The 130,616-nt window shown below is 40.6% G+C and overlaps 1 protein-coding gene across 5 annotated transcripts; it reads right to left on the minus strand.

Annotated features, from left to right (window-relative positions):
• Positions 1–13,416: 13,416 nt before the first annotated feature.
• Positions 13,417–121,511, minus strand: nup214 (nucleoporin 214). 5 transcript variants are annotated; one of them, XR_009516490.1, is made up of 38 exons: positions 121,455–121,511; positions 115,304–115,499; positions 112,889–113,040; positions 109,609–109,801; positions 108,791–108,861; positions 107,348–107,411; positions 103,364–103,467; positions 101,499–101,605; positions 100,639–100,705; positions 100,038–100,164; positions 97,112–97,270; positions 95,570–95,918; positions 94,524–94,672; positions 92,297–92,361; positions 88,341–88,436; positions 86,858–87,007; positions 82,052–82,210; positions 79,066–79,169; positions 77,922–78,098; positions 76,309–76,394; positions 74,180–74,263; positions 72,835–73,065; positions 71,337–71,465; positions 67,409–67,456; positions 63,084–63,192; positions 61,092–61,167; positions 59,890–59,983; positions 58,708–58,798; positions 56,695–56,756; positions 54,366–56,459; positions 44,739–44,806; positions 42,939–43,074; positions 29,742–29,885; positions 29,368–29,539; positions 22,537–22,679; positions 20,424–20,454; positions 15,139–15,308; positions 13,417–13,771 (listed from the first exon to the last, which is right to left on the minus strand). XR_009516490.1 is itself a non-coding variant. In XM_059994097.1 (37 exons), exons 1-37 carry the CDS (start codon positions 121,494–121,496, stop codon positions 13,735–13,737), a joined length of 6,366 nt encoding a protein of 2,121 aa, XP_059850080.1. In that variant the 5' UTR covers positions 121,497–121,511; the 3' UTR covers positions 13,417–13,734. The 5 variants fall into 5 exon arrangements, 4 of the variants coding, with proteins under 4 accessions (XP_059850080.1, XP_059850079.1, XP_059850082.1 ...); XM_059994097.1 differs by lacking the exon at positions 15,139–15,308; XM_059994096.1 differs by lacking the exons at positions 13,417–13,771; positions 67,409–67,456 and having other exon boundaries at positions 13,778–15,308.
• Positions 121,512–130,616: the final 9,105 nt, after the last annotated feature.

Here is a 130,616-nt window from a genome sequence, read left to right on the forward strand (position 1 = left end):
GAATGATAGATCACACTAACTGCCTGGAGAAAGAAACTTTTCAGGTGGCATGAAGTTTTCGTTTTAAGAGCCCTATAGTGCTTTCCAGAATGCAGCTTTTGGAAAAGGAGTTTGCAAGGTGGCTTTGTGATCTCAATGATTTTTCCTGCCTGCCTCTTTGTCCTGGGCACGTACAGCGATGGTAGACTGCAGCCAGTGACTTTTTCTGCTGACCTCACAGTTTGCTGGAGTTTTCAAATCTTGTGAGAGCACACTGCGCCAAACCAGACAGTCATGGCTGATGTGAGGATGTTCTCTATGATGGCACCAGTATGTTCTGGGGAAGATAGAATTTTATCAACTGCCACAAGAAGTGTGTCCTCTGCCAAGCCCTTTGTTGTTGAAGGTATATTTTCATTTTGGGCCATAAACCATAAAATATAGGATCAGAATTAGGCCATTCAGCCCATCATCCCTTGCCATTTGCTTGCCATTTCATCCCTGTAAGGTTTCACACCCTGACGAATGAAGAAACTATCAACCTCTGCCTTAAACCCCACAGATTCACCCACTGACCTGGACTCCACAGCTGCCCGTGACAACTAACCCCACAGACTCACCAGCTTCTGACTAAAGAAATTCCTCCTCGTCTCCATTGTAAATATTCGTCCCTTAATTCTGAAACCGGTGCCCTCTGATCATAGACTCCCCACCATAGGAAATAGCCTCTCCACATCCACTCTGATTACACCTTTTGATATTTGATAGGTTTCATTGAGATCACCCCCCCCCCCCCCCCCAATCTTCTAAATTCCAGTGAGTGTGGCCCAGAGCCACCAAACATTCCTTAAACAATAACCCTTCATTTCCAGGATCATTCTTGTAAACTTCCTCTGAACCCTCTCTGATGTCAGCACATCCTTTCTAAGATTAGGGGCCCAAAACTGCTCACAATACTCCAAGTGAGACCTCACCAGTTCTTTATAAAGGCTCAGCATTACATATATTCTGTCGTCTCAAAACGAATGCCAACATTGTATTTGCCTTTCTCTTTCTTTTTTCAATCTTTTTATTGATTTTAAAAAAGTGTGTATACAAACAGGAGGGGAATATCTCTGGTATATTTGTCAATAGCAGTACCTGCAGAAGCCTTTCTCATCATTGATTCAACCTGCCAGTTAACCTTTAGATCATAAAACAGAAGAGTACAGCACAGGAAAGGCCATTTGACCCACAATGTTGTACTGAACCAGCAAAAAAGCAAATCAAAAACACCCAAACATAATCCCTCCTATCTACACCATGTCTATATCACTTCATCCTCCTTACATCCATGTGTCTATCCAAACTTCTCTTAAAAACCACTGACGTATCTGCCTATACCACTGCACCAGGCAGCACATTCCAGACATCAGTGACTCTCTGAGTAAAAAAAGAACTTACTCTTCACATCCCCCTCTCACCTTCAATGCATGGACTCTGGTATTAGACATTTCAGCTCTGGGAAAATCTATCCACTCTACCTATGCTTCTCATAATCTTGTAAACTTCTATCAGATCTCTCTTCAACCTGTGACGCTCCAGAGAAAACAACCCAAGTTTACCAGCCTCTCATGATAACACATGCTCTCTAAAGCTGGCAGCATCCTGGTAACCCTCTTCTGAACCCTCTCCAAAACTTTAACATCCTTCTTATAGTGGGGCGACCAGAACTGTGTGCAATACTCCAGATGTGGCTAAACCAGTATTATAAAATTGCAACATCTCTTGACTTTTGACTCAATGCCTTGACTAATAAAAGCAAGCATTCCATAAGCTTTGCACCTTATCATTTTAAGGAGCTATGAACTTGGATCTCAAGATCTCTATACTCAGTAACACTACTAAAAATCTTGCCCTTCCTTAACAATGTACTGTTTCCTTGCATTTGCCCCACCAAAGTGCAACACCTCACTTTTATCTGGGTTAAACTCCATCTGCCATTTCTCTGCCCATATCTGCAACTGATCTATATCATGCTGTATTCTTTCCCAGTCTTCTACACTATCCACAACTTGCATGAGGACTCCCAAGTTCCTTTGCACATCAGATTTTTGAATGCTCTGCTCACTTAGAAAATAGTCTATGCTTTTGTTCCTTCCACCAAAGTGCATGATCATAGTTTCCACCACTGTATTCTATCTGCCACTTCCTTGCCCATTCTTCTCATCTGTCTAAGTCCTTTTGTAGCCTCCCTGTTTCCTTAACACTAGCTGCTCCTTCATCTATCTTCATATAGTCTGCAAACTTGGATCACAAAGCCATCAATTCTGTCATCCAAACCATTGACATATAACGTAAAAAGCAGTCCCAATGACCCCCAAGTAACACCACTAGTCACCATCAGCCAATCTGAGAAGTCTTCCTTTATTCTTCCTTTATTGGCTGATTGCCTTTTGCCAGTCAGCCAATCCCCTATCCATGTCATAGCTTTCTTGTAATACCAACGGCTCTTATCTTGTTAAGCAGCTTCATGTGAGGCACCTTGGCAAAGGCCTTCTGAAAATCAAGTATACAACAACAGAGCATACTTAATGGGCTGAATTGCCAAATTCTGCTCCTATGTTTTATGTTCTTATGGTCTTAAATACGTAGAGATGACAAAGTATTGATATTTAGACAAGCATGAGTGTAAATATATTTCAGTCTTTTATAAAAGACACACACTTATACCAATCAAACACTAACATCATTTTATTTTCCTCAAATTTGCATCAATTCTCCTTGAATTCTACCACTCACCTATTCACTAGGGGCAACTTACAAGAAATTAAAAGGTTGAAAATTAGAGGTGCTTATAACAAGGTTATACAGTAACTAAGGTGTACTTTAATCAACATAGACCGGGCAAACCAATTTAGTAATGGCAATATGAAGGATAAATCCATGGAGTATACAATAACTAGTTGTCCATAAGATTGTTCTGAGAGACCAAAGTGGATACTTACCTGATACGTCCACATACAAATCCAGTCAATCTATCCAACTGGCCCCAGCACATGCATCCTCTTGACCTCCTTTTGCAACAATATTAACACTCCTTCTCAAAAGCTGCCCTGGGTCACAGTTCCATCCTATCCTTTGCCAGATTTAGACTTCCAACAAAAGACTTTTTTTTCCTTTCTTGTGATATCAACAACACTTGTATTCTAATGCTCCTCTGAAATTTTCACCCATGTCACCTTCGTCCAACCCATCTCTTTCCTTTTTGGCCCCACCCTTTGTCGCATTTTCTCAATTCATTTTGACAGTTGCTGATACTGAATGATTAGTCCCGGTTTGGTCAGAAGACTTCATTCCAGATTATAGACCATCTTCCATCTCCAGAACTCTGACTCTGAACAGTCTCTTCTTTCAAGCCTTTCACTTATTCTGGAACTATCCCTTGTTGATAGCCTTCAGGATACTGACTTTCTCAATTGTTTTGGTCATCCTTAATTACTCTAACATACCCACTGCTGAAATTGTAGGACTCTGCTTACTAAGAACCAACTCCAGCATTGTTATAAAACCATCTGACAAAGGAGTTGATTTGGCAAAATAACCTTTGCCTTGCAGAGGTCAGATGTCAAATCTCAATTACTCACCCTTAATTTCTCTGGACCATGACCATAAGACGGTTGTCTAACAGAAGTCACTTGAAATTCACTTCCTTTGGAGGTCTTCTTTCTATGGGCCCCAGCTTTAAAATCTTTCAATTCTACACAGCCCACTTCCTCATCTCTAAGATACACACTCAGAACTGTCTTTCAGCCTATTCTTATCCCAGCTCCTACCTCGACTATATTCCTTTCCTAGCTCAGTCCCTTCTCATTTCCATCCATATCATCTCCGATGTCTTCTGCCACTTTGATAGTTTCCAATTCCATTTTCCATCATACGGTATTTTGAAATATTGTTATTTCTGCCAACCTGCACATTTCTTTCATTTTCACACCATCTGTACCAACATCATTCCACTCTTAACTTTTCCATGTTTATCTTAGATTGGCTAGCAACCATGTTTCTATTAGTAGCCCAGAAATTCTCAACTGTCAATAACACTCCCTCTCATCCTACTGCCTGTAAGGGCTCCAATCTATTCACCCAGTTTCTCAGTCTTCATCATATCTGTCAGATGTCAAGACTTTCCACACTGGAGCTTCTGAGATGTTATCTTGCTTCCTTAAAATACTTCACTTTTCACAGTGTCCCCTCCACTTTCACACCTCTACTCCTACCAAGAAGATGTGGTTTTCCTTGTCCTCATCTTCCACTGCACGGTTTCGACATTCAACAGATTATCCTGTAATTTCTGTCACCTTCAAAAAGATACACCACTTCTTTTGCAACATACACAGCAGGTCAGGCAGCATCTATGGAAAAGAATAAACAGTAGACATTTGGGCCGAGAGCCTTTATCAAGACCCTTGTTTTCAATTGTTCTCCTTTTAAACATACCAAGTAAGCAGTTCCTTCTGTGACTCCCTGGTTTGACCTTCATTATGCACAAACATTTACTTTCTCATGGCATCTTCCCACAAAACTACAGTTTATACAACCCCTAACCCTGTACTTCTTCCAGGACCTAAGTAGGTCTTCCAAATGAAGCAGCTCTTTCTACAGCTTGACCTGTTGCATTCAATGTTCAGCTTTGCCTCTTTGACTATGGATGAAGCAATTGCAGGCCGCATGACTGCTTCAGTGAACGTGTCTCTTCGGTTCACAGGGGACCCAGAATTTCCAGTAGTCACTTTAATTCTCCACCCCACTGCTTCAATGAAGTGCAACAGGAGCTCAGGAATAGCACCTTGCCTTCCATCTAGGTACAATGCAGCTTCTGAGACTAAATATTGTAATCACTGATATCAAATAAACCAGCCTTCATGGAATGGAAATGCATTCTTTTCTTTTGCTCCTCCTCACCCAATAGCCCCTAATGCCCTCATTCATCAAGGCAATTCTGAAAACACTGTCACCTGAACTGTTTCCACACTAACGGTGCTTTGTTCTTTCAATCCCTCTTCATCTCTGCAATTTAAAGCACTTGTCTCTGAGGCAGGGTCTTGACCTGAAATGTTGACAATCCCTTCCTCCCACAGATGTCGCTTGATCCGCTGAGTTCCTCCAGCCGACTATGGTTCCAGAATCAACAGTCTCATGTTGTCTCACTTCTCTCAGTCTGATGAAAGGTCATTGCCCTGAAACATTCATTCTGATTCTCTCACTGGATACTTCCTGACCTGTTGAGTTGTTTTTTTTTTCCTGTTTTTAGTTGTATTTGCCTGAATCCTAATTTCTTGCTTGAGGTACAGTAATTTTCAAGCAGATACAGAGGTGAGAAAAGCAACAGACATAAGGGAAAGTTTGTGCCAGGATGAGCCAATTCACAAAAGGGACCCAAAGCAAGATAATGCAGCAAGTAAGGGAATAAAAGATGGATCTGGATGGTTTTTAAGTGAGATTACCAGCACTTGCCACCCAAAAGAGAGCAGCAGTGGTCGCAACCTGAAGTTAGTGGTTATGAAAAAAATCTGAAGAAAACAGGTAATTGAAATACAAGCTGCCAGGCCTCAAACATTTGATTAAGTTTCCAATGAATGGCATCTTCTTCTTGGACTGCTCCTTGGGATTGACAATTGCCATGCTTCTACTCCAGCTTTCTGGGCACTGAGGAGATTGGTGAGGTCAAAATGAGAACTGATGGGGCATAAAGAAGCTGTTGCACTTCTCCTGCTATTTATCATGGAATTCTCTGAGATACTGAAATACAAACTTCTGAGGATTTCAATACTCAGAAGAATAGGAAAGTGAGTTGAGCTGTTCCCACAACCTACAGATTCACTTGCAATGCCTTTTCAGTTCATGTCCTTTATATTTATTGCCTATCTTTTTCTGCATTGTAACAGCTTGTTGGCTTTTGCACTCTAGCTGTCTGGCCTGTGGGTGTGGTCTTTTCATTGTTTCTGTTAGTGGATTTATTGAGTATGCCCAGAAGAAAATGAACCTCAGTTTTGTACATGGCATTTTGATAATAGATTTACTTTGAACTTTCCCCGAGTTCTGAACACATCCCTTGAATCACTTCCTTTCTCTGCTTGGTAATCTTTTCTTGTGGCAGCACTCTGTAAAAGAACGACTATTTTTGGGAGGCTGATGTTGGGTAGGTGAATCATATGGTTGGTCCAACGGATACTGATGTTTGCTTTGATGCAGTTGTGAGCCAAGGTACAGAGATCAAAATGGATTCCCCCATTGAATTGGATCAGGTGAATATATTGAACTATTCCAATTTTGCCACTTATTATTTGCCTTTGCTATACTTGTTCATTTTTTTTGTTAAAAGCCCCTGGATTCAAAAGACAGACCTGATCTAATACAGCAACATAAAAAAAAATCAGACATTTTCAATCATATTATCACTCAAGTTACCTTGAACACAGTTCTTTCCATTGTTGTGTGAAACATTGAGGTTCATGATAATACTGTAAAATTTTCAGGGACTCCTGATAATTCAACAGTCAATTAGAAAATGGCAACAGAAGCTTAAGAACTAATTTGAAAGAAGGCACTTCAAACACCTAACCTTGTTCTTTGTATCTAAAAGTCCCTTGCCTTTGGATCATATTGACGTACACCCAGTACGAAAAGGTCCACTCCTGTTTCAACTGAAGGACAGTCAGATCCTGATTGCTGGTTTCTGCTCTCTGCTCGGCCTTCTCCCTCCCATCTTCATTGGGGCTCCTCATGTATTCAAATTCAATATTACATCTTCAGTTATTTTACCTTGCAATGCAGCTGACTGCACTTTTTCTTAGCTGATGGAGAGGAAACCTTTCTGCCAGTCAAAGACAAAAAATCTGGTCATTTTACTCCTGCTGCTCAAGAGGTTGTGCACAAATAGATAGCCACCTTTTCTATACTGGAACAGTGATTAACCTTCAGAACAACACACAAAGTGCTGGGAGAATTCAGCAGGTCAGGTGGTGAGTTTGGTTGTTGAACTTCAAAAGTTGAACTGATACAAAAGCCTTTTAGGAAAATGTAAAGTTTTGAAATCTGTTGTAAAAATACAAGATGTGATTTTATTTCTCTTGCAGAACCCTGTGATTAGCATGTACACTGAAAATACTTCAGTAAGGTTTCCCTATTGAAGGAAGAGCACATTAGTTAACATATTCTTTAACAAGTGTCATAATAGCATATTCTTAAAGATACCTGCACCTGGAACTTCCTTTTTCGATTTGAGCTTTTGAACCAGCTGTATAAACTGACTTTTTCGGTGTGAACTGAAGTCTCAAAGGTGCAGGATGGTTGCGGTGTGTCATGTACAGGCCAAGTGGAGGCAGCAGGACCCAGGCCTGACAGTGGGGAACGAGGCAATGTTTGGTTACGGGAGTGTACTCGGAGGTGACTCAAAGTGGCAGAACCAAGGTGAGGCAAAGCCCGGGCCTGGAAGTGAAGAAGAAGCTGAGGTTGGACCGATTTGAGCACCGGGCCAAATTGGAAAGGTTGGGTATGGGCTGAATCGAGGTGTGGGTCCCAGGCCCAAAAGCATATCAAAGTCTGAGAGGGTTGAATGACCTAAAGTTTGACTGATTTAAGTGCCGGGTCAGAGTGTCAGGGCCAGAGGCAGGGTATGGGCTGGTGTTCAGCTCACTGCTCCATGAGGTTTACTTGATTTTGTGCTGAACTGACCCCGTGGCCTGCAACTAACAGGCTCCTGGATCAGCCATGAGTGGCTTCGAGACTGTGAACTCACTTTTGTGAATTTCAGTTCTTAATATTATTTGCTTACTTTAATTGTTCACACAATTTGTTTTTTTTTTGTCACCTCACATTAGTTATATGATTTTTTTTTAAAAAAACGGGTTCTATTAGGGTTCTTTATTTTGTGGCTCCTAGAAGGAGACAAATCTCAAGGTTGTATACAGTATACATACTTTGACAATAAATGTACTTTGAACTTTGGAGCAATCAACTACATTCTAGTAAAATGTGACTCACAGATGGTGCAATACAAACTGCTAAAATATTTCACATCCCTTATAATGCAAGAAGCAAGTTTGTAAATGTGTTAGGGGAAACAGACAGTTACATTCTCAACCACCAAACCTCATTTAGCACCACTGTGCCACAACTTCTAACTTCGGGGTATCATACTTCCTGATTTTGTGCACACATAATCTTGTTGATCAGCTAACTTTCAAGTTAAACCTTTACTGCAGCCTGGACACATGACATGACTCTATTCTTTGAAAATAAGTAATGTTCCTTGTACAATTAATAGACAGAAATAAGGGAAAATCTGCAGACGCCAGAAATCAAAGTAAAACACACAGAATGTTGGAGGAACTCTGCAGGCCAGACAGCACCTATGGAAAAGAGTAAACAGTCAATGTTTCAGGCTGAGTCTCTTCATCAGGACTGGAAAAAAAAGAGAAGTCAGTAAAGAAGGTAGGGGGAGGGGAGGAAGTGGTATAAGGTAGTAGGTGATATGTGAAACCTGGAGGGAGGAGGGTGAAGAGCTGGGAAGTTGATTGGGGAAAGAGTTAATAAAGGGATGGAGAAGGGGGAATCTGGTAGGAGAGGACAGAAGGCCATGGAAGAAAGGGAAGGGGGAGGAGCACCAGAGGGAGTTGATGGGCAGGTAAGGAGATATAGAGAGGGAAATGGGACCTGGGAGTGGTGGAGTGGGGGCCATTTACCAGAAGTTCAATAAATTGGTGCTCATGCCATCAGGTTGGAGGCTACTAGATGGAATGTAAGATCCTGCTTTTTCTGGCTTAGGTGCTCGGTGAAACTGTCTCCCAATCTACATCGGGTCTCACCAATACACAGGAGTCCACACCTGGAGCACTGCACATAGTATATGACCCCAACAGACTCACAAATGAAGTGTCACCTCACCTGGAAGGACTGTTTGGAGCCCTGAATGGTAAGTGAGGGAGGTGTAGGGGCATGTTAAGCACTTGTACTGCTTGAAAGGATAAATACCAGGAGGGAGATCAGTGGGAGAGATGAATGAACAAGAGAGCTGCCTAGGGAGTGGGGGTAGGGGGGAAGAGGAGGGAAACACATACTTAATGATGGGATCAGTGGAAAGTGGGAGGAGGGAAATATTGTACATTTTATTGGCGCATTAAAAACAAAATGCACTTAAACTGCTGTTGTCTACTAAGACTGTCGTTGAAGATTCATAGATAAGTAGCCTAAAACTCAGTCAAAAGCTTTAAAAATAACATTGTTGGAAACACTTAGCAGGTCAGGCAAAATCTGTGTTATAACACAAAGTGTTAACATTTCAGATCAAACACCCTTCATCAGAACTGAATGCAGTCTGGATTAAGGGTCCTTGACTTGAAAAGTGCTGTGGACCCAGCCCAATACATTACAGGCACCTCTTCCTTTCATCGGTATTATCTACAGGAGGCGCAACCTCAAGGCTGAAACATCCATCAAAGATGCCTACCATCCAGGCCACTTTCTCACAGCTACTATTATGGATACCATCCAGGAGTTATGGATGCCTAAATTCCCATACACCAGTAGGTTCAAAAACCTACCTGCCTTCAATCATTTGATTCTTGAACCAAGCAGCACAACACTAATCATTAGTTTAGCAATACTATGATCAATTTATGTGCTTTAAAAATATAACTGTTATGTTTTGTAAAAATTGTGTATATTTTGTTTTGCAAGTGAGTGCTGCTTATCTGATGTTGTGTGCCTGTTGCAAGATTTTTTTTATTGCACCTATACATACTTGTATTTACGCACATAGCAATAAACTTGACTTAGGTTTTTAACTGCTTTTTCCCACAGGGATGCTGCCTGATCTCCTGAGTATTTCAAACACTTTTTGTAAGCAACACACATAAAATGCTGGAGGAACTCAGCAGGCCAGGTGACATCTATGGAAAATGAGTAGTCAACATTTCGGTCTTGAAGAAGGGTTTCAGCCTGAAATGTCTACAGTTTACTCTTTTCCATAGATGCTACCTGACCTGCCGAGTTCCTCCAGCATTTTGTGTGTGTTGCTTTGGATTTCCAGCATCTGCAGATCTTCTCGTGTTTGGGACCTTCTGTAAGTGTGTCAGATTCCCTGCATTTGCAGTTTTGTGATTTTCAATTAAAAGAGCTACACTTGTGAAATATTTTACATGACCCCAGAGGTCACAGAAGGGCAGAGGAGAGAATAGAGAGCTTTGGCCTGGGTAAGTGAAGCCACAGATAATAATGCCAGTGAGATACAAAAAAAGGCATGACTGGAGGAATACAGAGGTTTTTGAAAGTCATTGAGATGGAAAATGTTACAATGATATGGAAGGCTGAATCACAGAGACATCTGAAAGTGGGATGAAAAACAAATTAAATATGACCCTTTTGTTCTGGACACCTCATCATAGGAAGGATGTGGAAGTTTTAGAGAGGGTGCAGAGATTTACCAGGATGCTGCCTGGATTAGAGGAAAGATTGAACGAGCTATGGATTTTCTCTTTGGAGTGCAGGAGGATGAGAGGTGACTTGATATAGGTGCATGAGGCATTGATAGTGTGGACAGCTAGCACCCTTTTCCCAGTGCAGAAATGGCTAATACAAGAGGGCATAGTCTTAAGGTAATTGGTGGTAGTATGAGGGGGGGGGGGGTTGTCAAGAGGTTTTTAAACAGAGAATGATGGGTGCATGGGACATGGGTGGTGGTAGAGGCAGAAACATTAGAGCCGTTTAAACAACTCTTAAATGGGCACGTGGATGGAAACAAAATGGTGGATTATGTGGAAAGGAAGGGTGAGATCGATCTTGGAGTAGGTTAAAGGGTTGGCACACCATGGGCTGAAGGGCCTGTACTATTCTATGCTCTGCTCGATCAGAAACAAATGCAAATTAGTGAGTGTGCAAAAGTGATGGACAAATGGCATTAAAACAGGTTGTGACACAGGCAGAGTTTTAAATGAGCTGAAATTGACCAAAAAATGTATTGCTGGCCAGGATAATGCCGAAATGATAAATTTAACAGTATATTCTCTGCAGAAGTATAACTTAAAGATTACTAATTTTATTGGTCTTTAGAAAGGGACTAGACACAAAAGACACATGTTGATGGATATTGCTGCAATAGATATGCAGTAGCTGCAGATATCAAACCATAATAAATGAGGCAGTCACTCCAACAGCAAATACGCAATATGCTGCATTGTATAAATTAAAATTTGCATTGTTACTGTTTAAATTTTAGTTTCAAACAATTGAGTGTTTCAAGGAGGAAAAGTGAATTTAACATTGTGGCTGGTGAAAAGATAATTACTCGCCATTTTAAATTATATAGTGGAAAAATCTCCTATTTTAGACTGTGGATTCTCTGACCATCTAATGACTTATCCCTTTAAATAAAAAAAAGGTTAGAGTCGATTGATTACAATGACTTCTGTATTTAAAAAGAGATTCCTGCCCTCCATCAAGACTTAGGAATAGTTTCTGCTAACAGGTGGCAAGTTGAGGCAATTTTTAATGCATCATTGGATGCCATCTCTCCCTCCTAGGAGGATAAAAGGATGTTAACCCCAGAGTACTTGGGCTGGCATATTAAACAAGCTATCCAATTAATTCTCTCCCATGTCCTCTCCTCATAGCCTTATTATTTTCCTTTTTCAAATAGTTCTTCAATTCTCTTCTATAGATTACTTCCATTAAGACTTCCCTCGAACTCCATTCTAAAAATGATTGGCCACTTCAAAGAAGGCCCTTATTCCTGACAGAGATCTTCAGTCTTTGGCTAGTAGAGTCACGTATACCGTCCTCAGCAGCCTTCTCTGTGCTGTAGTTGTCCCAAAGAGTATCAGAACCATTGACCACCTGGTTCATGAACTTGGACAGCACAATCTGATATGACAAAGCAGCATGATAAGCTTTCAGGGTTGGATGCAGGAGCAGTTTCTAATAATACTGGTTAATCAAATCCCACTGCTTTACAAAAATTCTCAGAAAGGCTCATATGTCTTTGCATCAATGTTGTGATTGTTTTCTGGTCAGCCTGTTTTATTCTATTTTTTCTGGCAACTTTCCAGATATAGTGGTAACAGGAATGTGGGAGTCTTCTCAATGGGACAATAAAGTATGGCCCCATCACACTCAAGCGAAGCCTTGTATGGTTCCACAATTCTACACAGGAACAATGCATGAGGGAATAATCACATGATTCCATAGCAGGGGCTCAAACATCAAAATGGGAATCCTTTACTTGGGCAACACCACAGTGACATAATACTTATAGTGTACAAAATGGTGAAGAATTGTTGCATAACCAGCTCCACTGGAACATTCCTACCTGACAGCCTTGAATGGAAGTAACATTGCAATGCTCTATATCATATTTTATTGAAGGGCCTAACCTTCTAATGAGCAATCAAGTAAACACAAAAAATATGTAAACATTTTCAAAGACTTGATCACTGCAGAGCAATTGAGTATTAAAAATAGCATCTATGTTGTAGATAAAACAAAAATAGAAAATGCTGAAAATACCTAGCAGGTCTTGTTGTGTCTATGCAAACAGAAACAGAGTCACTGTTTCAGGTCAGGGACCGTTGTCAGAACTGAAAAGACGACAGAGGGTGGGCAAGGGCTTGTCTCTGACAAGGTAAAAGTGGGGATAAGCTGTAAACCAGGGTACCTGGTCAATAAGCCAATGGAAACAGGTGGAGGGTGAGAATGTAAGATGAAAGAATGAAGGAGATATACAGCAGAAGCACAGTCAAAGGAGGTCAGACTAGGCATATCCTCCACTCACAAAGATAAAAACAAACAGAGCTAATATTACTGTTGGTGTCTGATACAGACCAAGAAAGTACTTTGAGGAACAGCACCTCACTGTCCTTACTGCAGCCTTCACCCAAGGTAATTCATTCTTTTTAATTCTGATGAAGTGTTTCTGACTTGAAGCATTGACTCTGTTTCTCTTCCCACAGATGCAGTCTGGCCTGTTAAGAACTTACAGCACCATTTTGTTTGAAGCTTTCCAGCATCAGCAGTTTGCTTTGATCTTCATTTACATTGCAACCATGAAGCAATTCAGAATATCATGAGATTGCAGGAAACATTAAACCACAGGATCTCAAATAAATCTTTTGTTCTTGAACATAACTGTGCATCCCTTCTAACTTTAACACATTGTCCCTTGGGTCTTGCACATAATTTGAAAACTTAGCCTTTACAAAAATTCAAATTCTTCTTGTTACCGAGGGAGCAATGCACATTCTGAAACTGAATATTGCAATATCTTCACAGAGGTGTTAGGAAAAGCAATTGATTCATACATCATTCTGAGAAAAAAAAGGAACATTGTGACTGTGGAAGACTTAAAAGGATAAAGGGTTAAACCTTCAGCAGCATCTCATCAACAAAAATGGGAAGTTAGGCCAAAATTAAAAATAATTTTATTTGACAAAATACAGTATTTTTTTAATGACACCATGTGACATTGATCCCCCTCCCCCACATAATTTCCTCAGGGTGCGACTTCGCCTTGCACTGCACAGTAACCTGCCAGTTCAAAAGGCTTGTATTTTACTCACTGTAAATCACACCAATTATGGTACCTCCTGTCGTACCAAATACCATTTCTTCATCTATATTTATATACATTATACAAGTATATATGTTATATATAAATGAATACCTATATATGCATTATATATAACATATTTTTAAATTATTCAAAGCAAAGTTGCATTGAATTCAGCCCCTCCATCCACTTGTGAATGACTGACCGGACCTGCAAAAGAGAAAAAGTATTGAGGAAAAATTAAACAAAGTCGTTCATAATATCAAAGGTCAATGTGAAACCCAACAAGCAACTCAAATTAATTACACCTTCAAGCAGCAGTGATATTTTAATGGGTGAAAGTAATTTATGGTGTGGTATGCCTTTACATCACTAAAGGCATTTTTCAAACTCTCAATTCCCTAATGTTGTTTATCTCTTGTGAAAGTTTCTTCATTAATTTGTAATACCTCAGTCAGTAGTAAAATAAGATTGCTGCTTTTGTTGTGGAACAGACAAAATTTAAGATTTTATGAAAGTATTTAAATTTATATGGATTGTTGATGGAGGGAAGGGGGTAGGAGAAGAGAGGGCAAAGCAAAAGAATTTCCACAAGATTAGGGAAATTTATTTCAAAAGTTACTAAATTGATTTCTGGTGTATTCTCTGTTGTTCCACCACCAACCCCCCCCAAAATATTGCACAAATCAGCTGAAAATGAAAGGCAACATAAACCATCAAGTCCACAAAGCAAACACTACCACTTTAAACAAATATATACAAAGGCAGCCCAACATCTGGTCAAACAGTCTCTAGCGAGAGGCAACAATAATTGGTCAATGAAGAGAGTGGGATAGGGTGGAAGTGGGGTAGGAAAATGTAGTCCCCTTTTAAAATAACACTTAAATTCCTGTTCAACCATCTCAAAGTGATCACTGGCAGTTAATCACAATTACATTCAGAAGATTTTGTCCCACTCCTAAGATATGCATCCAAACAGTACATAAATAGTGCTGTATTGTCAGTTACATTAGATTATGCCAATGATCTGAGGTGAATGGTCACATGAATGGCTCCAAGGTGCTACTTCAAAAGGCAAAGGAATTCTCTTTGTCATCTCCAATGTTTAGAATGAACTTCAAAGTATATTTAATAGGCTATGATGAACTTTGGAAAGAAAAGCACTGTAGAAATATCCTCCTCCCCATCCCTATTGGCAGCATGTTCCTTCTCACCAGTGGCGACAACAGGAGTCGGCTGCCTCAACAAAGCTCAGAGATTAGAATTTGTATCACTCTTTAGATTCTGCAGTTTTGGGGAACACAAACCATTTCTGATCACACTTTTGGGTGTCCCATCTTTGAAGAATGGGAAGTATAACGTTGAAAGGCCAGTTCAGTAACCAGTAACTATGAGTACAGTATGTGTTGCAATAAAATTTTAAACTTTGTTTTAGCACATATTCAGTTCTCAAACCACTTCCTTTTTTAAGAAGCTAACTCACTTTGATAAAGTATCAATTAAAGGGAACAAGAGTTAGTACTTTCATTTGACAGCCACAATAGGCTGAAGTGCTGAAGAAGAACATGGTAGCTTGCCTCAATGACTATCATTCAACTGCACTTGCATCCATCCACTGTGATGAAGTGCTCGAGAGGCTGGTCATGAAACATCAACTCATGCCTGAAAAGTGACTTGGATCCACTCCAATTTGCTGACCGTCACAACAGATGACATTTCACCGGCTCTCCACACAACCCTGGAACATCTGGACAGCAAACATGCATACGTCAGGATGCTCATCCACCACAGTTCGGTATTCAACACTATCATCCCCTCAAAACTAATCAATATGGCCTCAATACCTCCTTGTGTAATTGGATTCTGGATTCTCTCATTTGCAGACCCCAGTAGGTTCAGATTGGCGACAACATCTCCTCCACAATCTGCATCAGCACGGGTGCACCACAAGGCTGTGTGCTTAGCCCCTGCTCTACTCGCTTTATACTTATGACTGTGAGGCTAAGCACAGCTCCAATGCTACATTTAAGTTTGCTGACAATACCAATGCCGTTGGCTGAATCAAAGGTGGTGATGAATCAGCATAGAGGAGAGATTGAAAACTCCGCTGAGTGGTGCCACTACAACCACCTCTTTACTCAAAGTCAGCAAGACCAAGGAGCTGATTATTGACTTAAGGAGGGGGAAACTGGAGGTCCATGCACCAGTCCTCATTGGGGGATCAGTGGTGTTGAGGGTCAGCAATTTTAAATATCCCTGGTGATCTCATTCCAGAGGATCTGTTCTAGGTCAAGCACATAAATGCCATTACAAAGAAAGCATGGCAGTGCTCTACTTATTTAGAAGTTTGCAGATTCGGCATGACATCTAAAACTTTGATAGATGTGTGGTAGGGTATATTGACTCATGGCATCACCGACTGGTATGGAAACTGCAATGCCCCTTAAATGGAAAAGCCTGCAAAAAGTAGTGGATACAGCCCAGTCCATCACAGGTAAAGCCCTCCTCACCACTGAGCACATCTTCACGAAGTGCTGTCGAAGGAAAGCAGCATCAAGGTTTCCCACCATGCAGGTTATGTTCACTTTTCACTGGAGCCTCAGGACCCACACCACCATGTTCAGGAATAGTTATTACCCCTCAACCATCAGGCTCTTGTAGCAGAGGGGGTAACTTCACTTGCTCCATCACTGAACTGTTCCCACAACCTATGGACTCACTTTCAAGGACTCTTCATCTCATGTTCTTGATACTTATTGCTTATTTATTATTATTCCTTTTGTATTTGCAGTTTGTCTTATGCAGATTGGTTGTTTGTCCTGTTATCTGCAGCATTTCATTGATTCTATCGTGTTTCTTAGATTTACTGTGTATGTCTGCAAGAAAATGAATCTCAAGGTTGTATATGATGACATTTGTGTACTTTGGTAATAAATTTATTTTGATTTTTGCCTCTCCTGGCTTGCTCCTGAAGTTCTTCACTGGAACAAGGCCAGAGTGGATTTGTGTATCTTAGTTTTGATATTTCAGAGTGGGTTTCTAAAACTTTCAAAAAGTGACAGTGTTACAGTTTTCATAGTATCCAAGATAAACTGGGAAGTTGTTACTATAAAAAATATTGTTCAGTTGAATTGGGTAATTCTGAACAGAGCAGCTTCTCTTACATAATATATATATATAAAATAAAGGGATCTGAGGCTCATTTTCTGAAGAATGCTTGTCTTTGTTTCATATTATTTTACATAAATCCAATTTTATCTAGCAAGCATACTTGCCAAAGCAAATTGTCAATTTTCACTCAATCTATCACTATCAATGAAGACTGCACAAGGTGTTCTATTCACCATTTAAACAAACCTAAAGCTGAACAATGAAAGCTGGAGGTCAATATTCGATGAAACATATTTTGATTATGTAGATTTAGAGTATGTGTCCATTTACAGGGGATTGCAGAGATTAAAAAAAAATCCAGTATGGAATCTAAGAAAAATACCCCTATACAGAGAGATTGAAATGTGAACCCCTTTGACTCCTGGTAAAGTTGAAGATTGAATGGAAGTGAGAAAGCAACTCAATATCTTGATTATGCATAGAAGAAGCCTATGCATACAGAGCATAAACACCATCCTTGCTGAATCAGTCTAAATGGGCTGTTTCTGTGTTTGGGACATTGCAGTAGTACGTGATTTTGAATTAAGGTATAGTGCATCAAGCATTCAATCCTAGAGTTAGACATCATTATTATTGTACTTAAGATGCACATTTTGATCTGATGATGATCTAATTAGGATTATATAAATATCATCACTGAGACAATTCCCCGGAGAAAGTGCAAAAACCATTTAGTTTATATTATTTGATCTGCATATTTTTCTCTTTGGTCTGCACAGTTAATTATGATTGATGGACCTCCTCTGGTTTGCTGCTGAGATCTCCCATTAGAAATGGGTGAGATGGACTTGGGGATATCAGTTCTTTTTATATTCTTTTTTGGTTTTTGAGCATCCGTGATTGGGCCAGCATTTATTACCTATCCTGATTTCCTTGGGAAAATGCTGATGAGGACCCTTTTTTTAACCACTGCCGTAACTTTTGGTGAAGGTGTTTCTACAGTGCTGCTGGACAAGGAGCTCCAGTACTTAAACATGGTAATGATGATTGACCCAAGTTTCAATGATGTACAATTTGAAGAATGTGAAGATGATGACTATGTCACCATATATCTGCTGCCTTCATCCTCTGGGTGGCAGAGGTTGTAGATTTATGAGATGTTGTAGCAGTGCAGGCAAGTAACTTCAGACACAATGCACACTGCAACCAGTGTATGTGAGCATGAAGAGTGTGGTTGATAGGTGTCAAGCAGCTGAATAGCATTCTCAAGCTTCTTGAGAGGTGCTGGCGCTCAATCACAGGCAACTAAAGAGTATTCCACCAGACTCTTGTGCTCGAAGAAATTTGGTGTCAGGAGATGAGGCACTTGTCACAGGATACCCAGCCTCTAACTTGGTTCACCTTATTTTGCAGAACAGACTTCCACAAATTCAATTTAAGTGAGCCCAAGACAGCAGAAATTCTGTGGCTAAATAAAGCATGATTAGATAAATTGAAATAAAATGGGCATACCCTTACAAACCTGACTGTCCAGGTAAGCTCATTGTCTCCGCCTGCTCCTGCCCCACAGAACTCCATTCTATCCCCCTTGGTTTAGTCCTTTCTCACCTACATCTGCCACACCTCACATGCTCCTGATCTTCTAAACAACTTCCAATTCTCTGGTCCCGACAAAATCATTTTCACCATGAATAACCAGTCCCAATACACTTCTATCCTCCAACAAGAAGGCTTTAAAGCTCTCTGCTTCTTTCTCAACAAAAGACCTAACCAGTTCCCCTCCATTACCACTTCCTCCATCTGGAAGAACTGGTCCTCACCCTCAACGATTTCTCCTTTTGCCTTTCCACTTTCTCCAAACTTGAGGGGTAGTCACAGGCCTCAGCTATGCTTGCCTTTTTGTTGGCTATGCGGAACAGTCCATGTTCAAGCCTTCCTAGGAAATGCTCTACAACATTTTCTGCACTACACTGACAGCTGCACTGGGGCTGTTTCATGCACCCATGCTGAGCTTGTCAATTTCATTCGTTTTGCCTTCAACTTCCACCCTGCCCTTAAATTCACTCGGTCTGCTTCTTACACTTCTCTCCCCTTTCTCGAACTCTGTCTCCAGCTCTGGAGGCAAACTGTCTGCTAACATCTTTTATAAACCTACTGATTCCTATGGCTATCTTAACTATACCTCTTCCTACCCTGAAACATCTGCTTATTCATTTGAGTTCCTCCAGTACTTTATGTGCTTTGCTCTGGATTTCCAGCATCTCTTGTGTTTATGATTAGAAAAAAATCCCATCAGAGACCAGAGCACTGTACACCACAGGTTTGCAAACTGAAAGCTGCAGTGTAGGAAACACTGCAAAAATTGGATATTGACTGTTCCTGATATAAAGGGACAATTGCCCAGAACTTAAGTCATAGAACCAAGTTCTTTGATCTAAATGGTCTATCCAAGACCATATACTGGAGAATATACTCCAGTATACAAGGGCATATACTCAGCCTGAGAAGAGTTAAATGGGCAGAATAAAGTCACCAGTTACAATATAACGGAACTATTGAACATTATAATTACAGAATCATGATGAGAGATAACATAACAATGATTTCACTAAAGTGAGAAGTAATCATTGAATTACACATCTGAGAGCAGATGGTTGCGAAAGGTTGAGGGTTATTGCTTAATTTGCACTATAAAACAGATGTGTTAGCCCTGTGTGTTGGTTGCAACATAGATAAGTCTGATGAATTGGTTAGTTGGTCAAATGCACTAGTATAAACCTACTAGTATAGCCTGCAGTCAAGAACAGGTTCATCATAGCTCACATCACGGCAATAAGTACTTTGGAATTAAGAACCAAGTTATAAAAATTAATTTATAGATTTAAGAATTTGCACTGTTCAACAAAGTATCGATCCAAAGTCTGTTATAATAATGTTTGAATTACCAGTAAATTATTAGTGGGTCTTTCTTGGAAATGACCTAACCACTTAGCAGCCAAACCAATTAAACAAATGTTAAATCTATTTGAAATAGATGTGTGATATTTTACTTCACAACTACACTACTTCAAAGGAAAGTGACAAATGTTGATTGATAATGTAGCACTTGTACAATGTATTGAAGACAATATGTAAGTATCCATCACTGTTTGAATGAATTATCTGCCACCTCAGAAAAACCACAGTCATGTAGACAAAGAGCGAGAGAATTCTACTGAAAGAAAACAGGTTAACTTACTATTTATATTCTGAAAACTTGGTTTGCACAAGAGAAAAATCATACTCAACTCTCAACTCATGCGAACAAAATCAAACTCCACATTAACCAAATAACAATGGTTATCCATCCTATGTGATGAAAAGAAGATCCAATTTATTCAGTTGCTTCCTTATTCCTATGCTAAACCTCTAGAAATTCAAGAATAAGAAAATGATATTAATTTGTTAAGTCTTCAGCCTTCCACCTCCTAACAGTTGTATAATAAAGTATATTCCTCCACAGATTAATTCTTTATTGAATTTAGAAACAAGGTATCAAAACAGAACAATTCTCTTAAAGCAGAAACAGAAAATAACAGATACACAGTTTATAAAAGCAAGTCAAAACATCTGTAATCTAAAACTAGGAAACATGTCTTTTGTAAAGGCTTGGTGACATTTTTTGCAGCTTCAGCTTGTTCAGCAGGCAAAGGCTAATACGATTCCAGGTTCTGGTATCAGTTAGAAATGAACTTTCAGCCTCATTACTTACTGATTTGTGGATCCAAAACCACTTCCAAACCCTGCAAATAATGAAAGAATATTCAAAAAATTAGCTTTGCTGTGAACAGATTTATCCCAACACTGAGATATAAAGGAAGAAAACTTTGTATTTTGAGAGTGCTTTTCACAATATTAGGATGACTCTGCTTTATAAGAGTGACTGCATTTTGTCAGTTATAACCAACCCATGGAAACATGGCAGACAACAAGCACATATGCTCCCAGAAGTGATCAACAATCAAACAAATGACTAGGTATCATCCAATGTTCAATAATACTGCTTGAATGATTACTGTTAACCAGGTTAATTCCCCTACTTTTAAAATAGTCTCAGGAGATTTTTCATCTATTTGAGATGTCAGGAAAGGATTTACTTAAGGCTTCATTACAAAGACAATACTTTTGACAATGCAACAATTCAAGTTTACTGGGAAAGTTATCAGAATATTTTAAAGAATGAATTGCTTCATACATCCATTCAATTTGTTATTGGCTAGTCTCCTTAACACCATGCTTGTGTCCAATTCCACATACCTTGAAATCCTTGATGTCAAAAACCTTATGAATCTTTATCCTGACTATACTCAGTAACTAAACATGGTTAGCTCTTCACAGCAGGTTCCCAATCCCATAAGTTAAGATTTTTTCCCCTTATTTTTGTAACTCTTCCTCAAAAGGGGATTAAAACAACATTTGAATAACTGTAAGGCAGAGGGAAAAAGATTACTGATGAAAAGGAGGTGAAAGTACTCGAGGGATAAAAGGAAGTGCAAGGTTTGAAGTATAACCAGATAAGGCATGATCTTTTTGAATGGCAGACACTTCTACTTCTACTTCTACTGTTCCAAATCAAAATGTGCCCGCCTCAAATTTTTATCCTTAGATAATGAACTAAACTATCTAAACTAACCAAAAACTCTGTCATTCTCTCCTGAAACTACCTTTAAGATGCTCGTTACATAGTTTCTCAATTATCAAGGTGTTGGTCATCCTCCCTAACATCACCTTGTGTGACACAGTGTCATATTTTCTTTGATAATGTTTTCTATCTAGAGATATGCTACTGTGCTAGTGCTAGTTTATATTTCATACTGAAAATTGACCTGTGAATCAATAATTACTCTCTGGGATTGAACAGGTTAAGGAACAAGCAAAATGTCAAGTGCTGTATTAAGTTCAAAAACTCCAAAAAGTGCTCATTCTGTAACTCTTTTTAAATCTGCAGCATGCCAAAAAAAACTGAACATTCACTCAGTCAAGTACAGAACAGCCAGTGGTCATGTGCATGTGCACCAATGACATGGGAGGCAAATAAAACTGAATGAAGTCCTAACAAGAGGAATTTAGGGAGATAAAGGCAATCCCAGGATTGCTATCTGTGTCACATCCTTGTCAGAGTAGGAACAGCAGAATAGTTAGGATGAATATATGGCTTGAACGATGGTGCAGGAGGGACACAATGATTAATTAATTCTCAAAGGACAATGAGAGTAAGGGCACTTTACCTGAATGCCCATAGTGGCCATTACAGAAATATGACTGCAGGTTGGAAATGACTGGGAATTAAACATCTCAGGATATTGGGTTAAAGCACACTCATGTGTATGGTACAATTCTGGTCTCGAAATTACAGAGAGGATAAAGAAAGTGCAAGAAGAACTTACAAGGTTAATAGCAAAAATGAGCGAGTGAAATCCACCAGCAAATATTGAATGGGCTGGTTCTAGGAAATTAATAGAAGACTGGCCTCAAAGGAGATTTTAAAATTATGAAGAGATTGTCGGGTAGTTATTTCCAAATCCAGGAGGTATAACTGTAAAAAGCCACCAATAAACCCACCGAAAACTTCTGATCCAGCCTGTAGTGCAAATGCTAAACTTGCAGAAATCTGAGGCAAACAGTACAAATGTCTTTAGTAGCAAGATAGATTAACAACTGAGAAAGAGATGAGGAGAAAATATGCAGAGAGCACAACATTAAAGAGGGGTAGAAACTAAAAAGCAGCAAAAGGCAATTGGACAGACTGGTCTGTTGTGCCGTAAAATGCTGAATCAAAACACTCTATTCAAATCCGACTTCAGCTGAAAGCATGGAGTTCTTACCGCCTCCACTAGATCCAAAGCCTGAAAAGTTTGTTCCTTGTGTGCCAAATGCCGATCCCTGTTGTGATACAGATCCAAATGTTGCAGCATTGGATGTATTTGCTAGGCTTCCAAACGTCTGTACATTGGGATTGTTTGCAAAACTGTGTTAAATAAAATAACAATTCTTAGAAATTATTTATAACTGAAGTATAATCAAACATTCAACAGAGAGTCCTAAAGCAACATGGCAATTAATCCTTAATATTTAACTGTTCCTCTTTCTGTACATGCACCTGCTGAGCTTTTCCAAAATTTTCTCTGCCATTTATGCCCATGTGATCTTAAAATCTAATTATCAGATGTTAACATCACTGGCAAAGGCTGAGATTATTTCGGAGCTCAAGGTACTCAAGAGGCAGTGCTGGCCTTGCTCTTACTCATGTTCATTTGATAAAGGCTCACCAACAATGGTATTCACTGCTGAATTCCAGGATTCTGCCCCAGTAATGATGAAATATTCTTGTCCACGTAGGTTAAAATAAATACTATGGAGAAAAATAGTAAATACACAGATAGAAACCAATGAACCAGCAAGCCATTTGCTGTGCCATTCTTTAAAGTCTTCTCACATCCTTCTGGGTGGAGGTTAGTGGGGGATTTATGGAAGGGATTTGTCTCCTTAGGCTTTGAAATACTGGGGCGTGGACTCACCAAAAAGAACATCTCACACACTGAGATGAACATCTCTCACGAAATGTGAATTCAGCTCAAAACAGCACTCATTAAGACCATAAGTCACAGGACCTGAATTAGGCCATTTACCCCTTTAAGTCTGCTCTGCCATTCAATCATGGCTGATCCTTCCCCCCCCCCCCCCACCCCACCGCTCAGTACCACTCCCTGGCCTTCTCCCTGTAACCTTTGATGACATGCTCTATCATGAACATATCAACCTCTGCCTTAAATACACCCATTGACCTGGCCTTCACAGCTGCCTGTGATAACAAATCCCATGGCTAAAGAAATTTCTCCACATCCCCGTTTTAAAAGGACATCCCTGTATCCTGAGGGTGTGCCCTCTTGTCCAAGACTCCCCCAGCATGGGAAACATCCTTTCCACATCTATTCCATCTAGGTCTTTCAGCATTCAAAAGGTTTCAATGAGACCCCCCCCACCTCATCCTTTTAAATTCCATTGAGTACAGGACCGTCATCAAATGTTCCTCATATGATAACCCTTTCATTCACAGAATCATCATTGTGAACCTCCTCTGAACCCTCTCCAGCACATCTTTTTTTAGATAAGGAGCCCAAAACTGTTCACAATGCTCAAGGTGAGGCCTCGCATCCCTGCTCTTGTATCCTGGACCTCTTGAAATGAATGCTAACATTGCATTTGCCTTCCTCATCGCTGACTCTACCTGCAAGTTAACTTACAGAGTGCTCTGCACAAGAACTCCCAAGTCCCTTTGTATCTCAGATTTTTTGGATTTTCTCCTCATTCAGAAAACAATCTGCACGTTTATTTCTACTACCAAACTACATGACCATGTGTTTTCCAATATTATATTTCATTTGCCACTTTTTTGCTCATTCTCCTAATCTGTCTAAGACCTTCTGCAGTCTTTCTGTTTCCTCAACACTACCTGCCCAACATCTTTCTTCAAGTCATTTGCAAAACTGGCAACAAATCCATTTATTCCATCATCTAAATCACTGATATACAGCATAAAAAGAAACAATCCCAACACCGACTCCTGTGGAACACCATTAGTTACTGCCAGACAACCTAAAAGGATACTTCTAATCCCACTCGCTGTCTCCTACCAATCAGCCAGTGCTCTAATCATGCCAGTAATTTTACTGTAATACCATGGGATCTTAATTTGGTAAGCAACCTCATGTATGACACCTTGTCAAAGGCCTTCTTAAAGTCCAAATATACAACATCTGCCGCATCCCCTTTATCAATCCTACTTTTAATCACCTCAAAGAATTCAACAGATTTGCCAGGCAAGATTTTCCCTTAAGGAAACCATGCTGACTTTGTCCTATCTTGTCCTGCATCACCAAGTACTCCTTAACATCCTCTTTAACAACTGACTCCAACATCTTCCCAACCACTGAAGTCAGGCTAACTGGTCCATAATTTCCTTTCAGCTTCCTTACTCTTTTCTTAAAGAGTGGAATGAAATTTGCAATTTTCCAGTCCTCTGGCACCATGCCAGAGTCCAATGATTTTTGAAAGATCATCACTAGTGCCTCCACAATCTCTACCACCATCTCTTTCAGAACCCGAGGGTGCAGTTCATCTGTTCTCGGTGACTTATATATTAAGCATTTAGATTTCTGCAAAGCATGTTCTCTTCTGCACAAAGCCTAGCTAACTATTCCTAATAAGTCTATGTTTTTCCAGACGTGAGCGGATACAATCCCTAAGGCTCTTTCCAATTTCCTTACCATTGATGGAAGTGTCATGGCCCATAGTTTCCTGGTTTTTCTCTATTGCCTTTCTAAACAGAGGAACAATGTTTGCTATTCTCCAGTCCTCTGAGACTTTGCCTGTTGCTTAAGAGGTTACAGAGGTTTCTGTCCAAAGCTTCAGCAATCTCCATTCTTGCATCTCTCAATTATTGTAGTCTTTGACATCAATGCAGGTGTTCTTTTAGAGCAGAATCCTTGACCCAGCTATCTTCAGCAGTCTCAACAATGATCATGCCTCTACATATTGGTCCAAAAATCAGAATGATGTCTATATTTGTAGTTGTGTGGTTCTGGTCACTGTATTACAGGGAGTATGTGGAGGCTCTGGGAAAAGATGTAGAGGAGGTTCACAGGATGTTACCTTGATTTGAATTCTAGTTGCAAGGAGAGGTTGGACAAACTTGGGTCATTTTCTCTGGAGTATCAGAGGCTGAGGAGTGACCTGTTAGCAACGTATAAAATAATAAGAGACACAGATAGAGTAGAAAGACAGTGTGTTTTTCCCCAGGGTGCCAATGCCAAATACTAGAGGGCAAAGCTTTAAAGTGAGAGAGGTAAAATTTAAAGGAGAATTATGAGGCAAGATTTATTTGACACCAAGAATGGTTGGTGCCAGACAAAGTGGAAGCAGAATAATAGCAATATTTAAGAAGAAATCAGACTGACACATGATCAGGCAGAGATTGTGCAGGCAGGTGGGATTTGTTTATAAGGGTATCATGGTCATCAGTCATCTTTCTACGAGATACGTCAAATGTTGCCTTGACATCAGGGCAATCTCTTTTAACTCTGGAACTTAATTTATGTATATGCTTGGAGCAAGGGCATAACCAGATCAGAATAGGAGGGACTCAACTAGGCAGTAAAAGGAAAATTATTGACTCTTAACAGTATGAATAAATCAGAGCTTTCATCACTTCATTGATGATTGATGGTAAGCGGTCAATAGCTAGGGACATGCTGAAGGCAAAGACATAATTGGTCAACTGTCCACTTTGTCAAGTGGGGGTTGACATTGAGGAATTACTGGTAATGCAACTGTGATAAATAAATTTAATACAAGATGTAGTCCAAATACTTTAGTTGAGATGTTATGAAAGCTCTTAGCCTTTGTAACAGTGAGGAATGGATTTGCTGAAAAGGAGGAAACAAACTGACCGTTTCACTGCGGCTATGGTGTGCAGGTACTGGAGGGAATGAATGCTTAAGGTGCTGAATGGAGCACCAGTCAACTAATCATCTTCATCCTTGAAGGTGACAACATTGTTGGGTGTTAGAACTGCATTCATACAAGTGAGCAGATTGTAATTCTATTATGATCTTGGCAAGGTTTGCAGATAGAGGAACATCATTTGCCCCAGAATACTAAGCCACCAATGTGTTCCAGTGATCGCAGTATTGATGTGCCCTGTTATGTTTCTGCTCAATGATGCACCTAGAATGTTAAAGGTGAGGAAGCCAGCTATGATAGGACCATTGAATGTCAAAGATAACTTGTCTGGCAGTTTTTGGCCACAAGTACTCCATTCCTATTATCAGTCAATTAATCAATGCAAACAGGGACTGTGTCATTTGCTGATGAGTTGCAAACAGAATTAAACATAATGAAATCATCAGCAAACACCCTCACTTGACATTGATAAAGCAGCCAAAGATATTGGGCCCAGGAATCTGCCCAAGCTTCACCTGTAATGATCCGTTCGGTCACAGATGATTCACTTCCAAAACAAAAAAACACTTGCCTTTGTACTATTTGTAGTTCCAGCTGTCAGTTCAAGTTCAATTGTCATTCTGCCATACATGAATACATCTACACGAAACAGCATCACTCCAGGGCCAAGGCACAAAACACAGTACCAACAGTCAACCACAGTACAAGGCATGTAAAGCACATACAAGATAGCAGTCACACAAAAATATTTAGTCCAAGTCCCTGAGTCCATGAATGTTGCAAGTCTGCAGTTAAACACAATACAGCTTGTCTTCTGCCAAGCGAGCGCTTGGGGGGAGCACTGACTCCAGCAAGGATGCCTCGTCACACTGTCTCCGGCATTCAGGTGGAGTACCTGACTTTGATGCCTGCCCTGGGCGGCTGCAAACAGGTGACACCATACCACCCCCTAGCTGTTCACCACCAGACTTTCAGCAGTCCATATCTATGGACAACAGGGTCTTGTGATCACAAGAAAAGCTACCAAGATGATCATCCGCTGTTCAACAGCACACGCCCACACACCGACGCTTCTCTGTCCCAGGCAGTAGCAAGCCCGGCTACACTGCCAATGAGCAACTCGCTGATGGGGGGTAGACGTGCAGTACTTCAACTTTTTAATGTCCAGCAGGGTTTTGTGATTATAAATGATATGTTTAAAAAAGACATTAATACCTTAGGTTGACCCCCGCAGAAGCTGCTGCATTTGAGTGTGCTGCCATATTACTAGAAGTACATAGATTAGAATTTCAGAGTGTTTAATGACCCTTCTAGTCAGAGTTCCTTGAAATCATGTTGCCAAGTGCTGCCTTGACATCAAGTCATTCTTGCCTCTCCTCTGGAACTTAAGCTGTTTGTTTATAGTTGGACTAATGTAGCTGTAAGGTTTGAAGCAGAATGGTCCTGGCAAAATGGAATTGAGCATTGGTTTGCTTGATAGTACAGTCAGTATCATGTGGGCACCACAGCAACACAGTGGTTAGTATAACACTATTACAGTCGGAGCTTGGAGTTCAACCCTGTCAACGTCTGTAAGGAGTCTCTGTACTTCTTCCCCATGGAATTTCCCTGGGTGTTCCAGTTTCCTCCCACAGTCCAAAGACATACCAGGTATGTTAATTGGTCATTGTAAATTGTCTTATAACCATATAACAATTACAGCACGGAATCAGGCCATCTTGGCCCTTCTAGTCCGTGCTGAACGCTTACTCTCACCTAGTCCCATTGACCTGCACTCAACCCATAACCCTCCATTCCTTTCTTGTCCATATACCTATCCAATTTTACTTTAAATGACAATATCGAACCTGCCTCTACCACTTCTGCTGGAAGCTCGTTCCACACAGCTACCACTCCTGAGTAAAGAAATTCCCCCTCGTGTTACCCTTAAACTTTTGCCCCCTCTCAACATGTCCTCTTGTTTGAATTTCCCCTACTCTCAATGGAAAAAGCCTATCCACGTCAACTCTATCTATCCCCCTCATAATTTTAAATACCTCTATCAAGTACCCCCTCAACCTTCTACACTCCAAAGAATAAAGACCTAATTTGTTCAACCTTTCTCTGTAACTTAGGTGCTGAAACCCAGGTAACATTCTAGTAAATCTCCTCTGTACTCGCTCTATTTTGTTGACATATTTCCTATAATTCCGTGACCAGAACTGTGCACAATATGTCTTATGATTAGGTTAGGGTTAACTGGGGCTGTTGGGGGTTGCTGGGGTGGTATGGCTCAAAAGGGCTGGAAGGGGCACTGCTAGATAAACAAACAAATGATACTTCTCATCACTTTTCTGATTGGGTAGTAATTATAGCAACTTTCACTCAGTTTTTTGTAACTGAGACAATTTTCCACCTGTCAGATGGATGTCAATGTTGAAACAATATTGGAAAAGCTCAGCTAAGTGTGGCTGGGATGTTGTCTGGTCCCACAGTCTACGTCCAATTCTCTCAGTTGTTTCTTGACAGCATATGGAGTCAACTAAATCACCTGAAGACTGACTTCTGTAGTGTGAACAAGTGTAGAGGAGGCAGCGATGCACAGCCCACTTTTGCATTACTGAGCTGTCATGTCATAGAACTGTCGCACCTGTCCCATCCCTCTTTCTTATTATCTTCCACATTCCCAAAAACTCCCCAAAGCTAGTTCTTGTCTGAGGAAGAATTTAATCACAGTCTTAAAATTTTCAACTTATCACCTTAAACAGCATTTTTCACTATAGAGGGAGAGAGATTGGATGTGCGTATAGGACTCCAGACTTCCAGCACTTCACACCTGACTACCCAGCTCTAATTTTAAGGTAATTTTCTTAACCTTCAGCATTTTAATTCAATCTCTTTATTAATCTGTACTAACCTAGTGCACACAATCTGACTAGTGAAGCAAAGTGGCAAGATAAACTGCAAAACTGAATGTAGGGATTATACCTGACGAGGCTAATTTTGTTGTATATTATACTGAGCTTCCCTTCCGATCAGGAGAATCTTGCATTTAACTTACTGTCAATTGTAGGTTATTTAAATAAAATATACATTTCTCTTCAATTCTACTCATGTCATGGAATTTTCATATGGAACAATGATTGCATATTATACACAATATCATTCAGAAATCAGATCCTCCCACCTCAACACCAAACGTATCTGGAGCTTACCCAAACCCTCCAGCACTGGCAGCTGCCGTTCCTTCACCAAACACCTTCCCACCTGAGGAACCCATAGGAGATGAAAAAGCTGGTGACCCACCAAACGCTGGTGATCCACCGAAAGTTGGGGCACCTCCGAAGGCTGGAGAACTGCCAAACACTGGAGCAGCACCAAAACTACCTAAGCAGAAAAGTGAGACACTGTGATGTAAGAAACATACATATTTCATCACTTAGTTACCAAAAATCAAGAACATTTAAAAATAAGCTTAAGTATGCCATTAAAACTTCATCATCACCTTCCCAAAATCACAGCTCCCTCTCCCAATCAAAGTCCTTTTTTAGAACATACCACCATGCCCCAAAAGACCTGTATTCATCACCTGCAGGTTTTGGTGGAGTGGAAAAGGAGCCAAATCCTTGGGATGCAACACTGGAACCAGCACTGAATGAGCCTGGAGACTTCTGATCTGCTCCAAAAGCGCCAAAAGCCTTAGCACCACTGTTCCCAAACAGGTTGGATGCATCTGTAAAGAAGACACTTCAGCATAGCTACAAATCAAAGCCACTTGGCATCACTCTCCCATTTTAGGTCCCATCATATATTTTGTTTGATTGATTTTAAGGAGATCTGATTATTAATTGATTATTTAACAGTCAGGATTATTCTGTCAGCTCTGTGCTCTATTTAATTGCTGAATGATAGGCAAGTTCTCACAGCAAATTTTTTCACAAGGAAAATGAGATCTTACTAGATTATTTGGTTGATTTTACCAGATGAACACCTTACACTACTACAAAGAGTTCTGTTGTAATGCTTTTTAACCTTTGGTTTCATGTGTTGTCTCAAAGTTGATGCATCTATCACACAATACTGCATTAAAGAGGCAGGCTAGAATATGTACTTGCAGGATTGAGACCAAAATATTCACTGATCCAGATTCCTTCCCTCTACAACTTACAGTTCTTCTATCAGGCAAAATACCGTACATGTTAATTTTGCTCCCTCCTCCCTGCTATCTGACTTGCTGAGTATTTCCAGTATCTTGTTTTTATTTCAGAAAAGCACATAAGCAGCTTTCAATTACAGAGGGTAATAGATAGACAACATGAGTGGACAAAGATATGGCAAATGTAGTATAATCTTGTATTTTGTTCCTTTTAAGTCACAAATTTTTGAACTTTTCCTTGAAGGACAGTGGAAACAGCTTTTCAATATTTAAAGACAGAGGTAGATAGATTCTAGATAAGGAAGAGGGTGAAAGGTTGCCAGGATAAGTGAGAATGCAGAGTTGAGATTACATTCAGATCAGTCATAATAATATTGAACAGTGGCTCAAAGAGCTAGCCAACCTTCTCCTGTTCCCAACTGTTTGCATGGCAAAATTAATAAATTGTACATTAATTGCAATTTTGGTTCAATTAAGTATCCCCAGTCTTCACTGCTTATTAAATAAAGCACACTAGAATATACATGGGCAGCTTATGTGGAAAACAGCCCGGTCGCATACCGTTAAATTTGGCAGATTATCACCTGATCAGCAGCCGCTCAATTGTTTGCAAAGTGGCAGAAGGTGTCAATGACAGCATTTATCAAATGGCACTTAATCCAATAACCTCCGCTGCAATATCCAGTTTAGGTTTTGCAATAACCGCTTGGCTCTAGAACTCATCACAGTCCTGATCCAAATTCTAAATGTGAGGTGAGAATGTGAGATCAAGGGGCCCTGCTCAAGCCATATTTACTTATTGTCATGCACCAGAGTAGAGCATTCTGGCCCCTCGAGCTGTGCCGCCCAGCAATACCCCAATTTAATCCTAGCCTATCACGGGACACTTACAATGACCAATTAGCCTACCAACTGGTACAGCTTTGGGAAGTGGGAGGTAACTGAAATACTTGGAAGAAACCCACGTACTCATGGGGAGAATATACAATCTCCTTACAGGCAGCGGGCAGGAATCGAACCCGAGTCTTTGGTACTATAAAGTGTTGTGCTAACCACAACACTACCATGCAGCCTCAAAGAAGTCTCACCTTATCCAAAGGATGGTGTTGCAGATACTGGAGGGCGAAAGTTGCTCAGGGCATTGCCCTAGAACCAACCATTTTCAACTGCTACATCAAGGATGCTCTTTCCACAAGAGTGAAAGTAGGAATGGTGCACCATGCTCAACTTTGTTCGCAAATTTTTTAAGAAAATGATGTGAAAGTAGAGAAGAAATAAAGCAGAAATATATCGCTTAAGCCTGCTCTGTCTTTCAATAGGATAATGCTGATGCTAGACCCCACAGCCACTCTCCAGCATCAATAGCAAATCCAAAAATGCATTTCATTTTAAAATCTGTCTTGAACATACTAAGTGTCCACAAGCCTCTTAGGCAGAGAATTCCAAAAATTCATGACCTACTATACAAAATTAAATTCTCATCTGTCACGGATAGATGACATTATGTATTTAAGACTGACGTCTGCTAGGGGGAACATCAATCTCATATCCAAGCTGCCAAGGCTGTAATAATTTTATGCACTGCAATGATATCACATCACTATTTTCTACATGCTAAGAAATCTTCAGGAACAGTGATTGTGACACATTTTATGTAAAAAGCTGAGAGTGATCCAGTCCAGCTGAAAAGAGGTCTTTAAATATGAATAAAGTACTGTAAGAAAGCATGGAGGACTGAGACAAAAACATAGAAACCTACAGCACAATACCGCCACTTTGGCCCACAATGCTGTGCCGAACACACACTTACTTTAGAAATTACCTAGGGTTACCCATAGCCCTCTATTTTTCTAAGCTGCATGTACCTAGCCAGGACTCTCTTAAAAGACCCTGTTGTATGCACCTCCACTACCATTGTCGGCAGTCCATTCCACACACTCACCACTCTCTGCATAAAAAACTTAATCCCTGACATCCCCTCTGTACCTACTTTTAAGCACCTCAAAACTGTGCCCTCTTGTATTAGCCATTTCAGCCCTGGGGAAAAAGGCCCCCCTATCCACACAATCAACGCCTCTAATCATGTTGTACACTTCTCATCCTCCGTCGCTCCAAAGAGAAAAGGCCAAGTTCACTCAACCTGTTCTCGTAAGGCATGCCCCCCAATCCAAGCAACATCCTTGTAAATCTCCTCTGCACCTTTTCTATAGTTTCCACATCCTTCCTGCAATGGGGTTACCATAACTGAGCACAGTATTCCAAGTGGGGTCTGACCAGGGTCTATATAGCTGCAACATTACAGCTCTTGAACTCAAGATGGCCAAATGCAAAATTACCGTAAAGATATGACAATAAATAAGAGACCAACTTCTTAAAAATTAAAATACAGTTTATGTGTAATATGAAGTTAAAAGAGTAGCATACCCACAGCTATCTATCATTAGATCAAATGAAAAAGTTTATATTGCCAAAAGCTTCTATAGGCAATCTTGAAATTTGATAGGGAGAAAGTCTGATGTAGCAGTATTTCAGTGGAGAAAAGGAAATTACATCAGTACGAGAGAGAAGTTGGCCAAAATAAACTGGAAGGAGATGCTGGCAGAGATGACAGCAGAGCAGCAATAGTGTGAGTTTATAGGAAAGATGAGGAAGGTGCAGGATAGATGTATTCCGAAAACAAAGAAATACTAAAATGGCAAAATAGTACAACCGTAGCTGACAAGGAAAGTCAAAGCTAATGTAAAAGCAAATGAGAGGGCATACAACAAAACAAAAATTAGCGGGAAGATAGGAGGATTGGGAAACTTCTTTCAACCTACAGAGAGCAACTAAAAGAATCATTTGGAGGGAAAAGATGAAATACAAAAGCAAGCTGGCAAACAACAAAGTCAATAGTAAAAGCTTTCTCAAGTATATATATAAAAAAGAGAATTTAGAGTGGATATAGGACCATTAGAAAATGAGGTTTGAGTAATAATAATGGAGGACAAGAAGATGGCAGATGAACAAAACAGGTTTTTTGCATCAGTCTTCACTCTGGAAGACACTAGCAGTATGCCAGATATTGAAGGGAGTGAATGAAGAGAAGTGAGTGTAGTTACTATTACAAAGGAGAAGGTGCTCAAAAAGCTAAAAAACCCAAGGTACATAAGTCACCCAGACCAGATGAACTGCACCCTAGGGTTCTGAAAGACATAGTGGTAGAGACTGTAGAGGCATTAATAATATTTCAAAAATCATTGGACACTGGCATGGTGCCAGAGGACTGAAAAATTGCAAATGTCGCTCCACTTTTTAAGAAAGATGGCAAGGAACAGGAAGGAAATTATAGACCAGTCAACCTGACCTCAGTGGTTGGGATGATGTTGGGAATCAATTGTTAAGGAGGAGGTTATGGAGTACTTGGTTGAACAAAGTCAGCATGGTTCCCTTAAGGGGAAATGTTGCCTGACAAACCTGTTGGCATTCTTTGAGGAAATTACAGATCAGATAGATAAAAGGGGATACAGAGGATGTTGTATATTTGGACTTTCAAAAGCCCTTTGACAAAGTGTCATACATGAGGTTGTTTACTAAACTAAGAGCCCAAGTATTATAGGCAAGTTACTGGCATGGTTAGAGCATTGGCAGATTGGTAGGAGGCTGCGAGTGGGAATAAAAGGCAGTGACTAGTGATGTTCCACAGGGGTTGGTGTTGGGATTGTTTCTTTTTATACTGTATGTCAATGATTTAGATGATGGAATAAATGGCTTTCTTGCCAAGTTTGCAGATGATACGAAGATTGGTGGAGGGGCAGGTAGTGTTGAGGAAAGAGGTAGGTTGCAGAAGAACTTAGACGGATTAGGTGAATAGGCAAGAAAGTGGCAAATGAAATACAATGTTGGAAAGTGCATGGTTATGCACTTTGGTAGAAGAAATAAATGTGCAGACTATTTTCTAAACGAGAAAATGCAAAAATCTGAGATGCAAAGAGTCTTGGGAGTCCTTGTGCAGAACACCCTAAAGGTTAACTTGCAGGTAGAGTTGGTGGTGAGGAAGACAAATGCAATGTTCGCATTCATTTCAAGAGGTCCAGAATACAAGAGAAGGGATGTGATACTGAGGCTTTATAAGGCACTAGTGACATCACACCTTGAGTATTGTAAACAGTTTTGGGTTTCTCATCTGAGAAAAGATGTGCTAGCATTGGAGAAGGTTCAGAGGAGATTCACAAGGATGATTCTGAAAATGAAAGGGTTATCATATGAGAAAAGTTTGATAGCTTTGGGTCTGTACTCACTAGAATTTAGAAGGAGAAGGGGAGATCGCATTGAAACCTTTTGGATGCTCAAAGGCCTAGACAGAGTAGATGTGGAAAGGATGTTTCCCATGGTGGGGGAGTCTAGGACTAGAGGGCACAGCCTCAGGATAGAGAGGTAAAAAACACAAAATGCTGGCAGAACTCAGCAGGCCAGACAGCATCTATGGGAGGAGGTAATAATGACGTTTCGGGCCGAAACCCTTCATCAGGAGTGAAGTAACATGGGATGGTCAAGGGGGGAAAAGAAGTGGGGGGAAGGATAAACTAGAGAGCTGGGAAATGATAGGCTGGAGGGAAATGGGCTGGGGGAAGGTGGAGAATTATGGGAAATAAAAGAAAAAGAAAGGTAGGGCTGGGGGGAGAGATTATAGTGAGGGGGGGGGAAAGAGAGAAAGAAAACCAGACTAATAATAGATAGGGATGGGGGTAAGGGTGGGGGGCAGGGATATCAATGGAGGTCAGTGAGTTGGATGTTCATGCCGGCAGAAAGGCGGCTACCTAGGCGGGAGATAAGGTATTGCTCCATCAACCTGCGTGTGGCCTCATCTTGACGGTAGAGGAGGCCATGGACAGACATGTCGGAGTGGGAGTGGTCTTTGGGATTGAAGTATGTGGCCACAGGGAGAGTCCGCCACTGCTGGAGGACCGAGCGCCGGTGTTCGGCAAAACGGTCTCCCAGTCTGCGGTGGGTCTCCCCAATGTATAAATGGACACATCGGGAGCACCGGATACAGTATATCACCCCAGCTGACTCGCAGGTGAAGTGATGCCTCACCTGAAAGGACTGTCTGGGGCCTGGGTTAGTGGTGAGGGAAGAAGTGTGGGGGCAGGTGTAGCACTCCTTCCATTTGCAGGGTTGAGTGCCCGGAGGGAGGTCCATGGGGAGGGATGGGGGGGATGAATGGGCAAGGGAGTCGTGTAGAGAGCTCCCTTAGATCACGTAGGAGGTGGCGGAAGTTACAGAGGATTATACGTTGGATCTGTAGGCTGGTAGGGTGATAGGTGAGGACCAGGGGGACTCTATCCCTGGTGGGCTGGCGGGGGGGATGGGGTGAAGGCAGAGGTGCTTGAAATACAGGAGACGCGATGGAGGGCAGAGTTGATAGTGGACGAAGGAAGTCCACTCCCACTCCGACATGTCTGTCCATGGCCTCCTCTACCGTCAAGATGAGACCACACGCAGGTCGATGGAGCAATTCCTTATCTCCCGCCTAGATAGCCGCCTTTCTGCCGGCATGAACATCCAACTCACTGACCTCCATTGATATCCCTGCCCCCCACCCGGGTTAGGGTTAGGGTGAGATAATGCAGGCAGTGGGCGAATCAGTCCTCTTGTGCTTTTTGATCTCGTCACTTGAGATTCAGTTTCACGCGACCCTGCCACTTTGAACTGGCCCACACCTTCATTAACCAGGTCCAACACTTGCCTTTGTCGACTCTTGCCCCTCTTGACATAGGACATCGGGTTTGTGGGGGTTTAGCAGGGGTTAATCGGGGTGTGCTTAGGGTTTGTGGGGCTGAAGCCAGGGATAATCGGGAAGTGCCTAGGATTTGTGGGGGTGTGTGCCCCTTTTGGACTTTAGGATTAGGTTTGAGTGTTGGGCTGGTGGATGTATATGTTTGGCAGGGTAGGGTGAGGGTTAGGGTTAAGGACCTGGTATGTAGAATGGAATGCAGGAACCAGGATCCACAGAGTGAGACAGATATAGAACCTCTGGGATTTTTGAATTGATGGATAGCAGATTATCAGAATTCTACTGAATTTCTAAAAAACTAGTAGTGGAGAACTAATGGGAACAGAAGCTGATAAATTACAAGGACTGATGGCCAGCATCCTAGGAATTTGAAAGAGGTGACAATGGAAATACCTCATCTTCCAATATTCCACTGCAGTTTAATTTAGGGAAGTGTGAACTCATGTATTTCAGTAATTAAAATCAAGGGCAGATTATTATCTAAATGGTGGGAGATTAGAAATGAGAAAAGTTCAAAGGGATTTAGACTTTCTAGTGCAAGCATCACAAAAAGTTCGTAGACAGATGTAACAAGAGGGCAAGGGGTTCGAGTTTAAGCTTTTCTAACAGTTGTACAATGCTGTGAGGCCATAACTGAAATAACCACATATTTGCCCTCAAAGGTGAAAAGGAATGATCATCTCCAACAAGAGATTCTAACTACTGTCCCCTGTTATATCAATCTCTGTATTTCCATTTTCAAAAACGCACTTCTGTCAGGCAGCAACTCAACTGCACCAACATTGGTAGGAGTTATGAAAAGGGAGATTCTGCAAAATATAAAAGAAATGGAAAGGGAAGCCTTCAATTTCTGCAGATGTACAACCAAAATATACATCTTTTCCCTTTTGTTGTCAAAAAACACCTTCAATTTCTGCAGTAACTTTCACAAAGTCTCAAAGTGCGGTCACAGTTGCGTTCAATGAAACACAGCATGCAATTTGTGTATTGCCAAGTCTCAATAAATGTATTGAGATAACAGTTTAATAATCTACTATGATAACATTGGTTGAGGACAAAATATTTGCTTAAACAACTAGGGAAAGCTTCATTTAAATGAGATAACAGCTTAATAATCTATTACGACAATGTTGGTTGAGGACAAATATTTATTGAACAACAGAGAAAGCTTCCTTGCTGTTTAAATATTGTGATATGACCTTCTGAATAAACGGAAGGCACCATATGGGGGCTTAGTTTAATCCTTGATCTAAAAAATGGCATGTACAAAACGATAAGCAATACTTGATAGCTGCCACTTAAAATGCCACCTTAGAATTTGTCCTTTAATTAATTGAAGTGGGAGATTTAAGCCCAAAACATTCAGAATTCTTCTTCTGTGGGGACTGATCTAAAACCCTCAATGCAGAACATCTTATCCAATAGTCTGTCTTTCAAAGCCATTTTTAATATTTCATGTAATATTAATATAATTATGTAAAACATTATTTTACAATATATCGAAAATATATAGTAAATATATAAATACGAAATATTGTGGCGACCCATTTCCCAGCGCACTCGAACTGGCTCACAAAGCGGCGCACGCCGGCATTGAGGCATGTCCCAAACAGGGCACCAAGCCTGCTTCACCAGCAAGGGGAAAAGCCTGCGCGCGGGACGGGACTGTGAGTACAGCATTCCTGCCCGGGGAGGGCGGGATCAGGAAGGCTTTAAAGCAAGGCCACGAAGTTTGAATAAACCTCTTTTGTGATTGCAGCTCACTGACTCCGTGTCGTTACTGCAGCGCTGCACGTAGCACACCGCTACAATTGGTGACCCCGATGACCCAAACGATATTTGGACCAGAAATGAACGACGCTGCATCTGTTCATGCAGTTTCGTTAGAACTGCCAAGCTTCTGGACGCTGCGACCTCACCTATGGTTCCAGCAAGCAGAAGCCCAATTCCACATTCAGCAGATAACCTCGGATGCCACACGTTACTACTACGTGGTGAGCTCCCTCAACCAGAAGACAGCCACCCAGGTTGAGGACTTCATACAATCGCCCCCAGCGGACGGCAAATACACAGAATTCAAAGCCTTGCTCATAAGGACTTTCGTACTCTCACGGCACAAGCGAGCTGCCCGCTTACTGCACCTGGATGGTTTGGGGGACAGGCCACCGTCGGTTTTGATGAACGAGATGCTGTCCCTGGCCGGAGGTCACAAGCCCTGCTTCATGTTTGAGCAGATATTCCTGGAGCAGCCTGCTGCTGTCCGATGTGGATTTCAGTGACCCCCGGAAGGTGGCGGCCCGGGCGGACGTGCTGTGGAAAGCCAAGGAGGAGAGTGGGGCGTCCGTCGCACAGATCACCAGGCCACGCTCCCAGCAGCAAACCAGACCAGGCCCGACCGCAGAGACCACTAACCCCAGAGGCAGGGGTGAGGAGACCAACGAACAATGGTGCTTCTACCACTAGCGGTGGGGCGCAGAAACCCACCACTGTAGCCCGCCCTGCAGGTTCCCGTGAAATGCCAGGGCCAGCCGTCGCTGATGGCTATGGCAACTGGCCATCAGGATAGCCTCCTGTATGTCTGGGACAAGCAGTTGTGACGCCACTTTTTGGTTGACACCGGAGCCGAGATGAGCATCTTACCTCCGACGAGTTACAACACCAGCAACAGAGAACCAGGTCCCACCCTGAGGGCCATGAACAGCAGCACAGTAAAGACCTATGGCACCCGTATGGTGCGGCTACAGTTCAGCTCCAGCCAGTTCACGTGGGACTTCACAATGGCCGCCGTAGCCCAACCGCTTCTGGGAGCAGATTTTTTGCAAGCTCACAGCCTACTGGTCAATCTGCCCAGGAAGAGACTGGTCCACGCCGAGACCTTTCAAACATTCACCCTGGGTGAAGCCCAGTTGCTGGCCCCACACCTAGACTCCATCACGCTGTCCAACAACAACTTCACCAGAGTCCTGGGGGATTTCCCATCGATTCTGGCGCCGCAGTTCACGGCAGCCATGCCCAGACACAGCGTACAGCACCACATCCTGACACAAGAAGCACCCCACCACGCCCGTGCTTGAAGGCTTCCCCCGGACAAGCTCCAACTGGCAAAGGAGGAATTCAAGAAGATAGAGGAATTGGGGAACATACGGCAGTCCGACAGCCCATGGGCCTCCCCCCGCACATGGTGCCCAAAGCAATAGGGGGCTGGAGACCATGCGGCGACTACCGCAGGCTGAACGAGGCTACACCGCCGGACCGCTACTGTGCCGCACATTCAGGACTTTGCAACAAACCTGCACGGCACACGGATCTTCTCCAAGGTCGACCTCGTCCGGGGATACCATCAAATCCCGATACGTCCGGACAACATCCCCAAGATGGCACTCATCACCCCTTTCGGTCTTTTCGAGTTCTTCCGCATGCCGTTCGGCCTAAAGAATGTCGTACAGACGTTTCAGCGGTTAATGGACGCGGTGGGACGCGACCTGGACTTCGCTTTCATCTATTTGGACGACATACTCATAGCCAGCAGCAGTTGTCAGGAGCATCTGTCCCACCTCCGTCAACTTTACTCCCGATTGAGTGAATACGGCCTGATAATCAAACTGGCCAAATGCCAGTTCGGGCTCGACACCATCAACTTCCTGGGCCACAGGATTACTAAAGACGGGGCAACCCCTCTGCCCACCAAGGTAGACATGGTCTGCCATTTCCCCCGACCCAACACAATCAAAGGCCTTCAGGAATTCGTAGGTATGGTCAATTTCTACCACTGCTTCCTTCCTTCAGCGGCCCGAATCATGCGCCCCGTTAGCCCTGATGGCGGGTAAGGGCAAGGACATTACCTGGGACGAGGAGTCTGCCGCCGCTTTTGTTAAAACCAAAGAAGCCTTGGCAAATGCCACGATGCTAGTGCACCCCAGAACGGACATCCCTACCACCCTCACTGCGGATGCATCCAACACGGCAGTCGGTGGAGTGCTGGAACAACTCATCGAGGGTCGTTGGCAACCCCTGGCATTTTTCGGCAAAAACCTACGATCACCCGAGCTCAAATACAGTGCTTTCGACCGGGAACTGTTGGCGCTATACCTGGCAATCCGGCATTTCAGGTACTTAGAAGGTAGGCCCGTCACCTTGTTCATGGACCACAAACCGCTTACCTTTGCGTTCACGAAAGCATCTGACCCCTGGTCATCCCGCCAGCAGCGACACCTGTCCTACATCTCCAAATACACAACGGATGTCTGGCATGTCTCGGGAAAGGACAATGTCAAGGCGGATGCCCTCTCCCGCCCTAACATCCAAGCCCTGTCCCAGGGGGTACACTAGGAAGCACTGGCGGAGGCGCAGCAGGCAGACGAGGAGATCCCTAGTTACAGGACTGCAGTCTCCGGTTTGCAGCTCCAGGACCCCACTGTAGGCCCAGGTGAGAGGACCCTACTCTGTGATGACACCACCGGCCAACCCCGCCCCGTCGTTCCGGCAGCCTGGCGGCGGCGCGTTTTCAACTCCATTCACAACTTAGCGCACCCCTCCATCAGGACAACCGTCCGGATGGTAGCCAACAGGTTTGTTTGGCACGGACTCCGCAAGGTCAGTGAATGGGCCAGAATGTGCATGCAGTGCCAAACAGCCAAGGTGCAGCGGCACACCAAAGCCCTGCTGCAGCAGTTCCACCCCACCTGCCAGCGTTTTGACCACATTCATGTGGATATCATGGGGCCCCTGCCAGTGTCGCAAGGAGCGCGGCACCTCCTGACTATCGTAGACCAGTTCACAAGATGGCCAGAGGTGGTCCCGCTCACCGACACCACCTCCGAATCTTGCGCCCGGGCACTGATTGCTACTTGGGTATCTCGCTTTAGTGTACTGGCCCACATTACGTCCGACAGAGGCGCCCAGTTCACCTCCAGCCTATGGTCAGCTATGGCCAGCCTTTTGGGGACACAGCTGCACCACACAACTGCCTACCACTCACAGTCAAACGGACTGGTGGAGCGTTTCCACCGTCACCTGAAGTCGGCTCTCATGGCCCGCCTCAAAGGGCCTAACTGGGTGGACGAGCTCCCCTGGGTCCCGCTTGGAATCCGCAAGGCGCCCAAAGAGGATTTGCACACTTCATCGGCCGAGTTGGTGTACGGCGCACCCCTGGTCGTCCTAGGAGAGTTCATACCAGCCCCAAGGGGGCAAGAGGAAGAACCCACAGCAGTCCTGGGCAGACTACGCGAGAGGCTCGGTAACCTGGCTCCCATACCCACTTCACAGCATGGGCAGAACCCGACCTACGTACCCAAAGACCTGCAAAACTGTAAGTTTGTTTTTGTACGACGGGGTGGACATCGGGCACCGCTACAGCAGCCCTACGAGGGGCCATTTACGGTGATCAGAAACAACGGGTCCACATTTGTGCTGGACATTGGGGGGAAAGAGGAGGTTTTCACGGTGGACCGACTCAAACCGGCCCATGTGGACTTGGCACAGCCGGTCGAGATTCAGGCACCTGTGGCGCAGAAGCAGACCTCTCAAACAGAGTCCGACCCAGACTATGGACATTGGGGGTTGTATCGCTGGTTCTGGGGGGGGGGGGGCGGGGGGGGGGGGTGTTATGTGTTGACCCACTTCCCAGCGCACTCGAACCGGCTCACAAAGCAGCGTGCGCCGGCATCGAGGCAGGTCCCAAAGAGGGTGCCAAGCCTGCTTCATCAGCAAGGGGAAAAGCCTTCTCGCCCGGGGAGGGCGGGATCAGGAAGGTGTTATGCCTGCAGCCCCCTCCTTTGTGAGAATCGCAAGAGCACTAGTGTTGGGGGGTGGGGGGGTCAGTAGACCCAGGAAATGGGAGAGAGACGTGCCGGATGCCTCGTTCCCCACCGGATGCAAAATAACGCGACATTGACCATTGTCTCCTGGAGACCACGTTTGTGGATTGGGGACTATGTTACGTGCAAACCCTCGGGCAAAGTGGGCTGGTTGAGAGAGAGTTTGCATCACCCCAACCTGATTGACATCTGAGACCCCGTGAGGTATAAAAGAAGGTCTGGGGGAACAACCCCTTCAGACGCACCAGAAGAAAAGCTAACGATCCCGTAGTAGTGGGAAGCCATTGGAAGGAAGCCACGTGCGTTTGGTTCCCCTTGCTTGGGAGCCAGTGGCGGGTACCACAGAACCGATGTTCTTGAACTAACCATGGGGAACCAACTTCCCCGATTCAACGGATTTACTTCATAAAAGACCCGGGCAAGTTTCTTTTCTCACAAATCTCTCTCTCTCCAACAAGTGAAAACCCAGTGGTCCCCAAAGGCTGAAGCCTGCAGGAACTGAGTGACTTTTATATTTCCATCGGACAATATATTACCCACTAGACAAACGATCGAGCTGTTTCTTATTGATGGTTATTATTAGACCCGCGCTTTTAGATTGAGTAGTGATGACGTATATTATCTGAATGTTTGTATTAATCTTATTTTTGTGCCCCTTTATAAATAAAGACTTTCAAAAATAGTACCATCAGACTTCAACAGACCTCTCTATCTTTGCTGGTAAGTGACCTAGTTACGGGGTACGTAACAAAGGCTTTAAAGCGAGGCTGCGAAGTTTGAATAAACCTCTTTTGTAACTGCAGCTCACCGTGTTGTTATTGCAGAGCTGCGTGTAGCACACCGCTACAATAAATTAAAATGACACTATTAACATAAAATAAAACATCCATCCACTCTAGTCTCACTACCTATCTATATTCAGATGTGAAATGGAATCCATTTTTGCTGACTTAATTAAGCTGAAAAATGCAAATAATATAGACTATTAAGTTCTTAAGCATATTAACCAGAAAACCCACAAACAAAAATTAAACTTACTTGAAGAGTCAGCGGTTCCAAAATTTATCTGTCCAAATGGATTTTTAGTGACTGCATCTTGGCTTGGCTTTCCCCCCAACCCACTGAAGAAGCCAGATGGAGCAGCTGAAGAGCCAAAAACTGTTCCCTTGGCACTCTGTAGAATCAGGGAATAGTGACAATTCAGCTATGCATTAACTTATTGACAAACTAAGCTAGCAGCAAAACTTATTGAAACACAAGAGACTGCAGATGTTGGAATCTTGAGCAAAACTGGAGGAACTCAGCAGGTCAGTGAGCTTCTGTGGAGGAAAATTGGGCAGCTGACATTTTGGGTCAAGACCCTTCGTCTGGACAAAGAAAATTTATATAGCACCTAAAAGGTACCAATTGTCCAAAAGGTGCTAAGGCGAAGTATTGACAGATGAAAGTTCATACTAAGCCACAAAGCAACAGAAGTACAAATGAACAATAGGTTAAGGACATGTTGGAGGGAAAAAAGCTAAATGGGTGAGAGAATTGGGAAGGGCAGTTCAGAGAAAAGAGCAATGACAGTGAAAATGCAGCTGCCGGACCTGAACATAGAAATCAGAGACATGCCACGTACTTGCAATCAGGGAACTTGGATTCTAGAAGGCTAAAGGAAATCTAGGAAAGGGAAAGCAAAGACCAAGAGGGGCATGCAAGCAAGGGTGAGAATTTTAATATATAGTTATTGCTAGGCTACAACCCAATGTGGGGACTGGAGACACAAGAGACTGTGAAAATAATCAGCTAAGTTTCTCCAGTGTAGGTTAATGGTCACAAAAAGTCATGTCAGGATACAGTTTTAAACGAGTTGTTGCACATTAGATATGAGATGCTGGAGGAACTCAGCAGGCCAGGCAGCATCTATAGAAAAAGAGTAAAGTTGAATTTTGGGCTGAGACCCTTAGGCAGGACTCGAGAAAAAAAGCTGCTCGAAATGTTGACTGTACTCTTCCATTGATGCTGCCTGGCCTGCTGAGTTCCTCCAGCATTTTGTGTCAGTTGCTTGGATTTCCAGCATCTGCAGATTTTCTCTTGTTTGTTGTACAGTGGATACTACAGATACTAAATCAGCATCTTCCTTTTGCATACACCTGCACAGCAAATAAGAGAGAAATGGAACATCAGTAAGGAGGTGTCCACGTGAAATAAATACAATTCAAATCTAATTGACACAAAAAGCCACATAATTATTATGCTTCAGTTAACAATAGATATACTTGGGAGTCGAAGTCAGAAATTTAACCTTCAACCATGATCAGTATTATCATTTCAGTTGTTCACTGTAATTCTAGTCAGCACTGCACCTTTACAAGTTCATATATACACATCCTGAAGTACAATTCTCAGAATGAACACAGTTTACTCAGTCTTGAAGAAGGGTCTACTGTTTGTTCGTTTCCATAGATGCTGCCTGACCTGCTGAATTCCTCCATCATTTTGCATGTGTTGCTTTGGATTTCCAGCATCTACAGACTATCTCGTGTTTACAGTTTACTCTATTTCTACATCTAAGCCATAAAAGCATTATAAGATGAGACATCAGAATCAATCTCTGGGGAATAATAATAGTCACATCTTAACAATGAGTACAGGAATGAGACCAAGTCTCTAATGTTAACCCCAGTTCTCTCTCCAAAAGCTGCTGTCTGACTTGCTGAATATTCCCAGCATCTATTATTTTCTGCTCAGCAACCCTGTGATTATATGAGTCTATGAAAGAGTAGATCACTTTCTGGCTCGGCTTACAACGGAATTCAATGTGGTTGTGTTTCAAAGTTTACAGAACGTTACCTGACCAAATGCGCTGCTGGTGTTTGTAGACTGACCAAACACACTGCCTGTCGAAGAACCAGCGAAACCTGAAAATGACAAGAATACTGTATCTCAGACATGCAATTCGATTCACAAAGACAATATAGCTAGGAGTTTCATTGCAATTGGATAAGACTGTCTAAAACTTGCTTAGAAACAAAAAAAATTGAAGCTTAAAACAAATAAGATTATTTACTGTGCCATTCCTTTTAAAAGGTTGTGCATCTTTCCCTTATGAAGTACTCCCTTTGGAAACATACAGACAATTACACATTAGGTTCCACATCAGAAAGAAGTTTCTCCCCGTCAGCTTTTCTCTCCTTTGGCAATTATTTTAAATTGCTGTCCTCTGTCTACATACACCTCACTCTGGGAAAATATGTCCTATACTTCCATTAGCTTTATTAAATCATACAGTGAAGTGCATCATTTGCATCAACGATGAACACAGTTCGAGGATGCGCTGGGGGCAGTAATCAAGTCTCGCCATACTTCCGGTACCGACACAGCATGGCTGCAACTTACTAACACTAACCCATTTGTCTTTGGAACGTGACTAGCCTGATGCTGTTACAGCTAAGGGTGTTACGCTTAACGTAAAACTGGACGTAATTTTTTAAGCGTTTCAATCGTGGTCAACGAAGTAAGGACACTGTCCCCACATTGAACTTGCCTGTGTCCACTATTCACACGTGTGCTTGCTGTCTTCCCGATTCCGGTAAGTGAAACTACACTGTACATACGTTATTTCTACTTTATATAGGCTGTGTATTTATCATATCATTCCTGCTTTTACTATATGTTACTGTTATTTTAGGTTTATGTGTTACTTGGCATGATCTTGTAGGTTATTTTTTGGGTCTGGGAACGCTCTCAAGTTTTTCCCATATTAATAAATGGTAATTGCTTCTTCACTTTACGACATTCCAGCTTACAAACTGTTTCATAGGAAAGCTCTGCCTTCGGATAGCGGGGGAAACCTGTAATTGAGGTTGTCGGGGGTCGCTGGGGCAGAGTAAACGGAGGGGTCAGAAGGGCCTATCTGTGCTGTATCGCTAAATAAACAAACAAACAGAAGCAGATGGAGGAAACCCACACACTCATAGGGAGAATAAACAAGCCCCTTACAGACATCAATGGGAATTAAACCCCAAACACCGGCACTGTAAAGCGTTACACTTACCATTACACTACCATGCTGCCCTGTTAAATCATTCCATTACTTCGCTTGAAGTGCAATCTCAGTTTCTCCAGCATTTCAACATAAATGAAACCCTTTCAATTCCTGGTGCCATCCTCAAAGCCAAGGCATGCAGGAGGAAAGAATGTACCAACTGGACACAAAATACTGGGTCTTATTTAGCAATTGTAATGATGGTCATAGGAACTCAGCAGGTCAGGCAGCATCTATGGAGAGAAAAAACAGTCAACGTTTCAGGCTAAGACATCCTGATGAAGGGTCTCAGCCTAAAATGTCAACTGTTTATGCTGTCTAACCTGATGAGTTCCACCAATTTTTAGTGTGTATTGTAATGCACTGAGTGTGAGAAATCCTTTTTAATAACGCAGAACATTTGAATTTTCTGCAGGGTGGAATAAAGTCTAGTATCAATTATTGCATCCAAGATCACCAAATGCTCTAAATAGTTAAAACTTAAAGAAAGAGATAGGACAGAAGTATTAGGCACAATTAGCCTTTCTGTAATCAGTTCAATACTTCTAGTCAGAAATACAAACTAAACATACAAAATAGCAGACTGTGAGAATAACCTAATGTATCTTTGAAATGGAATGGAACTGAGAAATTCAGGGGTACAAATTTTGGTCAGACAAGTTCTGCAAAAAAAAAACTTAAGAATATTGCCTGAAATGGTCCTCATCTTCTGAATGATACTTGCCCTCCATGCCTTACTGCAATAGTTTTTCGGTTAACACATTCTGAAGAATGCATAAGTATCACCAAAGGACATGAAGATATCCGAGACTGGTCAATGTTGCTAAATGTGGCTACTGTTATTGTGTCACAAAGCCCAGTCATATCACCACTGTGTTAGTTCATTACACTTGGACAAATTAATTAGTACTACCCATTGCTCTCCCCCAGGATACACATCGTTACTGAGGACCATTTAGAAGCTGCACAGAGAACAGCAAGAGCACAGAATGTACTGAAAGGGGAGAACAATACATCGCAACAGTGGCTAGGCAGCAGCATTACCGACTATCCTGCCAGGCTAGATCTGAGGCAAGTACGTAGTAGGTGGATCTCCTTCACAATCTATCAGTGCAGAATCACATCAATTAAGGCAGATATAGAAAAAGCAGTTCAAACTTGGGCATTCAGCTGCAGAACTGTATTCCACAAGAGTGGGATTCATGACTCAGCATGCTCCTCAGGTTTTGATTCAGTGAGCGGTGTGGAGTGGCATACCAAGAACATTATCAATCAACGTAAATTGAGAACACTATAAATACTTCCACTGTATGCTGAAGAGTGACAGAAAGATCTTCTACATCAGCTTTATTTGTCACAAGTACCTCCAATAAAGTGCGTTTTTAATCAGTGAGGATTGAGCTGGGCAGTCTGCATGTGTTCACCCCCCCCCCCCCCCCACTTCCAGTGAGGACATGAAATGCCCACAACACACAAACCCCAATAGTTATGTTTTAGGAATGTGGGAAGAATGCAGAGCACCCAGAGGAAACCCATGCAGCCAAATGGGGAACATACAAACTCTTTAAAAGCAATGGTGGGAACTGAACTCTGATTAGTAATTGTGGGTACTGTAAATGAAGCACTAACCACTACACTACCATGCTACCCTACTCTCGATATTGCTGAACTATCTGAAACTAACATTTCAGATCAAAGTTCTGCAGTCCAACGACATCCAGCAGTTTAATTATTTTTTACTTATTTGTTCAAGTGACATACACATGACAGGCCTGCTCATCTCCAGCTGGACACAGGCTTTACTCAGCAGTTTTACGGGGCAGTTACATTGAGATGGGTCTGGTGTCACGAAAAAGCTAGAGCCAGTAAAGATACAAGCTACATTCCCTGAAGGATATTAGTAAACCAGATGGATTTAATGACAGTTTAGTACTTTTATAGTTCATGTTACCGATGATATAAGCTGCTTTAAAAAAAGTCCCAGATTTAAATGTAGTACATTTAAATTCCCCAACTGACGTCATAAAATTAAGACTAATGTCTCTAGATGGATGTATCGTGTATCTGAACTGCTTCAATCCATGCAGAGCTTATTCACTAAAGCAAAGAAGTACTGATTCTCAGATTGGTGTCATAGAATGTGTTGCTGGACAGCTAGCTCACTGCTCTCATCTCCCATCTTTGGAACATCTCAGCATTGGCAGTTAACAAGTTTCAAAGTCTAGGTTAAAATCAAAGCTAATAGTCCATTTTAACAATCTATTACTTTATGGCAATTTGTAGAGATGGCCTTCAAATCAAACTTACATCAAGCCCCAAATATCCATTTACATTTTAGGTACCTGTACACAGCATTCAGCTGGGGTAAAGTGACAGAACTTGGCCTAGTTCAGACATGTCCCTGGACAGAGTTGTCACTTCACCTGCACTTCTTTGCTATATAAATATCGTAATAAACCGCTCTGGAAGTTGTACCTGTTGGTACAGCTCTACAAATAAAAAAAATAGTCATCACCTTAACTTGCTGGAAATCCAACCTGTCAGGCATGGTATAGCATAGAAAAATGGGCAACTTCACCTCTAGAAGCAGCCTTCTCTCTACTGAGTGGAGACGTATATAATTCTCTACAGATAATACTGAGTGTTCCCTTTATTTTATTTCCAGTATGTGTAGTTCTTTGCCATTCATGACATCTGCCTATCACCTAACAAAAAAATATTTAGAGATTGTGAAATAATCTAAAGCACTTAGGAGACCTTAGAATGAATCAGAGTAGATAAATTAATTGAAAAAGATAGCACAGAAAGAAATAAATAAAATACCAGATGGAGAAAAGCCCTAATAACTAGAGTTTAGCAACACAATGATCTCTTAGATTACACTAAAATAAACGATTTTTCTTCTAATTGCATTTTTTCTTTCAAAAATTGTTTATAATTTATGTTTAATTTATATTTTTCTTGTGACTGGTGCTTAGGTGCCTGTGAGGACGCTGCACTTTCTGTGCATACATGGAAGTGTGCATACTACAATAAACTCACTAAGACAAAAGACAAATGATAGAAAGGTAGGATTTTAAAATGTGCTGTTTTCAGTGCTTAATAATTTATAACTAAAAGGGCATGAGGCTCCATTAGTTTATTCCTTTTCTAAAGGAGAAATGCTAATAAACAGACATTAATTATCACCTCATTCAAAGGGTGTTACTTTACATCAACCCCCTCTCTCTTGAAACCTTGATCCTGCACTCCACCAACAAACATCAGACCATTGTGTTTTATACAGTCACAGACCTCATTTTCCCTAATCTACACAGTTTTCCAATCTTCTCATGCTACAGCCCATTTCTACTTTCTGCCCAAAACACACAGGCAGAACTATCCAGACAGAGCCCTTGTTTCAACCTGCACTTGCCCTACAAAACTCTCCTTCCTACCTCAACCTTCGTTTATCTCTGTGATCCAGTACCTACTCATTTATATTGCCACTTCTTTGACAGTTTCTAGTTTCATGATCCCAACCGGTTCATCTTCCAATGGACATACAATCTCTTCCAGTGCCATCCCATATCAGGAGGATCGAAAAGCTTTCAGCTTCTTCCTTGAACAGGGGTCCAACTAATTCCCTCCAACAACATTTTAATGTGCCTGGCTGAAATTGTCCTCATATTGAGCAACATCTTTCAACAAACAACCTGTTGGAGGAACTCGGTGGGTCAAGCAGCATCTGTGGGAGGACAGGAAACATCAACGCTTCTGGTTGGAGGTCAGCATTACTCATTACTATTACTCTCGCTTCTATTTTATTATACTCTGAAAACACACTTTTATAACTGAACTCACTGAAAAATTTCATTAACAAAAGAATTAAGACAATGTGAGAAATGAAATGAAACCACTTATCAATCTTATATTATATGAATTTGATGCAGCTTTATATGAAAGTGTTTTATGTACCTGAAAAAGTAACTATTTCTCTCACCATTGCTGAGTACTTACCCTATTTTGTTTAATTCCTGAAGCACAATCACTTAGTAATCATTTACCACTTTATTACCTAACTAAATACCACCATAATCAAATGCTTAATGCCCATGAACATGCCCCCAGACAATATGCAGTGACCAGCAAATGAAAGCCAAAAACAAGCTTGAGGAATATGTAACCATCTTCAGTCTTAAGTGGCAAGAATATGATAGACCTTGGCCCCTTTCTCATCCCTTTGCCATTACAGAATTTAAGTCTTTAGTCAATTAATTTTATTTCACCTCTCTTTATGGAAAAAAAAAGCAGTATCATTTGCAAAGTAGGAAGTTATCCAGGTATGTGCCTACACAATCAAACTAATTGAGGAGAAATACCCCAATTCTGGAATTAACACAAAGGAGGTTGTCCTATCCTGATGAAGGGCCTGGGCCCAAAATGTCAGCTGTTTATTTATCCATAGATGCTGCTTGACCTGCCGAATTCCTCCAGCATTTTGTGTGTGTCACTCTGGATTTTCAGCATCTGCAGAATTTACAGAGAAAGATGACTGTGCTTGTTTTAAGGAATCTGAACTGCTGCAGATGCTCCTCAGGTCCGTGTCCTTAACTCTACAAATTTTAAGCTGCTTCATCAATAACTGGTCCTCCAATGCAAGGTCAGCATTACAGAATCAAAATACTCACAATAAAGGAAGCTGTTCAGCACACCTTGGTACATACCAATTGAAAGGCGCCACCTAACCTAATACCATCTTTCAAACCTTTGACTATTGCTTCACAGGTTGTTACCCTTGAAGTACAGTACATACCCTAATACACTTTTCTTTATCTAATGAGATTTTCTGCCCCTACCATTCGCTCCAAATTCTAAATTCCTGCTGCCTTTTTGGGGAAAAATATTCACCTTCCTAATAACCCTTCCACAACCTATGCCACCAAGCTTTCAATCTCTAACCTTAGTGAAATAGGTCTATCCCATATACTCTCCATTTACCCCTCATAATTTAGAACAGACAATGCTAGAAATATTCAGTTCTGGCTGCATTGGTGGAAAGAGAAATAAAGTTAATTTTTCAGTTCAGAGACTCTTCAGCAGTTCTGATGAAGAGACACAGATCTGAAACATTGAAACGATATTCAATTTGGATACCTGCTCGTTCTTTGAGCTTCATTAATCAATCACCTGCGTACCCTCTCCAGTGCAATCTAACAGCAATGTGACCTGAACTTGGGCAGTATTCCAATAATGGTCTAACTAACAAATGCTTAGTTCACCTCTTTCTTATATTCGATGTCTCAGCTAATAAAGGGAAACATACTTGATGCCCTTTTAAATCACTAAACTGGCCTGTACTGCTCCTTTACGGATGCAACCTTCAAAGTTCCAAAGTCCACACCATTCCGTTTATTGAGCAGATCCTCCACTTTGCAACAAATCACCACATGCAGGACCTGACCATCTGTATTTTCCTGTAGTCCTAAATTTGCATCCTCACTGTCAACCACATGTCAGTTTTTATATCACATACAAACTTTGTTCCATGATCCCTATACTTAAGCCCACAACATTCATATGTATTAAGGGAAAGGGGTCATATAGTTTCAGGACTCCTTTGTTTGTCTGTACCATTCAAGCAAGTTCTGCGAAATCAGTAACAATGTTCTGAACACAAGCACAAATATCAATTGCCCCCTTGCTTCCTACCACAAAGCGAACTTCAGATCCGATCTGCCAGGACCCTGTAGGCTTTTGTGCTTTTCTTGGTCAGCCTTCCATTCAGGCATGTCAAAAAGCTTGCAAGCATACAGTGCTCTCAATGATCCTCTACTGTTTGTTCAAACAATTCCATCAAGTCAGCTGGTGGACTCTGGCGCGAGAACAACAAAGTCTGAATGTGGAGAAGACCAAGGAAATGACTTTAGGAAGGTGCAGATGAACCATCCCCCTCTGCGGATACATGGCTCCTCCGCAGACAGAGTTAAGTGCACCAAGCTCATGGGAGTTCACATCACTGCTGACCTCACATAGTCCCTCAATATCACCTCCTTGAATAAAAAGGCACAGTAGTGCCTCCACTTCCTGAGGGGATTGAAGTAAGTGAGGCTCCCCTCTCCCCTCCATCTCAACTGAATTTTTACAGGAGCACCATTGAGAGCATCCTAACAAACTGCATCTCCAACTGGTATGGGAACAGGAGAACATCGAACCAGAAGTCCCTACAAAGGACCGTGAGAACACCTGTGAGGATCACAGAGGTCTCCCTACCATCCATCAGGGACATTTAACAGCAGCACTGCATATGCAGGGCCCTTAGTATTATCAAGCATCCCACCCATCCAGCCAGAATCGTCTTTGACTTTCTAGCAGCAGGTAGGAGACTCCAAAACACAAAGACAAGAATGGTCTTCTTCCGTCAGGCCATTAGGCTTCTGAACTCACTGCCAGAATTGTCTTATGTAGACTATTTTCTAAATGAGGATATTATTTAAAAAAAAATAGAGGTAACAAAAGGACTTGGGTGCAGGATTCCATAAAGATTAACTTGCAGGTTAAGTCAATGGTAAGGAAGGCAAATGCAATGCTAGTATTTGTTTTGAGACGACTAGAATACAAGAGCAAGGAAGTAATATTGAGATTTTAAAAGGAATTGATTAGATCACAGTTGGAGTATTGTCAACAGCTTGAGCCCCTTATCTAAGAAAGGATGTGCTGGGTTTGGAGAGGATCTGAAGGAGGCTCAGGGAATGATTCCAGGAATGAAACGGTTAACATACTGAGGAGCATTTGATGGCTCTAGATCTGTACTAGCTGAAGTTTAGAAGAATTGATTCTGATCGAACACTGAAAGCCCTAGATGGAGAGGATGTTTCCAATAGTGGGTGAGTCTATGATCAGTGGGCACAGCCTCAGAATAGAGGGACATCCACTTAGAACAGAGATGAAGAGGAATTTCTTTAGTCAGAGGATGGTGAATCTGTGACATTCATTGCCGGCTACTAAGTATATTTAAACTGGAGGCTGATAGATTCTTGGTTAATGCTTGGTTAAAAGGATACACAAAGGCAGGAGAATGAGATTAAAAGGGATAATAAATCAGCCAAGATGGAATGGCAGAGCAGACTTGATGGTCCAAGTGACCTAATTCTACTCCTACTGTATTCATTTATTGAGATACAGCACCGAATATAGGCATTTCTGGCCCGTCGAGCTGCACTGCCCAGCAACCCCCAATTTAACCTGAGCCTAATCATGGGACAACATACAATGACTGATTAAACAGTATGTCTTTGGACTGTGGGAGGAAACCTACCTGGAGGAATCCCACGTGGTGACAGGGAGAACCTACAAACTTCTCACAGGCAGCAGCGGGAATTGAACCCGTGCTACCTGCATTGTAAAGCATTGTGCTACCGCTACTGTTCCACGATTGTTTTGGCCTTAAGAGCAGAGCAAAAGCTAGTTCATAATTGTTGAAGCCTCATCTACATGCTTTCAGACACAATTAAATCTTCTCCGTAGCAACAAGGCTCAAATTTTGACTGGATTGTCAAAACAAAATAAAAAGAAAACAATGCTCTAAGTTGACACTTGACTCACCCAAAACTTCTCTTCCTCCATTACCACTGCACTATGGATAATCTACTCTATCTGTTCCAACAGTGTGATTATAGCCTCTTTGATTGCACCTAAGCTTCAGACAACTGCCACTCAGAAGAGTCAATGATACTTTTATTACATGAGACAAATGGGAATCTCACTCTTAGAAACATGCAATATATAAAGTCAAGGCTTTTCCTTGTTACAAAACATTCTGAAGAGATGGGAACAATAGATGGCCAAATTACCTTAAGCTTGGTCATTGTTCAATCAGCTCATGGCTGATCTGCATCTTAAATTCATTCATCCATCTCATTTCAAGATTTATTAACGCTCAAGCTGTCAGAAGTGTTTCAAACTGTTTGGAAAACTGACCTGCGGCCTAGGCAACTTTTCTTTTGGGTAAATCAGGGAAGAGCAAACCGCATACTTTCATTGACCCTTGTGTGGTTATGAATGATAGAATATATAAATGCAATAATTTATTAGTTCTAAGAAAAAAAAACAATTATTGTTAAACATAAAAGTGTTTCACAGGAAAACGCCCTTCAACCCAAGATCATGCTGAACATACTGCTAGACTAATTAATCCCACTTGCCTGAACTTGGTCCACATTGCCCTGTTCATATGCCTGTTTAAATTTCTCTCGAATATTTCTACAACCTCCCCCAGCATGTGTAAAACTCTTGCCTCACACCTTCCTTTGAACACCACCTCCCCACCCCATTGTAAACCTATGTCCTCCAGTATTTGACATTGGTGCTAGGAAAAAGACCCTGCCTACTGACTAAATGTCTCTCGATTTTACAAAGATGATTACACGGATATTAAATCAAATCTCTTTTACCTGAAGGCTGGAAGTTAAATCCAGATACAAGACTTGCTGACGTGTTGGATCCAAAACTAGGTGCTTGACCATAATTGGTGCTTTGTCCAAACACAGGAGCACTTGATTGCCCAAACATTACCCCGCTATTGGAAGATGGGGTGCCAAATGAAAATGCATTGGCACTGGACGGCCCACTGAAGGGACTGGCAGATGGCACAGATGATGCAGCAGAAGTAGGCTGACCAAAGACTGATGGTGATCCAAATGTTGGTTGTGTAAAGCTGAACCCAGCACTGGAGGTACTGGCAGGTTGACCAAAGCCCATAGTATTAGTCTGGCCAAAGGCTGGTTTTCCAAAATTGACGGCTGAGGTACTGCCTGTAAAAGGGGAGTTGGTGGGATCAGATTTGCTTGATGAGGCTTGTACAGCATTTAGAGAGGATGATGAATTTTGTTGACTGAGCATTAGTCCCGAGGATACATCCTTACTTTCAGTTTGGTTGAACCCAGACACGGGTGCGCTGGAGCTGACATGTGGGGACACCAAGAGCGATGCCAAGCTGGGCTGGGAGGAAGTCCCAAGCTGTTGTGGTAAGGTAGCACTGGTGCTGGCAGGGGTACCACTGCTCCCTGACACAATGGCAGCAGTGGACTGAGGATAAACAATGGATGATGCAACAGATGCTGCTGAAGTCTGGCTGGATTCTGTTGTAACAGCTACTTCGGTTGGAGCACTTAGCAAGGCTGAAGATGGAACGGCAGAGGAACTAGTCACAGTAACAGCTGGTGAAACAAGACTAGGTGGTGCACTTGTAATTCCTGTGTTATTTGGTGCACCTGCTGAAGCTGGTGGAACACTCTTTAGCTCCAAAGCTGATTTTTCAGAGGAACTTGAAACAGAGAGGCTCCCACTGCCAATTTCTTTCTTCTCTTCGGAAGTAGGAAGCTTTGAAGCTTCAGAAACTATTGCAGTTTCGGAAGCCAAAGAGCATAATGATCCTGTGAAGGCCGAACCTTGGACAGTAGCTGCTGCAGTAACAGAAGCAGGACTCTGCACAGAACTGTTAGGCTTAAAAATGGAACTGGACTTACTAGATGCTGATGACAAACCACCACATAAACTGGAAGATTCAGAATTGGTTGTAGGAACATTGGAAAATAATGGTCCAGACTGTTTGTTGTCAACAGATACAGCTGTTGTTGCTTCTGTGGAATCTAATTTTGCCAGTGGAAAGGCACTCCCAAAAGGCAAGGTAGCTGGAGGTGCCACTGATGTTCTAGGCGTTTGTGCAAAGCTGAAACTCCCCTGTGCAGATTTATCCAATTTGGTGGCATCGTCCGTCTGATTGACCACTAGACCAGAGAAGCTGCCGATTGTGACTCCTCCAGTGCTGCCCTGAAAGAAGATGCTTTCAGGCTTGGGCAACTGTGGCTGCTGTGCCACCTCAGACTTGGATGGCAGCTGTTGCTGGAGCTGCACCTCGGGCTTGGGGGGTGGCTGCTGCTGCAGTGCTGGCTCTGGCTTGGGCGTCGGCTGTTGCTCCACCACCTCGGGCTTGGGGGGCGGCTGCTGCGGCGGTGCTGGCTCTGGCTTGGGCGTCGGCTGTTGCTGCTGCTGGAGTGATGTTTCAGGCTTGAGTGGTGGCAGTTGCTGCAGTACTGGCTCAGGCTTGGCCAGTGGCTGCTGCTGCTCTCCCTCAGACCTGGGCGGCAACAGCTGCTGCTGCTGTGTCACTTCAAGCTTGGGTAATGGTTGCTGAGGCTGCTGGACTTTAGGTGCTTGAAACTCTGCTGTGGAAGATCGAGTCCCAGACTTGGAAGGATGGAGTTCGGCTCTTGACGGCTGCGCCTCTGCTTGGCTTGTTGTACCGAGAGTGGCAGGCTCAGTGGGTGTTCCACTTGTAAACTGGCTCTCTGACGCCTGATCTGAACATATGCAAACACTACTGCCAGAAGTAGTGGACTCAGATAAAGAGGGCTCAAGTGCAGAAGTGGAGCTGGGGATGGTCTTTGCGGTCCCAAAGGAAAAGGGGATATCAGCATTTGATCCAAAGGCAGGCTTAGTTACTCCAAAGCTGGTGGGAAGAGTTTCTTTGGTACTTCCAGGTGTCCCTACAGAACAGAAAAGGTTTAGAGACAATGAATTGATAGAAACTGGGAACGTTTTCAATTTTTTATTAATTAAAGTTTTCCTTCCTATGGAAATATACAAGGAATAAAATAGTTCCAAGAAAACTTAGTGTTGAGGGACTTACAATTCAGAGAAACAGTTATGTTTTCAGGAAATCTTCACTATAATAAGCCTCCTGAGAAACAGCTAAAATAATACTGATAGCCCAAGACTTACCCAGCGTGATGCCATTCAAAGCATTTAAGGAGGTGGTACTTGGATTTGCAAAACAAAACCCACTGTAAAAGAAAAATAACATTAGAGAATGTTTCCGAATCGGGAATATATTCAACAGATACTTTTCAGAAAGAGATCTGTATCATCATATCAGAGATTGAGATTTCCACTGGTGTTACTTAATTCAGTGAGAGTGGGCCTCACCAATGACACCTCATAAGATACATGAGATGTACCAGTATGGCCAGAAGAGAAATTACCGCAGCTACCACATGGCACATACACAAAGAAACCACATCAGTCATGCAATTAATGGGGTAATCAGCACCTTCACAAATTACACTGGACAATAAAGATTTTGCTTCTGCTTCTAGGATACTGTTTGGTGTGTCTTATGGATTTTATACTGGTGAACATGAAAATCACCATGAAATTTCCCTATCACGCACTATTTTTTGGAATTGTCCATATTTGTTGTTTCAATTCTTAATTCAATTCAGCTAAAATGTTGCCCACAAAGTAAGCTGAAAAGTCTATCTAGTCCAGGCATGCCTCAGTAAGCTTTGGGGTGCCAACATGACTCACAACAATAGCGTCTTTTTATTGATACTTCAGTGCTTAGCTTGAAAACTGTGCTGCTACACAATGGCAATGTCCACCATCAATATCAATCGGCTGTGCAGTACAATGAAAACCACTGAAATTTGGAAGTCTTGTTAGAACATATACAATACAGCAACTACAACTGAAATATCTGTAGTGATCTGAAAGTAGTAACACTGCTACTAGAAATGCAAATGGGATAGCCATGCTAAAAAAATATCATTACATTAACATGGATTGGCCACTCCGTAAGCAGTTGCTTCTAGGGCAGAAAAATGTGGCACATAAGCCACTTGCACACCTAACAAAGATATTATTGCCTCCTCTTCATATAAAATTGGAGCATTTAAAAAAAAGGGAAAGTGATGAACAAGTAAGGTGAAGGGCTGTGATAGTTGAGACAGATGTTTCCCTGAATAACTGATGCCAAGATTAAGAAAGGCATTTTTGTTGGTCAAACAGGTCATCAATAACAGGCAATCTGTAGAACTTCTAGTGGGACAGGAGAAAACTGCATGGAAGGCATTCAAGGATGTTGCTGATTTTCTTCTTGGTAACTACAACACTAAACTACGTGCAGCTGGTAATATGCTTACAATATGCTTCTAGAATACAAAACCGTGAAGTGCAACATGTCACTAAAGACTCATTTTCTGCCTTCCCATTTAGACTTCTTCCCGCAAATCCTGGCAGTTAGTGATGAGCATGGTGAAAGGTTTCATCAAGACACTGTGGTAATGGAGAAACGGCATCAGGGCAATTGGAATCTATTAATGCTGGTTGATCATTGTTGGACACTTAAGCAAAAAGCCTCAGACACTAAGTACAAACAAAAATCATCAACAAAACATTTTTAGTTTAGTCGAACTATTGCAAAGCATCAGCAATAAAAGTTAGTTTCTTGTTTCTCCAAATTCCTATATGATACAAGTAGTCTGAAATTATATTTGAATTCAGCTTCAAGTGGTATCAGAACCATGAAAAATTTCTGAGGAAGCAACACTTTAGAAAAAAATTTAGAAAAAATATTTTTATTTGGAGAAACAGCACGATAGCAGGCCCTTCCAGTCCAACTGGCCCAATTACCCCCACGTGAACAATTAACCTACTAACATGTACATATTTGGAATGTGGGAGAAAACTGGAGCACCTGGAGGAAACCTACAGTCAGGGGAGAATGTAGTAATTCCTTACAGACAGTGGCGAGGAAATGAACCTGGCACTGACACTGCAACATTACACTAATCACTACACAACCAAGCAACCTATTTAATTACAATTAAAAGGCAAACATGACCTTTGATAAGCAAAAGAAAAACTGATTAGCCCACTTTTGCTTTCAATTTTATCAAACCTTTCATGTACAATTCCAAGTTCTGTAAATATTCTTCAAACATAAAAGTTACTTACGAAGAGGCTCCTGGAAACGAGGAGATTTTTTGAGGAGCAGGGGTTCCAGAAATGACATTTTCAAATTTCAATAGATTTTGCACTTGACCCCCTGTAAAAAGGACAAATTACTTCTTAGTGGCTGACTTTACCAAATACAGGGGATTGGCAACCTGAAGAAGATACCATCTTCATTTTGTATGTTGGATATGAAGAACCAGTGAATCAGCAGTACATTGGATTATAAAGAAGCACCCATTATCTAGATATCTGTGGCACATCTCAGAAACAGAATTTTAAGGCACAAAAAACTATTTGTCCATTGCATTTACACTAGCAATAAGAATGCAACTGAGAAAATTTCCAGTTTTCAGCTTCCAGGTTTAATCTCATAGGCGAAAGGTGCATACAGGTGCCCTTCTGAATATGATAGGAGTGCCTGGTTCATTCATCCTTTGTGCAGGAATAAAACAAAAAATTTAAAGGTGGTAATTACACAGATATTTTGTAAATAATTAAGGAAATCTGGTTTTTAGAGTTGAGACTGGTTGGTAAAAAACAGAATGCAAAACAAGTTTTTTACTGCACTTGGAACACGTGACAATAAATCAAATCCAAAAAACCCATCTTCTTTCAGCATTCCAGTGACTCTCTATCCATCTAGCTGGTCATCCTGTTTCTTATTACACACTTCCATGCAACACCTGCCCTTTTAATTCTTCCATTCCGAGTTACAGAAAAGATCCTTCCAGCTGAAGCAGCAATTCACTTACACTTTGTCCAATTGCCTGCATTGCTTTCAGTATGGTCTCTTCTGCACCAGAGAAGCCAAATGCAGAGTGGCTGACTATTTTGCAGAACACACATGTTCAGTCTGTAGAAGTCTGTGCTTCTGGTACTGTCACTTCAATTTTCCATCACACTTCCATCTGTCTTCCACCTTTTACAGTGTTCCAAGGCTGCCCAACATAAGCTCAAAGAAGAACACTTTACTTTTTATCTGTGCAGTTCCCAGGACTTAAGAACTCTCAGGAAGTATAATCACATCCTAAAGAACTTTGATGTTACCACTTTGCCAATTGTTTCAGCTTCTATTTTGTTTCAGCACAAAAACTTCACTTCCCACTTCACCCTGATTACTATAAATAATTTTCCCTGGAAGCAAATGACAACAGACCCTCAAAAAAACCTCATTCTCCTTACCTGTGGGAGCAGCGAAGGTAAAACCTTTTACAGATGATGTTGATGAGGATTCTGACAGAGTTAATCCAGTTTCAGGGGGCACCATTGAAGATACCTGCAAATTTGAGTGCAAATTCCAACTTAGAAAGTGAAGCACCAACCTTCTCTGAAGTGCCTGTCTGATTCTCGGTGATGAGGTCCAATGCATCTTGTGCACATAAATGTCAACAGATGATGAAAAGGAAGAGACAGAAGCCTCACCAATGAAAAAATGAGCACTAAACAAAACTCTGGCTTAGTTGACTGTCAAACATTAAAAATTATGCGTGTCTCTGAAACTCAGATACTCAAATACAAATTATTTAAATTCAACAATTAAGATCATTCAAATTGTATTAAAATTGAGAAACAAGACATACAAATTAATGAAAAAATGTTAGTTTCATAGTATTCGTCCTGTTCCTTAGTGATCACTTATTTGAAACTTGTGGAAAACTGCAGCAGTTACATGTGGAATTGCCAGACAATATTGTGGGATGAAAGGTATTTCCCAACCTTTGCTATTGGTTATCTTCATTCTACTGGACCATCCCACTAGATCTTTGAGAGGCTTGTGTGGCCAATTTTCAAACTCATTTCCAATATCATAGGACGAGTTACATCCACTGCTATGAACATTTGATCACACATCCCGGTTATAGTGAATTGCTTCTTCAGCACCCATATAACGAGCCTCAGCATCACTAATAGGTTGGGTGTAGTCTTTCTCTCCTAATTTAATTTTCCAATAATTTCCCACTTAGGACCAATAAAGTATTTACCATTATTTTTACTACTAGCTGTCCAATTGGCTACTAAATATGGCTGGAGTACAGAGCCCTAACTACAGCAAGCAGCATTTGCTGTTTAGCACACATACAGCTCTGTGCTGTAGCTGTCAGTGACCTTGTTTTTAGGTACACTAGTGTTCCTGGTGCACCTTTCTGCATTTTTCATTGACAACTTCCTTAATTACCGTCCTTGAAAGTCAAGGAAATTTCAAGAGAACATATGTTCTATTTCAAGTGACCACACGCAAATGCCAAATGAGCTCCCCTACTGCTGGATGGCCACCATCAAAAATTTCCCACCCCCAAACCAATACTGTACAGCAACTTGATAGCAGTTAAAAAACTCTGTACAAGAAACAGATTTTTAAAGAAACTAATAAATGGTAGCTTTACTGGTTTGATCTGGTCTGAGGGCACTTTCGTCAAGTCCTGATGAATAACATCTGCGTTTGAGACTGGTGTAGATGCACTGAGGAGAGAACAAACAGAATTGATTAACAAAATACTGCACTGAAAATGTCTCTGAACGTACAAATACTGAACATTAGATCACTTCTATCTTACTCACTACTGAAGACATCTCAAATATTCTTATCTATGTTTAAGAAAATCAGAACAGTTTCTAAAGAGAAACAGATGTGAATAAACTCTTCTCAGGCTTCAAACGATTGATTTTACCTGATGCTTCAATGACAAACTCAGTCTTCATCAGGGATCCGTGGAAGCCCGAGAAGAGTTTATTTATCATACACACCAGAAAAGCACTAGATCCTTTTTTAGAAATAGATATGCTCATATTTCAATCAACTAAAATATCTGAAAACTGAAAATTAATCAGGCATCTGTTGTGACTCTCAATAAACTCAACAGATTAGAAATCCAAGTCCGATTGTAGAATTTCAGCACACCCCTCAGATCATCATTCACCCATGTCAAATAGTATCAATATCCTTAATCTAAAAAAAGGCATAAAAGTGCATTGCAAGAGCTTTATCAAGCAGTTTTTCTGCAAAGTGATACATTAGAGCTAGTATCTCAAAGCTTGGGAAATGAGTAAGATTATCAAGGAAAAACTGGTAATAGTTTTGGGAGGGTTACAGAATCTGGACATAGTTCAATGGTAATGGCAATGAGAAGCAAAAAAAGTAAAAATAGTGGGTATAGTCAGAAACCCTTATGTCATGACAGGGTTTAACTAAGATTAGAGGACCCCCACCTTCTGTAAGGGCTAAGAAGTTTCACCCAGAGCACAGATGGAATTTGGAACTTGCCAAAGTGGATGACAGAGGGATATTCTTACAACATTTAACTATCTAGACAAACACTTAAATTACCAATGCATAGGATGCCAAGGACCAAATGCTTGAAAATGGTGTTGATGAAGGTAATGAAGGGTATGGCGGTTTGAGGCACCTCAATATATGATGTGTGACTCAAAAACTCTAAACCACAGGAAAAAAGTGAACTGAGGTGATTAAAAAGGTATGCTGAGAAAAAACAGAAACAAGATTTAAAAGTCCAAGGAACCACTGTAACAAGAAAGGCTATTTATTTATTTTACTTATTGAGGAACAGTACAGAACAGGCCCTTACAGCCGTTCAAGTCGAGCCACGCAGCAATCCCGATTTATTTCTAGCCTAATGACGGGACAATTTATAATGACCAATTAACCTACCAGCTGGAACGTCTTCGGACTGTGGGAGGAAATGGGAGTATCTGGAGGAAACCCATGCAGTCAAGGGGAGGATGCACAAACTCCTTACGGGCAGCAACAGTAATTGAACCCTTGTTGCCTATATTGTAAAGCATTGTACTAACTATTACATCACCATGCTGCCCTACATATTTGTACTTTGGTCCCTGTATTGTAATATTCAATAGTACTGGGAATCCCAGCTCAACAGAACACACAGGCCTTGGAGAGGGAGCATTGCAGGTTCAGATAGTGATAGCAGGATTAAAATGATTACTCGATGATTTGGATTAGACTTGCATTCCCTAAAACAATGATTATTAAGAAAGTGGTCACACTGAAAGCTTTAAAATGATAATAAAAAAATTTGTAAACATATTTAGAAAGGAAGAATTTCTTCCATTCAGAATAAAAATACACAAGATTAGAGCTACACTGTTTAGGTAACATCATGAGGGTTTGGGGAAATTTGGACCACTTTTCCTCCAAAAGTACAAACATTGAATTTTTCAAAATGGAGGATATTTCTGGGGAACAATGGTGAAAGAGGAAAAAGAATGTAAAGTTACTTTAATTAATGGAAATGGCAATTATTGAATTTGTAAATTGAAAAAGAGTGAATTCTGTCTGAGCCATAATATTAATTTGCATTGCCATCTATTTATCTCAATTTAGAAATGCTGCTGTTTACCTGATGATAGTTGACAGGCTCGGAGTTTGGTTTGTTTCTTTCAGCATTTGTGCATTCATTAACTGAGAAGCATTCTTCGCTGCCATTTCTGTGAGGGAAGCACTTGGAACTAAATTTAAAAGGAGTACAAATCAAAGTAAATAATCATTAAAGTATTAATCTGCAGTTGCTAATATTGTACATCTGAAATCTAATAATGAAGAATGTGATCACACATGCTGAAGCTATATTACCATAACCTGACCATCTTCCAATTGCACAACATGGAATTTCATGTCTGTCTTATATGCAAGATGTCGTACACATCTGATATAGTCAGCTTGAACTGCATAGTATTCCATATGGGCTTCTGGTCATGCAACAACTTCATTTTAAAAACTATGCTTTATTTCCTTCCAAATACTTGAAAAGACTCAATTATTCTTCATCCCTCAAACCCCCTTCACCTCAACAGCAGTGCATTCCTCTAATGCTGATCTCTTACACATGATCAGTTTTCTTTCTTTTTCTTTTTAAATCTTTTTATTAGTTTTAAACAAACATAAATGAAACATGAATACAAAGTGTTTGAGAGTACATAATTAATAGTTTAAATAGACTTTCAGATGTATAATAATAAAAATATATAACCTCTCAAACTCAGAACATTAATGAACAAAGAAGTAAAAAGAGAAAAAAAAGAAAAAGAAAAAAAACACTAACCAACATGGGCCATTGAATAATATTAAGTACATATACAGTAGTGCCAATAACTCCGAACCTCCATCCAAATAATTAAGGATAATATAAGTAAGGTTTAGGAAAAGACAATTCAACTCATGTGAAAATGTTAAATAAAAGGTCTCCAAGTTTCTTCAAATTTAACTGAAGGATCAAAAACCACACTTCTAATTTTTTCTAAACTCAAACAAAAAATAGTTCGAGAAAACCACTGAAATACAGTTGGAGGATTAATTTCTTTCCAATTCAATAAAATAGATCTTCTAGCCATTAATGTAACAAATGCAATCATTCATTGAGATGAAGCGGATAAACAGTTATTATCCGTCATTGGTAAACCGAAAATTGCAGTAAGAGGATGCGGTTGGAAATTATTATTTAAAACTCTTGAAATAATACTGAAAATATCTTTCCAATAATTTTGTAAACAAGGACAAGACCAGAACATATGAGTCAATGAAGCAACATCAGAATGACATCTATCACAGGTTGAATTAAGATGAGAATAAAATCGAGCCAGTTTATCCTTAGACATATGAGCTCTATGTACAAACTTAAATTGTACTAGGGCATGTTTAGCACAAATAGAGGACGAATTTACCAATAATAAAATTTTTTTCCCATTGCTCAGTAGATATAGGACAATGCAACTCTTCTTGCCATTCCTTCTTAATTTTTTCTGATACATCTGACTGTAAATTCATGATCATCTTATAAACAATGGCTACTAAACCCTTTTGATAAGGATTAAGAGCTAAAATTCTTTCTGTAATGTCCAATGGACATTCTTTCGAAAAAGACTAACTCATTATACAAAAAATTTCTAACTTGCAAATATCTAAAAAAATGGGTTTTAGGTAAATTATATTTATTAGATAGCTGTTCAAAGGACATAATGTTATCATCCAGAAACAGATCACGAAAACATGTTATACCTTTTGTTTTCCATAAAGGAAAAGCTTGATCCATAGATGAAGGCCGAAAAAAATAATTAGATATTATAGGACATGATAAAATAAATTTATTCAAACCAAAAAATTTACGAAATTGAAACCAAGTTCGTAATGTATATCTGACTATAGGATTAGTTATCTGCTTATTCAATTTGAATAAAAAGAAAGGAAGTGAAGATCCTAAGATTGAAATCAGTGAAAAATCTTGCACAGATTTACATTCCAAATTTACCCATTGTGGGCAAGTAGCTATAGTCAATTCTTGTGTCCAGAATATTAAATACCGTAATATTAACTGCCCAATAGTAAAATCTTAAGTTTGGTAAAGCCAAGCCGCCCTCCTTCTTAGGCTTCTGTAAATATTTTTTGCCCAATCTAGGATTTTTGTTCTGCCACAAGTAAGAAGATATTTTAGAGTCAACAGTATCAAAAAAAGCTTTAGGAATAAAAATTGGTAGTGCTTGAAATAAATATAAGAATTTAGGTAGTATCATCATCTTAATAGCATTAACTCTACCAACCAATGACAAAGATAATGGAGACCACCTAATAGCAAGTTGCTTAATTTGATCAATTAAAGGTAAAAAGTTAACCTTAAATAAATCTTTATGTTTTTCAGTAATTTTAATACCTAGGTAAGTAAAATAATCTGTAACAATTTTATATGGTAAATGTTTATAAATTGGAACTTGCATATTTAATGGAAATAGTTCACTCTTGTTAAAATTCAATTTATAACCAGAAAAATTACTAAATTGAGCAAGCAAAGACGAAATAGCAGGGATAGATCTTTCAGGGTCAGATATACATAATAACAAATCATCAGCATATAATGATACTTTATACGTCCTCTCCCCACGGGTAATACCCAGAATATTAGGTGATTCACGAATAGCTATAGCCAACAGTTCTAAAGCGATGTCAAATAGTAAAGGACTTAAAGGGCAACCTTGCCTTGTACCACGAAATAGCTGAAAAAAAGGAGATCTTTGATTATTGGTAAAAACCGAAGCAAAAGGTTTATAGTATATTAATTTAATCCATGATATAAATTTTGAACTAAAATTAAATTGTTGCATTGTAGTAAATAAATATGGCCATTCAACTCTATCAAATGCTTTTTCAGCATCTAAAGAAATAACACATTCTGGTATTTTAGATGAAGAAGTATAAATAATATTAATTAATTTTCTAATGTTAAAAGATGAATAGTGATTTTTAATAAATCCAGTCTGATCTTCAGAAATAATTCGAGGTAATATATTTTCTAATCTAATAGCCAAAATTTTACTGAAAATCTTAAAATCCGTATTTAACAAGGATATAGGCCGATAGGATGCACATTCAGTAGGGTCTTTATCTTTTTTAAGAATTAAAGAAATAGAAGCTTCATAAAAAGATTGTGGTAATTTACCTATACTTAATGCATCTTTAAAAATTTTACAAAGCCAAGGAGAAAGTATAGAAGAAAAAGATTTTAAAAATTCTACGGGAAAACCATCTGGACCAGAAGTTTTACCAGAATTCATTGAAAAAATAGCCTTTTCTATTTCAGACTCCGTAATAGGTGTATCTAAAATTACGTTATCCTCAACAGTTACTTTTGGAATATTCAATTTCCTTAAAAATTCATTTATTATAGAAGAGTCCTTAGTGAATTCTGATTGATATAAGGAGTTATAAAAATCTTGAAAGGCTCTATTTATCTCTTTGTGGTCGATCGTCAAAGTACCATCTTGTTTATGAATCCTATTAATCTGTCGTTTATCCGAAAAATTTTTCAATTGGTTAGCCAGTAATTTACCCGACTTATCTCCATACATATAGAATTGGGTTTTTGATTTAATTAACTGACTTTCAATCGAAGAGGATAATAATAAACTATGTTCCATTTGAAGTCCCACTCTTTCTTTATAAAGTTCTTTGCTAGGGGTCATTGAATAAATCTTATCAATTGCTTTGATTTTATCAACTAATGTTAATATTTTAGAATTAGTTTGTTTCCTAACTCCAGCAGAGTATGAAATAATCTGTCCACGAATATATGCTTTAAAAGTATCCCACAAAATTCCACTAGAGATCTCTGCTGTAGAATTTGTTGAGAAAAACAAATCAATTTGTTGCTTAATAAAGTTAACAAAGTCTACTCTAAATCCTGCAATAAAATAGGATTAAACCTCCAAAATTTAGCATTGGTATATGAATCCGTTATTTTAATAGGTAACTTCAGAGGTGCGTGATCAGATATGGTAATACAGTCATATTTACAATCAGTAACATCTGTGAGTAAATGGTGATCAATGAAAAAGTAATCAATTCTTGAGTAATTATGATAGACATGGGAAAAGTATGAAAACTCTTTATCATTAGGGTGTAGAAAACGCCAAATTTCACAAATAGCTGAATCAATCATAAAAGAATTAATAAGAGAAGCCGATTTATTCGGAAGAGTTTGGGTGGGCTTGGATCTATCCATCACAGAGTTTAAACAACAATTAAAATCCCCACCCATTATCAGTCTATATTGATTCAGATTAGGAAAGGATGTAAATAAGCATTTAAAAAATTCAGGACAATCAGTATTTGGAGCATAAACATTAACGAAAACAACTTTTTGATTAAAAAGTAGACCAGTAATAAGCAAAAATCTACCTTGTGGATCTGAAATTGTTTCATGATGTATAAAAGAAGTTGATGAGTCTATAAAAATAGAAACACCTTACTTTGGCTTGCAAATTTGAGTGATACTGTTGGCCCTTCCAAAACCTAAAAAAACATTGACTATCCACCTTCCTTACATGAGTCTCCTGCACAAAAATAACATTGGCATTCATTCTTTGGAATACTTTGAATATTTTTTTCCGTTTGATCGGATGATTTAAACCATTAGTATTCCAAGAAACAAAATTAATAAGCCTATCCATATTGACAATATTTATTACAGTTAACACATAAGTTTAAAAAAAAAGTGAACTCATGAATCCGGAAGAAGGAAGTGAGTTCAAGGAGAAACCGGAAGTCACGGCACTGCAACCATTTTTGTAGTTTCATATAGGCCCATGAAATAAAACTACGCAAAAAGCAAGCAAAAAGAGAAAAAAGAAAAAGAAAAATCCCCCTCCCTCCACCCTTGAAACCCCAGGAAAAAAGCCAGAAAGAGGCAAGCAGGCAATCTAATACTAAAATTACCCCCGTGTCTCAGGACGGCAACTCAGACAAAAAAAATTGGAAAAAAAAATACAAACAACCCATATTATAAGAAAGGGTTAATATAACAAAAGTTAAAATATAAAAGTAGTATTTTATATAAAAAATTAAATTGATAAAACCCATAAATAAATAATACTAAATTAGTATTTTAAATAAGAGTTTAAAACTTTCAAACTCATCAAAACAGATATGACGTTCCAAGCACTAGAGTCTGTCGGGAAGAAGAAACGCCATTTTATTATTATTTTTTTTAAATCTTAATATTTAAATGTTAAAAATATAAAAAAGGGCATACAAACTTAAAAAAAGGAACCCTAATCAGTTATTTTCAAGGTTAATAGATTAATAATATATAAAAAAATAATAAAGTCAGAATAAACCAAAAAAAAAGAACTTTTACTGCATATAAAAAATACATGTAAGCCATACCTAAAAAAAAACATCATTCTGTAAAAGATCGAAATTTATAGACTAATTATTACATTAGTCAACCCGAGAGTGTCATTGTTCCAAGAAGCTTTGAGCGTCCGCTGGAGATTTGAACAGCCAAGAGGTTCCATCTTCAAAAGTAACTCTCAGGTGTGCTGGAAATAACAGCGCTTGCTTGTAGCCTTTCTGGTGAATTTTCGACATAACCGGTCTAAAAGCCATTCTTGCCCTTAAAACTTCAGGGCTATAATCTTCCAAAATACGAAATTTAAATTCTTGAAAGTTAATCATACCCTTTTCCCGAGCCGCCCGAATCAGACGCTCTTTGGTATGAGGGTAATGGATCCGGAGAATTACATGTCGTGGTTTATTTGAATCAGAACGATAGCGAGAGACACGGTGTGCATGATCGATTATTGGAGGAGAGTCCAGAACTTCTGAACCGAAGACATCCATTAGAAGTTTAGAAAAGAAAGCGGTAAAATCACCGTTCCCAAATTTTTCCGGAATCCCAAATAGCCGAAGATTTTGTCTTCGAGAGCGATTTTCAAGATCAGTAATTTTAGATTTATAACGATCCATCTATTGAGAAGTCGAAGCTTGCTCTTGTTGCAAAGTTTCAATAATATGATCTTTCTTGCGAGCGGCTTCTTCAAGTACCAAAATACTTGCTTGTTGTTTTTTAATTCCAGTGTAAGTGTTTGAAGTTTTCCTTCGAATTATTTTAAACGCTCATCAAATGCAAAGAGCTGTTCAGTTATTTTTCTCTCCAGTCCTTCAAATTTATCTTCTATAAGCTTCACAATAGTTTCTAAAGCTATCGGTTCTTTCGTCTGTTTCGATTCTTTTGCTTTAGACATTTCAGCGAGTTCAAAATAGATCGAATAGTTAAAAAAAAAATTCTGTATGTTTAAACCCCTTTAGAATAAGTATAAAAAGATCATTTAAGGGGTGTTTGTAGGTTAAAAAGACGTAAAAGGTTTGGAGCAAAGCCAATAGCAGTTTACTCCATAAGTGCCATCTTGAGACCTCTCATGATCAGTTTTCATTATCCCTTCATCTCAGTTTTCCATAGCATGGTCTTGAGGTTTTCAGTACGATTCAAAATTCTCTTTTTATGCTTTGAGTAGTCTTGGACTAAGCATCCCCATGAATCAGTCAGAACAATGCATTTTATCCAAGGCATTCAGAAAATTCTTGAAACTTTTTCTCTAAACATCCAACGACCTCTTTTGTGATGGAGCTCTGAATTTTCTGCTTCTGGCAGTGGGCATGTGAATGAAATGGCCTGCCTAACAAGGACAATGGAGTGTAATTCAGGGCTCACTGCTGAGTATATTATGCTAGGAAGGATACTGATATAGACTTGCTTATTCAAAGATTCCTGTACTCTTCCAGGTTGAAGAAGAGGGCGGGGAACATCATAAAGGACTCCTTCCATCCTGCGCACGGACTGTTTGAACTGCTTCCGTCTGGTAGGCGCTTCAGATCCCTCCAGACTAAGACTAATAGGCACTGGAGAAGTTTTTTCCCTACTGCGGTCACTTTGCTGAACAGTTACCTGCCGGTTAACTGTCGGCTAACTATTACTTGGATTGCACTACCTGTATGTATAATCTATATTTTCATTTATATTTATCATTATTATTGTTACGAGCAGAGAGACAACATCTGCTGGAAGTAAATTCCTTGTATGTGCACAGGTACTTGGCGATGCACAAAAACCGAGCAAAAGAGACCAGATACATCAACCACCAAAAATCCCTCCTCCAGCACAAAAGCCAAGAAAAATGGATCAGGTGCATCAACCCCTAAATCCCCCTCCCTGCACAAAAATATCCTAGAAGATCAGGCAAAAAAAAACCCACAATATAAAAACTGTAAGATTGAAAAGTAAGAGTCTATAGTCCTGGCCAACACTGTCCGGATGCAGCAGCAGGCTCTCCCTTCTCGGGTACAGAGCAACTGATCAAAAGGCAAGCAGCCAGCGCTCACTCTCTATGCTCGCTTCAATCTCCCTCGTCGATTTAAATTGGAGCCAAGGATCAGCTTGCACTCCTTCCAGCAGTCTGCCTGCTACAAGGTTGGTGCACATTGCCTCTGCTCTTGGAGACTACAGAGGATTGGAACACCAAAGCCATCTCCAAATTCCTGCATTCAACTTGACATACTAATCACCCTTGTTGTTTTAATCAGCCAACAATGGAATCTATAATGAGCGAAATGGGGTCAAGTATCAGCTCATACACCATCCCGCAAGCTTCTCGCCAAGAAGTTTGCTCACGCTGCTTCCCAGAATCCTCTCGGAGACTACAGAGCATTGAAGCGTCCAAATGATCTCCAAACAGCAAAAACAGATTCCATCAATTCCAGAATCACATTCAAGACAAGAAACAAATGTAGAAGACATAAAAGAAGTGAAAAAGATAGTTTCATGATCTATTCAGAAGTTATCAACCAAAGGAGCATTGTACGCAGGCACCATCTTGACCGGAAGCTGTTCTTGCAGTGAGTCTGGAGGATTTTGCAGAGACAGAAATAATTGCTAATGCTTTGGAATGCCTCAACTAATCCAAAACACAGAAGCTCACAGGAGGGTAGGGTTCACTGTTGCCCAGTATACTCTTGAGTCTTACTCCAAGTTTGAGGTCTTGATAGTCAAACACAATGATGCAGTTTTCTGCATTGATTTACTTGCTCATACCAGGAAGCACAAGAATGGGATTACTGATGACTATATGGAAAGATAGGAAGCCTTTATTTAACAGTGCGACAGAGGGCTGTCATCTCTGGCAACCAGGTGAAGTCTATATGTGGTATTTAAATTGGGTTGTATTTATTTTATACATTTATGACGACCTCCAAATCAAGATGTAACCCATAGGTTTGCCATACTCCCTCCCCGATAATGCCACATCAGTAACAATCTGCAGTTGTCTACCTGCTGCGAGATTAGTCATTTGTCTCCGAACAGCTGCCTGGGCAGCAGCTTGGGCAGCTGGAACGCTGGTGACCGGCTTCTCAGGGACAAGCAGTCCTTGCTTCACCATCTTGCCTGTTGGCTTTGGAACTAATTGTAGTGGCAAGCCATGGGAAGGAAAATAAATTAATAAATCAATGGGAATTAATTAACAACATTTTAATTTTTGATCATGCTCTCAAATTGTCAAAAGTTCAAAGTCTCTTCACAGAAGTGATTACAAAACAGAATTTGGCAGTTATACCCACTTAAAATACTAAGTTTTAAGGAGCATCTTAAAAGAGGAAAGACAGTTTAGGAAGGCAACTAATGGACAGGGCAAAACAAAACAAATTAGAGATTCACAAGTTAGAGACCTTAGTATATTGTATTGCAAATGGGGAAATGAGCTTGGTTATGCATGAATGAAGTATCATTTTAATGCTGATCACAAGGCTCATAGATCACAATCATAATCGTGACATCATTTTGGAAGAAAAGGATAAAAAACAGTACACTAGCTGGAGGTGCATTAAAATGAAAATGAAGATAACTACATCAAATATGCAGATTCTCCTTGAGTCAGTCAGTCCTCAAGCTGAACTTTACTACTGGATATAGTAAATGGTAAAACAAAAATCATTGCAAAATGAAACTTTGATTATTTTGTTTGTTAAATTTACGGGATTGACATGGGCAAAATAAGAGCGACTCCTCAAATAAAATTTATTGGCCATTGGCTGTTTCTTTTTGTTTTCTTCTTCATTCTTGCATTAAAACAATCTTTTGATCTGAGTTGGTGCTGCTTTAAAAACACAATAGCCCAGAGATGCGCAAGTAGGCTTTCCCCTTCAAATACTAGCACTGACTTGGAATTAATAACTAATAAAAACAAATATCTTATAACCCTCTGCAATGTTGAAACCTTTCCACGCGAAAGTACCTAATACATAAGAAAGGGCAAAGTTCAGTTAATGAGCTGCACCAGAGATGTTAGCGTATGCAAGATGCATGAAACTTCTACAGCTGGGAAGTCAAGAAGAGAAGAAAGGGGTTAATCTATTGTACAATTTATAGGCTGTTATGCCAAGACATTCTTACTCAAATTTAGCATAAATTTTAGTAACAGTGTAGTTCATTGCATGTCTTATTTCATAAACAACTAACGTATAAAAATAGAATAAATTTCATTGCCAGGCACAGACTTTCCCTCATTGCATTGCTTGAAAGTTCAGGAGGGTTTTCTCGAGCAGTATATGTATCTCCATCAACTCCATATTTTAAAATAAAATCAGAAACAATTATATTGCTGCTTATTTCAAAGATCTTACGCTTAAGTTGGCTTCTCCATGCGCTAATAGTGACTGCATATCAAAAACATTTTATTATTCGTAATAATAATGATTTGTACTTTGAGCTGGTGGGAAATTGCAATGCAAAACTGTTATATTCCTTCAAGTACCTGGGCTGTAAAACATACCTGAATGGACAGGGGGCTGAACTTTGCTGAAGGGAGTTGACTGTGCAGTGATCAATGCCGGTGTAAAGGATGACTGTCTTGCAACCGGGGAATGCTTGAATGATGCCTCCTCTGGTTCTTCAGTCTGAATAACTGCTTTTTCTGGATATGGCAGTGCAGATATGGTTTGATTTGAATCCTCCAATTCCTCATAGCATTTTGGGGATAGAAATGCAGACCTGGACAAATTAGCTATAGGAGAGAATATATTTAAATTAGATAATTTACATGTTGTCTATGAAATAAAGAGCAGAGAGCTTTCTTTAAAAAAAAAACAAACAGAAGACACTGATTTTAAAATTGTCTTCAGTGTTTACAGCATTCTGCATTAGCATTAACTTGAGTTTCCTGCTGTACGTAATAAGGTGGTAAGAGCTATTTATAGTATTATTAAGAACTTTCCACTGACCTTTCACTGGGTTTCTAACTCCTCTCAGTCATGCAAGTATAAACTGCAGTCGTCGTTAAAAGCAAACAACTACTCCATATCAAAGGGGACCAGGAGGGTTTAAGTGCACAAGGTGATTTGATCTACATTTGAAATATATTAATGACCATAGCGTAGAGATTAGCGCAATTGCATTATCACGCCAGTGATCACTAATTAGAGATCAATTCCTGCCACTGTCTATAAGGAATTCTCCCTGTGACTACGTGCATTTCATCCAGGTGCTCCAGTTTCCTCCCTCATTCCAAAAGACTTTGGTTAGGGTTAGTAAGTTGTGGGTAGGTTATACTGGTGCTGGAAGCATCGCAAACCTTGCAGGCTGCCCCCAGCACAATCCTCGGACTGTGTCGGTTGTTGACACAAAAACAATGCAATTCACTGTATGTTTTGATAAACATATGACAAATAAAGGTAATCTTTATCTTTAATCAAATTTTTATTATAAGTCCTGAAAGTGCAATTATATACAGTGATCACTGCAGGTGGATTTGAGTGGGTGGTTTACAAGGGTTTAGATATTAGATCACATTAGATGCATCAATTCCCCAAACATCCAGGAGATCTGCCCAAACTTATCCTTACAATTATGTCTCACTGAAGTGAAAATTCACAAGCAAACACAATCATCTCTGCCAGAACAAAGCTCTTAAGTCATGGAAAATGCCAGTTTTGAAAAATAGTTATAACTTCCTGGCTGATGTCAGTACAGATATTATCATGAGTTACCCACAAGCTATTCTGACCACTACATTGGCCAATCAGGCTGAAATGAATATAATTCTACACTAAAACAATTAACATTTGTCCCACTAGCTCCTCTTCAACCTCTCTGTGAATTTTCCAGAATATGGGCATTACCTGGTGCAGTAGATCGTACAGGAGGAGTCTGTCTTTTTGAAAGGAAACTCCGTAGCTGAGATTGCTTCATTGGAGATACTTTGCCTAAAAATGAGGGGGAGAGGCATAAAAGGCACTGCACATAATCAGGAGGTGTAAGTCAACCCAGAGGTATTGATTCAGTTCTCAGAATTACACAACCTAGCCTTTGAGATCAAGTTGACAATGAAAGAGCTTCTTCCCAAAACACTGCATTCCTGAGATTTTAATTTCTTTACAATCCACTTCCAGCACCCTCTGAAGACAGTGTACACTCGATAGCAATTACCAATATTTTAAACATGCATTTCCTTGGCTTTTTTTGCTCATCTTAAACCTGAAGCATGTTTTCTCATTCTTTCTATCACTCTGAACACCTCTGATCATTCTCTCTTAACAATTTCTCCATAAAAGAAATTCCTCATCGCTTTACCATTCTTGTAAATACCCTCTGCAGCCACCCCATGGTCCAGGTATTTTTACTTCCACGTGCCTTATCCAACGAGGAACAATTCATGATCCGATCAGTGAAAGTAAGTTACGGATTTTATATTCCTTTATCTCTATTGATAAAGGAAATAAATTCCACATACTTTTCTTTGGGTTATAATAAAAAGCTTAGAGCACTGTCTTTAAACCTCAAGAAAATGGTCGGACCAATGGGTGGTAGCATCTAAACAGGTTATCTTTTTTTTCTTGATGACACGTTTAACATTTATTCATCTCCTTATATCATCTAGAGTTAACCAGTTTAAATAAAAAGCCGCATTGAAATGCTGAATTGTCTGTATTCTCCATGGATCTGGGAGTGGCTACTGATAATTTCAGTATTGTTTTTATTGCTGTTTTTGAAACCTATTCCGTGTGCAACATGGTCCTTATATCTAAACAGTTTATAAGCACTTCACTGGCCGTCAAGTGCAAAACCCTAAGCAGCTGCAGGAAAGTTTTTAAACACAGGCTTCATGATGTTGCTATTTGCTAGGTAGGCATTCTCCATTAATGTTCTGCTTTCGAACACATCCCTCATTCTTCAAACACTGATTCTCTTTAGATTCTCCCCCTTAACCTCACCCTATTCCTCAATGTTCAGCTATAATGATTCAGCTTTAAAGATCAGCAATTTTATCTCCAGCAGTCTGCTCCCCGCTTTGCTCTTCAAATCCAAACTCTTCAATCATATTTCTTGGTCAGCATCTTTCTCTCCCATCTTTCCATAGTTGAAGCAACTTTTTTGGTCAAACTGTAAAGATTAATTGAAATTTCTACAAGTTTAGTTGCTACTTTCTGCATGTTAACTGAAGCACTGGACACCAAAGGATATTCAGTGAAGTTCCATTGAATCAACATCTGTCTTGGTAAGTACAGAGATTCATTTTCCTGTTGTTAACACAACTTAATGATTAGTCATTTTTGTTATGTGATCCAAAATGCTAAAGCAGAGCCATATTTCATCTGATGAACATTATCCTCACTGAAATACGAATCTAGCTTTTATGCCTGAATCTCTGGATTGAGACTGGAACCTTCTGAAGCTTCTGAGAGCGGCCATAATTATATCTGATCCGACTAAATAAAGTTGAAATTTCAAAGTTTAAATCTGAAAAGGGAGAGATTAAAGGCAGACAAGAAGCAAAGAAAAAATGTACAGTTTCCATTCGATTCCATGTGCAACATGGCCCTTATAGCTAAACAGTTTATAAGTATTTCACTGGTTGTCAAGTGCAAAACCCTAATGACTTAAGGGTATAGCAAAAGCAAATTTCTTTCTTTGCACCACAACACCTGTCCATGCACAAGTATTGTGATCTGCAGCAGGTGTACAGGTCAAGTGTGTCTACCTAACTCTTCCCAACATCTACCTCAGCTTTACCCATTCTTTGCAGAGAAGAATATTACACGATACCAGCAAAGATCAGTTTAAACAGCTTGCAGATCCCAAAGATCATCTAAAATGGGTGTTAATTATAAAGTCAGATCTTTAAAGATCTTGCCTATGATATGAAAGCAGGTACAGAGTTTGTGATGTTGTACAAATAAATACTTAAAAGTTCTCTTCAAATATATAATAATCATTGCCACAAATAAATCAGGAAAAACGCACTATTTACCAGGGCTACTAGGAGTCAGCTTTGGTGCAGAATCCAAAGTATTTTTCACCAGAACATTGCGAAGCATCTCCAGTTCTGTATTCCAGCTGAAGGAAAAGAGCACGATGAATGTATATTAGATGAGACGCAAATTTATTAATGATTCCTATTTTGATTAGGAAGACAAATTTGCAAATGCTTTCGAGCCTGCAGGACACAGTGACTCAAGTAGTATCGCCTGCACAAATATTTTCTGGACATAACCAGTTTTTTTTAATCCATCCCAGGACTGCCAAAGAGCATTTACAATATTCTTCAAGGTCCATTGTGATCGAGCAATCCCAGATCTCTAAAATTTAATACCATATTAAATACATTAACTCAGAAGCCAAACTTCATCCAGCCATCAATATCCATGCAATGCAATTCTGCAACAACAGGAACTGTGCCAAATTTACCAATACTTACCCTGAGTCAGCAACCCACCTACAAAAATAACCTGAAGAGCACCAGCTCGTTCCAATCAGGTTTATAAGCTGGAAAACATAAATATCTTGACAACTGCTGTCAAGGATAATAAAATCTACACTTTTAAACACACTGCACTGCTGAAACTGAGAGGTTGATGGGTCAAATAATATTGCTGATTAAGAAAAATAACTTCCATTTATCAGCTCAAGGTTAGGAGAAATCATCCTTCCTCAATGCTCCACTAATCAATTGCTAAGAAAGTTTTAGAACTCTTTCAGTAGGCATACCACTTGCAGATGGAAATTCAAAAACCATACATAGAAAAACAAAACTCCAGACAAGCCCTAAAAAACCACTCAAGTGCCAAAAAGGAAGTGTTCAGCATATTGTGCAAAACAAAATCCAGAAACTATCACGGCAGGTTAACTTCTTTTAGGAGGGCATGCATTGTGAAGGTCGATTTATAAATGAGTTTCTACAACTTTTATTATCTATTATACAAGTACAAAAAAAAGGTAGAAAATGCAGATGCTGGAAATCCGACAGAAAAGCAATAAATGCTATAAACACCGAACAGGTCTGTAAAAGAAAACCCGAGTTAAAGCTTCAGGTCAAATAGCAATGTGTTTTTCATAAAGGCCTTTAAGCTGAGATATTAACTCTCATTTCTCTTTCCACAGATATTGCCTGACCTACTCTTTCCAGCAGTTTCTGATTTTATTTTTGGTTTATAAAATGATCTCAATGCTTTACAGCTCAAGATATTCTAAAAAGTGTAATGGTAGGGAAAACTTAATTTCAATTGTGTCTACTAAAGTCTCATAAACAGGAACAAGATAATGACCAGAGTTTCCATTTCACTAAAGTTGAAGATAACTATAACACACATCACTGGAAAGAGCTCTCCTTCCCTTCTTCTAAACAGGATTATATGATTTTTGGGAAATCCTAAGCAGACAGACAGATTTTCTAACATCTCATCGTTGATGGTGTGAACACAACCTCAGGATTTCATTAGACTAGCCCAATGTATGTGGTCTGGAGTGGAGCTGGAACTTCCATCTCTCACAATCAGAAATGACCGCACAATTGTCCAAGTCACAAGTGATAAATTAATGCAACACACAGAATCTTATTCTTAACAAGAACATATGAAAACATACCACTGGTCACTCAGACATTTGTCATTGGGCACACACCACTTGGAGGTCTGATTATATAAGCGGAGATTCTGCAGGCTGTTTATCAGCTCATTTATCTTCTTATCTTGCTGGTTAATAACCTCATGATGACTTGCCAATGCATTAAACAGTACTTCCCTCTCTGGTAGAAGCAAGTGCCTGGAAGGAAAGAGTCCAAGTTTAGACAACAGTAAAGTAGAACACACAGAAGCTGATGTACAAAGAAGAAAATTGACAAACTTTGTATAATGAGACCACACACAGTAACGCACATAGTTGATTTCATATTTTCAAAAGGATGGCAAGGCACTGAGAAGGTTTAACACAGGCTTTCAGCCTGGGACCCCAGAACTCAAGAGACCAGACATCTTTGTACTCAAGGTGTTATAATGCTTAGCTTTCAATTACACAAACGTTTCCTCCAGTGACAGTGCTCTACTTCTTTAGTTAACTAACTTGCTCCTAGAATTAGAGCACAAATCACTGGCACCATTAAAATTTGGATGGGGGACATCAACAGTAGCAAAAAAAAAAGCTGTCAGTAACTGCCTTGAAGAGGATTTGTGCAAAGATGTGTTGTGACATTATGACATCTCCCCTTCTCCAATCTTCTTACCATACTAGTAGCCAATAGCAAGGTGGTGGCTTTTCTAATCATGAAGCACAAAATGCCACACAAATGGGAAATAATAAACTTAAAAAGCCAAATAGCAGGATCTTGCTAAGAGTGTCTGGTTCTCTCCTGATTTGAGGATAGTTGTATTCATATAACTATTTTACCTCAGTACATGACACATTGCCTTGACACCTAACCGGCAGTTACAATATGTACTTACTGTTTTAGGACAGGAAATGCAGTTGGCAATTCGTGCTCAAACACCAACAGGATGATTAAGTAATCATTCTCCTCACATCCCACCCCCAATAGAATAAGTCTTCTTGTCCTGATTGTTACTTTCACCAAAGGGAGCAGGCAGGTCCCTAATTTTGAAATCATGTAAAAAAAAAACGGTTGTATCTTCAACAGTGCCGAATATTAAAATCTCTGGAGTGCAGATTTGAAAACTGCCAGACACTGAACCATGGCCAAAAATGATTATGAAACTGTAACATTAAACCCCCTTACTTGTGTTTCTTGTTCTTTTCCTGGTATTTTTCCCATTCCAAATCCAGCATATTATTAACACTTTGTACTGCAAACTTCACATATTGATGCAGAGAGCGTATTTCCTACAAATCAGAAGGGTTATCAAGGTTATTTTAATATTTTTCTCCGATCATACTCATAGAGCAAGTATAAAAGAGCTAACAGCTAAACTGCTTTCACATATCACTGGATTCCCTTTCCTGTGCAAATGTCCTCCATAACAAGTCTGGGCTACTTTTGCATTCTGACTGGACACAGAAAGATTACACTGAAGTTCAATGGAAAACGAACATTTATGTACCAATATATTGAATTTATGGTCTGGAGTCAACCTAAATATTTACTCATTGCTTGTCTCGTCTCTTGTATTCTGTAGAACATTGAGATTGCACTTCGTCAATAATGTAAAGACTTTGATGAGAGAAGCAAAGGTTTACTTTTATGGGAACAAAATGTAATTATTAATGGTACATTATTGAATTGCTAATCCAAAGGGGCCTCACTGGCCGGAGTCTGCACACTCAAACCCCACTACAACTGCTCCCATAATCTGAGTTTACCTGAAAACAAACTAGAAATTAAAAAGAATGGTATCTGCCAACCTTTTCCCAATATACCTCAGAAAACTCTAATGCCCTACACCTATGAAGTCCTTAACTGTTCTGCCAAGATATTCAATTTCACCAAACCTGCTACATTAACTCAATAACACAGCCACGCACTACCTCCTTCACACGACAACTACGCACAGGTAATATAAATGCCACTCTTTCAGCAACAAGCACCTTCTAAGATTTTTTTTAAACTTCAAAGTCTGCAGAAGAGTGGTTCAAGTATAGTATGCAAAATTGACTTTGGATTTCTAAGGCTGAGCATTTTGCATGTTTAAAATTCAAAGGAATGGAGAGCCTCATATTGTGCAAGATGCTAGAGACCAGGTAAGCAGTGAGGCAAATCAATGAAAAAGTCTCCAACCATTTGGAGTGAGGCTCCACTTCAGAATGTTCACAGTATAGAAGTCAGCAAATCAACATGCCATGCCCATTCTAGCTCTATGTAATAGCAAATCAGCTAACCCCACACCTCTGCCCTTCTCCCAGGAGCCCTCAATTTTTTTTTTTTTGCTTTCAAGTATTCAGTCAACTCCTTCAATTGAATCTGCTCCCATTTCTATGGCACAGTGACCTGGGTTCAGTCATTACCAACAGTCCTTCATGTAGAATTTGCACAGTAACCACAAGGGTTTCCGCTAGGTTCTCCCAGTTCCTCTCATATCTCAAAGATGTGCGAGATAGTAGGTAAGCTGGCCAGTGTAAATTACCGCCACTGTGGAGGTGAGTGACAGAATTAAAGGAAGGTGCGATGGCAGGTGAGGAGATGACAGAAATGTAAGAAGAATGAAATGGACCACTGTAGGATTAGGCTAATTGGCTGAGATGGTCAGTGCAGAATCACCAAGCCAAAGGGTCTGTTTCCATGCTGTATGACCCCATACCATAACCTTTACCATCTCTGCTAGTGCTATCCAGACACTGTTGCTTTCCTCATATCACATTGGGTTCCTTTTCCAGACATCTTCAGGCTATGTCCAGAAGTTCTTGAACCATCTTCCTCTCTTTTCTCCTCTCTAATATCTTCATAATTTTAAATACTACCATTAAAATCCCTTGCAATCTTCTCTGTTTCAATTAGAACAATTTCAGCTGCTTCACTCTGAAGTTCCTCTGTCTTGGAGTCTTTTAGCAAATATTTTCTGCATTTACACCTTCATATCTTTTCTAAAGTGGGTGGGGGGGGGGGGGGGAGGTCAGATGAACACAATACTCCTGTAAAAGTCCATCACAACTTGCTTGATCTTATATTCCAGACAGTCCTAGATGTAGCATGATCTTTCAATGTGTTTCATCACCTGCCATTTTCAACATTTTATGCATGCACCATACCCTCAGATCTCTGTTCTTTTGCCTCTTTTACAATAGAGCACTTAAATATTATATTACCTTTTCTCAGTCATCCATCATCTGGCACTAATCTGTACTTTCCACCAGTCTCCTTGAAATGCATCACTATCCTTCACATGGTTCAATATACCACTAAGTTTTATAGCTTTGGCAATTTGGCTCTTAGCCCCTTCACAATTAGATCCAAATCACTAACATACATTAAGAATAACATAATGGAAAAATTGTAGAGTTTTTGTTTTTTTCCATCTTAGAGATTTAATTCACAAACTCATCTTGGCAAGATGCAGTTAAGGAACAATTCCTTATGACTGTATTAAACCGTCAAGGCTGGGTCAAATGTGGAACCAAGAAAATGTCAGTCCATGAGACTGTACCATAACTTACAAATGGGAAAGGGCATGATTAACAGGAGATGGTGCCTTTTAACAACAGAACTAGATATCAGTTCCAAACCTTAAGTCAGGTGCAGCCAGAGTAGTAGCCACCATCTACAAATTATTATTAGCTTTACTTAGTGATTAATTAAGCCTCGGTACAGGTTCTGAAGGATTTTTGACTGCTTAATCCACAAAGGAAAATATATGTTCCTCATTGTAGGTCAGACCTTCACTCTAATTGCTTTAGAAACTTATCAACTAAATTACTTCAAAAACTACGTGTGATATATTCACAATCCAGGACTACAAGCCACCACAGATGATGCTTTCATGACACTGGGGAGAAGTAATTATCCAGCAAAATAAAAGACTAGCCAAATTATCACATCTTCCTAACATTTAAACTTACGAAGAAATACTTTTCTGGGTGTAGATATTCCCAGCAAAGGCACCATGTCAAAGTGAGCAATTTCTCCATTTTATATACATATTCAGTTCCCTTCCAGTTTATAAAATAAATTCTATTACCAAGTTGAAACTTGATGAGAAACCATGGGATTTGCCTTGAGGCCCTAACTGAATGATATAATTGGCCAATGTTAGCAACATCAAACAGTGACATACATTAAGTTGAGTTACACTCTTTGGATCAAGTGGCTTTCGGCGAAGAAGCTGAAGGTAATTCTTGTCCATGCTTCGCTGGTTCTGTGCAGTTGCATCTTCCACAGCAGCAAACCCTTCCAGCATCTCAGTTTTCAGGGTGCCCATATCTCCATGCAAGGACTATTGAAATGGAGGTGGTGGAAAAAGAGGTAGAACAAAATAAATTCAAATTCATCAACAACAAAAAAAAAATCACATCTAATCAAGAAAATTACTCTGAGAAAAAATAATTCTCCAGCAAATTGATGGACAAGCCAGAGAATTATATCTTCTTAACGTTTAAACCTTATAAGGAATACTTTCTGGGCTTAGATTTTCCTAGCAAAGGCACCAGGTCAATGATGATGTTATGCTGATAAGAGACATTGATAGTGTAAGCAGGCAGCACCTTTTTCCAAAGGCAGAAATGGCTAATACGAGAGGGTAGCACATAGTTGCATGGCTACAGACATGTGAACGTTAACAGAATGCAGCAGAGCCCAGTCTTCAACTGTCACTCAGTCAGGACCTTCACCCGGGAAGCCAGCCTGATAGCACGCAACAGCAGCTCAACGTTAAGAGGAAAAACACATGAAGCTTGTAGCCTGGAATATTAGGATCCTGTGGCCTGACAGAAAAACAGCAGACCTGAACGCCACTGGGCTGATAAACCTTAGGAATGCAGATTGTTTGACACTGATATCTCTGCACTGAGCAGATGGCCATTTTCAAAGGTCAAGATGGCAAGTGTACTTTATTATGGAGGGGCAAACCAGAGGGGGAAATGCTGGCTCCATGGAATGAGCATTGCCTGGTTAAGCACTGCATCTGCTAGATTATATCATCTTAACAAATGGCCAAAAAGGTGTCTGCATCACTCACAGCATGACAGGTTCTAAGACTGTTAGACTGACCACCACTTGATCTGCTCTATTAGCTCCATTCACATGGCCCCAAAATATCACTATCAGCTGAAGTGTGACCACAAGAAGATAAATGATACAGTTTGCAAAGCTGGTTCTTCTCACACAGTGCCTCAGAAACAACCTGCTAACTCCCAGCCTTCAGGAGCCACAAAGCATTTGAGGCTTGTGAACTGTTTTGAAGCCTGTCATTATTGGAAACTGTGGTGAAACTAACAGCTTCTGTAATTAAAAAAAACTATCAGGACTGAACCTGCAAGTCTCAAACAACAGACATAATCACAGAATTATAGGTAGGAATATCTAAACTGAACTTGGTGGTGAATTTGCGAAATTCTCTAGTTCAAGTTTATTGTCATCTGACAATCTATATAACCAAATGAAACAACGTTCCCCCAAACCATGGTGCACCCACATTACATATATCATACACAACATATAAAACAAAATATTACCACAAATATGTTAATAAAATACAACTCAAAGTGCACATAGTGTGCAGCACAGGTAAACAGCTCACTGTCCAAGTGACAAGACTTTGGTGGTGGCAGGGCATTTATTAATCTCACAGCCTGAGGGAAGAAGCTGTTACCCAATCCTAGTTCTGATGCCCCTATGCCTCCTTCCTGGCGGTAGTAGGTCAGAGATTGTGAGATGTGTGGTAGGGATCCTCAACAATGCTTCAGGTCCTACATATACAATGCTACTGGTAAATGTCACAAAGGGTGGGAAGAGAAACACTGCTGATCCTCTGTAGGGTCTTGCAGTCTGATGCCTTGCAGCTTCTGCACCACACAATCATGCAGTCAGACAGGACACACTCAATGGTGCTCCTGCAGAAAGCTGTTAGAACGGAGGGGGGAAAGAGCCTTGCATGCCTCAATCTCCTCAGGAAGTGCAGATGCTGCTGTGCCTTCTTGACTAATGAAGCCGTGTTGTTGGTCCAGGTTAGATCGTCCGTTCTGTGCACACCAAACAACTTTGTGCTCTTTACTTTCTCCACGGCAGAGCGATTAATGTGCAATGGAGAATGGCTGGCCTGCACCTTCATGAAGTTTGACTTGTTCACGTTGAGACTCAGGTTGTTGTTCTCGTAACATTTGGCAAGCCTCTACACCTCCTCAATATACGCCGATTCATCATCGTTGCTGACGAGGCAGACCACTGTTGTATCACCAGCGAACTTGAAGATGAAGTTTGAGCTGGATCTGGCAGTGCAGTCGTGAGTCAGCAGCATGAACAGCAGCGGGCTGAGTTAACACAGCCCTGCGGGCACCAGTGCTCAATGTGATGGAGCTTGAGATGTTGCTGCCAACATGGACTGACTGGAATCTTTCTGCTAAGAAGTCCAAGATCCAGTTACAGAGAGGGGTGGTGAGGACAGTTTACCCATCAGTCTCTGATCGATGATCATGTTAAATACCGAGCTAAAGTTGACGAACAACAACCCCAGACTGTTCTGAAAGTTATTTTTGAAAGATGAGATAATTCAGGACTATAGGAAACCAGCACAGGACAGGAGTTGAGGTCACCCTAGATCAGTCATTATCATATTGAATGGCTGGGAAGACCTCTAAGACTAGTGGTCTACCTCTTCTTTTGAGGATGACCAAGAGATGAAGGAGCTAATTAACAACATATTCAAGGTGTTTCTAGACTGGTAGCATTGCCTTTCCTCAATAGAAAAGGATCAGCTTTACAGACAACTGAATGCAGAATTCAAGTGGAAAAAACTGGAACCAGATCAGATGGAGAAATCATAGGTCTATTGTTATTGTGAAAATGGTTGACCAGTTGCTTTAAGAACAGAAAATTCAGGAGATAAATACATGGATAGGGAAGGTTTAGAGGGCTCTGTGCCAAAAGAAAGCAGATGGGACTAGCTTGCTTGGCAATACAGGCAGCTTCAATAGACTGGGCCAGAGGGCCTGCTTCCATGATTCTGTAACTGATTCTACAGCCTCTTCAAAATTGTGAATAGTTCAAAGATGTTAAAATTATATTCTCCTGCAACAGAGATATTTTATGTTATCAGAAAAAGCATCAGCCAGAACTGAGTTGTAAACACGATTAAGGTCTTGGGTTAGGGGGATGGGAACGTTTAAGGGTCACACAAGGACCAGATGGGGAGTATGATGTTGATCAGGAGCAAACTTGGTGACTGGTGAAGATCAACAGTAAGTAAGAATCAAAGTTCAGTGAGGGACAAAGGTAAGTGTCCCATGCCCAATTATCACATTTCCTAGTAATGCCTGAAAGGACATTGTACTTTTGGACCAGAGTATATAATGTCAGATGAGTGGCTGATGACTCTGGGTCTGTACTCAATGGAGTTCGAAGGACGAAAGTGGATCTCATTGAAACCTGCCAAATAGTGAAAGGATTAGATTGAGTGAATGTGGAGACCATGTTTCCATCAGGGTTTGAGAGCACAGCTTCCAAAAAACGGAAGGTTCCTTTAAAAATGAGATGAGATTCTGCCAAATGGTGGTGAATCTGTGGAGCTTGTTGCCACAGAAGACTATGGAGGCCTCATCAGTGGGAGTATTTACGGCAGAGATTCATAGGTAAAGTGGTTAAAGGCTAGGGGGAGAAGACTGGAGAATAGGTTTGAAAATAAAATCAGCTATGACTGAATGGTGGAGCAGAGTGAAAGGGCAGAATGGCATAACTCTGCTCCTATATGTTATGGTGTTATGGACAGGAGGGGAGTGACTTTATTAAATGCACAAGTGTGTATTGGAAGAGTGACACACAGTGCCTAACGAAACTTCTAGGGTGATGTGAAATAGTCCATAAACGGTCAGTGTTAAAGCAACACCATTTTTAAGAGGAATGTTCTAGTCGTGGTACAACGCAAAACAAGGAACCATTCAAAATCTAATCGGAAAATAAGGAGAAATTGCTCAAACTGGTGGAATGTGAAACTTACAACTCATAGAAAATGGTTGAAGCAACAGTTGCAGCAATTCTTAAAATTACAAGGAGGGAAAAGGGAACAGAAAGACTGACTCACATATCAAGTTAAAACATATGGAATGGAGAGGAGGCTCATATGGAATATCACTAGTATAGTCCAACTGGGCTAAATGGTTTATATCCAAACAACATACGTTAAATTTGGAGGCAGCAATTGTAACAATATGCTGGGGACTGAGGTTGCGATGGAGAAATGAAGGGGAGGGGGCAAGGCAAGATGACTGAGGTGCAAAGGGCCTATGACTCAGGATAAAAGTAGAGAACACTAAAACACTCAGATTTAATCCGAAACAGGAACTCTTTCCATAGATACAGCCCAATATACTAAATACTTTCAGCAATTTCTGTTTTCTTTTCAGATTTTTAACAATTGCAGATATTGGATTTTCATTGTACAGGTGACTGCAGAATACACAGTTGGAGTTGCCCAGTTCGTAGTAGATTGGCAGCACTAACTGCTCTCACCTTTTTGAACCAAGTAGAAACCTGTCCAATATTATTCAATTATTCCTTTTCATTTATCAATCTATATTGTTAAAAAGACGGTTATAACAAGAAAACAGAGTGCTTTGGACTAATTCAATAGACCGGGTAGTGGTCCATGAGACGGTGACATTAAGCGTTCGGCACGGACTAGACGGGCCAAGATGGCCTGTTTCCGTGCTGTAATTGTTATATGGTAGTGTCTGGAGAGGGAGGAACACAAACTTAGAATGGATACATGCCTTGATAATTATTTACCATAAATTTGGAAAGCTATAGCTTACATTAACCAATAGATTTACTTTTCCTCATTCACATCTGCGGGTGCCTGAATTCAAATTAGCACAAGCACCAGCACTGATGCTATGGACAAAGTAGCCAAGATGCTCAGCTCTCCACTTGCCTCTGTAGTCTCCTTGATCTTCAACAGGAAATCGTTGAATGACTCTGCATCAAATTTTAGGTTAGCCATGTCGTTTGGGCTGCCAATCACAAAGTTAGCACTTGCTGTGCGAGCCTTTAACTCGTCCAACTCCTTCTGAAAAAGAGCAATCTACACAAAGAGCAGAGTATTAGCATTCCAGAGCTAAGAATATCTGAACAAGTTATTGTTAAAGAAGAAATCTTCTCATATTCTCAGGGCAGCCAATCACAACTCATGAATAACATGGGACATGTCATCACTGTTGGACATTTCACTAAGTCGAAACTGCACTTTCATCAGTAAGGGCTAATACTTGTGGAAATCTTTCCCGATCCTCCTCTAATCATTACTTGAAAGCCACTCTTAAAGACAATGCTTTTATTAAAGCATTGATTTAACTTGTTTTTTTTTACTTGTTTTATTTCTTTTGTTTTAATATTTCCTTATTTTTTGTGAATATTTTACTCAGTGGGATATTTTACAAGTACTAAAACAAATTCATGATTCATGTGTTCATGCAGTGGTCTGAACAAAATGTTGTAACACCAGACAAATAGCAGATAATTTGCATGAGAACGAACCCATGAAGCACAAGAAGATGAACAGGTAAGTCACACTGGTGATGCTGGTTCAACTATAATAGTCAGGAATTGGTGAGAAAGCTCCAGAGTTTTCAAATAATAATACAAGATCCTTTGCAACTACTTCCCCCTTCCCCCACCAAGTTGATGGATTCAAAACAACTCCAAGAGAAGTAACTCCAAAATTCAGCCGACAGCAGGAAAGCAAGAGCCTCTCACAAGTTCAAAAAGAGCCATGAAACAAGAGCCTATGTGTACCTTCTCAGGTAGAGAAGTACAGGATTCCTTGGCACTATTTCAAAGAGAAAACCTTAATGGACTGGCCAGAATGCATTACTCAAAGCAAAAAAATACTGGATTGTTATGACATTACTATTTGGGAAATCTTTTGCTGTCTAAATTAGTTGCAGCAAGTAAAATTGCAATATTGGCTAGTTCTTCATTGGCTGCTGTGCTTTGCGATATACAGCTGTTCTTAAAGCTTGATTACTTTTAAGATTGCTAAAGCAGTTTATTTTAAAAATAACTGTGCTCATACAGCATTTTATTTCAGGGACAAAATTCAACAATATGTCATAAGGAACAGCAACCTCAGATAACAGGATCATGACATTGCTATGAATTCAGCTATTTCAAAATCTTAGAGATGACTATTTCTCAGCAAAGCAGTATTTGATCTAGCTCAAAAAGAAAGGTATCTTGAGTCCTGAAGAAAGGTCTCAACCAAAATGTTAACTGCTCATTCTTCTCCATAGACGCTGCCTGACCTGCTGAGTTCCTTCAGCATTCTGTGTATGTTACAAATGGAAAGATAGTTAATAACTGACTAAGTCCTAATACAGTATGCTAATACAACCAGATGCATAACCCACTATTCTCACCTCTTCCATGATTCCCATCATCACTGGGTCCGAGGTTGGCTGTTGTTGCAGTTGCTTTTCCAGATCAGATGCGGAAACCTTTGTTGTTGTGGAGGTCTTGAGAGAAAAGATAAAACAATCTGCATTTACAGTTGTTGGCAAACACTGGTACCCATAATAAATCAGAAGCACCGCAAGATGAAGTAAGGACTTATATTAAAATACAAAACAAAAGAAAATGATGGATAGCTGGTGCAAAACTAGAGAAAAAATACAGAGCTTCTTACAAAGATATTTGAAAGTAAAAGCAGTGATTGACACTCTTCCGATTTGGAGAATCACATACATTTCACTGAATAGGAAGGGTATCATTAAAAAGTATTTACAGAAATGTTACCAGGCCAGAGGGCTTGTATGATTTTTAAAAAAAGGCTGGATAGGCTAGAATCTTTCGTTCTTTGAGTATAATAGTTTACAGAAGTTCATTAGCTCATGAGAGGCATAGATTAGGTGAACCAACAGTCTTTTCCCCAGGGTAGGAGTCTGAAACAAGAGGACACAGGTTTAAAGTAAGAGGGGAAATATTTAATAGAGACCTTAGTGCAACTTTCACACACAGATGATGCCAAGTAGTAGAGGTGGATACAACTGAGATACTTAAGTACCATTTGCACTGTTAAAATGTCTAGAAAAGGGGTTAAGAGCTGTACAGTCCAGATGCAGACAAATGGGACTAGCTCAGCCAGGCAACTTGGTCAGGAAGGATGAGTTGAATTAAAAGGTCTGTTGTTACCATGCTATATATGACTATATGAGCCAGTTTATCAAGCTTGTTCAACACAAGAGAATGGTAAATGAACAGTTCTCATTCCACATAATCTATAGAAAAGCAAAACCTCAAAGCAGCACAATTTCTAGTCCACTCACTCAGCTGATCAAAACCAGTAAGAGATCAAAAACACTCTCTCTCAACATATTTCCCTTTTTTGTTAAATATAAGAATTGCCCAACTCTCACTTTAGATGGTACAAGCATCAACCACCAGATCCATCTTGACAGGCAGAAAATATGAGAATACAAGATGCAAATTGTTGATTATAAATGTCTTCAGAAAGGCTTAATTTGCATCATGCTCATAAAGTACTAAAGTCCTCTGAAAAATCTGCAGATCTTCCACAAAGAGACAACAATGACATTACTGAAAGGTTGGGTTCCTAGAAATCAGTATCACAAAATCTGTTTTTTTTAATTGAATCACATGCTACATGTTTTCCTGACAACAATAACGATGAATAGCATAACTGGTAGCTAGCAATAGGGGGCTGGGGGAAGTGGGTGGAGACCCAGTGAGATTTGTTTTGGAAACTGACAAGAAAGTTGCTTGAGTGGTTAGCAGCTGTAGGTTGTTGGAAACCACTGTTTTTTAACAATACTTTAAAAAGTACAAACAAACTCAAGTATTTTTCACAGTATGTCCCCACTCACTGGCAGAAAGCAGTACAGCAGCTAAACTCAAACAAGAAAAAATCTGCAGATGCTGGAAATCCAAGCAACACACATCAAATGTGGGAGGAGCTCAGCAGGCCAGACAGCAACTATGGGAAAAAGTATAGTCGATGTTTTGGGCTGAAACCCTTCATCAGGACTCAAAGGGTCTTGGTCCAAAACATCGACTGAACTCTTTGCCATAAATGCTGCCTGGCCTACTGAGTTCCTCCAGCATTTTGTGTGCTTTGCTTAGAAGCTAAACTAATGATTTATCATCTTTCTCACAGGCTAAGTATTAGCACATTACCCACGTGATGTAGTTGTTTTAGTTATGTAGCCTGTTAGTGAGATTATCCCTATCTAAGGAATTTCTTATATTATCTATAAAAGGGATGGATTTTTCAAAGGCGCCATCTTTATTTCTTCGCCTTCATTCTCCTCTTTGCATAATTTCTCAGCTCCTCATTTAGTTTGCTTAGTATTTACAGGTTTGTTTGTACTCTAAAATAAATTGAAATCTTTGAATTAAGTCTGCTCACCATTTCTGACTCCCAGAAGAGCCCTATGGATCAGAAAATAAACAGAGAGCCAAAAGGTTGGAGATACAAGCACGTGCTGAAGCTCATCACCTTCTAGCTTCTAGTTTGAATGGTGACATACACTTTTAAAAACATATCAAAGTACAGATATTATTCATAATAGACAACAGTGATTATTTAGGGTTAGAGCTGGAATTTAAATTTGCTAGCCCTGCTTTAGACACCTTGAGGGTAAATAATATGGAAAACTCTTGGGGAAAAAATACTGACTGATAGCAAAATGAACCTCAGGCTTTAAAAAACAAAATTATCTTTGCATACAACAAAAATATAAGTTGAAACAAACAAATAAGATTAGTTTCTTTCATGTTTTTTTTTTACTTCTTCCACAAAAACTCCTAAGAGTGAATTTTATTCTGTGACTCAGATTTTTTGGATTGTGATCTATGAATTCCGTAAGAGTAAATTTCTGTAACACAGATGGCTGTAACACTGAGGTCACCTGGAGTTAATTTAGTTTTAGCGACTCTTAGTGGTGAAAACAAGTTACCTGCAACCAGACATCTAATACTGGATAGTACTTTTCCCCACAGCCATGGCACTGCAAGGGATCTAAAGTGATGGTTGTGTGGAACACAGCCTATATTATGAAATTTGACTTATTTATTGTTAACAAGCCAAAAGAAAGAGCCCAAATTTCATTAATGAACTTGTATCCAACTTCCACATTCATGTAAAAAATAATCAACAGGAACAAGCAAATTGTACACAAAGATAAACTACACTACAAACTCATCCCAGAGAATGGTTCAAAGTACCACCAAGGTTTGGACACTACCTCACTTTTTAAAAATATACAGTATTTCTGTTTTTGCACATTTAAAAAAAACTATTAAATATACATAATTGATTTACTTGTTTATGTTTTATTTTTTTCTGTCTGCTAGATTATGTATTGTGTTGAACTACTGCTGCTAAGTTAACAAATTTCACATCACATGCTAGAGATAATAAATCTGATTCTGATTCTGTCCACATATCTTTTAAATATAGGAAAGATATCAACAAAATAGAGAGAGTACAGAGGAGATTTACTAGAATGTTACCGGGGTTTCAGCATCTAAGTTACAGGGAAAGGCTGAACAAGTTAGGTTTTTACTCTTTGGAGCATAGAAGTTTGAGGGGGGACTTGATAGAGGTATTTAAAATAATGAGGGGGATAGATCGAGTTGATGTGGATAGTCTTTTTCCATTGGGAGTAGGGGAGATTCAAACAAGAGGTCATGATTTGAGAGTTAGGGGGCAAAAGTTTAAGGGTAACACGAGGGGGAATTTCTTTACTCAGAGAATGGTAGCTGTGTGAAATGAGCTTCCAGTAGAAGTGGTAGAGGCAGGTTCGGTATTGTCATTTAAAGTAAAATTTGAAAGGTATATGGACAGGAAAGGAATGGAGGGTTATGGGCTGAGTGCAGGCCAGTGGGACTAGTTGAATGTAAGCGTTGGCACAGACTAGAAGGACTGAGATGGCCTGTTTCCGTGCTATAATTGTTACATGGTTGCATCTGGAAATTCTACCCCCCCCCCACCCCACCAGCACGCTTTCCCTCCTCACTTTCAACCTATGCCCTCTAGATTTAGATGGCCCTATCATGCAAAATAAAGACTGCGATCATCCATCTTTTACATGCCATTCAGGGTATTATAAGCATCTGTAAAGTCAGGCTTTAAAGATTTGCTCAACTGTTTGTGGGGAAGTGAGTAGTCTCCCCATTATGAAGCACTCACCAGGTCATATCAAAATTAATGAAATAAAGTACCAATTTATTTCAAAGAGTTTTAAAAATAAAGCTCAAGTTGCACTCTATTGCCATTAAGTGCCTTACATTTAAATTCATCATATGAACTGCAAATGTCACTATTCCAAGTCAAATCAGTTTCTGAATTTCTTACCTGAGTAGGGCAAGACTTTGGAGCAGGAATTGCAGCAGCAAAGCCCAATGCACTTCGGGTCACAGCTTCAGAAAGAAAACAAAACGATTCAAAACTGTTCTGTTTAGTCAATTTACCCCCTCCCACATTGAAGGGGGAAACTGAGATCATTTGCTTTTTTTCCCCCTTTACTTGTTATGGGCTGAATCAGAATTGCAGTTTCTAAGGGACAAATTCTGAAACTGCAGGCCAAGGAGAAGAATGGAATTACTTATATTTAACATAAAAGGATGCCATAATGCTTCAGAGGAATGTTAGCAAAAACCAAAACTGAGCCAAATAGACAAATAATAAGATATATCTCCAAGAGCTTTTAAGTAATATCTTAAAGTAGAATGGAGTGCTAGGGAAGTAAAGATGCAGTGAAAGAACTCCAAAGTCTTGGGTTTTAACTGCTGAAAATACAAAGGGCTGGGAAGACAAGGAAATTTCTTCTAACACTGTCTGCTGTCTGGGACACAACACTGGTCAGAAAGAACTAAGGTGATAAGTAAGTGGTTCTTTGGACAAAAGTGGCCAAGTCAGTAACGCATAGATGACCCAAGTTCACATCAGAATTGTCAAATCTGAAGATGGAACTAGAGCACAACCAGGCAACATAGAAGGGAAAATCAATTGTTGTAATATTAGCACTAATAATAGGGTCTACAGCTCAATTCAGAATCAAATATGACACTCCAGTTGTGGCCATTTGTAAGGGAACGGAATGAGTGATTGTGATTATGTGGACATACAAGATTCTGGAAGGATTGGACAGAGCAGATGCTAATCAGCTGTTTTACCTGCATGGGGCACTTGAAATTTCTTTTACACTGTCAGGTGAAATTAATGATAATTCGCCACTTCATAACAGAAATTTGAAGAGAAAATACAAAGGGAGATTGTGGAGTGTTGCAAGAGTAAAGGAACTATCATAGTAAGGGATTTTAACTTTCCTAACATAAACTGGGACTACCACCCTATTAAGGGCTTAGATGTATTCAGAAAGTTTCCTCAGCTAATATACAAAGAGGGCCCTACTCGGGAGACAGTAACGCTTGACCTACTCTATGTAATTGGATGGGCTAGTGACTGGTGGGGAAGCACTTTGGGACCAGCTACCTTAGCTCTTCCAGTTTAAAATAGTGATGAAAAGGAATACAACTGGTCCTCAAGTTCATGTTCTAAATTGGGGCAAAACAAACTTTGATAGGATGATAGGAGCTTGGAAAGGATGATTGGAATAGGTTGTTTGGAGGCAAAGGGACCGCTAGAAAATGGGAGTCTTTTGAAAGTCTCTAGCTCTGCAGGTTCCTATTAAAGTAAAGGGCAAAGTTGTGAGGAATAGGAACCTGGATGATGAGAGACATTGAGGCTCGGGCAAGGAAAATAAAGGCATGGGTTAGGTACAGGCAGCTGGGATCCAAGTGAATCTCTGTAAGAGGAGAGGGTTGCAGGATTATGCTGAAGAAGGGAATCAGGAAGGCAAATAGGGGGCATGACAGAACAATGAGAATCCAAAGAGATTTTGTATTAAAGGGGAAAAGATCAACCAGAGAGTGTACAGCACCTCTTAAAGAGCAAAGCGAACATCTACGTGTCCAGCTGCATGAGATAGGCAAAGTCCTGAATGAATATTTCTCTTCTGCTTTTACTATGGACAAAGGTAAGAAAGGAAGCACTGGATATTTTAAAGTGTGTATATATATGTTAAAGGAAGAAGTCAGGCAAGTTAAGACCTTTTCTACCCTTGGAGCATAGGAGACTGAGAGGTAATCCTCTAGAGGTGCAAAAAAATCATGAGGGGTATAGATGGAATGAACGTACTCCATCATTTTTCAGGAGCTGGGGAATCAAAAACTAGAATTAAAATGAGAAGTAAAGACTTAAGGGGCAACCTTTGTTTTTCTTTCTTTTTACACTGAGGGTGGTAAGTACAACAAAGTGGCTGAGGCAGAAATAATAACAACTTTTAAAAGACAATTGGACAGGTACATGGATAGGAAAGGTTTAGAAGGTCATGTCCGAACATTTGGCAAAAGGAACTGGCTTGGATGCATATCTTGATCGGCATGGATCCGTTGGGCTGTAGGGCCTGTTTGTGCACTGTGTGACTCTGTATGACACAGAAAGAAGACAAAGGAAGAACACCAAAAACAGAATGCAAGTTTGGTTTTCATTTTTTGTTAGATAAAAAAGTGGTGATTACCAGCAGAGATTGTTCTTGCATCATGGAATGGTTTTGGTGCATGAGCTGAGGGATGCACAAGTGGCAGTTCATTTTCTGAGCTGGACTGCTGCTGTACTGAGTCAGCTGATGAGTCAGATAAAACTTTTGTTGATTCAAAATCTGAGAACCTACAATGGAAAACACCATCATTACTGTTGAAACTACAAGAAAACAAAACCAATTAATTATTCATGTAACAAGAAACTGTGAAGACAGCAGCTCAGAAGGTAAACAAGACACACAACACACTGCAGATGCTCGAGGCTGGAGGACTCAGAAGATCAGGCAACATCTGTGGAGGAAAATGCATCGTTGACATTTTGAGTCGAGACCCTTCATCAGGACTGTCCATTTCACTCCACAGATGCTGCATGACCTGCTGATTTCCTCCAACAATCAATCAGATCTTTTAGGCCATCAAGTATGTACATTTGACAAATAATGTGTGGTCTACCCCATATTGCACTGTATCATTTAAAAAGGGGAGGCAGAGAACAAGAGAACCAAAGAGGAGAAGGCAGTTCTTAACATTGAGATATATTTATAACCTTTAAGGAAATCAAGTATTCTGGGGGCAAACAGGAAGGTGAAGTGGAAGCCAAGATTAAGTCAGTTTGGGGCGGCACATGGCCGACCACTGTTCCCAGCTCTTATAGTGATGAATGAGGGGCTGAGTGGCCTCCTCCTGTTCCTACATTAAAATTGAAGCATTTTTTCCAAAAGCTGTAAGATGATGTGATACAAGTCCTTAAGCATAAAAACTAAAAGGGTAGATATTTCTACATGGGAGACACTCAAGACTCAACAATATGATAGCATTAAGGGATTCAGAAAAATAAATTCTTTACCTAATTAAAGGAATTCATTACCACAACATTGATAAAATATCTGGGAAAACAAAGGATTTGCTGATTTCATGAGGATGATTATTTGGAAGACCCACCTATATAAATGGCCAATTGTTTGAAATGAACTCCAATGTAACTCCACAAGCTACTTAAGAAAAAACACAGGATAGAACTTACCGAACAAACTTGGGAGAGCCAAGAGCTTTTTGTTTTTGAATGTCATTTACATCAGAGTCCCAGGAAGAACTGGAACCAAGAGTATTAGAGGGAAACCAGTCTGTGGTAGGTGTGGCAGAAGTTCCACTCTCAACATTGGTGCCATCTGCAGGACCTGCTTCAGGTTGTGTTATTGTAGCCTGAGGTGCCATTGTGTTATTTGAAAAGCGGGCTGAAGCAGGCAAGCCCAATGACGGGAAAGCAGGTGACTGATGAGCAGCAGCAGGCTGTGCGATTTTTGAAGAGGGTCGTGACGGTGCAGTTGAAGTCTGTGGTGGTGACAATACAGGAGCAGGGGCTGATGTTTGAGCTACAAGGAAAATAAAGTGTTTCAAATTCACATTAAAATTCATACTTTTCCAAAGTAACTAAGTATAAGCCTTGCTGAAAATTCAAATAATTTATCTCCATTCACCAATACTCTGCAGATTTTGAAACAATATTAAATTTCCCCATAAACTTCACCACCAAAACAAGCTCCTTTGTTTCTCTCATCTCCTCACATAACTCATGCCCCTTCTTCCAAGTGACATTCGGAATAAGCCCACCACCACACTTTGCAAGGCCTCAGAATAGGTGGTTTATTACTCTTGCATCCTGAATCATTTTAAAAGTTCCACAACTCTGTCAATAAGGTAGCATCACTGTCCCTAAATTGGACGATTAGGAGTTTGTCTCATTCCAGAGATCTAAGCAAAAACCTAGGCTGACATACAATTTTAGAGCAATCAAAATATGGATTAATTTTTAAACTGTGACCCAATCTAACCTCAGATGAACAGTTTACATCATACTACTGAGAAAAAACAAATCATAGAAATTCTGCCTTACATACTGACTAATATTCACACAAAACCAAAACCACTCACCTTTAACACATTGCTGGCTATGGGAGCTTGTGCTTAAATTAGTTGCTGCATTCTCACATCACCAGTGCTGACACCAAAAAGATTAAAACTAACCCCAAGAGAAACTCTCGTACTCTTAAAGAATTACCATGGCTCAGAAGTTATTAAACCCATCATCCCAGACCACCTCTATAGCATAATTCAAAATCGTCCTTTTCCCCATTCTTCCCCTGCAAATAATTCTTATTCAAGTGTCTATCCAATTCATTTATCAAAGTCCTGACAGGCTCAGTTTCCACCAACCTTACAGGCAATGCTCTGAGCAACACCATCAACTTCATCTTAACTTTGAGGATAAAATCCTTCATTCCTTGCAAAACACCTGAGCACCTTTTTACTTTCATGTGAGGGCACTCGCAGCCAATTGAGTTAATGACGTGCTTGAAAGAAACCATCTCTGAATGTGAAGTACTTCCGCACTATTGCTTTGGCAACAGCATGGAGTCAATTCTTTTTACTACTGGTACATTGGTTCAATCTAAAAGGTGATAATAAATGTGAAAAATCACTTCATGTAACAAGCAAATGAACTTTTCTTTGTGCACAAAGGTCTGTTTTGTGAATTTCTGCTGCTTTCTATAAATTTAGTACATACTTGAGGGAGGTTCTCGCTCTCCTTCGAGACGTGGACATACTGATGGCTTCACTATTGATTTCACTCCGGGGTTGTAGTTGAGCATGTGGAATGGACAAAGGAGCCCTTCGGTTGTGAGCAGCATCAAGATAGGAGAAGGAGCATAAATCTTCTCATCACCTACAAAACCATCAAATGAATCAATTTCAAAACTTGCAAGAGATAGGATTTCTACTAATCAAACTATTAGATCAAATTTACGTTCATTTTATTTAGAACTGACTTAAATGATAACATGAAAACAATTATTAAATATTAACAAAAAATAAATTACATTTCATGCCTACACTTACTGAATACTTGAATCTTGTATAGTTGTATCATTTTCCCTCATGTCTTTAAACATTCAAATTTGCTGCGTGCCCTGAGAGTCAAAATTATTTTTCACACTATTCCCATAACGGACAAGAAACTAAAGAACACATTACTACTACAAATGTGACAAAATACTGATACACTTTGATAAATTATATGGAACCATCGATTATTATGATGCCAAGAGAAATAAATAGGTAAAAATCCCCATTTACAAAGGATATTTAACAGCTCATAATTTCACGAAATACTGTACACTCACTCCCTTGAGTTCAATTATCATTGTAATGAGTGAATCAAGGCAGCTTATTTGTTCTCATTCAATACCGTCCCGTTGCTCTCACACCCATCATCATGAAGTGTTTCGAGAGGCTTGTCATGAGGCACATAAAGACCCTGCTGCCCCCCTCACTGGACCCCTGTAGTTCGCGTATCGTCCCAACCGCTCAACAAATGACGCCGTCACCACCACCCTCCACCTGGCCCTCACCCACCTGGACAAAAAAGACACACACATTCAAATGCTGTTCATAGACTTCAGTTCAGCATTCAACACAATCATTCCTCAGCAACTGATTGGAAAGCTGAGCCTACTGGGCCTGAATACCTCCCTCTGCAACTGGATCCCAGACTTCCTGACTGGGAGATCTCAGTCAGTCCGGATCGGGAGCAGCATCTCCAACACCATCACACTGAGCACGGGGGCCCCCCAGGGCTGTGTGCTCGGCCCACTTCTGTTCACTCTGCTGACCCACGACTGTGCAGCAATACACAGCTCAAACCACATCATCAAATTCGCTGATGACACAGCCGTGGTGGGTCTCGGGTCTCATCAGCAAGAACGATGAGTCAGCATACAGAGAGAAGGTACAGTGCTAACAGACTGGTGCAGAGCCAACAACCTGTCTCTGAATGTGAACAAAAGAGATGCTCAGGAGAGCACGGAGTGACCACACTCCACTGAACATTGACAGCTCCTCCATTGAGATCGTTAAGAGCACCAAATTTCTTGGTGTTCACCTGCCAGAGAATCTCACCTGGTCCCTCCATAGCCCAGCAGCATCTCTACTTTCTGCGAAGGCTGAGAAAAGTCCATCTCCCCCTCATCCTTAAAACATTCTACAGAGGATGTATTGAGAGTATCCTGAGCAGCTGCATCACTGCCTGGCTTGGGAATTGCACCGTCTTGGAACACAAGACCCTGCAGCGGATAGTGAGGTCAGCTGAAAAGATCACTGGAGTCTCTCTTCCCGCCATTGCAGATATTTACACCACACACTGCACCTACAAAGCTAACAGCATTGTAAAGGACCCCACTCTTCTCCCTCCTGCCATCTGGCAAAAGGTATCAAAGCATTCGGGCTCTCACAACCAGACTGTGCAACAGTTTCTTCCCCCAAGCCACCAGACTCCTCAATACTCAAGAGTCTAGACTGACACCTACATCATTTATTATTATATTGTAAATTGTCCTCTACTGTACCTATTGTTTATTAATTATTGCACTGCCCTGCACTGTTTTGTGCACTTTATGTAGTCCTGTGCAGGTCTGTAGTCTAATGCAGTGTTTATGTTGCTTTTCGTAGTCTCGTGTAGCCTTGTGCTGTCTCATATAGTCCAGTGTAGTTTTGTGTTGTTTCATGTCACACCAGGGTTCTGGAGGAACGTTGTTTCGTTTTTACTGTGTACTGTACCAGCAGTTTATGGTCGAAATGACAATAAACTTGACTTGACTTCATTCCAACAGCAATGAATATATTATCACTTTTAGTATTTCCTTGTAACATTGAAAGAATATTTTCAGTCTATCAAGTCCATGCTGGCTCTCAGAAGAATTTTAATGACGTGACTGCTCCTGAAGAGTCTTGAACTTGAAATAATAACACAGTTTAGCTTTCCAAAGATACTGCTTGATCTGCTGAGTGCTTCCAGTAGTTTCTTTTTTATAATATCTCCGGCATCCATATTCAATCTCTTTTCCAACACTTTATTCCCGCGTAGCCTATTCTCACTCACGTTACTGGAGGAAAAGCAGCCTAATTTTAAGGACTATTTCATCCAGACTTGAAAAGAACAGGGCCGTATCTCAGCCATATTCTACTCCTGAAGGATGGACACTGGCTAAAGAATTTCACAGAAGAAAATAAGAATAGGTTGAGCCGTAGACAGCTGCTCAAAGCACTTGGAACATCAACCTGTACTATATGATTTAAGTGAGACCCTATGTAGTTGCAGCATGCAGTTTTGCAGAAAGGGGGCAGCATTATTCACCTAAGATTACACTGTAGCACCAACTCGTGCATGATATTTACACTCCCACAACCCTCCTTCTGATAGATATATGCCTATGATTGAGAGGTCCAGTTATGTTACAGGAAAATAACTCTGACCAAATTAGGGTGTGAGCAAAGGAAAGAAGTTTACTTTTACAGATGAGCGGGTGCAAAGACCTTTCTATGAACAAGCTCTTAAGTGGATCTACACCCTTGCCTCAATGATCAAGATGTTTTATCGCCCCTCTTCTGACAACTGAACATACCATTCCAACCTATAAACAATACACAAAACTCACCAACTTTGACGGGAATTTGACTGGTGATATCAATACCAACTCCAACAGGCATGGTGTCATCACTGTTTTCGGTCACGGGAAGTTCTGCCCGAGCTGCATCTTCAAGGACCCAAACCTCCCAGCTGACCTGAATAGAGGCTCACAGATTTAGAACTTGCAACACCAAAACAGGGTATTCAACAAGACAGTAACACCACTTGTACCCTACAAGAACTTTGATGTTATCGTAATCATATCCTGCCAGCTTGTCATTCATTTCCTTTCATCTGACTTCTCCCTTCAATTTGCTTATGCAAATTGTTTTAACTTCTACACAAAGCAAGTCCCACCAACTACCTTTCACAGGCAAAGAGCTTTCAGAGATTTAAAAACCCCACTTAATTTACTCATTTTACATTGATATCCTGTCACTTTGTTCTATCCCACAAATCATATTTTAAAAATCTACCCTATCAATCTCATTCCAAACTTTAAATGTTTCATTCAACCTGCCTTTTTAAGATTAAATGCTCAACCTACTCTCATTCCAGTACTTTCTCAATCATTACAAAAATTAATGTCAATTATTTTTAAAAAAAAGGCTTTTTAAAAGAACATTTACCTTGTCCTGTTGCCGAGCAATGACACTGACTTCAATGGATGCAGCTGAAGCAGCAACGAGAAGATCCCTGGGAAATAATAGACGGTTAGGGTTAGGGTTAAGGTGGGATTATGCAGGCAGTGGGCTAATTAGCCCCCTTGTGATTTTTGATCTCGCCACTTGAGATTCAGTTTCACGTGACCCTGCCACTTTGATCTGGCCCACGCTTTCATTAACCAGGTCCAATACTTGCCGGGGTTGGGGTTGGGGTTAGCTCTAACAGCTAGACTGCAACTCAAGCAGAATTTCCCCAGATTCTCGACATTAATGATATACATTTAATAGACATTTACCCTGCAAATAATAAACCAACACATCAATGAACATTAACTTGATTAAAGTGACAAACATATGGAAATGTATGCCAAACTTGCTGAATTTGTAAAAAAAAAATAGCTCTTTTGGATCCTGATTGCAGAAAAATCACCCTCAAAACATTCTCTATGTTTTAGTACAAATTACATTCAAAGATTGGAACTGAACTCAACCTACAAACATCTTTCTCAAAGGTCCAAGTGTTATCCATTTGGAATATACCAAGTTCAGCATTGACCAAAGGAACTAAACCTATTCAGGATTGTTTCAGAGGTGCAATATATAGGTCCTTAAATCAAGAAAGGAGAGACATACTCACTACTTCTGAACATATTCAACAAGTGCCATAGCTATGAAGATCAGTGACAGAACTAACCTTTGCTATGATGTTAATAGACATAAGGTTCAATCCCCAAGCAGGATGAAACTTTATTGATAATTGAAACATGCTTGCTGGTTGACATGCTACTTAGTTAATAGATATGAAAATTATATCATTCACACACCAGTTTTCAATGTAGTGAAGATAGTAATGGTGCTGTCTCTCTGTTGTCACTCCATAACACAGTTCATTAAAGTTCAAAAATTGGTCCTCTTTCTTCTCATCCTTTTTCTGGGGGAAAAAAAAAACTTTATTGTAAAACTATGCACACAATTTTACTTTAAACTATGCATTTGGCATAAAATGTCTGGACACAAGGATAGGAAACACTAATTTTCATTAGTTATTTTATGGTTACATCAAAGACATGCTTGGCAAATTCAAATAAAGAAAATGTTGTAATAATGAAAGTCTCATTCAAGTTCAGCCATCTTGCATTGGATCTGATCAAAGTCATGTGGTCTCGTTCACAACTCTTGCTGTTGCTTTCATGGCCTGGTATGAAACACCACGCTTGAAAGGAAAAGCCTACAAAAAGTAGTGGATACAGACCAATCCATCAGAGGTAAAGCTCTTCCCACCACTGAGCACATCTACAAGGGGTGCTGTACCAGGAAAGCAACATCCATCATTAAGGCCTCCCACCACCGAACCCATGCTTTCTTCTTGCTGCTAGGAAAGGAGGTACCACACCTCCAGTTTCAGAACAGTTATTACCCCTCAACCATCAGGCTCCTGAACCAGTGGATAACTTCACTCACACCAACATTGAACTGATTACACAACTGATGGACTCACTTTCAAGGACTCTCCAACTCGTGCTCTCAATATTACTTATTTATTATCATTATTTTGTTTTATATATATGCACAATTTGTTGTCGATTGCACTTTGGTTGTTTGTCCGTCTTTGTGTGCAGTTTTTCAATGATTCTATGTTTCTTTGTATTTACTCTGAATGCCCATGAGAAAATGAAATTCAAGGTAATATATATGGTGACAAAAATGTACCTTGATAACAAATTTACTTTGAACTTTGGATTCTCACTATTGCTGCAAATCCAGCCTGCTTTTCACTTCGCAAAGATATAGAATTCCTTAATTTCCCTCTGGTTAAAGAACAACAATGTATTTCATGCCCTTGGAACTTCAGAGCATCTCCACTAGCATGGTGCGGGTAACCTTGGTGCTTCAGTGTAGTTGATGTAGATTAAACTGTTTCCCTGTCTGAAGATTAGCTCCAATGCACCAGAAGCTTGTTGGAGATAAGATACAACATTGCAGCAAGAAAGATCGAGGACTGATGCAGCTTTAATTGATGCATTCAATCAATGCCAATTTGCACACTACTAAGGAAGAAACCCAAGAAATTATCAATCATTTAATTTGAATCCATATTTCTCCCTCCCCCCCAGAATCTCATGAAACAAATCTCAAGCAGCAGCTTATCAATTCAAAACCCAAGTTCTTTGAGCTTGTTCACGTTATCTTCACCTCCGTATATTGGAGTTGCAATATATCACTGCCCCGCCATGCCCATCATCACTGAATTACTTAATGGATTTGTTTAATTATTTCAATATTAAGCTGCATATCTGCCCTGACCAGGCCCCCTTCTTACTCAACTATATACTCTGTAGACCCGGCACTCGGTCAACAATGCAGGCCACACAAATATTGGATAAACCTTCCACACTTCTTAGGCATGGAATTTTTTTTCATTCAATTGAGATATAAAGGACCCCAAAATTAAGTCTTATCTGAAAAAGAGCATCTCTTATGCATTGCAGAAGTCAAGGGTCACTTTGGAATACAGTCTTAATTTTCAGGACTGAGATAGCTGGAGGATAGTACCAGAACAAAGTACATTCATTTCGAAAGTGCTTTGAACTTGGTAAAAGCTTATGACATTTTTATGTTAGAAAAATAGATGACCTACAAACAGAGCCTGGCTGGAAAGAGACCAAATATTCTCATAAAAAATACCTACCGCTAAGGAAATAATCACAAGTTCAGGAGGGGTTTCCAAGGATCCATCTGCAGCTACAAACACGACAGTGAAGACATATGTACTGATCCAGTGTATATCCAAAACTGCAAAAGAAAAAGTAACAGATTTATAAATAAGCAACTCTTAAATAGTAAAACAGATGTTAATTGCAAAATATCGAAATCACACCAATGAGCCAACACCTTAAAGATATGTGCCACTTAATTTGAAATGGGATTGTAAAATCTTACAATCTGAGTGTGATTTTCAGGCTACAGTAGATCATATGTTAAAATGATTTCTAGCACATTTTGATGCATAATGTGCTAATGCCCTGCCACGACTGAGCTTTTGAACCAGCTCCATCTTGCATTGAATAGTTATTTAAAAAGAGGTGCAAAAAGAAATTCTGCACATATGTGAGATTCAAGCATACTAAGGGCCTCAAATACTAAAACAGAGTTGAACTACAGAGTTAATATTAAGTCTGTGGTTTTCTGATCTGATCTAACTCAGGCCAATCCCACAAGTTCTGCTGAGTACATCTTCACGACAGATGTCATCTTCAAATCTATTAATCAATTACTGAAATCCCTGTGGCATGAAATCAATTAGTTCTAGCTGTTCAATCCTACCAGTGGCCAACTATATGGATTAAAATAAGCAACACACTCAAAATGCTGGTGGAACGCAGCAGGCCAGGCAGCATCTGTAGGAAAAAGCACTGTTGACATTTCGGACTGAAACCCTTTGTCAGGACTAGAAGATTCGACATTGGATTAAAATAAATTTGACAGTTTTTAATTTGCACTTGTCCAACTCCATAAATAAACACAAACAATGAAACACTGATATGTGACTTTGCGATTTCTAATGTTACAAATACACCTACATTCTCACATCAGAACAGCACAGAACAACACAGGAACAGGCTATTTGGCTCATAATGTTGTGCCCAACCAGCATAAAAAGCAAATCAAAAACACCCAAACATTAATCCCTCATACCTACACAATGTCCATATCCCTCCACCTTCCTTACATCCACATGCCCATTCAAACGTCTCTCAAAAGCCTCCAACGTATTTGCTTATACCACCATACCAGGCTGTGCATTCCAAGCATCCATGACTCGGAGTAAAAAAACTTACCCTTCAAATCCTCCTTGAATCTACCCCCTCTCTCCTTCAATGCATGCCCTCTGATATTAGACATTTCAACCCTGGTAAACAGATACTCCCTGTCTATCTTTGTCTCTCATAATCTTATAAGCCTCTATCAGATCTCACCTCAGCCTCCGCTGCTCCGGAGAAATCAACCCAAGTTTGTCCAGCCTCTCATGATAGCACATGCCCTCTAAGCCAGGCAGCATCCTGGTAAACTACTTCTGCACCCTCTCCAAAGCCTCAACATTCTTCCTTTAGTGAGGTGACCAGAACTGTATGAAATACTCCACATGTGGCCTAACCAGAGTTCTATAAAGTTGCAACATAACCTCCTGACTTTTGCACTCAATGCTTTGACTAATAAAAGCAAACATCCCATAAGTCATCTTAACCACCCCACTGACCTATCCTGCTGAAGGATCTCAGTCCAAAACGTTGATTATACTTTTTTCCATAGATGCTGCCTGGTCTGCTGACTTCCTCCAGCAGTCTGTGTGCGTTGCTTGGATTTCTAGCATCTGCAGATTTTCTCTTGTTTTTGCCTGTGTAGCCAGTTTCAAGGAGCTATGAACTTGGATCCCAAGATCTCTCTGCCCAGCAACACTGCTAAGGATCTTGCAATTAACAGTGTACTGTCTCCTTGCATTTGCCCTACCAAGGTGCAACACCTCACTTTTATCTGGGCTAAACTCTCTGCCCATACCTGCAACTGATCTATATTGTGCTGCATTATTTGCCAGTCTTCTGCACTATCCACAACTCAACCAATCTAGGTTATCATACATAAACTTACCAGCCCATCCATCTACATTTTCATCCAAGTCATTTATATACATTGACAAACAGCAGAGGTTCCTGTGAAACTCCACTAATTACAGACCTCCAGCTCAAATAATTCCCTTCAACCAATACCTTCGGTTTTCTATGCACAAGCCAGTTATGAATCCAAATAGCCAATTCATCACAGACCATATGCATCTTAATCTTCTGGATTAGTCTCCCATGAGGGATTTTGTCGAACACCTTAACACTCAGTAGGAGACCAAACATATCCTCGTCCTTGACCTCTAACCACGCCAACATAGTTATACACTCAGCGCTGATTTCCTGGTCCTCTATGTCTTTTTCATTGGTAAATACTGAAGCAAAGTTCTCCTTAAGTTTTTTTCCTTGAGGGGTCCCACCCTCTCCCTAGTTATCCTTTTGCACTTGATGTTTGGAATGCCTTGGAATTCACCTTAGTCCTATATGCCAAGGACTTTCCATGATACCTCTTGGCTTTCCTAATTCCCTTCTTTAGTTCTCTTCTGGCTTCTTTGTACTCTTCATGTGCTTCATTTGATCCTAACTTCCGAAGCTTTATATATCAACACGTACAAAAGCTGGATGAATTCAGCAGGTCAGGCAGCATCCGTTGAACTGAGCAGTCAACGGATGCTGCCCGACCTGCTGAGTTCATCCAGCTTTTGTACGTGTTGATTTGACCACAGCATCTGCAGTGTACTTTGTCAAACTTCATATACTTTTCCCTCTTCTCCTTGACTAAATTCATCACCTCTCTGGATATCATCTTTATAATTCTTTGGCAGCACCATTCAATCTGTCCTAAGCATATACTGTACATGTCAAATTATACACAGATTACATTCATAAAGCTGACAAATAAGCAAAGGAGAAAATAAGGAGTATGAAGTTGAGGAGAGGTTACATCATTTAACAGCATTAATTACATAGCCTCATATTATTGCTTCATCATGTCAAATTAAATAGTTATTTAGAAATACAACATGATAACAGGCCCTTCCAGCCCAACAAGCCCTCGCTGACCAACTAACCTATTCACCCGTAAGTCTTTGGTATGTGACGGGAAGTCGGAGCATCTGAAGGAAACCTGTGCAGTCACAGAGAAAACATACAAACTCCTTACAGATAGTGGCAGGAATTGGACCTGGGTCTCTGTAATAGCATTATCCTACATAATACACTACTGTGCTACCCCAATAATTAAATCCAATCCAAAGTTAAAGTTTAAATTTAAAGTGAGAGAAGCAATGGCATGACAGTGCAGTTGGCCAACAGCAGAACGAACTAGTAAATGCTGTTATTAATGATAGAATTGATTTAACTAAATGGCCTGACACTCAGGAATTCAATAGTTAAAGCTCAGTCAATTGTGTATGCATACAAAATAGCTGTATTACCATACTGAAGTATGCAAATATTAATAAAATTTGATCCAGAAGAAAATATTACCTTCAATGAACAGCCAACAACTAAATGAATGACAAAACAGATTCAAAGGACTGAAAGATCTCTATTCACAAAGTCACAGTAGGGGGAAATTGCTGATATTTTCAATAAATCAGATGCTCAAAATCAGAAGTCTACAATGATTTAAAAATAAAATGAGACAGAACTAATTAACAAACTTTTGCCAGCAGAGGTCCCCACAGTCTGTACAACATCATTAAAGTATTTTACCATTGTATACAATTAAGTCAGTAAGAACAACACATTTTGGAATGAAGAGCAAACAGAGGAGAAATTAAAGACCTCACTTTGAAGGGAGTAAAAAGGTGAGCTCTGCAGGTCCACCAACAGTTTCAAGATAATCTAACAGAATTTGGACATGCGAGCACAAATCTTTCTACTTAGTGGCCGATAGCATATAATTCCTGAAAGAGTGATGGAAGCTATTTCTAAAGAGACTAATTTAATACTTGAGAAGAAAAACAATGCAAACCTACAGAAAGAAAGGAGCGAGCTCTCTCAGAGACCCAGCATAACAAATAAAACAACTATGATTCTCTACATCGCACCTTTAACTGGATTATCCGAACTGTAGAAGTGTGGACAAGGGATAACCTTCTTTTCTTGCAACGTCTACAAAGAAAATAAAAACTGTTAATTACTATCATGTTGAAAGTACAAAAATTGCAAACCCCACTTTCTTTTGGAAGGTATCACTAATAAGAGAAAAAATTAGCAAGAACCAGTAGATCAGATTATTTGTTCCTTTCAAAAGGTCCCACAAAATATTGGCATTCAAATTTTTAAGTATATGGTATTGAGAACAAGGTATGGATATGGATAAAGAACTGCTTGGTTGACAGGAATAAAAAGGTTCAAATATCTATGGAATTCCATAAATTGAAAAGCAATTGAAACTATCAAAACAAAAATAAACTCTTGCAGGAAGCTATTTTATTTGCAGCTTCATCTCACTTTATAAACACACTCTCAACCTCTCTCCTTTCTGCAATCATTTTGAAAGAACTAACTCAAGGAATCAATAAGAGAATACAGAAGCATTAAGCACATCAAACCTATGATTAACATCTACCACGTTGGTTCCTCATCTAACACCCTCACATGGCAAAAGGTTACAACACCTATTTTGAAATTTTCAAAGGATACATGGGTCAAAACATTTGCAAAAGAATAAGGCATTACATTTTTGCTAAAATGACTCTATTCGAAGGCATTGATGGATACATGGTCTCAAAACATTTTCTAAGGAATAGGGTATTAGATTTTTGCTAAAATGACTCTATTCAAAGGCATTGATGGCATCAACCCTGAAGACAACATCTCCAATCCTAAAGTTATACCCCACAGCTTTACATTCCTCTAGCTTTGCCTTCAATACTATAAATCCAAACAAATACATCTCCAAGTTCCTTGAAATTGGACTCAACATCTCCCTTTGCAACTAGATCCTAGGTCCTTGACTTTCCAATAACAGATTGCAATTAATAAGGATAGGGTCAACACCTCCACCATGATTATCCTGAACACTGGTGCTCCACCCTATCCAACTCCTTAAACTCTCACGATGTATGGCCATTTATTCCACACTCTGTTTTACCTTCTATTGCCTCAATGCACTGTAGTAATACAAGACAAATTTTTTCACTGCTCAACTTTAAGCAAGAATAGTGTATTAGTCTGGATGTTTCACAATGTGATTTTACCTACAATTCTCAACTGAAACACATTTATATATTTATTGAGAATTGTAAATAACCCAAAGTTCAGAGAATTAGTCTAAATTGCATGGATGTTCCTTAAAAAAAGGAATTAAAAAGGGTACAGTACAGAATTCCAAAAAAACTTGGGACATAAGCAGCTGATAGTAAAAGTAACAAATAACAGACGAGGTCAGAATTGGAGGAGAGTTTCAAGGGTCTGAGGGAGGTTGCAGAGACTTAGAGAGAAGAGTAAAAACTCACTAGAAGATATAAGCAAGCAGACCCACTTACTGGTGAATACTGAACTACTGTTCCATCTCGCTTTCCAGCAGCCAACTGCTTCCCTTTTGGACTCCAGCATACTAGAGAGAGGAGATGTAAGAGGGGCAAGATTGGGGTGGGAGGTGAGAAAGAGAGTTAAGTGGAGGGGTAAAGACAGAGACAGCATGTTAAATTTCCAACAATGGATTACAATCTCAGCCTAATCACTTTACATTTTACAACAGCACACTCCTAGAACAGGTTGGTAAGATGAGGCTTCATGTCCAAGAATACATGTGTGGCCAATAATTTGAAGTGGTGGTTGAATTAAATCAGTTTTGCTTCACTCAATTTGTGTATTTTCAAGGAATTTGAGTTGAGCTTAGCAAGAAATGCAAACAAATAGTTCCACTTTAAATTATTTCAAAATATTCAAGATTATGAAGATTGATCACAAATGCACTACAAAATCTAGTGAAGCAATGAGTAGTGAACACAAGGACATTAATGCTTACACTTTATAATGTAAGTACTCTAGAAAAATTCTGAAATTAAATTATTAACCAACTACATCAAGGTGTATACTGCCTATTAAGGAGAGCCAAGTAAGGTATAAAGCTGGCCAGTGGAGCAGTGGCATCAGCATCGGACTCCAAAGCGAATGGCCCCGGGTTTGAATCTGGCCAGTCTCTTTCACACTTTCCATCCATGCTGGCGAGAGTGTCGAGCAAGCAACTCAGCCTTGTTAAAAACAGACAAATGCTAAGGAAATGGCAAAAAAATGCTGCCCAGTGCGCCACAAGGCACTTGAAAAAGGAACAAGTCACATATAAATAAGCAATACCTACATGATGTGATGCCAGCTGTGGCTGGAAGGCTGGCATGTTGTTTAACAACATCAGTAACCTCCAATATTGTTACGCTTCCATCTGACATGCAGATTGCCAGGATGGAAATCACTGCAGGATTCCATTTTAAATCCAACACTGTACAGTTTTTTCCTGGCTTGTAGTACAAAAATGGTCGCTTCTGAGATTTCTCCTGCGATAAAAACAAAACTGCTGTTACTGCATAAAAACACACCCAGAATGAGCTTGACAGTGGTACAATCAGACAGTTTACAGGGAGCTAGATATGAAGATCTTTGAACAGATGACCCAAAATTTGACCAGGAAGGTTTAAGGACTAACACAAATTTGGAAGTTGATGGAACTGGCAAGGGTTTTTGAACAGGCAATTGGGTCAGCCTTAAAATAAAATGAATTGTAGAGTTTTGGAGTAAAGGAATAACTCAATTTGACACAAAGTACACTGCAGATACTGGGGTCAAGGCAACAGGAACAAAGCTGGAGGAACTCAGCAAGTCGGACAGCATCCGTGGAAATGAGCAGTCAACGTTTCCGGCTGAGACCCTTCGTCAGGACTGAAGAGGGAGGGCGCAGGGGCCCTATAAAGAAGGAGGGTGGGAAGGAGAAGGGTGGTAGGTGCCAGCTGAAAAACCAATCAGAGGGTGGGGGAAGGGAAGCAGCGAGGGGATAGGCAGGAAAGGTGAAGAAGGAATGTAAGGGAAAAGCACTGTTTAGTAGAAGGAGGCAGAATCATGAGAGTTGATAGGCAGCTGGAGGAGGAGGCACAGTGAAACTGGGATGGGGGAAGAGAGAGGGAGGGAATTACTGGAAATTGGAGAACTCAATTCAAGCCAAGGGGTTGGAGACTACCCAGACGGTATATGAGGTGTTGCTCCTCCAACCTGAGTTTGGCCTCATCATGGCAGTAGAGCAGGCCGTGTATGGACATATCCAAGTGGGAATGTGAAGGAGAGTTGAAGTAGGTAGCAACCAGGAGATCCTGTCTGTTGTGGCGGATGGAATAGAGGTGCTCAACAAAGCAGTCCTCCAATTTGTGTTGGGTCTTGCCGATGTAGAGGAGGCCGCACCAGGAGCACCGGATGCAATAGATGACCCCAACAGACTCACAGGTGAAGAGTTGCCTCACCTGGAAGGACTGTTTAGGGCCCTGAATGGTGGTAAGAGAGGATGTGTAAGGACAGGTGTAGCACTTACACTTGCAGGGATAAGTGCCAGGTGGGAGAAACTAAACTTGAAGCAGGCAATGGTCTGACTAGCCTCCTCCTGTAGCATCCAAATTCTGATCTCATAATAGGAAAACTTAAGATAGTAGAACCAAGTTCATAGTTTTGAAGCAATAAAGAAATATTGAACAGCAAGGGTACAGAAAAATAAGAACACACTGATCTCAAACGACTGCAGTGCTGGAGAAGATGATGGAGAAGATTCAGCATAGAGAACAAAAGTCTGGCTGAGTGGTGTAACAATAACTTATTTCTCAGGGTCAGCAAGACCAAGAAGCTGAATACTGACTTCAAGAGGAGGAAACCAGAGGTCTATGAGCCAGTCCTCACTGGAGAATCAGAGGTGGAGAGGGTTAGCAACTTTAAATTCCTCAGTGTAATCATTTCAGAGGACCCGTCCTGGGCCCAGTGCAGTAATTGCAATTATGAAGAAAGCACAGCAGTGTCTTTACTTCCTTAGGAGCTTGTGAAAATTTGGCATGACAACTAAAACCTTGACAAACTTCTATAAGTGTATGGTGGAAGTATAATGATTTGCTGCATCACAGCCTGGTACGAAGACACCTAAGCCCTTGAAAGGAAAATCCTACAAAAGTAGTGTTTATGGCCCAGTCCATCTTGGGCAAAGCCCACCCCACCGTTGATCACATCTACACAGAGTACTGTCACAGAAAAGCAGCATCCATCATCAGGGACCCTCACCACCCAGGTCATGCTCTCGTCTCTGTTGCCAATAGGAAGAAGCTGGAGGAGCCTCAGGACTCAAACCAGGTTGAGTAACAGTCACTACCCCTCAATCATCAGGCTCTTGAAACAGAGGGGATACCTTCACTCACCCCTACCACTGAACTGCTCCCACAACTTACGGACTCTTCATTTCATGTTCTCGATATTTATTGCTTAGTTACTTATTATTTATTTCTTTTTGTATTTGCACAGTCAGTTGCCTTTTGCACAACAGTTGAACGTCCAGTTGATGCAGTTTTTCATCGATTCTATTATAGTTATTATTCTATAATGGATTTATTGAGTATGCCTACGTAAATGAATTTCAGGGTTGCACATGGTGACATATGTACTTGTTAATAAACTTACATTGAACTTTGAGTTAGAAATGGTAAGGCCATGGAGCTGTGCATATGGACTTAAAAAATTTGAATATCAACCATCAAAGTAGTGCAACTGAGATAAGAAGACATATTAATATACATATATTATAAGACATTCAAATTAACAATAAATTTCTTTTATAGATGATCAAACTGTTTACCCCCTTCACTAATTTGATTTTCATTTCTTTTACAATCCAACATAAGGAGGAAAGAGACAGAAGAGCATGGGAAGAGGGTTAGAATTTCCACGTTTATGCCATGAACCAATACCGTGCGGGAGTCCTTGAGTTCGATGAAGGAGGATAAGAGCACATGTTGCACAAATACTGAAAAAGATCATTTGAGTACTCTATCCTGTGCGGCAAATATTAAATAATTCTTCAGACCCAATGACCCTTCTAACTTTTAAATATGAATATAGCTTGTATTCACTCTCCAACCTACCCCAGAGAGTGAATCCAATGAAGCTGATAAGGCAACTTCGTCACCCATGTAATACAACCGCTTGAGAAACCAATTAAAGAACAAGGTTGGTGCAAGATTGGAATTACTTCTAGAGAGGCAGTGGTTTTCTTCTCTAAAATACACAAATAAACCAGTTACAGACAAGTCAACAGTTTCATAATCACATTTAAAATAAAAGGCCGTTACCAGCTATTACTTTCCAATATGACACACTGATGAGACTTCTTATTTTTGCCCCACTGTTTCACATGGGTGGAACAGACAGTAAAAACTAAGAGCCAGCATAGAAACAATGGCCTACTTCACTGTTCTAAAACATTCTAACCAATGAAAGCAGCCACAACACAATGTGTGGAACATGTGAATGAAAGTACGATGGATTACTTTTGCTGGCATTAGATGAAGGAAAGTGTGCAATGACGGCAAGTTTACGTTCACGTGAAGGAAACCAGCACCCACCTTGTTTACAAACGTTCGAACGTCGAAGAAACATATGACCAGCCCATGCTCTTCTGACACCATGGCAACAGAAAGGGTGAATTCATCACAGCTGAGAGCAATGTGGTGCACAGGGAACTTCATACTAACTGACATAAAAGGTGCATCTTCAACTGAAACACAAAAGGATTTAACCTGTTCAATGACTCAGCCATATATAGACAAAATTACAGCTTCAAGATACAGAAACAATATAGCATAGCACCAGGGTTGTCTTTTATCTAAGTAGCTAGTAGCCTAGAAGAAACAGAAATTCCACTAACTTGCTCCTCTTAAAGAAAAACGTGAGTGAGAGATCTCAATGCTTCATTGTGGGCATAAGCAGACTTACGATGGTAATTCCTTTCCCCTCTATATTTCATCTATCCTGGCCTCATAAGCACTGTCACCCAGACTCAGCAAAACTGCCTCACAGTCTAATAACCCAAATTGCTGCAAATTTGTTCTGAGACAATGCAATCTCAAGCAGTTTTTTTTAAATATCAAGTGAAAATTTGTGTATAAAATTAAGAGGCTAAGAGAGGTTGATTAGTAATAACCAATTTCTCTCAGCATAGATGTCCTGAAGTAATGGGTTTAGATCTAAAGAAAGATGATGAAAGGAGAGTTGAGAAAAAGAAATTCAGCCAACATTACTGAGAGACAATATGTCACCACCTGGAAGTTCAATGGAGACAGGAAGTCTCATCATATTTAAAATGTTACACAATGGATCCAATGTCACCCACTAGACTAGGGATCAAGAGCTGAGAAGTGGAATTAGTCTCAATATTTCTATTTTGTTTCGTATGAAAACAATGGGGCAAACAGCTTGCCTCCACACTACAAATTTCAAAACTCAACATGAGAACAGGTGGAATTTGGTTCTTTACCCCTATTTTGCACTCAATTCATCTCAATAACCAACCTTGTTTCTATGTACTATGTTACTCTAATTCAACAAAAATCTTGGTCTTTTACAATGGCCTCACTCTAATTATAAGACAAATGTCCTAAATTTCAGTTGGGCACTGGAGGTGATTTTCTGTATGAGCCTCTATCATATTAAACATAATTTCCTCTGATAACGAATACAACCTTCTAAACCCCAAAATCAAAACCTGCACAATATCAGTCCAAGGAAAACATTCTTCCTGAGAAGCTTCACAAAAACAATATAACTTCTGTGGTTCTAACTAATGTTCTATGCAACTACAGCATCACTTCCTCACTTTTGATTTCCAAACACAAGCCACCCCACTGCCCCCAACAAGTCTTGAGATGAGCATGATGTTCTAAAAGCCATTTTATTTATGAACTAGACACAGAAAATGAGTAATTTGTACCAATACTAATTTTGTTATCCCACACTTCCCATTAAGAGGGAAATCTAGTTTCTGTGTCAGATCCAAAATGAATGACTACACACTTTCTTTCCCTCAATGATTCCATTTGAGTATAGATGGATTAACAGAGTGGACAGACATTTTTTGATCCTGCCTACACAACTGATATTTCCCCAAAAATGGAAACTAAAGACTTAAGACACACAACCCTCAAATTCAAATAACCATGCGCTGTAATAGTGGTGTGCAGAAGAGCATCTCGGAATGCACAACACGTCAAAAGTTGAAGTGAAAGGGCTAGCAGCAGAGGATTGTGAATGTACACTCAATGCCCACTTTGTCAGGGATAGGAGGTACCTAATAAAGTGACCTGACTGTATCTGCCTCAAACTTTACATTAAAGGCAATGTGCTACAAGCAGACTTGAACAAATAATGGTTGTTTTCTCTGAGACAATCGACACCTAGGGGAGACCTGAATGAAGTTTATAAAATTAGGATAGACAGCTATCTTTTTACCAGGGTTGAAATGTCTAATACTAGGGGCATAACAGGGAAGGTTAAAAAGAGATGTCTAGGGCTTTTTCATATACATGTGTGCAGAGTGGTAGGTGTTTGGAAAGCACTACCAAGAGTAGTGCTAGAGGCAGATACAATTAAAGTATTTTAAACGCTCCTTACACAGGCACAAGAATATGCAGAGAATAGAGGATATAGGGATTAGTGTAATCGGACATCACGTGCTTAATTAGTTCAGCACAACATTAAGGTCTGTTCTTATGCTGTACTTGCTCTATAAATCAAATAATTTCCCTGTAATCCAATAAATTGAAACATTGCAGTCTCTTTTCAGAATTCCCAGGGTATCTTAATAACCCCACTGAGCCTGTGCAGGTAGTTCTGAGGCCAAAGCACCCTCTCAAAAGGTGCAGTGCCCATGTCTGAGAGAAAACCTTCTCAAAGCACGCACATTACTCTTGGCTAAAAGGGAGCAGTCAAGCTTTCCACAGTCTAGCTCATTATACTGAAATAAAGATTCTCAGTGTACTTACTAATTTCATTTATACTTCCTTCTTCCTTGTCAGCCAAAGCAATGTATTCACTACTGATAATTTTTAGGCCTCCATTGCCTCCCATAAAGGTGAGTCCATAAGTATTGGAGACGACCAGGAGACTGACTCTGTCCTTCGGCAATTCATCCGGAGACTGAAAGACGCGGATTCTCTTCATTTGCCGAAACATGAAGTACTGCAGAAGGAAGTTCGACATGTTCAAACACCGAGCATTACAACACTCACTAAACCATTAAAACTTAAAGTGGACATCAAAGCAACAAGACAATCCATGCATGAGGATTAAATACATTGGTTTAAGTTGCTGGACCTTCGGATAAAACAAGGACAAATTGGATAGCAGTCTCAAAAAGTTCACACTGATATAAATGACAGCATGGCAATCATCAACATTATACGATTGTACAATTACTAGCCGATGTCACATCAGCTTTGTTGCAGCAGTTGTACTACCTTAGAACCTTTACTGAAACTAAAATAAAACCAGCGTATGCTGGAAAAGCATTTTCAGAATTCTTCACCAAAACATCAGAGAAGATTGATGAAACTCAACAGGGAAAAACTGCTGCAATCAACAAAGGAAAAAAGTCAAAGTTTGTAAGACTGATGGTATTTTGGTATTCATTACAAAGAAACTGACTACAGGAATAAAATGATGTAAATTGTGCAGCCTAACGGTGACTCCTTTGCTTGCATCTTCGGAAACAGCTCTATTTCTAGCTTTAATATCTCTATTTTTCCCTTTCAGGGTTCTTTTGATGACCCTGACCTGGAGCTACTTGCTGACTTCAGTTCTTTGCAGGAATGGGACCCGCTCTCGGGGTCTCACGACTGGCTGCTAATTGATATATGAAGGAAGCAGCCTGCAAGACTAGCACACCTTCAGGGTTCCGGGATTTCGTGGCTCTGGAGGCAGGCGGACTCAAGGACGGTGCCTCCACAGGAAATTGGTGTGTCGTGGGAGTACAGGGAAGATCGAAAGCAGTGAGCTGGCTGCTGGCTGTGTGCCCAGAGACCCAATTTCTTTGGGCACAGAGCTCGGAAAAAGCGATGCATAGACTTAACATCGTAAATCAATGAGTTTTTTTGCTATGTCTCTCCTTGCACTGTGAAACAGGGACACCTCTTTTTCCCTTATTAGGGAGAGAGAGAACCAGCAGTATGTCAAATTACCGAGTAAACGAGTAGTCTTTGGAGGTACTGCAAGCCTGTGTCTTTATTGATGCATTGCTGCACACTTGAGTGCTTGGTGGGGGGGGGGGGGGCTTGCGGATGCCTTTTTGCCGGTAAAGGAGGGGAGATTGCTGCTTTGCTGCCGCCTATGCGTGGGAGGGAGGAGCTGGGGGGGTGGCTTTGGGGTTCTAACATTTAATCATCATCATTCTTTGGGGCACTCCTCATTTTTGTGGATGGTTGCAAAGAAAAAGAATTTCAGGATGTATATTGTATACATTTCTCTGACATTAAGCTTACCTTTGAAACCAAATTAATTCACACCCAGTGCACAGTTTTAACATCATTACCTAAATAACTTTCACTGAGGTGGTTCCAGATTCCATTGACTCTCTGTATGAAAAATTTCTTTCTCAGATCTTACCAAAACCTCCTACATCTAATCTTACATCTACAGTTCCAAGAAAAAGTTTGTGAACACTTTGCAGTTACCTGGTTTTCTGCATTGTGTGTGGCATCCGTCGGTCTCGAGAGACCATGGATCTGCGCCTGGAGTTTCCAGGGCGCAGGCCTGGGCAGGGTTGTATGGGAGACCGGCAGTTGCCCATGTTGCAAGTCTCCCCTCTCCACGCCACCGATGTTGTCCAAGGGAAGGGCACTAGGACACATGCAGCTTTGCATTGGTGTCATCACAGAGCAATGTGTTGTTAAGTGCCTTGCCCAAGGACACAAACACGCTGCCTCAGCTGAGGCTCGAACCAGTGACCTTCGGGTTACTAGTCTGATGCCTTGCCCACTAGACCACGTGCCAACACCATTCTGCAATGATTACTCATAAAATGTGGTCTGATCTTCATCTATAGTCCTTTAACATCTTTGGACTATTTTTACTGTGCCCATAGTCTGTTTTTTATCAATTATGCTATTGGTTGCACTGTTGTAACTATACTTTGTAACTACGTGGTTTTGTGCAGGTCTTGTAGCTTTAGTTTTTGGTCTTGTTCTGTCCGATGGATTTGAAGCTCCTTTCCGGGGAACGTGTTAAGACAGTAGCGCGATATTAATACGCAGCAGCCTCTCCGGACTTTGGACTGGGGATTGCCTAACATTACGTGGATTTTCGAGTGTAGTCTGTTTTGTCATATGCTTTTGTGATATCATTCTGGAGGAACATTGTCTCATTTTTTAACTGCATTGCATTTGTGGTTTCTAAATGACAATAAACTGAATCTGAATAATACAAACACATTCTGCTAAACTATTAACAAACAATTGTACATCTTTTCCTCAATATGGAGTACACCATTTAAACAATCACAGTCTAGGTTCAAAAAAGTACGTGAACCTCTGGGATAATGCCTTCTACAAAAGACAATTGGAGTCAGGTGTTCCAACCAATGAGATGAGTTTGCAGGTGTGGGTTGCAGAGCTGCCCTGCCCTAGAAAAAGGATACACAAAGTCAGGTTACTGACAGAGCCTGCTCTTCTCAGGAAAAATTTGTTTATGTGCACCACGCCTTAATCAAAACAACTTTCAGAGGATCTTAGAAGAATTGTGGAGATGCATGAAGCTGGAAATGGCTACAAAAGTATTCCTAAAGACATGAGTGTTCATCAGTCCACAGTAAGAGAAACTGTCTACAAATGGAGGAAATTCAGTACTGTTGCTACCCTCCCTAGGAATGATCACAGATCACACCAAGAGCACAACGTGCAATGCTGAAGGAGGTGAAAAAAAAAACCCAAGGGTAACAGCAAAAGACCCGCAGGAATCTCTGGAACTTGCTAAAGTCTCTGTTCATGTGTCCGCGAGAAGAAAAACACTGAACAAGAATGGTGTTCATGGAAGGACATGAAAAGTACAATTGCTTGTGTGTTACTACTTTAGGCAGATTGTGTTTGTCTATTACTGTGACTTTGATGAAGATCAGACCTCAATTTGAGTAAATAATGCAAAAAAAAACAGATAATTGCAAAGGATTCACAAACCTTTTCCTGCAAAACCATATCCTCGCATTTTAGACAACCCCCATTGTTATCTACTCTGCTTACCAATCCCCTCACAATTCTGTACACCTCTAACAGGGCACCTCAGCTGTCTCCACTCCAGGGAAAGCAAACCAAACCAATCTGACCTTATAAATGAAATATTCTGATGAACCTCTTCTGCCTCCACTTCACTGTAACCAAATCCTTCTTCTCGTAGGGCTATCAAATTTGCATGTTAGGTCTACCCACTGTTGTATAAAGTTGTAGCTAGACTTCGACTGGACTTGCATCCTGTATGCTTCCTCACCACCCTGCAACCTTTCTCAGTTCTCAGATCACTACACTGGCTTCCTGTCCATCAGAGGATTGACATTAAAATATTACTACTGGTTTAAAAGCACTGAACGGTCTGGGGCCAAAATACATGTCTGATCCCTTGCTGCATTATGAACCTTCCCGAGCTCTCAGGTCATCCAGGGCAGGTCCGCTTACTGTTCCCAGGGACAAAACTAAACATGGTGAAGCAGCTTTTAGTTACTATGCTCCACATATCTGGAATAGCCTTCCAGGGGATCTGAAATCTGCCCCTTTAAGCTCTTTTAAATCAAAGCTTAAACATAGAACATAAAAATATACAGCACATTACAGGCTCTTTGGCCCACAATGTTGTGCCGACCATGTAACCTACTCTAGAAACTGCCTAGAATTTCCCTAGCACATAGCCCTCTATTTTTCTAAGTTCCACGTACCTATCGAAGTCTCTTAAAAGACCTTAGTGTATCCGCTTCTACCAGTGTCGCTGGCAGTGCATTCCACACACCCACCACTCTGTGTGAAAAACCTACCTCTGACATCCCCCTTGTACCTACTTCCAAGCACCTTAAAGCAATGGCCCCTCGTGTTAGTCATTTCAGCCCAGGAAAAAGCCTCTGGCTATCCAAATGAACAATGATCTCTCAAGTGAAGGCTTAAAACTTTGCTTTTCACTGTAGTTTTTAATTAGAATCTCTGCACTGTAACTTCTATTTATCATATCTAGTTTTGTGCGATTTTATTCTCTTATATATTATCTGAAATTTGAAGTTTGAAATTTATATATTGTTCTATGTAAAACATTTTAAACAGCCTTGTGTTTGAAAAGTGCTATACAAATAAACTAGCATGCTTTAGTGCCATTTCCAGAGATCAATGGACTTGTATCCTACACTACTCACTGTCCTACCACTTACTGTGTTTGTTGTTTTCGTATATGAGGCCCTCTGTTGACCATGGATGTTGCGTGCCAGCTGTCTATGTGATATGCAGGTTAGTACACAAACAAGCCAGGGCAGTCTGATATGGAGAGCAAGCCATTGTCCACACAGCAGGCTCCCCCCTCCACACAGCTGATCAACCCAAAGGAACAGCAGAGACTGATACAGTTTGGCACCAGCAACATTGCAGGAGTTGCCAGTCATCACTGAACTTAATGTAGGACAACGTTAAGGACTCCAGCTCTGGATTTTTCCCTTGGGGTTTACTCCCGAAGCCTTCCCCATGAGTGAGTATAGCCAAAAGGTAGTGGTGGTTAGAGGTCAGAGTTTTCCTGCTCCTGGTCCAGCTGCCGGGCACAGCTTATGAGCCCCATCTGCCTGAAGCAACTGGTTTAAAGGCACTAGTAACCTGCCTTTCCCTGTCTTCTGTCAGTAGAAATGGTTCCACCGGACTTGGTAGTTAAACCACACATAAAGCCCAAGAGCTGGACTTGGTTGTCAGAAGCTACTTGAGGCCATTGGGAACATTTAATAACCCTTCCGACTACGACAACCTTAAGGAACATAAATTTCATTCATACATGACCTTCCAAAATGCCTAATTTCACATTTGTCAGGATTAAACTTCATCTGCATTGTTCCACACAGTTTTCCATCTGAGCAGCATTTGGCTACAACAATCCTCCTGGTCATATACAGAATTACATAAGGTCTTTAGCAGAGAAATCCAAAAGTGGGCATTAGTGAACAGGTTGTTGGTGAATAAGTGCAACCTGGTAAACCCTTTACTTGCGAAGATTGATCCTGCAATAATCAGCTGGTTTGGGGTGTTTTTTTGTGCATATGGTTTATCAAGGCAATGTCCCACACTGTTGGGTGGATGCCAGTGTTGTAACTATACTGGAATCACTAGGCTTGAGGGCAAATCTTCAGCATCACCACTGAAATATTGCCTCCTCTCCTAGCCTTTACTGTATCCAGCGCTCCAAACCAATTTTTAATATCACACTGAATGAATCAATTTGATTAAACACCAGTTTTTGTGAAATTTAAGCTTGCTCCTGAGATCCCCACCATAAAAGAAAGCAGAAGAACTACAGCCTGGTCTGCAGCACGCACGTTCCGGGCCCTGCCATCACTATGGGAATATTCATGGAGACTACTCCCCCAACCAGCTGTTCGATTACCCACCAGAATTCATAATGGCGGACAAGGATTACAGATATGACATTACTGCGGATGTTTTATCTGATCCACTACTTGAGAGATCATTAAGTACTTTCTGCTCTTCTGTCTTGCTGATAATCATGCGTGCAGTCCTCTGCTGCAGCTTCAACTACATTTTTAGTACACCCGGAGCTGCTCCCAAGTTAGAAATAACTAATCCATAGCTCACTATTTCCCTGTTAACGCAGATTATAAAGTTTCTTCTCAAGTTACTCAAAAACTACTTAGTACTGTTTATTAACTTGGTCCTCGTGAGTATTTAACTGTGAACAGAAAGCAAACCACGCAGATTTCAAAATAAGTGTTAACGTACACATTCTGTCCGCCAACAATCACACTCGAGGACGGCACCATCACCCGTGGTCACGCTTTCGTCCCCACTCGCTTCATCCATCACACTCACAGCACGTCACTCCATCACCATAACTCCCTGTTACCCCCGTCCGTGAATCCCAACAGGTTCCCTTCACCAGATGTTCACAACTTACCTTCATCTCCCTGTCGGGGGCGGCTGCCACAGCATCCCCCATCGTCAATCACTTATTACCCGCCGCTAAGCAACGCACCGCGGACAGTCGCCACCAGGTCCCGGCTCAAGCAGGCCACGACAGGCGTCATTTCCGGTATCTCGTCACGATCAACGGCGAAGTCACGCGAGAATGAACGGGCGGGCTGACAGCTCCCAGGCCGCCGGGGGCAGGGCGGGCGGTTGTGCCGCGTAGAGCTGAGGGAAATTATAGCTGCTCATATAGTATTTAACACATTCTTGCTGAACTTCGGTTCTTCGCTTGAGTCTTGTCCGCGTGAAAAAGAGCATGCATTTTTATAGCACTTTTAGAAAAGTCCAGAATGTCTTAGAGCCCTCCAAATGCCACGATGTGCAAAGTCGTTGCCCTCAATTCACTCTCAGTAGCTCCCGAAAGAGTGCAAAATGGTTTTTAAAAAACACTTTAACTTTGCGTTTGGTAATGCCAAATTAATGTTAACAATTGGGAAGTCTTGGGGTCCAACTCAGCTCAGTTTCAAATAGTACCATAGGAAACTTGGCCTCTGGTAAGATGGCTCCATGTGAGTTACCTTATTCCCTCATGACTGACACTGAAGCCTTTGAAATAGGACTTGGAGTGATCTCGTGTTGAGAAAGGACAGCAAAAACCACGGCACTACTGGCTTTATCGCTTTCTTTTTCCATTCAAGTTTCAGGATGGAAGCATATTGGCAATTTATCACCCATCTTGTAATCATCCTTGAGAAAGTTGGGTGAGCCTTCTTCATAGTCTTAAAGAAGGCATCAATGTAGTCTTAGAGAAGAATTGTCAGATGAACAATAATGAAGGAATAGTAATATATTTCTCAAGCGAGATAGTTTATGACTTGGATGAGAATCTGCATGTGGTGGTGTTTCCTTGTATCTGCCCCCTTTGTCCTCCTTGAGCTCCTGAATTTGGGAAATACACTGGATTCTAGTTAACTAGGACACATCAGGACCGGTACATTTTGGCCCAATTAAGCAGCTGCCCCAATTAGCTAAAATTTGATGGAAATCATTAAAAAAGTTACAAATGGAGTAAAACATTATGTATTTAAAGAAGTACAGAACACATTAGAATATTACCAATAGTACTACATAACTACAGACATCCCACCCTGCAAAAACTCATTTCACAGAGGTAGCACCCCTGCACCCCCGCCCCCCAACCCCCACCCCCGGTCAACCTCCAAGGGTGTATGTAATACTTTGTTTAGTGATTTTGTCTGATCTGTAAACCAAGTTGGGGATATGCAGAAAATGTGACATTAAAATATGTATTTACATTAATCATGGAATCTTTTTTTTATTCTATTACAACTTTAAGCAAGTCTACAGGGAGTTTGGCATCACGTAGGATATCAATAGAGTAGCTCCTTAGCAGCTACCCAGCTAGTTTAAATAACATCAGCTATGCTAATGAACAAATGACACCTGTTACACTCACCTCAACATGTCTTTTATATTTTAACCCACCATGGGCAACAGAGAAGTCACTGTTGCAAACAGTGCAGCGAGCAACACTGTCATTATTTTTGAGGTCGACTGTAAAGCCCTCCCACAGAGAAAACTGGTAGGTCTACTTAGCACAAAGAGAGAGACCAATCAGGATGCTCCCTCTTCCTCTCCCTCTCCCTCTCCCTCTCAAAAAAATCGACTTCCAGGATATTGTATATAAATTGTGGGTGTCAGGGAGCCGCTATCAAAATGCAGGAGACTCCTGGAACTTCTGGGAGAGGTGGGATATCTGTTACTATAAAACTGCATCAGTTCCTAATGCTTATCGACTAAGGAATTCATTCAGTATACTCAATAAACAAAATCAGTGCAGACGCCGAGCAGAAAATGAACTGCTATCGATGATTGCATCTTCCAAATCTTCATTTTCATTGCAACATTCAAGATGATTATCGATACCTTCCAATTCTTCGTACTTCCTAACTAATTGAAGTAGTGAAATTGTTCAATTGTTCACTCCCGGTCGTTTCTGGAATCTCCAGGCTTGAATGCTTGAAACCTCAGTGAGCAAAACAATTCTGAATTGAAATGTTTCAATTGAAAGCTCATTTCTCAATAACTAAGAGTGACAAAAACACTGCATTTTGAGCACAAGCACAAGCAGCTGGTGCTATTTAATAACTGTCCACTGTAAGCATGGTGTAGTGTCTAGTGGCCACACAAGTGCACAGCACTGATGATAGTTAGAACCTGTTGAGCAACAGCCTCCTGCCCCAATTAAGTGGCATAAAGTCCCAAATAAGTGAAGAGAATCCTGGCAATTTTCTCAATTTGTTTTCATTCTTTTAAATGTTGTCCCAAATAAGCAGCTGCCCTGACTTACCAATGGCCCAGTGAACTGGAATCTACTGTTCTTGTCACAGTGTGGGTAAGTAACTGAAGTGCATTTTGTGGGGTGTACCATGCCTCTACTTCCTCAAAAATGAGTGAAGATTCAGCATGACATCTAAAACTTTGACAAACTTCTATAGGTGTCTGGTGGGAAAAAATTGATTGGCGACATCACAGCCAGCTATGGAAACACCAATGTCCTTGAATGGAAAATCATACAAAAAGTAGTGGATATGTCCCAGTCCATCATGGGTAAAGTCCTCCCCACCATTGAACACATCTACATCAAATACTGTCAGAGGAAAGCAGCATCCATTATCAGGACCCCCACCACTCTGGTCTTGTTCTCTTCTTGCTGCTGCCATCAGAAAAAAAGGTATGGGAGCCTCAGGACTCACACCACCAAGTTCAGGAACAAGCTATTACCCTCAACCATGAAGCTCTTGAACCAGAGGGGATAACTTCGTTCGATTTCGTTGGCCCCATCGTTGAGCTATTCACACAACCTATGGACTCACTTTCAAGGATTCTTCATCTCATGTTCTCGATATTTATGGCTTATTTATTTATTATTGTTATGACTTTTTTTCTTTCATTCTGTAGTTGCACAGATAGTTGTCTTTTGCACACTGGTCCCAGTCCATCTCAGGGTTGTATATGGTGACATATATGTACTTTGATAATAAGTTTACTTTGAACTTTTAAATTTTCTGTAAATGAATGATTTAAATACTTTATTACTTTATTGTCACTGAACAATTGATACTAAAGCGTACAATCATCAAAGTGATATTTGATTCTGCGCTTTGCGCTCCCTGGAGTACAAATCAATAGTAAATATAATAAAAATTTAAATTATAAATCATAAATAGAAAATAAAAAAGGGGAAAGTAAGGTAGTGCAAAAAAAAGAGACAGGTCTGGATATTTGGAAGGTACGGCCAGATCTGGGTTATACCAAAATCTGAGGTGGAGCCTTTCTCGTTCACAAGGTGTATTCACCCACAGAGCTGCTGCTCACTGAATGGTTTTTTTTGTTTTTTGCACCATGCTCTGTAAACTCCAGAAACTCTAGAGACTTATGCAAGAAAATCTCACAAGAGCTGCATTTTCTGGCACCAATTGTTCCATGGTCAGAGTCACTTTGATCACATTTCTTCCCCCATTCTGATGTTTAGTCTGAACAACAGCTTAACTCTTGACCATGTCTGCATGCTTTTATGCACTGAGTTGCTGCCACGAGATTGACTGATTAGATATTTATATTAATAAATAGATATAGCTAATAATGTGGCCACTGAATGTATACATACTTTGATAATAAATTTTACATTGACTTTGTATACATAAACAATCTGATGTATTGACTTAGAAAGAAAGAATATCATGGCAGCAGTGTCGCAGCAAATTTTGATTGAAAAGTTCATTATTGTTATTTAATTAAATTTCCATTTAAAATATCTTCCATAACTGCATTGCTGAATTTAGATTATTGACTATTTCCGATTTCAATCTCCACTGAAGTTCAAACTAAGAATTTCTGTGGGGATGTCTTTGTTCTTTGATCAGGTTACTTTTTGTGTGATGATAGTATTGTCATTTCTTTTGTTGGGGCTAACACTGATACAAGCCTCCTCAATCATACACATTCTGGATACACAATTACTAACACTTTTCACTGCCATAGATAAGAGAATGCTCAATTTCTACTTTGGGAGGGAAAAGAAACATTGTGTCCTTTACCAGTTGTGGTGATTTTTTTTCAAATGATTAACCAAGACCAAACTTACATTGAACCTGAGGGAATTTGCACAAGGTGAGATCTTGCAAGTCAAGCGCCCCATAATCCAGGTTCTGCCTGTCATTGGTCCTGGATGGTGTTAAGCTTCTTTAATGCTGTTGGAAACTACATCCATCAAGACGAGTGAAATCCAGTCATATTGCTGTCTTGTGGCATGAAGGTGATGGAAAGGGTTTGGGCCATAAGGAGGTGAGTCACCTGCTGTTACTCTGGCTTACTTTTGCAGCCACAGTACTTATGTGAGTGGTCCATTTGAGTTTCTGGTCAATGGTGGCCTTGGGCTGCTGACGGTGAGATTCTTGGTGTGTGTGTGGCAGGTTGCCTTCGCTTGCTGGAGATTATCAATACAAGGTACTTTTGTGGCATCAATTTACCACTTATCAACCCATCCTGATCTTCTAGACCTTGCTGCACAAAGACATGAACTGCTTCATTTGCTGAGGAGTTGTGAATGGAATTAGGCATCTAACGTCCTCACTTCAGACCTTATGATGAAGGAAAGCCATTGACCTTAATCTTCTTTAGTTCATCTCCCAAATTCATAGATTTTCCTCTATGGTATGGGTGTGATTCAAAGCTCACAAATTGCACTTGCACATCCCTAGCTGGGTACGAATTAAGAACTGAATGTTTGTGATGGTGGATGACATATCAGCCTAGCAGTCTGCTTTGTCCTATGGCAAAGTTCTTCACTGTTACATCTATACTCATTTAAATAAATCAAGAGATTCCATTATACTCTTGAATAGTATTTTGCATTTAGTGGAAAGGTCTTGTGATAATAGGAAGTGAGTCACTCACTGTGGTATACCCATCCTCTTGCTTGCTTTAGTAGCTACCTAGTTACTTAACTAGCCATGTTCTTGGTCAATGGTGATTTGACGGCAAGCAATCAGTGATCGCATTATTACTAAATATAAGGGATACATGATAGATTCTAACTTGAAGAAGATTGTGTGCAAGAAGGCCCAGAGTCACATCTACTTCCTAAGGAGGCATGTCCTGCGGAGTATGCAGACCTCTCGTTCACATGTTCTACCAGTCTGTTGTCTCCAGTACAATCTTCTATCTGGTGGTGTACTTGGGCAATGGTATCAACATGGGTGATGCCAACAGGCTCAATAAACTGATGAGAAAGGCTGGCTCTGTTATAGGAGTCAAACTGGACACAGTGAAGGCTGTGGCAGAACAAAGGACCCTATGGAAAATCCTGGCAATTCTGGACAACATTTCTCAACCTCTGCATGCCACCTTGGCTGAACAGAGGAGCACTTACAGCAATAGACAACTGCGCTACTCCAAAGAGTGCTATATGAGGTCATTCTTACCCTCGGCCATTAGGCACCATAATGAGTCAACCGAGAGCTGGGGAAGTGATACCCCCCCACCCCCCACCCCATTAGGCTGTTTGCAGTGTTATGCCTGCAGCCCCCTCCTTTGTGAGAATCGCAAGATCACTGTTGGGTTGGGTTGCGGAATGTCTCGTTCCCCCAGCGATGTAAAGCTACGGGACATGGCCATTGTCTCCGGAAGGCGAATTTTGTGGATTGGAGACTGTACTACGTGGAAGCCCTCAGGCAAAGTGGGCTGGTTGAGGGAGAGATTGCATCACCCCCAACCTGATTGACATCTACGACCCTGCGAGTCAGGATAAAAGAGGGTCTGTGGGAACAGCCCCTCAGACGCACCAGAAGAAACACTAGCGCTCCTGTAATCGGGGAAGCCGTTTGAAGGAGGCCACGTGCGTTCAGTTCTGTTGCCTGGGACTGGTGGCTTGTACCACGGGAAACGGCTTTTAGCTAACAACAGGGAAACCAACTCCCCCCGACTCAAAGGATTGGCATCATAAAAGACCTGGGCAAGTTAAACCGTCTCTCTCTTAAACCCAAAACGCTGCAGCTTGAACGAACTAACAGTGACTTTTATATTTCCATTGGACAATACATTATCCCCTAGACAACGATAGAGCTATTTCTTATTGATTGTTATTATTATACCCGCGCTTGTAGATTTAGTATTGATGACGTATATTATCTGTATGTTTGCATTAATCTTACTTTTGTGCCCCTTTTTCAATAAATACTTTTAAAAATAGTACCATCAGACTTCAACAGACCTCTCTATGTTTGCTGGTAAGTGACCCAGTTACGGGGTTTGTAACAAGTGGAGTTCTCGTCTCGGGATTTGACACCAAATTGGGAGGCCAGTGAATCCGGCTTGTAAGTCCAAAAAAAACTTGGATCTGGTTACGCGGGTAGCCAGACGGGAAACCAGCAAAGATGGATGTGGGTGAATTTATAGAAAACCCGACTCTGGAGGCGCTAGATGCGGCCACCAAATCAGACTTGATAAGTTTGGCAAAGGGGTTAAACCTCATAGAGGTGAGGTTGTCAATGAAAAAGCGGGAGGTGCGAAGGGCAATAACTCAGTATTATATTGGGAATAATGTGTTTACAGCTGAGGTATTGGAAAATATCCCTGAAAAGGTAAAAGATAGTGGGACAGCTCAGTTAGAGTTGGAGAAATTAAAGTTGGAACATGCAATTAAGTTAAAGCAGCTGGAGGCATCTGAGAAGGAGAATGAACGAGCCGAGAAAGAGAAAGAGAGGGAGTATGCACTCCAGCTAAAGGAGTTAGAGGTGAAACGGGAGCAGGAAAGAGCTGAGAAACAAAGAGAGCATGAAATGCGGTTAAAACAGCAGGAGGCAGCTGAGAAAGAGAAACAGAGGAAACATGACTTGGAGATGGAGAAGTTATGGCAGGAACCACGAGTTCCAGGGTCAGACGGGGTCAATGTTAGTCGAGATTTGAGGTTAGTACCTCCGTTCGAGGAGACGGATGTTGATAGTTATTTCTTGCTTTTTGAAAAGGTGGCAGTGAATCAGAAGTGGCCCAGAGGTCAGTGGGTGGCGCTGTTACAGAGTGTGTTAAAGGGGAAGGCACAGCGGGCATATACAGCGTTGTCCATGGAGGAGGAAGAGGAGGAGAGTTATGACAACGTGAAGGTGGCTATTCTCCGGAGTTATGAGCTAGTACCTGAGGCGTATAGACAAAAGTTTAGAAGTTTAAAGAAAGGGTGGAATCAGACGTATACCGAGTTTGCCTATGAGAAGGATGTGCTCTTGGACCGTTGGTGCACAGCAGAGAGAGTGGCAGAGGATTATGGGCGTCTCAGGGAGTTAATTCTGATTGAGGAATTTAAAGGTTGTGTTTCGGAGGATATCCGGACGTATTTGAATGAGAAGCCGAATAAGTCCATCTCAGAATTTGCTAGGTTCGCAGATGAATATGCCCTAACCCACAAGACAAAGTTTTCCTCGAATAAAAGTTCCCAGAGAGACCGTGGGAACGATTGAGAAAGTCCGCCGGCTGAGGCAGAGGTCCCGCCGGGAGCTAGTGGTAAGGTTGAGGGGGAAAGGCAAGACGGCCAGAGATTTCCGGGCTTGACCCGTTTTAATTGTGGAAAGGGGGGACATATTGCATCTAGGTGCTTTGCTCCGAGGAAAGAGACAGGAAAAGGGAAAGCAGCAGTCCCTATCGGATGTGCCGTGGTAATCAGTAAATCGACAAGAGAGCCCTGGGTAGAAAGAGTACGAGAAGGGTCTGAGTCTTGTCTGTCACACGGAACCGTGTCTGTGAGGGAGGGGGACACACCAGTTCCCGTACGGATCTGGAGAGACACGGGGGCTGAGCTGTCGCTGATCAGCAGTAAGGTACTAGAGTTTGGTCGCAAGACGAGAATGGTAGCTGTGAAGGGAATAAGTAAAGAGACAGAAATGGTGCCCTTACATAAGGTCATTATGGATTGTGAGCTGGTATCTGGACCAGTTGAAATAGGGATGCGATCAGACTTCCCGAGAACTGACGCGGACGTCCTTCTCGGTAACGATTTAGCAGGTGGTAAGGTTTGGGCAGCAATGACGAGGACTGGCCGGCCGGTGAGTGTTGCGGCCCCGCCCCTAGATTCCCAGACCTATCCCGCATGCGCGGTCACTCGCAGCCTGACAAGAGAGGCAGCTGAGAACGAGAGCAGTTTAAATCTAGCCAGTTTTGATTTGGCTGAGACGTTTCTACCGACCCTGTACCACAAGGGTTTAGAGGGTGGTAAAACGAAGAGTAGTAAAGTGGAAGAGGGTTTGGGAGAGGAGGTAGATCTGCCCTTAGCGAGGAGAAAGGTCCTAGAGGCAGAAAATAAAGATGAGGAACCGATAGAGCGTTTAAGAGGTCCAGAGTTGGACAGGGATGATCTGTCTGGTTTGGCAGAACTGTTTGAAGAAGTTGAAAATTCTAAAGGTGTTCCCGATAATGAAATGAGGGCAATCCTAGATGAAAAGGGTGCCCTTGCCTTGAACAAGTCTGCTGGGTTGGCAGATGAGGTTGTTTCAGCCCGTGGGGTTGAGTTTGCTCCGGAAGGGAGTTGCCCAGAGAGTAACTGGGAGGATCAGGGGAACTTAGAATTTGAAAAGGGTACGGGTATTGAAAGCCTGGAAGAGGCCAATGTCCCGTTTGAGTGTGTCCAAGATGGGGATGCACGTGGTACTGAACCTAGTAACAGAGCTCAGAAAAAGTCTGAGGTATTTGATTCAGTTGAACGAGACAGCCGTCCTTGTGGGTCAGATAGACTTGGTTCAGTGAAGAAAGGGTTAACCTTGGTAATAGTGGGAAGTGAGAGTTCCCAGGTGTTTATGCTCGAAGGTGTGTTAAACGTTAATGCGGAGTTCAAAAATGGGGAGGTAAATATTATTATTGAAGGAAACGGGAAATATGTAGTTCCCAAATCGAATGAAGAAATTTTAAAACCTGCGGATCGCTTACAGATTAAGCCGGGAGATGACGCCCCCCCCCCCCCCGTGCTATTATTATTCCAGAGTGTGGTGTGAAAAGGCAGAATTTGAAATGCTGCTTGAACAAAGAGTTCGAACTGAAAACACTTAGCCTGAAGGGTCCTGACGAGAGGGCTAGCCACCTGTGT

Source organism: Hypanus sabinus, chromosome 18 (genome assembly GCF_030144855.1).
Source record: "Hypanus sabinus isolate sHypSab1 chromosome 18, sHypSab1.hap1, whole genome shotgun sequence".
NCBI lineage: Eukaryota > Metazoa > Chordata > Chondrichthyes > Myliobatiformes > Dasyatidae > Hypanus > Hypanus sabinus.

Coding starts and splice junctions, on each gene's coding strand:
- nup214 (XM_059994096.1), bottom strand. CDS start 121,496: ATGGGGGATGCTGTGGCAGCCGCCCCCGACAGGGAGATGAAG. Junction 100,706..101,498: donor CTTCACTACATTGAAAACTG/GTGTGTGAATGA, acceptor ATTATTTCCCAG/GGATCTTCTCGTTGCTGCTT. Junction 100,165..100,638: donor TTGCTCGGCAACAGGACAAG/GTAAATGTTCTT, acceptor GCCTCTATTCAG/GTCAGCTGGGAGGTTTGGGT.